The sequence below is a fragment of the Xiphophorus hellerii genome, chromosome 22 (assembly GCF_003331165.1).
Source record: "Xiphophorus hellerii strain 12219 chromosome 22, Xiphophorus_hellerii-4.1, whole genome shotgun sequence".
In the NCBI taxonomy this organism is placed as follows: domain Eukaryota; kingdom Metazoa; phylum Chordata; class Actinopteri; order Cyprinodontiformes; family Poeciliidae; genus Xiphophorus; species Xiphophorus hellerii.
In genome coordinates, this window is record NC_045693.1 from 17,378,185 (window position 1) to 17,505,545 (window position 127,361).

The 127,361-nt window shown below is 37.1% G+C and overlaps 11 protein-coding genes and 1 long non-coding RNA gene across 16 annotated transcripts; 6 read left to right on the forward strand and 6 right to left on the reverse strand.

Moving 5' to 3' along the window:
• Window positions 1–3,723: 3,723 nt before the first annotated feature.
• On the reverse strand, window positions 3,724–10,959 carry LOC116713241 (uncharacterized). Its single transcript, XR_004337831.1, has 2 exons — window positions 10,884–10,959; window positions 3,724–4,328 (listed from the first exon to the last, which is right to left on the reverse strand). It is a non-coding gene; the product is annotated as an uncharacterized LOC116713241 (long non-coding RNA).
• comtd1 (catechol-O-methyltransferase domain containing 1) lies at window positions 6,306–9,594 on the forward strand. The gene is made up of 7 exons (XM_032553344.1): window positions 6,306–6,868; window positions 6,957–7,075; window positions 7,963–8,068; window positions 8,494–8,612; window positions 9,009–9,063; window positions 9,146–9,279; window positions 9,362–9,594. Exons 1-7 carry the CDS (start codon window positions 6,814–6,816, stop codon window positions 9,512–9,514), a joined length of 741 nt encoding a protein of 246 aa, XP_032409235.1. The 5' UTR covers window positions 6,306–6,813; the 3' UTR covers window positions 9,515–9,594.
• On the forward strand, window positions 10,902–14,695 carry LOC116713237 (neurofilament light polypeptide-like). Its single transcript, XM_032553342.1, has 3 exons — window positions 10,902–11,990; window positions 12,075–12,199; window positions 13,178–14,695. The coding sequence occupies exons 1-3, from the start codon at window positions 11,061–11,063 to the stop codon at window positions 14,310–14,312; spliced, it is 2,190 nt and encodes a 729-aa protein (XP_032409233.1). The 5' UTR covers window positions 10,902–11,060; the 3' UTR covers window positions 14,313–14,695.
• A 504-nt stretch (window positions 14,696–15,199) lies between these two features.
• vdac2 (voltage-dependent anion channel 2) lies at window positions 15,200–21,629 on the reverse strand. Its single transcript, XM_032553343.1, has 9 exons — window positions 21,487–21,629; window positions 18,738–18,809; window positions 18,600–18,649; window positions 18,038–18,190; window positions 17,858–17,910; window positions 17,225–17,452; window positions 16,930–17,080; window positions 16,744–16,801; window positions 15,200–16,152 (listed from the first exon to the last, which is right to left on the reverse strand). Exons 2-9 carry the CDS (start codon window positions 18,802–18,804, stop codon window positions 16,061–16,063), a joined length of 852 nt encoding a protein of 283 aa, XP_032409234.1. The 5' UTR covers window positions 18,805–18,809; window positions 21,487–21,629; the 3' UTR covers window positions 15,200–16,060.
• A 1,660-nt stretch (window positions 21,630–23,289) lies between these two features.
• LOC116712583 (histone-lysine N-methyltransferase SETDB1-B-like) lies at window positions 23,290–30,107 on the forward strand. The gene is made up of 7 exons (XM_032552382.1): window positions 23,290–23,481; window positions 23,567–23,909; window positions 24,026–24,199; window positions 26,493–26,694; window positions 26,780–26,853; window positions 27,696–27,886; window positions 29,194–30,107. Exons 1-7 carry the CDS (start codon window positions 23,455–23,457, stop codon window positions 29,308–29,310), a joined length of 1,128 nt encoding a protein of 375 aa, XP_032408273.1. The 5' UTR covers window positions 23,290–23,454; the 3' UTR covers window positions 29,311–30,107.
• Window positions 30,108–32,762: 2,655 nt separating this feature from the next.
• LOC116712584 (CMRF35-like molecule 1) lies at window positions 32,763–37,091 on the reverse strand. Of its 4 annotated transcripts, XM_032552384.1 has the most exons (9): window positions 36,577–37,091; window positions 35,974–36,291; window positions 35,498–35,794; window positions 34,749–34,881; window positions 34,511–34,608; window positions 34,391–34,425; window positions 34,119–34,175; window positions 33,951–34,016; window positions 32,763–33,627 (listed from the first exon to the last, which is right to left on the reverse strand). In XM_032552384.1, the coding sequence occupies exons 1-9, from the start codon at window positions 36,620–36,622 to the stop codon at window positions 33,565–33,567; spliced, it is 1,113 nt and encodes a 370-aa protein (XP_032408275.1). In that variant the 5' UTR covers window positions 36,623–37,091; the 3' UTR covers window positions 32,763–33,564. The 4 variants fall into 4 exon arrangements, with proteins under 4 accessions (XP_032408275.1, XP_032408277.1, XP_032408276.1 ...); XM_032552386.1 differs by having other exon boundaries at window positions 34,749–34,845; window positions 35,974–37,091; XM_032552385.1 differs by having other exon boundaries at window positions 33,960–34,016; window positions 35,974–37,091.
• Window positions 37,092–37,389: 298 nt separating this feature from the next.
• Window positions 37,390–44,696, reverse strand: LOC116712586 (polymeric immunoglobulin receptor-like). Its single transcript, XM_032552387.1, has 8 exons — window positions 41,885–44,696; window positions 41,210–41,527; window positions 40,738–41,034; window positions 38,896–38,995; window positions 38,609–38,703; window positions 38,438–38,472; window positions 38,233–38,289; window positions 37,390–37,807 (listed from the first exon to the last, which is right to left on the reverse strand). The coding sequence occupies exons 1-8, from the start codon at window positions 41,928–41,930 to the stop codon at window positions 37,745–37,747; spliced, it is 1,011 nt and encodes a 336-aa protein (XP_032408278.1). The 5' UTR covers window positions 41,931–44,696; the 3' UTR covers window positions 37,390–37,744.
• Window positions 44,697–44,822: 126 nt separating this feature from the next.
• On the forward strand, window positions 44,823–49,649 carry polh (polymerase (DNA directed), eta). Of its 2 annotated transcripts, none has more exons than XM_032552379.1 (10): window positions 44,823–45,098; window positions 45,713–45,847; window positions 45,918–46,147; window positions 46,291–46,469; window positions 46,549–46,652; window positions 46,762–46,881; window positions 47,815–47,938; window positions 48,097–48,162; window positions 48,274–48,446; window positions 48,536–49,649. In XM_032552379.1, exons 1-10 carry the CDS (start codon window positions 44,962–44,964, stop codon window positions 49,428–49,430), a joined length of 2,163 nt encoding a protein of 720 aa, XP_032408270.1. In that variant the 5' UTR covers window positions 44,823–44,961; the 3' UTR covers window positions 49,431–49,649. The 2 variants fall into 2 exon arrangements, with proteins under 2 accessions (XP_032408270.1, XP_032408271.1); XM_032552380.1 differs by having other exon boundaries at window positions 45,918–46,141.
• Window positions 49,650–50,947: 1,298 nt separating this feature from the next.
• Window positions 50,948–60,330, reverse strand: gtpbp2a (GTP binding protein 2a). The gene is made up of 12 exons (XM_032552381.1): window positions 59,875–60,330; window positions 58,887–58,913; window positions 58,320–58,504; window positions 57,638–57,746; window positions 57,330–57,527; window positions 57,035–57,209; window positions 55,073–55,292; window positions 54,797–54,932; window positions 54,632–54,690; window positions 54,374–54,545; window positions 54,030–54,194; window positions 50,948–53,367 (listed from the first exon to the last, which is right to left on the reverse strand). The coding sequence occupies exons 1-12, from the start codon at window positions 60,073–60,075 to the stop codon at window positions 53,182–53,184; spliced, it is 1,833 nt and encodes a 610-aa protein (XP_032408272.1). The 5' UTR covers window positions 60,076–60,330; the 3' UTR covers window positions 50,948–53,181.
• A 1,548-nt stretch (window positions 60,331–61,878) lies between these two features.
• On the forward strand, window positions 61,879–63,266 carry LOC116712587 (otoraplin). The gene is made up of 4 exons (XM_032552388.1): window positions 61,879–62,205; window positions 62,330–62,469; window positions 62,649–62,759; window positions 62,847–63,266. The coding sequence occupies exons 1-4, from the start codon at window positions 62,091–62,093 to the stop codon at window positions 62,868–62,870; spliced, it is 390 nt and encodes a 129-aa protein (XP_032408279.1). The 5' UTR covers window positions 61,879–62,090; the 3' UTR covers window positions 62,871–63,266.
• A 19,862-nt stretch (window positions 63,267–83,128) lies between these two features.
• On the forward strand, window positions 83,129–115,376 carry pcsk2 (proprotein convertase subtilisin/kexin type 2). Its single transcript, XM_032553599.1, has 12 exons — window positions 83,129–83,314; window positions 84,853–84,957; window positions 95,714–95,827; window positions 96,288–96,396; window positions 97,339–97,376; window positions 103,529–103,605; window positions 104,528–104,616; window positions 105,120–105,295; window positions 107,742–107,957; window positions 109,857–109,957; window positions 111,005–111,232; window positions 114,307–115,376. The coding sequence occupies exons 1-12, from the start codon at window positions 83,129–83,131 to the stop codon at window positions 114,794–114,796; spliced, it is 1,929 nt and encodes a 642-aa protein (XP_032409490.1). The 3' UTR covers window positions 114,797–115,376.
• Window positions 115,173–127,048, reverse strand: bfsp1 (beaded filament structural protein 1). Its single transcript, XM_032553598.1, has 8 exons — window positions 126,290–127,048; window positions 124,552–124,612; window positions 124,249–124,344; window positions 122,074–122,166; window positions 120,979–121,092; window positions 119,749–119,969; window positions 118,445–118,536; window positions 115,173–118,220 (listed from the first exon to the last, which is right to left on the reverse strand). Exons 1-8 carry the CDS (start codon window positions 126,661–126,663, stop codon window positions 117,280–117,282), a joined length of 1,992 nt encoding a protein of 663 aa, XP_032409489.1. The 5' UTR covers window positions 126,664–127,048; the 3' UTR covers window positions 115,173–117,279.
• Between the last annotated feature and the right edge of the window lie 313 nt (window positions 127,049–127,361).

Here is a 127,361-nt window from a genome sequence, read left to right on the forward strand (position 1 = left end):
CCTGAAAAGTTTCATAGTAGTCTCATTGGTCCACAGAGTGTTTTTACTAAAGGTCTGGGAGATCATTACATCCGCAAGTGAGGTTAAGTGATTTCTTGATTCTACATGTCTGGTATTATATTATTTATAGTTCCTTTATTTAATCAGGTAAACCCCGTTGAGATCTAGATCTCATTTTCAAGAGGGACCTGGGCAAAAAATTTGCAATACATAGCAATCCATGAAATCGAACCTAGCTTTTCAAATTACATGGATAGTCACAATTACTTCAAGATTTAGCAAGAGGGTACAAAATACTATTTTTACACATAGTCAGCTTCTTGTGAATAGCTTTCCTTTCACAACATTTCTGAGATTAACTTTGTTTGTTTGTAATGTGTTTGGTGATTAACACTAAGGAGCGAGAAAGACACCGGAACGTTTTTATCATGCATGAATGAAACTCTTCTATAAAAGACGGAAATTGTCAAATTAGCAAGTAAGGCTCAGTCTACAGTTGTGAAATCTATAAGAGCTCAGCAATAATAGTCTCTCACTGACATCAACCTGCTGATAATGCATTGAGTCATTCAGCTTTCCCGTTGCATTTGCTTGGGCGGACCAGCTGCAGGAATCTCTGCTTTCCTCCTACTTCCCTGCCTCTCTCCCAGCCCTTTAAACATGCCGACAGTCAATTATCTACACCACTTCTTCCTGACATCATCGCTCTAATACAAGCTGCTCCTGACCTTATGTTTGTGTGTCTTGAGCGGATGAAAGTGCTGTGTTTCTCCCTGATTGGATTAACTTCAGATGTGGTGTGTGTCCGGGTCTATTACACGAGCCCTGTTGAGATTTCGAACCCCAAGCCTGGACTCCCTCCCAGCCCCCCTCTAACCCTTATCTCCACATCCAAACCGTTGTGATCCTCTTCCTTACAGCCACAGTTCCACCCTTCTCCTCCTTTTACACCTCCCCAAAGGCCCGTTCTCCCTGCACGCCAGCTCCTGCTGGCACACACACATGCAACACAGTCGCACATGCACATATGCCCCAGATCAGGCCTCTAAACAGTCATAGTCTATGTGTCCATTGCTCACTGATGGAATGCCTGGGGGAGCCCTGTTTCTTCATCCGCACCCTCCTTCTCTCCCTGCTCAGTTTTTCCAAGTCCAGAGGGGTCATCTCAGATGGGAAGCTCATAATCAACTCAATTAAGTGAATCTGATTGCGATGGCAAATTGGTCCGAGTTATAACATTATCATTAATGCCTCAAGTGCAGTCACAACGGGACACAGCAATCAGATGTGAATGAGACTAATAGGAAGGGAGGGAGCAGGGACTCTGCTCTGGAACTTAGGGAAAGACTGACTTTACTTTAGTAGAGAAGAGCGAATACAAATGTAACTTTTTGTGAAAAGCATAGGAGTAGATTGCAGAAGTGGAATCGGGCAGTTAAAGTATTATTTCTTCTGCAGAGAGCAATTCTCCCTCTGACAATGAGGACTGACAATAACTGCGAGATGTTATTGGAGAAGCGCTACTGCATTTGAAATGAGGCTGGGAGAACTAGCTTTAAACCTGGGGTTCACCCAGTAATTGTTTCTCAGGATGTGACATTTGCCTCTTTTTGGTGGGTTGCTCAAGGTGTCAACACTTTTCACATAGCCAAGATTTTTTTTTTTCTTTTACTGTGGTTCACGTGCCCTGGAGCAGCCCGTTTGATCTTCTTGAGGACTGTCAACTTATTGCGTGACTGCATGGAATTGAATTCTGTATTTATTTACACGGCAGGTTAATAGAATAGATGCCTTAGTGATTTGAAAGTCAAACAACCACACCTGCCATTCATTCCATTTCATTTTTTTTTTCTCAGTAGAGGCAGATCCACTCCTTTGTTCTGTTTGGCTTGAACACACAAAGAGAGGATGATAATGAACTGAATGGCTTATCCTGTGCATTCTAACTGAAGAATGCACTGTAGCTCAGACACAAATGTAGTAAATCCAGATTTTTATGATTGGCAAAACAGTTCTTGGGAAGATTTTTTGTTGTTGTTACATCCTCATCTACATTCTGCAACCCTTGCAATAGCCTGTATACAGCTCCTTGCACAAATATTCATTGAACAACCACTGGAAGGTAAACCTTTGTCCCGTTCTCAAGTCCTTTGCAGCCTTTAACAGATTTTCCCTCAGAGGTTCCCTGTATTTTCAATCTTTCCATCAGCATTTCCACAGCACGTTTCTGCCAACACCACATTGTCCAGGGTGACTCGCGGTGTTATTTATTTACTTATTTTCACATTCTTGATGTTTTGAAATTAGAAAGTTCAATTTTGGCATCAGCATAGGCTCTTTTCTTGTCAGTCGTCCTTAAAGGCTATATTTGAGGAGAGTCCAACTGATATTTGTTCTATCAATAAATTTGAATCTCTGCAGCTCCTTCAGAGTTCTCTGATTAATGTGCTCCTTCATGTTCTTCTATGTCAGGATAAATTGAAAAGAGCTTTGTGAGAGCTCTGAAACGCTTGGAATGTCATTTTACAACATAGCCATGATTCTCCTGGTGTGGTTCTTTGTGTTGATGATGCCGTTTATTCATAAACAGTACCTAAAAAATCTCTGCAGTTTCCCAAACAGATGAATATATACTCAAATTATTATATACTGATGGGCTCTATATACTAATTAGGTAACTTCTAAAGATAACTAGTCAAAATGAATTGTTTCAAGGGTATTAGAATAACATGGAAGAATAAAATTCATGTCATACTTTTTTTTCTAATAAAAAAAAATTAATAGCCCTATACAAGAGACTAGAGTTTGCCATGGCTGTGTGACAAAATTTTAAAAAGTTTAAGCAGTGGGAATACTTTCACAAGGCACTTTACTAAACGCTTTTTATCTGTGATGTGCATTGACTAACAATACCTAACCGGGCCTTTTTCTGGGGAAAAAAAAAAAAAGGGAAAAACATACGATGGCCCAGTTTGAGTAAACTCTGCCTCAGTGCAGCTTAGCTATCTGCTCATACTAGAGCTTTAAACAGACTTGTCATGCTGGAGGATGCTGTCGTCAAACAGAGGACAAATCCAAGGATGTCAATTGAATGCTGAGAACTGTCTGTCATCTGTCCTGATGTTGGTCTTTCCATTGTGATTAGCATCACTTAATATTCATGCATGCCTATCTGACTGCGGAGATGATGCCAAGCTGACTCCCGTTGTTCGTGTACAGAAGAGGCTGTCTCCCTATGATGAATACACGGATGATGTAAGAGCCTTGTGGTGTTACGAGCGCATCAATATGTTGCGCCAGTGTAGGCTCTGATGGTGTCACAGGTCAATTCAATAAGAGGAAAGTGATATTGCAACAGAGACAAGGAAGTGAAGGCCTTGGTCTCTGAGAGTTGCTTGATTGTGCATTTGCTAAGCAACACTGCCACTAGGTGGTCAAAGTTAGGTACTGTACAGCAAAATACATGGAGGTGAAACCGATTTGAAGACATCCTAAATGAAAATCTGACACAAATCCCTGCCTAGAATAACATAGGGCTGGTTTTAAACTGACAAAATACCTCAGCTTAGCTTCTATATGCCCCAAAATTTAAAAGGCTGTTTTTTTTAAAGTTGTACACAATTCTCCTTCCTGCATCAAACCAGGAACATCCTGAATTATTTTATTTCATATTAACAGTTGTATGTGTCAAGTTTGTTTTCTTGCTTCTCCAGTAGTTTAGACTTTTTTTTTTTTTTTTTTTTTTTACCTCAGAGAGACTTCGTGAACGTGTATCATTGTGGCACAGTGACAGTCAAGGCCGGGAGGGGAAACGGTGGTGCGCTCGCCGCAGATGGCAGTGCACATTTTTTCATTCCTTAAACAGACACAAAAAGCAGCCGAGGGACCAGGGCCTGTCTGTAGAATGTGCTGGGGAAGAGTAGGTACTTGGCACAAGTAGCAGAAACAATTAGCATCACATAAGCAGGGGCCCGGAGCAGCAGGAGGCAGAGGGAGAGGATGGCGGAGAAGAAACACGGCATCTCGTTTTCACCAAGAGGACTTTAACCGATCTGCATGCACACTTTGAGACATCCTCTTCCTTTCCTTTGCCACAGCTCAAACATTTTTTTAAGAGACAGTTTGTGTCATCGCTCATTTAAGTGACGTGTTCTTGTTCCCGGCGTGTTTTTGTTTGGATCTATGAATTCTTAATTGGGGAACAGGCAGAGGAAGTGCAGTGTCCTTGGAGAGGCGTTGCATCCCACTCACATCCCGAAATTCCTTTTTGAACAATCCTGGCTATTCCCATTCCAGTTCTGAAGTTGTGAGAAGAGATGATATTCTTGCTGTAGATCGGAAAAAAACAAGATTTTATATACATATATACTGTATATACTATATATACATATATATATATATATATATATTTTTTTTTTTTGCTAAATGGTGTCTCACTCAGTGCCAGCCTAATATGCAAACTAGATGTGTTGTTTATACTAGCCTCCAGACCAGCAGAGGGCCCCAAGAGCACTAAAGTTATCATGCATGTCAGGCAATTAATTGCAAATCTTTTTTTCTTTTTTTTTGATAAAAGAGACGTCAGTAGTAATAATCATTCAACAACAGCAGGAATTAAGAACCCTGATTCTTAATGTGTAATTTTCAGTTGCAAACCAATCATTCTTTCATATAGAATTTTTTTTCAAAATTGCATATTGTTGCATGAATACATTTAATCTGGGTAATTTGGGGTTGAGCAGTGAAACTAATAAAGTTTTGATGCTCATATGTAACTTTTGGCAGTGTTTTGCAGTAAGGTCAAGATATACAGCTTTAATTATGGCAGGATGGTTGGAAAGCCCCAGAATCAAATTTTGTATAGGATCCCCTTTAATCCCAAAAAGGCACTAATATTACCTAAACACTCTCTGTTTTACTTTAAGCAGCTTTATTTTTTCACATCATCCCTAGCAATACAGCCTTCATTCCAAATTGTATTTAAAATGTCTACATGAGTGAATGAATTTCACTTTACCATCTACACATTTTTAGTTGCTTAACACAGATAGCAACCAAAGCTGGTCCCTTCATATCATCTCCATGTGACAAAGACATCTATCCAGTCAACTAAGGAGACTAAGCTGAGGCTCCAATTCCAGTAACTTACTGTACATAATGCTTTAAAGATCCATTTGGATCAAAATCTCTGTAGAAGTTCCTGACACCTATGAAAACATATGGTCCAACCCTAGTGGCAAGGTGTACCCACTAAAATGCTGGTGAGGTTAGTGTTACTGTGTGTGCCCTACTTGGAAATTCTGCAATACTTTTTTTGTCAAAATGTACTTTTCAAAGTAATCAGGCCCCCTTTATGCAGTTTCATTTTTTTGCCCCATAAATTTCACTAACATCAACATTTTGAAGCTATTCTGACAGTGTTCAAGAAATTGTTACAACATAATAATAGCAATAATCTGCACTCTGTAAAAGTCAATGAAGCTGTGTAGGTACAATTTTACTCTGCAAGGCCGAACGCAGAATCAGTTGGTCGCTCTGATCATTTCAATCAGTATGCAAAATATATTATGTCAAACCTTTTTTATGGACTTTTTGTATTTCACTTTATTTATGTGAGTGTGGAGGTCTAAAGAGGAATTAAATAAAATGAAACTGTTAGAAAAACAAAAAGTTATCATTAGTTGTAAATTATGATCATATGCCACTTGATAAACAGACTTTGTTTATTTCTTTCAGTGAAGACGTTTAAACAAATAAGTGGCAAGAGTGAGATAAATGAAATGAAACATAGCTTCAAAGACTCCTCCACAAAATGTAGAAATATAAAGTCTTTTACACTGAGATGTGACAATAAAACAAAAATATAATGTGACGTATAGAAAAGCATTTATATATTTGATTCTTTCATTGTCCATCCTCTAAATGTGACATGAATAGAAAAAATAGCTATTTCACTTTTCTACCACTAGACGGCAGCATTATTGTCTAATAAGCAACGACAAAATTCCTCACCGTGTAAACCTCTAGGATCAATTCTAAAATGTCAGAGAACATGAAATATTTTTCATTAAAATACTTTCCTCCACATAAATGTTGAAAATAACCCTTAGATATTCAAATTCACCCACACATAATGTGCTGCAATGTGTAATGTTACCCTTCAAAAGACCGTAGTAGTTACGTATTTTTCTTCTCTAATTTTACCTTTCATATGCCCAATTAAAGATTTGTAAGAAATGTACCAAAAACGTTTTTGTTTTTTGTTTTTTCAAATTAAATAAATGTATACAGGATTTATTTTAAAACAATAAAACAAAAACAGGAGCAGTAATTTCTGTTGGACTGTTTTACAATATCTTCCACATATTTATCCAATTTTGTTTTGCTGTTGCCTTTGGATTTTGCAAAATGCTATATTTTACACCTTAGGAATAAGCATATTTCTCAGAAATGATTTGTCATACCTTCTGTGTTGTGAAGTAGATTCATTTTAGGCCTTCAATTGTGGGATAACAAACAAAAAACTGAACATGTCATTCTAGTTTGTAGGATTTGTGTAGTACTTCGCAACTTGTGACTTGAGCAAATAACGTGGATGCAATGATAAATATACTGCCTTTTCTTAAATAAGCTGATGTTGCAAAACTTAAAAGAAAAAAATCATCAAGTTGGGCCTTCCCTTTAAAAGGTTAACCTAAACAAACACAGATTGCAAAGTCCAAAAAGAACGGACAGCGAGTGATTTAGTACAGTCAAACAAGCTGCTTAAAAATTTCCCACAAAAAAAATCCCATCCCAAGACAACTGAGCAGAATGGCTGCAAACATCAAGACTCTTGTCTGCATTGGACTTGCTGTTGTTTTAACAGGTAGAAAATGTTTGAGCTGTGAAAAACTGGATCTATTTGAAGTATTGCATTAATGTTTATTTCAGGTGTCTTGTTTCTTTCTGTTCAGGTGTGGGAAAGTCTGCCTTTATTGGAAAAAGTCACAGTGGGGGAAAAGATAACCTGGTTCTGCAGTATGTAGTTAACAACTCCCTAAGGGAGCATCCAGTCCTCACCAAACTCAGACTGGTAAGTAAACCCTGAAACCAGTAATATTATTTTATTAATTATGTTTTTGTTTTTTTGTTTTTTTCTCAGGCAACTGATGACAAAACAGAGCATGAGATCCTGTCTTTATGAATCAAACTAAAGTTTTAGTTTTGTTTTGTTTTTGTTATAACCACTGTATTGTTATTTTTTTTTTTAGCATTGCTAAAGGTTAACCTCTGGCTTAACCTGGCCAGAGGTTAAGTGGTGATTGTTCAGTAACCATCTAGCTGGCACCACTTTATTAACAGGGAAGATAAACTGGTGTTAGGATAATTGTGAGACAATAACAGATTTCCCACTCTAACATGATTTGTTTCTTGACAAATAAAGTTTAGGTTGTCAGTAGTTTTGTGTTGAGTAACTCGTGGAGCTAATGATCAATCTGACTTCTGAAACCAATGAAATCATAAGTAATTGATAAAGCGTCTTCCATGCTGTTTTGTTTTGTTTTGGTAGCAAACAGTATTCTGTTAAAATTAATTATGCAAGCACTTTTTCATTTGAGCAATATTAAACTTGATATTGATTTATTTTCTATTTGTATTTCTGTAAATGATTAACTAGCTACTATTCAGGGACATTTGGCCAGAAGCTAATTAATAACTAATGATGTGTTCTTTGTTCTTTCTGTCTCCACACTTTTTTTTTATCTCAAATGTACTGTACGGAGCTCCATAGTATTGTATGATTCTGTATCCACACTAAAATTTTATTTAGAGAAAAAGAAGTAAAGAACATTATTTATTTATTTATGTCACAGAGTGAAAGCAATATGGTTCTCAAACACTAGAGGGCAGACACACACCAGTAAACTGTAGCAACATGCCGCCTGAAGCTGCAGAACCAGTTCTGTGTTTTCATTTCAGAGGACCCTTGAAGATCAATGGAACAGAATGATGGTGGCAGCAGAGCAAGCCCAGTTTATGGCAAATCTCATACGACTGATCAATGCCACAAAAGCAATTGAAATAGGTAAGATAAGATTAGCGTGTGTCACGCGCCATGTGGACTTGAAAGTGACAGAACAAATCACAAGTTTATGACAATGCATTACTTTTATTGTGCAGAGCTATTTGTTATCCTCTAATAAACATTTTGCTCAGCATAATATTCTAGGCTAGATTCTTGATTAGTTTGGCTTTATTTCTTTTTCGAGTAAAGCGTGTCTTTGTCTTTACACAGAAATCTAAATTTTATTGTAAAAATAAGGAAATAATCAATTAATTTCAGAAGAAAAGTGACAATAATTGTTATAGTTCAGAGCTTTGATCAAAGCATTTCATTGCAGTCCAGCTTCTAGTCCAGTGATTAATTGTCGTGTTCGAATAGTATAATTCAGAAGTTTACAGACTGTTTTCATAAAATATTATGGACTAACCAATATATTTATGATGCAGGGATGTACACTGGATACAACGCTCTGAGCATGGCTTTGGCCATGCCAGAGAATGGACGAGTGGTAGCTTGTGAAATAGAAGACACCTACATAGAAATAGCCAAACCCTTTTTTAAAGAGGTGAGAACAGAAAAAAAAGAGAGAGAAGAAATATAACTTGTATCCCTCTATTATGAATGTCCTAATGTTTCAAAGGTTTTAAAATAATCTTATTATTAATCCAGATTATATTACACAAGTGCACAGTCCTTGGTCTACCAACATCAGAATTTGCCATTTAGCTTCTGTCAGAGCTAATTTGTGCAGCAAACAGCAAATTGCACATCTAACAACTGTCAGTGTGTCTCCAGAAATCCTGCCGGCTGGACACTTTCAAGGTGTCTGCTCAGGAAACTGTGTTACAGAAAGCTCCCAAGCCAAGCAGTGAAATCAATTCCTGTGTAAACCCTGACAAAAACATTATTTTGAAGTGGCTGCATAAAACTCAGTTTATAAAATGTTCCTTTTTTTTTGCAGGCTGGAGTGGAAAATAAGATTGATGTTCAGCATCAAACTGCACTTAAAACTCTGGGTAAGTGGTTTTGTTGATATCATAATTGCTCTCATACAGATGTGAGTTTTGCGTTTACTTTTTCCATCTTGTGTTTTGTCAGATGAACTGACAGCAGCTGGGGAAGCTGGAACATACGACTTTGTGTTCATCGATGCTGATAAATCCAACTATGACAGATACTATGAGAAGTCTCTGGAGCTCATAAGAAACGGTGGCATAATTGCAATCGACAATGTGAGTAAAGTTCAAGTATTCAGTTCACGTTTTGACAACAAACATAAAGTGAAGCATATCTGTCATCTTGCTACACTGACAGGTGCTGTGGAGTGGAAAAGTTGTGAACCCTGCGCCCAATGACACCACGTCACAGACTCTAGATGCTCTTAATAGGAAGATACACAAGGACCAGAGAGTTGAACTGAGCATGCTCACTGTGGGGGATGGGCTCACCATCGCTATTAAACGCTAATGGGGGAGTTTTTACGACACAAATGTGTTGCACTTATAATGATACTATTCATTATTTGATTAAACCGTTTACTCCCTGTTTACGTTCTTTCTGTAAATTCAACTCTTATTAGTCTCCACAGTTTTAGACATCAGTATCCTCTTCATGAGACTGTATCTACAATGGCAGTGTCTTCAGTCAGGGGCTATTACAGCTCTGCTGTATTACAGACCGCTACTGTCTCCCTACCCACAGCCATCTATAACTCTTTGAAGATTTCCTCACATTTCTGTCTACAAAATTTTGGTTTGCACAGTGGTGGTTTTTGATGTGGCTGACACATCCCACTGTCCAGGGCTCCATTCCACTGAATGGAGCGCCATGACAAGAAAGAAAGAGCGAGAGAGGGAAAGAAAAGAAACAAAACATTTCCTACTGTTAATTTACATGTTCAAGCAATTGGGAGTGGTCATGACAGAACTATAGCAACTATATTTGATCACTTCGTATCTGAAATGTAAAATACTAACAAATGGTTGAGAGTACTAGTTGTACTGTCCTGATTTACACTAAACAGAGACACCATTAGAGGAAAATACAACTGTATTCTGTTTTTAAATACACAAAATGGAACATGTTCAATGTCTTTTTAGTACCACGACTACCTTAGATAGAGATAAACATTAAAACAAGACAAAACCGACCAATTGGAGCTAGACTGGATTATTCCCCAATGATAAACAGATTGTTAAAACATTGTTTTAATTGTGCAACCTTTTAATCTATGTGTAAAAACAACACAAAGCAAAACAAAAAATATGTGCATCAGCGGTAGCAGTCAGTTCAAACAAGAACTACCAGTGTAAACAAAGGTGACCGAGTTCAAGTCAATTACTGCAAGGTGCCCAGAACCTGCGGCTGCTGAGTGAGTCCACTTCATTAATACTTCACATGGCGCAAAGTGATTTAACAACACAACAACTCTATGACAAATGTGCCAAAACTCTAGCAAAAAATCTTGAAGACGCAAACATTTGACCCGATTAAAGAGCAATTCTAAAAAATTTCATGATATGTCTGAACATTTCTCAGAGGAAAAGCAAAATAAATAAATAAATAAAAAGACAGGAATCTGAATAAATATCTCATTCATAATTCTGAGATTTAGCAAACAGAAATACTTGTGGTAATCTAATGACATAGCGAGAAAAAATGGCGCGTATTTTCATAATGTGTGTGAATATCAAGTTTCGACTGCAAACATAGATGCAACTGAACTGAGTGAGAAACACTGCGGCCGACATCTTCGTCTGTTACTTTTGTTGCTTTTAAAAGATATCGGATATATAAAGTTAATTGTTTTTGTATTGACGTCGACGCTGGGGCTTACCGACGTCATCGCTTCCTGCGACAAAAAACGTGGAGTAAGGGTCCATTAAAGCACCAGCTGACGCGACACCTTTTCAGCACCACGGACAGCTTCGTTCTGCAAACTGGGCAGCTGGTGGCGACTATAAAAGCCCGCACGGATGCCTCGCTCTCTGCACCAGAGATCCGCACTGACAACATGAGTCACAGGATGGATGACAGGTTCGGCTTCCCGCGTAGAGCCCTTCACGATACGTATTCACAACCCAAGCCGAGACGGTCGGAATTAGAAACCAGGAGGACTTCCGCGGACGCGAGCTCCCCACACGCCAGACCTGAAAAGCGCAACGAGAAAGAGCTGATGCGCGGCTTGAACGACCGACTCGCGGGCTTCATAGAAAAGGTGCACCGGCTCGAAAGCCACAACCATCTCCTGGAGAAGGAAATCGAAGACATCAGAGGGAAGGTGAAGCCCGCGTCTTGTTTGGAGGAAGAGTACGGCCCCGAGCTGAGGCGGCTGAGGCAGCTGCTGCAGGAAATCACCCACCAGAAGAACCAGATTGAGATCGAACATCATAACCTGGAGGAAGAGCTTTCCGCCTTGAGGAAACGGCATGAGCGGGAGACGGAGAGCAGATCAGAGGCTGAGAGCAGCATAGTGACCCTGAAGAAAGACATGGGCGAAGCGTACCAGGCCAAACTACTGCTGGACCGGAAAGTGGAGTCCCTCGTGGATGAAATCAACTTTCTGAAGAGAAACCACGAGGCCGAAGTGTCAGAGATGTGTGACCAGATTCAAGATGCGCAGCTTAAATTTAAAGCGCACGAATTCGGCCACCCCGGCGTCACTGCGGCACTCCGGGACATCAGGACGCAGCTGGAAGGTCACACCGGGTCCGACGTCCAGCTGGTCGGGGAAAGTTTCCGAGTTCAGTTCGCTAGACTGACGGAGGCCGCCGAGGCCAAGAGGGAGGCGCTGAAAGCGAGCCAGCGGGAGATTCAGGAGTACAAGAAGCGTCTGCAGGCCAGGAGCGTCGAGCTGGACTGCGCCAAAGGCACCAGAGAAGCTCTGGAGGCGCAGCTTCATGATGTCGAGGATCGCCACAAGGAGGAACTTATTCACTATCAGGTATGACATGCTTCTTCCGCATCCTGTAGCGTTAACACACCCCGAGACACCAGCTTAACGAGGTCATCTTCTCTCTTAACTCAGAACACAATCAAAGAGCTTGAAAATGAGCTCATAAACTGCAAATTCGACATGTCCGGCTACCTGAGGGAGTACCAGGACCTCCTGAACGTCAAGATGGCTTTGGATGTGGAGATATTATCATACAGGTGTAGTAAAATTAGCATGAGAATATTAGTAAAACTTATTGATTAAATAAATTAGTGGAACTTTGTATTATTTCATATATTTTATGCTTTCTATGTCCATATTTTAATTTAAACGTGCAACTGTATTACTTATTAAAGGTAAGCTAAAGTATTTGTGCAAAAATGTTACATACCATATAAACTGAAACTGCTGATCCTGTTAACCAGTGGCCCAGATCTCCTGCTTTATTGGTATAGTTGAAGTTAACAATAACTAAGTTTGGATCTTATATTCAAATATACTGTAGATAAACACAAATTTCATTAATTCATTATTATTAATCAGCTGAGTCTATCAACTTAAGCTGCATTACAGTTTTAGTTTTTTTTTTACAGTAGAAAAGTGTACTCCCCTTAAACTTTTCATATTTTATCACGCAACAACCACAAACTTGAGCGCATTTTGTTTGAGCTTTCTTTGATAGACCAACAATAAGGCATGTGTAGAGTAACACTGTAAACAGAGGATCCTCAGGGTGAAACATGGGGGGACAGCTTGAAACCATGTCATGATTTCCTTTAACCAGGCCAGGGAAACTGGTAAGAGTTTATAGGAACTAAAAGCAGAGTAATCCCAAAAAGAAAACCTTTTACAGGTTGAATGAAAGGTCAAAATACAGACAGATCTTTTTTTTTTTTTTTTTTTGCAAGGCTTTAAAATGTACGTTTACAGACGCTTCCCATCCAACCTGTCTGAGGAAAATGTCTATTTCTATGAACTTACATGGTAAAGACATATCCAAAAGATATACAGATGTAATTGAAGTGAAAAGTATAGATTGATACCTTATGTCTTTGACCATGACAAAATATGAAATAGTTTAAGAAGCAAGGCAGTGTCTGTCAGATCCTTATATGAATTAACTTGAGGAAAGCTTAGAAGGCAAAGAACTATTAGTGCATCTGTATTAAATGCAAACTCTCTTCCCCATCCTGCAGGAAACTTCTCTGTGGTGAGGAGGCTCGTCTGTCCTCCATCTCCGTCTCCGACCCTCAGATCCCATTGCCCCATATCTACCATCAATCACCTGTTTACACCCTCCCCAGCTTCAGTCGACCAGGAGTCACGCAGAGGCGAGCAGAGCCCAAGTACAAGTTTGTGGAGGAGATCATAACAGAAACCACCAGGGAGATCGAGATGTCAGAGTTTGAGGAGACGGGATCAGAGGAGACGGATGTGGGGAAGGATGAGCAGGAGTGTGGAAAAAGTGAGAAAGGGGGCAGCGAGGAAGAGGGTGATCATCAGGACAGTCGAGAGGATGAAGGAAACCAGATGTCTGACCATCAGCAGAGTCAAGTAGCCTCCGATGAAAAGTTGGAGAGTGAAGATGATAGAAAGGTAGCTGATGATGTGGAGGATAATAACAAAGAACAAAACCACAGCGAAGAATCAGAGAAGGCAGCAGCTCTCAGCGGTGAAAACATGGACACAGAGGTAGATAACAACAAACCGGTTGAGGACATGAAGGAGAAAGAAACTGCAGATATACCTCGTCAAACAGATATCTCTTCAAAACAGCATGATTCAGATGAATCAGATCTAGTTAAATCTGATGAGGATAAACAGGGTTCAACTAAGGCAGAAAGTGTTATCGCGGTACAAAGTGTGAAGCCTTCTAATGAAACTGTGGTTTCAACATATGAGGAAGATAACAAAACTCTACAGCACAGTGGTGTAGAGGTGCAGGAGAAAGCCAAAGAATTGATTGGAGAAGCAGTTGCGTTGACAAAAATGGAGAAATGTGTAGAAATCGCAAAAGCACCTTCTACTGGACCAGAAAATCAGGTAAAAAAAGTGAGCCAAACGGAACAAAAAGAAATTACTAAGACTGATTCTGCAAAAGTTGAGGAAGAAAACACAAAAAGCACCGTAGATGCCACACGTGAAACCATTAAGGACCAAGATAAATCCCAATCTTCCAAATCTACAGCGAAAGCAGAGGGTGAGAAAACAGAAAAAGGTGACAAAACCCAAATCGCTTCAGCTGCTTTGCAAAAGGAAAAAACATCTGTGACTGCAGAAACAAAAGAGTCACAGCAGGTGCCTGCAGACAGCAGCCAGACTCCAATCTAAAATCAGAAGATTAAAAAAAATAAATAAAATGAGAGCTTCTGCTGAAGTTAAGAATGGACAATAAAACACTGCATTCAAAGGGATGACAGCCAAAAATAAAGAGCTCATAATGCAAATGTATAATTTTGGCACCAGCAGTCGAGCGCAAAGAACAATGCAAAGTACTGGAATGTATTGTCAGCATTCTTGTTTTAAAAGAACAGAATAGGCTTTTTTTTTTTTTTTGCAGCATGACTGACCTCAAAGTTAAAACTGGATTTCAAATATCTCGAAACAGCAAAACAGAATGTAACTATGAATGTAGCTGGACTTTCTTTGGTCATTTGTTTGATTGACAATGATTTTGCTATGGTGTGTGCAAATAAAAGCAATATTAAATAATTTATTGATTCTGGTACATTTTTCTAAAATTATGTTGCATTTCTGAAATAGACAAGTCAACAGATTCACATGCATACGTTGAAACATTGTTTTTCTAAATGTTCACAATTAAATGCTTCATTGGTGATATGAGGTAAAGTTTTTAGGTCAGCACATTTCTGAGTTACTGAACAGCCTCCTGTAATCAGATGTGTATTTTGTAAAAATGCGCTGAAAATAGTAAAAAATCTGTGTGCGCCCTTGAACTAATGCTTTAGTGACTGCTAAGTTCAAACCGCGTTTGAACTTTGCGCGTTTTAGAAGAATAACATTTTCTGTGGGAAATTTTTACAGAATCTTATTTCCTACCACAAACCAACTTTTTAAAAAATTTTGCAGGACGTTACACTAACATTCTGCAAAACTTTTAAATAATTTAGCACTGCATTTTTTAAAATACCTCACAAACCCCTAATACTAGGTTTGCACACTTTATAAATGCATTATAATTATCACTCTTGTAGGCATTTATGACTTTAAAGACTTTATTGAAAATCCATACATACACAAAGGGACCTCAAAGACTTCTTTATAGGATTGGTCTCCTCTCGGAACAGAAACATAGCTTTACATGGTGCACATGTGCAACTTTACTCTACTCCTCCAAATAATTTTATAGTTTGGCATCACTTAAACATTATGTGCTCCACAGTTAATCTGTTGCTGCATAATTAACAAAATATTACTCTGTTCGGGCGAGCTAACGTGCAGGTTTCTCTCCCACTAAAAGTAACCCCAAACCTGATCAGTTGAGGGTAAGGTCACATGTGTAGCTTTGCCAAAACATCCCAGCCTCAAACGTCGACAAACAAGACGTGTGCATTATTAGTATTTAAACACAAATCAACATTAATTTTAGTTCTGGATTTGATAACTGCTAAGATGGCAAAGAATACCAAAAGTCATGATAGTAGATATTGGAGGTAAAATATGACAACCCTAAAGTAACTAATGTTTGGACTTATGTTTTCACATAAAAAGGACAACATTGGAGTGTCTGGGATTATTACACTAAAGCCACACACAGTTGTACAGAGGGATTGGATTATTACAATTATCGTGGCAGTATTGAACAGGAACAATGACAAAATGTATAAATAATATGACAATGTCTGTCTTTTGGTTTGATGCAATCACAAAGTAAAAAGCATCAATAAAAATAAAATATTCTGAAGACAAAAGCACCAACATGATCTGGTGCCCGAGACGGTGTTGCAGAAGCCTTTGAACCAATCTCTCTATGATTTCCCTTTGCTGGTTTGAGTTGGACATACTTTTAAGGCCCGATTAGTCTGATATTCCCTTGTCCCTTGCTGCATGATTACAGTTTAAGCTTCCAGTTCCAAGCCCAGACCCAGCTTATGACCTCCTACATTGATGTTCTTCCCATCGATCAGACCAGAGAGAGTCAGTTTCACACCTGCAAACACAAGGAAGAAGGTATAGTTGTTATCTATACACTACAGTTTTCAAGCTGTTACTAACCCAAATTCCACATTTTTCCAAACTGTGTAGAAATCATGTTGTAAAGTGGAAGGAAAATTATACTTTATTTTAAAGCTGCAGAAGACAGTTCTGAGAAGCCATGATAGTTCATGGACTTAGCTTGAATTTTTGAAAAAGCACACTTTACAGCTCTCTCCCCGTTGCTCTGTGCTACACTACAACCTTTGATCTACAGCAGTCTGTCGAGAACTCAAAAGAATTAAAATGTTTCTTTAACATTATTTTTGCTGACATTAGCTGATGGCACACTGATAATCTTTAGCTTGAATGAAGGTAGGCTCTGTGCGGTGAAAGCAGTGCATACATGAGCACAATTGACAATACCAAGACATTCCTCCCAGCTGTTACAAACTACTTTGGATTTGACCATTACAAAGATATCCTGCAACAAAATAAACTGAAGCTTGTGGTGGTTTTATAGCAAAATGTGAAAAAGTTCAACAAGTAATATTTCTGAAACATATACCAAGTGCTCCTGCAAATTACACGGCGGTAAGAAACTCACCTGGTCTAAGAGTTTGGGTGTAGCCGACACCTACTAGGCTACTGTTGTTAACTTTAGCCTGAAACGTCCAAAAACACAGAGGGGAAAACAAAGATGTCAGTGAGCAGTATTAGGTCCAGAGTTTTATGGTGACTTTTGTTGCCTTAGAACTACCACAGATGGTGTGGAGAAAAAAAAAAAACTTACACTGATAGAGGCATCTTTATCCAGTTGGTATTTGGCAGCAATGCCAAAGCTTGTGCTGTTGTTGCCAGCAGTCCATGCCAGGTTGATTGCAGTCTCCAGTTTGTCACTGGACTTCTGGTAGATGGAGCCACAAAATTCTGCTCCATCATTGCTGTAATGATTGAAAATAAACATTTCCAAATAAAAATGTAGTTAACTCCTTCAAATGGCAAAGAAAACCCAAAACTCATAAGGAGCATAAGGAGTAAACTAAACAAACAAGTAAACAAAAAAATCCAGCAACAACTCTACATACACGTTAGTATGTAGCTGAAAGTCTGCTGTCTTGTAGCCGATGGCGAAGTTGCTCTTGGTCATTCTGGATTTGGCGGAGTCAAAGCTCATCTGGTAACCGCCGAGCCATCCCTCGTAACCAATGACAGCGGCTCCGTGGATTGTGGGGCCAGCAAAGTCAAAGTCAACATCGCAGCCCAAGTTGATGAATTCACGCTTGTATGCGGTCTTAACTTTGCCACTCTTCTTGCTGTAGATAAAAGATGGATTTTGTTAAAGAAAAAAAATACAAAAATAAAAAATCTACTTTATGCATAAGACAAGTATCATTTCCCACATTATGTTTGTCTTTTTAGTACCCTTTCTTTGGAACAGAGTTTTACGAAATTAACTCAACATCTTGACAACAAACACATAGGCAGAGTTTCAGAAGGGAATTCAATTTAAGATTTGTCTTTATCCCAAACAGGTAAGATAAAAAAACAAACATACAATCCCAGTGAAGTGTTGCAACATACTGGTTCTATACAGGGACTCTGAACACATAGCTGGTAAAGACACTTGTCAGAAGTATTTGAGGCAAAGATGCAACCTCCTCCTGTTGAGTCCTGGATTAAAATACACACAAAATCAAAAACCTCAACCATCATCTTACCCAGTGTTGGGTGAGAAGGTTGTGTCAAATGTCAACTTCAGTCCTTTTGTAATCTGCAAGATGAAAAATTTGGAATTCATTGGAAATAAGAAAGCTTACACTGCTCTGTCAAAGTGTACACTCTGTTCTTTTTGTAGTAGCTGCTCTTAATGTACAAAAATGTTAAACATCTATGCAAACCTGATCTTCAACAGCGATTTCTGTTCCCAATGTGTTGTCAGTGTTCCACTTCTCAGTGAAGGTCAAGCCATATTCAGGCCGGTTGTATTTGGTTTCCAGGGAACCGATAACTTTGCTGGTATCAGTGTTGGACGAACCAGATGTTTTGAATTCCTGCAGGAGACATTTTTAGAGAAACTGGGATCACTTAACAGGCATGAAATTAATAACATTACCAATTGTAGTAAATTTTGAGAAAATTAGTTATTCTACAGTTTATATGTATTTTTGTTGCTATACTGATTTTCTGTGGGTACTCTATAAAATTAAATTAAAGCTAACCCAACAAGCACTTTTGGAAGGCATCCAAAAGTAGCAAGTATAAAAACACTGGGGTTTTTATAATTAAAAGTGACTTGAATGGAGATTCCGATTAACAGAAGCATTGAGCTTGGGACAAAATAAAGATTTCGAAAGTTCAAGGCTGAGTGCAAACAATACTTTTAGGTGTTTTTTGTTGTAAAAGCAACACAGGGATTTAATAACTGCCAACATGATTATTCCAAAATCCAAATGATCTTACAACTCCGCTGGCTGACTTTGTCTTGACATCAAGCTTCACCAGGCCAAATCCTGTATGAAATATGAGTTTCAAATTTAAGTTAGCAACTACATTTGAAAGAAGAAGCTTCAACATCTTCATGAGTGTACAAGGACCTACCATAGCCTTTGTTGAAGATATCCTTGGCAGACTTGCCCAAATCAGCATAAGCGGGAGGAACGGCCATTATACCTGCATATAAAGAGGGGGGGGGGGGGGGGGGGGGGGACAGTTACATCTGTTTAACACATGACAAATATATATTTTTTAAAGTATAGTTTCTTTTTACAATTTGCATATGTGACAGGACAAAAGAATATAAATATACTTCATGTGATTGGAAAACACAAACCCCAATGAATGGAACAATTGTGTGTATATACGAAAACCAAACTTACTAGATCCACAAAATATTACAGTTCCATTTGTCTATAAAACTCATTATGTTGCTGAATTTACTGGAGAAGGAAGCTTGCAGTATTTCTTTTGTTTTTACACATTTCTGTATTCCTAAACTATTCTTTTTACATCTTTACACATCATTTGGGGTACAAAATGTTCCACTTAGAACACTTATTTCTTCTCTTTTTATTGCACTGTTAATATATTAGTTTCAATCTAATTTTTGTTCTTGTGTTTTTAGTGTGCATTTTAATTTTTTTTCTATTTGCAAATAGAAAAGTAACAGAAAAAGGCTTATCCTTTCAATATAGACTCCAGTGCAGTCCCATTCTGCAACTTTTGGATGCATCCCTACTGAATTATCTTGTTGGCAGTCACATTTTAGGCCAGGGATCTCAAACTTCAGTCCTCGAGGGCCGCAGTCCTGCAGTTTTTAGATGTGCCACAAGTACAAAACACTGGAATGAAATGGCTTAATTACCTCCTGCTTGTGTAGATCAGTTCTCCCAGCCTTGCTAATGACCTAATTATTCTTTTCAGGTGTGGTGCAGCAGAGGCACATCTAAAAGTTGCAGGACTGCGGCCCTCGAGGACTGAAGTTTGAGACCCCTGTTTTAGGCTATGTTCACACTGGATGCCTTAATGCTCAATTTCAATTTTTCATGTGAAATCAGTTTTTTTGTTTTTTTTTACGTAGTCGTTCACATTTGCAAATATATGCGACTTGCATGTGATCTCCTGCAAACCAGCTAAAAGTGTCCCGCATGCGCAGTATAGGATGCAGTCACATCACATGTAGCAAATCATCATTTGTAGTGTTTGCAGAAGTAAACATGGGTGGGAAAGATAGAGACCATCTTGCCATTTTAAATTTGTTGTTCAAACGGAGCCAGCACATTAATAATCCTCATTATCACCTGCCAAGGTTGTTTTTCTTCCCGCTTCTGGGTATCAGGATGCAGAATAGTACAGGTTGGATGAATCAATCAATCAATCAAATTTTATTTGTATAGCACATTTCAGCAGCAAGGCATTTCAAAGTGCTTTACATCATTACAAACACAGAAACACAATGCGATGTAGAATCAATCATTGAGTCAAGTTCCATCAATAAATTTGTAATTGATTACATTTCAAATACAATTCTAAACAGGTGGGTTTTTAGTTGAGATTTAAAAGAAGTCAGTGTTTCAGCTGTTTTACAGTTTTCTGAATGCGACCTGGCCGCACAGACACAGGTCACATTTGAAAAGATTAGACACGTATTGCATTTAGGACAACATATCCTAGTCTCCCGAGTCGCATTTGTAAAAATCCAATCTGTTTTTTTCATGACTGTCATGTAGCCTTATACATGCATCTATTCTTCTTCTTAAGTTGTATTATACAATACTCATGAAGCTGCAAGCGACTGTTGAAAGAATTTATTCCAACATTTTGTGGAAACATTTCAAACACACATTTTTATTCAAGGTACTTATGCCTTATTGACAGAAGGACAAGTACAAAGATTTTTTTTCTGCACTTAAAGAAGTTATTAAGGTAAAGCTTGGTCTTATATTCCTGTTATAAACAACGTATAAGACATAGACAGATTTATCACTTAAATATGCATTTAAAATGTAGATGAGCAAACTTTTGTTGCTCCAATATTAATAAAATAATAAGTAAATATTAATAAAAACAATATCAATAGAAGTACATACAATAAAAATATTAATGGGAGCTTAGTAGTCTTGTGGCAAGAGGGATGAAACTGTTGTGGAATCTGGTTGTTCTGCATTTATCCTTATCACTTATTAATGATAAGAATAAATGCACCTGTGTTGCTGAACTGTCTGGGTCAGAATCTAAAGTCTATAACTTTCTTATATAGCTCCAAGTTATACAGTTTTATACTCGCTGAGTACAAACAAACTCACCACCCTTGCCAACAACATAACTGTTTCACTTTTTTGATGAGCACCTCTGGCACAAATGGCATCCTGTGGGCCAGGTAGTAAACTGCCAAGGTTACCGGGAAGAACAGAAGCCATTTTAACAACATTTTAACACTATTTAGTCGTGACTCTTAATGCTTTTTACTGTAAATCAGTCGCTAAATCCAGTTGGACTGGAGAAGGCTTTGACCGGTGCTAGTTACTGTGATGAGCTAAAATAGCTTATTCACTTTGGATGTGGGTGTCGGCTAGTTTCCGCAATGCTAACAGGCCAAATAGATATAAAGCAATATCTAAAGAAGATTTGTGGCTGTTTCATTTAAATAATTTTTAAAAATGTGTTTATTTTTGTTTTAGACTACAACTAAAACCTTCCAGTAAGAGCACATGTGTCAGACTTAGCTCGCTGCTACAGCTACTGAAGCTAATTATGTTAGCCTGCAGAGTTCCGCAGCGAGTAAAACTACTCTCTAGTTTATGTCTTAAAGAAAACCTACAATACAAAACTAAATAATACGGAACCTTACCAGTTGAAGACTGTGTTAGTGTTACACAAAAGTGACTCTTTGGAAGTATTCCTCACAACACACGGCAGAAGCAGGCGTCACCGGTTGGAGGGCGAGCTGAAGGAGACTGTTCTGCAACGAAATGCTGACCTTTCGGTTTCCAGTTTTAGGGCCAAAGGCGCCCAAACGTTTGCCTGAGTAAAAATGGGTTTACATCATAGACGGCATTTTGGTTTGAGTTTTAACTTAGGTTAACCATTTTCTCTCTAAACGTAGACGCTTAAAGCTGACGTTCAATTTTTAATTCTTAGAAACGAGTTAAAGCTGTTTACATGTTTTTAGCATATCAAAATACAAAAATATATTTTTTTGCCTTTAAGAGTTATTAAATTACTGCACTATTAGTCATTCTTTTGTAACTTCAAATTACCTTTTTATTTATTTTTTTGCTATTTATTTAATTTTTGCTACTTATTTAGTTATTTAGTTTCGATGTGGGCGTGTGTGTGGTGTGTGTGGGTGTATAGATACATATATCTTTTTCTTTTTTTTTCCTTCTATCTTCTTCTTTAATTTATCTTGGCAGGTGGTATCCAACGTTAGGATGCATTATCGCCATCTACTGTGCTTGATATGGGCCACAATATTTATTTTAATGGTCTCAAGGGCCAGTGTCCTACAACTTTCATGTTTTTGTCCTACACACCTGAATTAGATTGCTAAACTGCCACACTAGCGTCCAGCCAAGATCTACAGAGCTCTGCTAACGAGCTAATATTAGAGTCAGATGTGACTCTAATGAGGGAGACATTTAAAAGTTGCAGGACACCAGGTATTTTTTTTTTTAACGGAATAATTACATTTAATTTCCACAACAGAATGACACTAAAAGTACCAGTTATTATCGTTAGATCTATTTTTTTTTCTTTTTTTTATTACGCTGGACACTCTGCACATAGGCCACATATGTGCATATGGGAAAATCACAAAGGATTTTCCCAAAAGGAAAATTTTCCCAAAAGGAAAATCACAAAGGACTCCACTCACCCAGCACACACACTCTTTTCCCTCCTGCCCTCTGGGAGGCGTTACAGAAGCCTACGGACCAGAACAGCTTCTTTCCCACAGCTGTCACGCTTTTGAACGCCTCCTGACATAAAACATAAACTATAAGGACTGTATTCCCCTATCCTCTCATACAACAATAACACATGGACTGTCCTCACACACACACACACACACATCACGGACTGTTTTCTTCACACACACATACAACCTGTAAATTTTATCTGCCATTATTTATCTATAATCCATTCCCTAACATTCTTGTATATTCTGTATAATCTGTATAATCTGTGTATATAGCTCCCATATTTATATTTATACACAATATCTATATCTCTTGCTATAACCCCTTATAGTCCATACATACACAGTCTTGCACATCCGTAAATAAATATTTATATCTCGTAGAGCACTTCTGGATAGATGCAAACTACATCTCGTTGCTTGTACTTGTGGCAGTGCAATGACAATAAAGTTGAATTCTATTCTATTCTATTCTATTCTAAAAATGCAGCCATCGTCTTTATGAAAAAGGTCTGCTTTTCCTTTACAACCTAAAAAATAAGATTGAACTGATTGCTCTTTAAAAATCACAACTGATTTACTGTTGTAGATATTTGTCAACAATGACAAGGTGCATATTTACAAATGACGGGCTAATATTTGTGGCTCTAAGCCCGTTTTAGTCACCTGGACTGAGGCTGCAGACCCTTAAGACATCTGACCGAAAACTTGCTCCGCTCCACTAGGAGGCAGTTATGCAGCTACCCTGTGTTTACCAACGAGTGCGCCATCAAACAGAAGAAACTGAAGGTTTGCGGCTTGCTAGCGTGTGAGTAACAATACGAGTATCTAAGCAATTTTCTGTGCTGTTTGGCTATTTGAAGTCACCGTATCTCGGTTTTGTTAGTTTCCCTTCGTTTGATGATCATATTCCGGATGCGCAAAAAAGTAAGTTGGGAATTTTGCCCTGGAATAACAAGGCTGTGAACGTTAGCGTCTGAGAGTTGTGACCGTAATGTTACAAATGCAAAAGGTACAAATGGATGACCTGAACGACGAGAACCTACAGAAGAAACCAGTGGTGGTTCTGACTCGACTCCCAGAGTTTACTCTCAATGCGCTTCAGCCGCCGACGCCGCAGCAGTTCGACAGCGAAGCCGAATCCCCGGACAGCTCCGACTCCGACATGCTGTGGGAACCGGAGGACGATTCGGGAGACTCGGATTTTGGAGCCAAAAAGAAAAGTCAGCATAGTCATAAAATGGCGAATGACGTGAACGTGCCTTCACCGTTAGTGAGCAGCAATAACAACAGCACCAGCAACAGCAGCGTCTGCAATAACGACATCAACAGCGGCAGCAAAGACAGCAACAAAGGTAAGAACCTTTCCATCCACAAATATAAACTACTGATAACAGTGGACTTGCTAGAATGCCTAAGGAGTTCAATCTCCAAACTCCATATTGCAATTGTGTTTCCCCCCAATCCCCAGCTGCTGAAGCAGCCCCCATCATAGTGTCTGCAGCTTTTGCCAGCAACTCCAATGAAACGAGAAAAGAGCGGCCTGATTTTCCAGAGATGGCCATTGCGTTGGACATGGTAGTCCTGGCCAGGAGGAGAGTCATGAGGTGGCAACAAGGCAAGATAGTCGAGATCATTAACAAGGGTAAGAAAGAGCACTTTAATGTGAGTGTGTGTGTGTTTTTTTTTTTAATAAGTTGAAATAAAATCATTAGTTGAGTGGGAAGACAGGTGTTCTAGTTGACTCTAGTAATCCTTTTTCAGGAACTGAGGTAGTTTTCTGTGACCATTCTTTCTCCTTTCTGTATCAATCAGGGTAAAACTTTTACCTCAGAAAAGACCCCAGCATGAAAAGTGAGTCATCCTGTTCAAACTTATTGAGATCACATTAATCAGAGTTCAGAGTAATATGTTAATGTCTTGTGCTTCATGGGAATATGTAACATTGGTCAGTGTTGTGCATTTCCGTGGAGTTTAAAGGTTCTTCCAGTCAGTTGGTAAATCAAATTTGGGAGTTAGACTCGAGCTGCAAACACAAACACTTCAGGGTTGAAACAGTTAATCAGATTAATTGTGATGAATTGATTAAGGAAATCATCCAGTAATGTAGTAATTGATTAACCCTCCTGTTATGTTCCGGGTCAAATTGACCCGTTTTAAAATTTACAAATTAAAAAAAATTAAATAGAAGCATTTTTTTTGCATGAAACGTTTTCTATTTGTCTTAATAGGTGCACTCTAGACATAAGTTGAAAATTTATTCATGTTACACATTTGTACCAAACCCTAGGTCTACTTTTTACATCGATACTGTTCGGGTCAATTTGACCCGGCAGTCAGGTTAAAGTGCAAAAAAAGATTTTAAAATGTCCAATTCTATATGTTTCCTTGCAGTTATGAACCATATTTCACCACACACACACTCACACACAGACACACGCAACCACACACACACAAGCCCACTTTCTCACTATTCTCTTTACTTCACTAGGAAACTGCGAGAAAGCAGGTGTTCACACAACCTTTGACGGGAATCTTTTCTGTTCCTGTGGACAAACTCCACCCACACTGAGTGGACACTCAGCAGAAGTGGAGAAAAACATAAATACTCTCTGCATGACTCATTTATCTTGATTTTAATCAGCGGGTCAATTTGACCCAGAACAGTATGTGTGTCTCAAGTTCAATTATAAAGATCACCCTTTGGTAAAAAAAAAGAAGTATAATATAAAATAATTTACCAAAGGTCAACTTCAAGGAAATTATTGTTTTTTTGTGTCTAGGTTTTTTTCAGTGGACATTAAAAATCTAAATTCCATTTTTTATGTCCAAATGAGTAAATGAGCAGGTTGTCGTCATTGATCCTTAATTTCTGAGAAATAATAAAACATCATTGCACAAATATTGATTGAAATGGTTAGTATTGGAGTTAATAATCAGATACAAAAATGTTTTGGAGGAATTTTTTGGTTTCTGACACTATTGCATGATTAAACACTCCCTGGGTCAAATTGACCCACGAACATTTTTGCTGTACCCTAGAAACGAACATAACAGGAGGGTTAATGGTCAACTGGAGTATAGTGACTCTCAGTCAGTTTCTGACAGAGCAATGTATTTATGCAGATGATGACAGGAGAAGGCAGAGGAGTAATTTTTTTTTTCACAGGTTATACTGTCATGACAGAGTGGTAGTTGTAAAAAAGCCATCATTTTATATATATTTGAATGCACCTTGAGACACAATCTTGGATTATGAGATATTATTGGGTCATTGCAATCCATTCATGGTAGCTGTGTCTTTAAAATGAATTTTAAAAACATTACAGTCACTTTTATTGTGTCTTCTGGAGTAACTTTCACTCCGAAAGTGAAAGAATCATCATAGTTATCTTGCTTAGGTTTGCTAGTTTTATTTTTGCTAGATTAGCCTTTTCTTCCATCACTCATTTTGCATACATATTGCCACAAAGCTTTTGCTGTTTTTCTGATGTTTTACACTGTAACTGCTCTGATGCAAGCTGAGATAAAGACTTTGTTTGCCTGGGATTTTTAGCGTTTTCTGTTGCTTTTTGTACCTTCCTTACTTAATGCCAGGATGGTTAGTAGAAGCATTTCTAGAGCAAATTACATTTACAGTAATGACTGTTCAATTGTTGTTTTTAAGCGGTTTTTTAAAATTATTTTTGTAAATACATTTAAAAGACCATTAACCCCTTTTCCCCTTTAATCCTATGTACTGACTCTTGAATGTGTCTGAAATATCAACGCATTTCATCTTTAAAAACACTTTGCATCCTTTTTATTTTTAATATATGCCATGTTACAGGGCTTGTGCTTTTTGTGCTTCTCTCAGTTTTCCTCGAGTTTCATGAGCTGCAATAAAATCACGTAGACAAGATTCAGTGGTTTTGTTTGTTTTCTTTTCGTCTTTGCAGACGATGGACGAGTAAAGTACAAAGTGATTTTTGATGAAAAAGGGAAGAGCTTGGTATCAGGACATCACATCGCAAAGAAAACCAACCCAAAGCTGGACCAACTGTACGTCGGAGCCCGAGTTTTAATTCAGTCTCCAGAAGACGAGCAGTGCTTCCTGTCTGGACTTTTGGCTGAGCTTCCCAGCAGAAAGAATCGCTTAAGGTCTTGGATCAAATGACTGCTAAGACATTTATGAACCCCCATTTAGAAAAAAAAAAGTCTTTTTGAATAACTTTATGCTTTTCAGGTTTCTGGTGTTTTTGGATGATCACACACCAGTTTATGTCAGCTTACCATCACTTTATCTCATTTGCAGACAAAGTAAGTTTGACTGTTTGCTCTTTTTTATTTATTAATTATATTTTGCATCTTCTGTGGAATTATTATGACGTATGTTTCACATGTTATGTTTTAGAGATAATATTTACCCTGCACCTAGCCAGGATTTTACCTCTTTTTTTTATCCTAGCATTGCAAAAAAACAAACTTTCCTTTTTTGTGCTTATTTGGTTTCATGCTGCATATAGTTGAAGCCAGATATTACATCCACCAAAGTAAAAGACACACACATTTCTTTGTCACTGTCTGAAATTAAGTCAGACCAAACTTTTCATGGTTTAGCTTGGTGAGAATTACAGAATATATTTCTATTTTGTAAATGCCTAAAAACTTGGCAAAGACATTTCTTTTGTGACCCAAATTATACATTTTACGACCAAATGTATGTAAACTTTTGAATTTCCTTAAAGTCACAAAAGAAATTCTGAAAAATGTTTTTGCCAAGTTTTCTGGCATCTAGCAAATAGAAATAATTCAGGTAATTCTAACTAAGCTAAAACAGTAAAGGTTTTGTCGAATGTGTCTTTTTATTCAGTGTATGTCAATATCTGGCTTCAACTGTAATTGCTCATGTTTTGTCAGGATTGAATGATAGTAGTTATGCTACATGAAGATAATATGTTTGTAATCAATTTAGTGGAGTTCTTTTAAACAAGTTTTTACTTAACATTTCTGTAATTTATTTGGTACTTTTTGCTGTTTTGTCCAGAAGAGGGCACTGTGAAACAAAAAGTGCTACAAACTGTGGACTGCTGTGGAAATAATTTTTTTATTTTTTCTTTAATACTTGGTGATTCATTTCTTCTTTTTTTTTTTTTTTACAGTGGCTGATCCTTTAGAGGACCTTATAGATGGTCCACACAAGTGCTTCATGGAACAATACTTGAGGAGTTGGCCGTATCCACACCTAACCCACTACAAAGAGGGACAAACCCTTAAAATAGAACTGAATGGAGTCCATCAGAAGTGTCAAGTTGAGTCGGTTGATTGCAGCTTGATGAAGGTTGTTTTTGAGGTTAGTATCTTTTCTTTTCTGATTTTATTCTATGTTGTAAAATCTAAAACCTAATCCATTTAAGTGCTGTGTTTTAATCCAAAAATAGAACAGCTTTGAATGTTTTTTTGTGCTGTTTCAAGGAAATGATCCAGACGTGGGAGATACCAACGTACAGCAATAATATGAGTCTAGAAAATTAATATTGGTAGACTGAAAATTTGGTAGTATTATTTTTATATTTGTTTTATTGATGCTAAAAAATATCACAACATTTCCCTTTGAAATGAAATCCACAAAGACACTAATTCTGTTTTAACAGATAATCTTTATGGTCATCATTTGACTGATGACATCATACAAATATTCTATTAAACATTATTAAACAAAAGTGACAGTCCCAACCATACTTTTCTCTTTTGTTGTTTGCAAATGTCACCAGTTAAAGTTGGTCTATTTTCAGTCGGAAGAGTCGCTTTCATGAACAAGATTGCATTCCTATTTCAGTATTGCATTGACGTAAGGTTCTTTTTGAATAAATTGTTTCCTGTGTGTGTCAAGGCTGAGCTCTAATACAGAATTTAAAGTTATTGGGTCAGGCTGAAAGTTAAAGACTTTTTTGTTCATTTGTGTGACTGAGTAGTCTATATGTAAGGCACACTATCCTTGTAATTCAGTGAAATCGTACATTTCAATATACTATTTCAGCATCAAAATGCTTAAAAATAAAAAACAACAAACGAGCAAGAAACAGAACATTACTGTGGCAAAATAAAGGAAAGTGATGGAAAAGATTAAAAACAGACATACACTAATGATTTAATTATTATTAATCAAAAACTTGTATCTTAGCGTTGATTTTAAAGTAACTCAGAATTTTATCATTTCATCATTCATAATGAGCTAGTGGGAGCATTTATATACTTAATAAGAGGCGCTCCAAGATGGAGTCTTGGGGAACCCTCTATAGGGATTTTGTCAACTTCAATGAAAAGTTACCCATTGACACAGAGAAGTCCCTGATCTTTAAGTCAGTCAAGTCTTGTTAGAGAATCCGGCCCAGCTCTCCAGTCGATTCAGTATTGTCATGGTCAACAGTACAATAATAGAGTAATTAAACACAGAGTGAAGTTTTTTCAAGCCTGTTTTTTCCTCTTACAGCTGATGTAAACACAGCATTAAAAGATAGAATATTACCTCAAACGTTTTAATACACAAAGCTGGGCTTGTTTTCAAAGACTACTTTAATCTGACAAATGTGCCTCATTGGAACCCCTGTTCTAATTTATTGAAAATGTTTGTATATAAACATTTTATATTTTACACAGGAAAATGGGGAGACGGACTGGATCCACCGAGGCTCCTTACGACTGGAGCATATGTCCAAGTTCTTGGAGTTGAAGCAAACTCCAGAACCCAAGGCAGACAATTCTGACTCTAAATGACCTATACATTTTTAGAGAAAGAAGACATTAAAAAAAAAAATCATTATGACTGTAAATACATGTTTCTTTCTGGCCGTTGACTTATATTTTGGTTCTTGACAGAGCAGATGTAAGGTTGAAGTATGTCAACTCAAATTGGCAGTTATTTCTTTTGGTCATTCTTTTAGTTTCTGTTGAAAAGTGTAAATACGTTTATTCTCTACTTGTTGCATTTTTCCATTTTAAATGTATTTCCAAATCTTTGTGCATAGAAACCCTGCTAATAGTAACCTGTTTAAACAAGGACAAATAAAAAACTTTAGCCCATTGCTCTCTGATAAATATGACAAAAAATATTAAGCAGAACAACTTATGTTTGATTTGAACATAATATTTATAGTTTAATTTTACTCCTATTTTGATCCTGGAACTGCTCTTAATTGATGCCCTCATGCAAGTAAAGCATTTGTCTATATTAAGAACGTATATTTCTTTTATCCGTTTTTTTATTTGACACTATTTTCACAATTTGTCAAATAAAATTGTGAAAATAATTGTTACCTGTTGCTGACGAAGCAACAGGTAACACCAATTGCTTCTTCAGCCGTAGTGAACGTATTTTATTCTGTTATTCTCACCTTTTTTTTTTTTTGCCCTAGAAATATTTTTGACATTTAAAGATTTTTTTTTTTAAAAATGAAACTTTTCACTCATTTCTGTTTACAACTTGGCAAATGATGTCCATTCTGCCATGTACACTGTATTGTTTATAAAAGGAAAAAAATAAAATAATGTTTTACTATGTGTATTTACTTTGACCTTTGTAATTAGCTTTACATGTAATCCAGTCCAACATTGATTGTAACATTGAGAATTAGTTGTGAAATTGACAGTCAACGTTTTTAGTTCTCATCTGTTTGGCTTGAACATAACTGAGGGAATGGTACACCACGAATAAGTTACAATAAAGTAGTTGTTTTGTCTGTATTTAGCGTCACATCGAGGTACAAATGGGAAATAAGACAGTTATCCAATGTATAATTTGATTTGAAACCCGCTGAAAATAATAGGCGAGTAGAAACCTTTTCAGGTCCCAGCCACACATATAGCTGTCGTACAAATGTGCATAAACTTGCAAAAGGCATGAATATTACATTTACTTTGTGCTTTCTTTTTAAGCATTTTTGAATATTTTGTTCCATGGTAAAAATGTTAGTCAATCTAGATTTTCAGTTATAGACTGATTACCAGATTTTCTTTCCTCTGAAAGTTAAGTTAAGGCCTTCTCCCAGATCTTGGCAAAGGCTGCTCCAAAAGAAATTCTTGTAATACTAGCAAATAGAAGCTATATAGGTATGCACTATGTCTGCATGTATCAAGAGAGAGAGTTGGTAGTTAGTTATTTTTGCTTTATTAATTCAAAATAAGCATCAGACAAGCCACGTTGATGGAATTGATACCTGTGTCTGTGTGACTTTCCACCACTTATTTGTGTACTGAATAGATGTGAATAAGCACATGTGTAAAAACAAGTGTGTCACATGGGTGTGAAAGGTTAATAGAAAGGTGTGACTGGTAGAAAACTTGCAACACCTCCACCAACAAGTCCCTTGTTGGCACATTTGCCTTGCAACCAGTTGAAAAACATGTTGCCAAAATAGTAAAGAGCACTCAGTGGAAGCTAAATATTAATTAAAACCATCACACTGAAATGACAAAGTAATTACAGCCATCGGCTTATCAAAATTTCCTGAATAAAAATAAACTTGCAACACCTCCACCCACAAGTCCTTTGTGGAGACATTTGCCATTATTTACAGATGTGTGAATGAGCACATGTGTGAATAATGGCGCTTGAACTAAAATGTTTTTACATCTATTAGTCCTTGCTTTGAACTGTCTGAATCTTATCTGGTATATGGGCTCAAATTCACCACGAAGCCGGTGATGAGGGGAATGAAAAATGTCCTTTGCCTTTCGTGTGTCTCTCTTTAAAAGTATTGGTGTTACATTAAGTAATTTGGTACAAATAGTTTTCCCAGACACTTTTGCTATTATTGGAGACCGGATGCATTTGTATTTATAATTTTGAATGTGTGAATGTCAGAAAATCCAGAGCAAATTTATGCGGGTGCACACAGTTCTTGTTCTGCAAAAATCATATTGTGCTGCATGTTGCACAATCATTTCATCCTCGAACAAGAGTTGTTTAAATAAAAGTTTTAAAAGGCAAAATCTATGTTAATCTCTGTCTGTGTATGTAAACTGTAGCCAAGTAAAACTGCATCTGAAAATGATCTAATATGTTGAGGTGGATAAAATTCTTTTAGGACTTTGTTCCAGTTTCTTGCCTCGTTGTCGAAAGAGGAACAATAGGGAGATATTTATTAATATGCTGCTTCTGTGAAGGAAACAAAGTGTCCCAGAGTTCACTGCTTCTCTGTTCTAACTTAAAAAAAAATATTAATAGCTTTATCCAAAATAGCTTTGGTGTTCGGATATAACTTTATTTACATTTGTATATGAACTACATCCTCATTTCACTTCTCACTGTTTCCTTCTTTATGCTAACACCTGCTCATAAACACTTTGACAGTAAAAGAACAGCACACAAAGTATGCTGTTGAAAGCAATATTTTTCTTATTTTCGTCGTATGTCAAAAAGTGATTCCTTCTAGTGACACGTTAAGTGAATGTTTTGCAACTTCACTAAATGTTACATATTTTCATCTTATCATGCAGTAGTAACACAAAGTTAGCAATATTTGGCTTTCAGGTGAAATTTCAGAATAACCATAAAATGAATTATAGCCAACCCTTTACAAGTGAACTTAATGTGACTTTCTCTAGGCTTTTAAATACACATGTCCAACTGGTCAGGCACAGGCGTCATTGTCTTGCATAGACCAGGGAGTAAATATGCTACTACGGACCAGTGGGCCTGAGTTCTGTTCTCTTCTGAGCGACAATTCACTTTGAGCAGAAATGATGGCCGCCAACAACGCTGGAGATGTTAAGCAGAGCGCTATGCATGAGCCACTTTTGTCACCAGAAACGTTTATGGTGGTGTTGGCGTGTACGAGGGTGTGTCTAGTCAATGCAGGGCTGCCCTGAATTTTCTGAATTGTTATGAATGTCATCATATGGGGTTCCATCTCAAATACAAACTGTATACAAAGAATCAATGATTGCAGAAACAGTCGGGTTCTTGTTCTTGTTTAATTCTATCAGTTATGAGTACAATGTGTTGTCACAATGTGTTGTCACAATGTGTCGTGTCATTATTTCCAGAGTTCCTCTTTTAACATGATTTAGGTTATCTCAAAAATTTCCCAGTGAGACATACAGAATCGCACCTTGAATAAAACCAGCATTTTGTAATTGAATCCAGCAGAGGATCTTGCATGAATACTGTCCTGGGAGAGCCCTGTCTTCTGTAAAATATTTGTAACACATAACAAAACACACACAAATTCACCAGATTAACTTTATTCTGTTACAAATTTTTAAAAAGTTACTATTATCAAACTTATCGGCCAGATTAAGAACTACAGTAAACAATGTTCAGCTACATGATTTGAATAGGGACATATTTGTAGTCATTTATATATACAGTACATATAAAGAAAAATTAATTTCATAGACCCACCCAACATTTTTTAATATATTATAATATTATTTTAAAGAAAGTAGTGATCAAATGTGGTCCAAAAATGACAGAAAAATAAAACAAACTAAAAGAAAAATCATTAAGGTAGCTCTTTAGTTCAGTTAGGCATAGGGCAGAGCTGTAACAGCAATGCACCTCATCATGGTATAATCTACAGTTCTATATTACTGCCAGTCAGAAGAAACATTTTAGTAAAGGGATTCAGTCTTAATTATTCCAGATTTACATAGATCATAACTTAGCAACAGCTCATGCAAATCATCCTACTAAATGATTATAGATAATAACAATGGTATTTACTAATTTAACTTCTTGTTAACTTTCTCCATTTTTTGAGAATGGGTTGTTATAAACCCATTCTATCCTCAACAAGATCATACTTAGAAGCAACAAAAGATGCCTAGTATGATAAAAAGCTAAACTTGCTATTCACCCCTTGAGTATAAGCATATATACATGTATACCCAATGTAAAAAAAAAAACAAAAAAAAAACAAGGTCAGAGGTTTTCTAAGACAATGAGTCATTGTTTCACACTTGTGGAGACAGACAATATCGGGTAGCGCTTAGTCACAAGAAAAAGAAAAAAAACCATTTTTGATAGATTTAAACCTTTTGCTTGTGATGAATGATTGTGCTGTATGTAACATCCTCATCTTTTCCTTCACTCTGTAAATGAAAAATAATGGTCAGAGGGAAATCCTAAAATGTGAGACGTATTTTCAAACATATATGAAGCATAAACTAGCCGGACTTCAAAACCAGAAACAAGACATTTTTTTATGTTAAGTTATTTTGATCTCTTTTTTTTATTTTTCAGACTCTGTCATGTTTTTCAGGTGGATATACAAATGAGAGTTTAACAGTATTTGACATTGTACACATATAAACTATGATCAACGATGGCAAGTAGCAACGAATCATGTAGCTGATAAGGTTTTTTGTTTTTTTTAAAAATGGTGTGTTTACACGTCGGCTCTCTGAATAATTACCATTCTCACATTCTGTTTCTTGACAGGAACAACAGAGCTGTAGGTCATGTCAGTATCACTTGCAGCCTGCGTTTCAAACAGAAATAACACAGTTTTAATTTATTTCCACATTGAACAATTTATTACAACAAACTGTAAAGATTCAAATACTTATTAGTATCAGCTCACCTGCGCTGCCTTGTTTTTCTTGAAAGAGACTTCTGAATATGTTAAATCCCCTTCATTCTGTAAATAGACAAATTAAAATATCATTGGACAAGATCAGCTTTGCTTTATAGAATTTAAAAGGTGCATAAGTTCTTAGTGTAAGCAGGCAGTACAAAGCATTTCTGTTCATGACAAATTAACCACAGAAATGAATGCCTTTGATAAGAAACAGAGATAATAAATCATTAACGTTGACACCGTATCCAAGTCTTTTAATTTTACGTACGACTTACTTTTGACGCTGTTGAATCCTTAATTCTGACACGTTCTGTGAAACATTTAATTGTTGTTAATTATTCCTTTTTTACACACTTTTATAAACCAAGTGGCAGCAGATGTCCGGTCAGACTTACTGGTTCTTCTTAGTACAAACAGGATTGATAAGGCAGCAATAACAATGAAGATCAGCACACTCAGAGGGATGGCGAGGCTCATCAGAGCAGGAAAAGGGCTGAAACACACATAATTATTCTAATTCCGGATCAGTAGATAATGATAATATCTTAAACTAAGACAATTTTAAAAGGACAGTTTTTGAGCAAGCACATAATAATCACTGTGCTCAAAAGTGCAGCATTGAAGTGTGCTGACCTGTTTCCCTTATGACCTGTTGTTGTATTGTCTCTTGCTCCTGTGACAGTAGTTGTTGCAGCTATAGTAGTTGTTGCAGCTACAGTAGTTGTTGCAGCTACAGTAGTTGTTGCAGCTACAGTAGTTGGTGCAACTACAGTACAATGAGAATATCATGTCATGAATATATCAAATCAGTAACATGGAAATTATTAACCTGGGTTTTAGTTGGGATGTTACTGCAATGGATACAAGTAGTAATGCATTTACTGTGAAATTCTGCCACATCATTAATCTAAAAAATAATAAGAATAATTATATTATCAACAGCAAATAGTGAATTTAGATGCTATTTTTTTCATGGTAGTGAAACAATGAATCATCTTTTATGAACAATAATTAACACCTATTGATTATGTGAGCTGTTTGCTGTCAGTCACTGAAAAAGTACAGAGGTATGTGTAAATATATAAAGAAAACAACATCAATGACTTCTGATAAAAAAAAAAATATTTAAAATAACATCAACAGACTGCTAAAGGAACAGCCATTAGAGTTGATGAAACAGTATGCTTTTTAAATGTTACTTATTTCATTTGAAGAGCTACATTAGTGTGACAACCAGGACACACAAGGTAAAGGTTAACAAGTGTCATCAGTGGTTGGTAAGACTAAACATGAGAACATAGGAAACTGAAAATTAGCAGACACAAATATTTAGCTGATATATTCACCCATCTCTATTTAATTACAGTGTGTAAATCACTTACCAGTGGGTTTGACAGTCACAGTCAGGTGAACTGGCATCTGAAAATCTCCTCTGACACAGTAATACCAACCACTGTCCTTTTGCTTCAGTCCACTCATAGTTACACTGAATACATTGTCTGCAGCCTTGTTGATGGTTACTGCTGTTCCATCTATTTTTCCAGTTTCCTGTGTCACACATGTTCTGCCCAGCTTACACCACTGTATTCCTCCAGAGGTAGCGTAGTAAAAGTTTATGTTTATGTTGTCGCCAATATATCCAGTCACATTCTGGTCTGCCACCCAGAGGATGGGTTTACCTTGATGGGAAACAAATAATAATAAACACGTCATTTGACAGCCTAATCTTTAAAAAAATTATTTGCTTTGACTAATAACAAAACAAATGTTGTTATTAGTGCCTGATGGTTTTACTTTATATCTTTAATTTGTTCTTGTTTACAAGTGTTTGAAATGTGCGTTCAGAAACACAGCTTACCTTTGGTGACTGACAGCTGAAAGAGCTGCCCGTCATCAGCTCCGTTATTAATCTCCACAATACACCAGTAATAAGTGTCAGCTGTTAACTGTTTTATGGTAACAGTGTAAATTCTTTGAGTTTTGTCATCAGAGATTGAATACTTTCCTGTTTCCCGTGGTGAGTCTGTTCTAACTTCATATGAGCAGGAATTCCAATAAAATCCTTTGCATAGATATTTCACATGATCTTTGTATTTTAAATCATAAGAACAGGGGATACTGACTGAAGCTCCCATCTTCACTGACACCTTAGTGATTGTCTTCACACTTTCACTTCCTGGAAGAAAAAGAGAAAAAGTGAAATATGTTTTGCATGTTATATCACTCATATTTATGAAACACGACAAAAGAAATAAAACTAGTTGCTGAAGGCAAAAAATATTTTTTTAGAGCATCCAGACTGAAGCTACAGTTTTCACTGATAATTTGCTCTTTATTCTTTTAGACTCTGCACAAATTAAACAATTTCAAGTTTGCAGGAACATGTTTCAGTGAAGGAGACGTTCACAGCTTTGGGTCACAGAGATAATAAATGTAATAAGTATAATGCGAAGCCACTGACCTGTTATCAGAGGTAGAATAAGAAGAAAACTCAGAGAAACAGCCATGTCGATGTGCGAACAGCAACTGGTTCAGTAACACTGACTCACTACTTCCTTGTTTTTGATGTTTGTTTAAAATGTGATTTACATATTCATTATTATGGATATTTAAGCTACCCTCAGTTTATGCTCTTGTTTAGTTTGTCAGAGGGACACAATGTGCCTATTTTTTAGAATTTTCTTTTTCCTCTATTTTTAGTCACACAATATATTTTACAACAGAGTTGGAATTTTAGTTGAGTTTCAAAAGACTTTTAATGAAGCCTTTTCCTGTTACAAATCTGATATTGCGTTTTTAAACTCGTGTGAAGTGTTGAGACATGGGGGGTTCAAATTTAGGTCTACTTACTAATATCTAATAGGTTGTAAAAATGTAAATGTAGATTTCAGTCTGATGAAGGATAAAAGTAAAGACAATGTATGAAGCTACACGTTTGATTTGGTTTGCCTGTAAACCTGCAGTTTTGCAAAGCAGAAGTCGATGTTTAATGACAAATACATGTCTTAGGCTGATGATATATATATATATATATAAAAAGTGTCTTTCTGTTGTAGCACATTAAAATAGCAAAGAAAGACAGACTTAATGAAAAAGCCTGGTCACTTTATTAGCTGTACCTGTTCAGGTCCTTTATGCACAAATAGAAAATCATCCAGCCACATGGTACATGGTAGCAGCTAAATGTACTACGGTATTCAGATGAAATAAAGATGAATCACTGTAGTCAAAATTCAGCACCATAATTGGCCACAAATGTGACTTATTTGACATGGGTGTTTTCTTTTTTATTTCAGTCTTGGTCTGGTCAAAATTAATTCCAAATAATTCCATCATCACAATTTATGTAATTCACTGAACTTTACACAAACAGTACAACAAAGTCATATTTGAACAGAAAAGCAGCAGCAACAACAACAACAATAAAAATATGCACATAGTTTACATCATTTCCTTTTGCTCATCTAGGTTTCAGGCAAGTCTTTGGCAGCATGTTTGATGATAAAAACATTCACAAAAGATACATGAGTAAAACAATACTTTACACTCAGAAAATATCCCAATGCACAAAGATAAAATTTCACAAACTCTTCATCTTATAAGAAATAAAGAGAAAAAAGCAGAGCATTCTAAATATTTTGGTTATGGTAAACTACTGTGCTGTATGTGACATATTCCTCATTTGCTTCACTCTGTTAAAAGAGAAGTAAACATGGTGGTTAGATAGGAAAAATAGATTTAAGTTCTCAAAATGTAAGAATTGTTTAGAATAACAAATATAAATGATCATTTCTATTTTATTTTAGATTTATCTTTAATATTTGGTTTTCCACACTATCTCACAGTTTGTGCATGCAGTAAGGAATGACTGACACCCAGTTTGTGTGAAATAATGTGACAATATAATGAAATTGACTTTTTTCACGCTTTGTTTCTTAGAAACAGCCAAGGATCACATCAGAGCAACCAATCCATGTTGGAAAAAGAAAACAGATAGGAGAACTGCACATTAATTTAAACACTACAGGTACATTTTATTCTGTTGCATTCTCGCAAACAAGTCGGGTTAAAACATGGGATAGAGCAAAAATATAGAGTTTTAATATGGTACGTTTACCTGTGGTGTGCTTTTTAATTTGAAACTAACAGCAGTGAAAACTATTTCCCATTTATTCTGAAAAAACAAAAACAAACAATAAATAACAGAGATGTGAATGTAAGAGAAATAATGAAGATGAACAATTTGAGGCTGCAACATTTAATAAATTATCAAAGAAATATCTTTTCCTAATCTTAAAGGTTATAATATTTGTGCTACTTACTGATTTGGGGTCAGTTAAATCCTCTTTGGTGTTCTCTAATTAGGAGAAAAAAATTGTAACTTATTTACTGTGAAAACATTCAATTATACTACATAAAGCAATGAATAACTGAAACACAACACAGTGATAAACTGATACAGCAAAGAAGTGAAAGAAGAGAACAAGACTTACTGCATCTTTGAATAAACCACATGAGCAAGGCCACCAGAACAACTAGGCTCAGCAGACCCAAAGTGATGATGTGGATATTTTGGTCAACAGAAGATCTAACAGATATTTTAAACAGAAAGTGTAGATTCAGAAAGTGTAGATGATACTTTTTCTACAGTTATGGAAAAACTGTGGAAAAAGTTTCTTTATATTATAGATAATTCATATCTATAATATAAAGTACAGAAAATGGCAGCATACTGAAAGCGTTTAGCTTTTACTTATTGTTAACATATATTGTAGAATACCGCGGATTTGGGATTTCTCCAAGTCCTGGATCAGTGGATCTTGTAGCAGCAGGGCTTTCTGTGACCTTAATTGTTTCTGTTGTTGTTCGCAAATCTACAACTTAAAACAAAGATTTAATTGGTTGAGTCATATAGTAATCCACTCCTAGCTCTGTTTACCCTTTAAACAATTTAAATATGCGATTTTTACGAATGTGCGCATCACAATGTTTTTTTGTCCTCAGTATTGATCAGCGGTTAATATTAAATATTACTGATAAAGAGATGCATTTTAGTAAATTTTATTGTCCAGCACAGACATGTACACAACATGCTACTTGTAAAATGATATTTGACACCACTATCTCTGCAGCACAGTAGTAGTGAGAATAGAGGTCAGCATATATATGATCATTCAGTGTTTTGCAAAGACAGAAACAGTGACAATAGATGATGATAGAGGTGATGTTGAGCTTTTTTATCCTGCTCAGGTTGAGCTGTTTTAGCTCTATAAGGTCATGAAAAGATGATGTACTTTGGCTCCAGTCATGCTAGAAGGAAATGGAAACCTATACGCTAGTCCTCAGTAAGAATTTGGTCATCTAAAACGATAAATTTAGCCATCTTTTTTTGCTTGTCTATTTGCTTTATCAACGTCTCTTGCGAAATGACCCCGTCTTTAGATTTTCTCAACTTGCATTACTTCACCTTACTTCCTTTTAAAGTTTGTTGGGTAAACGTACTGCAATCATCTTTAACCACTGCCTTGCGAAACACTGCCAAACTGCTAGGTTTCAATTGGTGACCGAAATATTTTCCCTTTTCCGCTTTAAAATAATTCTAAACTACAGAAACTTGGAATGTCCAGTCAAGATATTTTACACCAACTGCCTTACTAGATATGTTGGAGATAAGCCATGTCATGGAATAGTATTTTTAAAAATCACATAGTATTTGTGTGGGTTACAGAGGAAACTCAGCATGACACCACATTTAAATGTCTCAGCAGATGGTGTAGCTCACAATGCTCGATAAATGAAGGAAAGAAAGCAAGCTGAAACATCTCTGCTGTTGTGTAATGCACAGTTGGGGAAATAATTATTTAAATGCATATGTGCATTCATTTACAAAATATCAATCAGTCCCCCATACTACGGTAGTTTTCTTTTCATAAAAGAAAACTTTTTTCTGTTAATACAGAAAAAAAACATGAAAGCTAAAAATGAATTACCATGTCATTGAATTAAATAAATATCAGACCCCTTTCAAATAATTCTGTCTTCCACAAATTAGTTAAATGAGGGCCCTTGTGACATATGGATACCAGACTGCTAGCCAATCATTGGATCACAGACTCTTAACTCATTGGGTGTATAAATTACTTGTCCACAGAATCATTTCTCTTTTTTCCCAAACCTTTTTACCACCACTGGTCAAGAACTCTTTGGGACCAATAAGACCACCTGGGTGAAAATAGCCCAAAGAACACAAAACATTTTTTGTGACATGAAGGTCACCCATTTCTTTTAATGAGTGACGTTCAGGAGAGAACAGTGTGTAGGACAATGACAAGGGGACATCCAGTATTGTGTACTTCCTCATTTGTACATGGAAAATCTATAAATCACTTACCAGTGGGTTTGACAGAGTTGGCGAAACAGTATGCTTTTTAAACGTTACTTATTTCATTTTAAAAGCTACGTAAGTGTGACAACCAGGACACACAAGGTAAAGGTTAACGAGTGTCATCAGTGGTTGGTATGACTAAACATGAGAACATAGGAAGCTGAAAATTAGCAGACACAAATATTTAGCTGATATATTCACCCATCTCTATTTAATTACAGTGTGTAAATCACTTACCAGTGGGTTTGACAGTCACAGTCAGGTGAACTGGCATCTGAAAATCTCCTTTGACACAGTAATACCAACCACTGTCCTCTTGCTTCAGTCCACTCATAGTTACACTGAATACATTGTCTGCAGCCTTGTTGATGGTTACTGCTGTTCCATCTATTTCTCCAGTTTCCTGTGTCACACATGTTCTGCCCAGCTTACACCACTGTATTCCTCCAGAGGTAGCGTAGTTAAAGTTTATGTTTATTTTGTCGCCAATATATCCAGTCACATTCTGCTCTGCCACCCAGAGGATGGGTGTATCTTGAGGGGAAACAAATCATAATAAACACGTCATTTGACAGCCTAATCTTTAAAAAATTATTTGCTTTGACTAATAACAAAACAAATTTTATTAGTGCCTTATGGTTTTACTTTATATCTTTAATTTCTTCTTGTTTACAAGTGTTTGAAATGTGCGTTCAGAAACACAGCTTACCTTTGGTGACTGACAGCTGAAAGTCCTGCCCGTCATCAGCTCCGTTATTAATCTCCACAATACACCAGTAATAAGTGTCAGCTGTTAACTGTTTTATGGTAACAGTGAAAATTCTTTGAGTTTTGTCATCAGAGATTGAATATTTTCCTTTTTCCCGTGGTGAGTCTGTCCTAACTTCATGTAAGCAGTAATTCCAATAAAATCCTTCGCATAGATATTTCACATGATTTTTGTATTTTAAATCATAAGAACAGGGGATACTGACTGAAGCTCCCATCTTCACTGACACCTTAGTGATTGTCTTCACACTTTCACTTCCTGGGAGAAAAATATACTGTGAAATATGTTTTGCATGTTATATCACTCAAATTTATGAAACACACAAAAAAAACTAGTTACTGAAGGCAAAAATATTTTTTTAGAGCATTCAGACTGAAGCTACTGTTTTCACTGATAATTTGCTGTTTATTCTTTTATACTCTGCAGAAATTAAACAATTTCAAGTTTGCAGGAACATGTTTCAGTGAAGGAGACGTAGTCATCTGTGAACAGTTGTCAACTGACATGTGAATTTAGATATCTCTAAATCAGCAAAAGGAAATGTGATATCAATACAATCACAGCTTTGGGTCACAGAGATAATAAATGTAATAAGTATAATTCGAAGCCACTGACCTGATATCAGAAGTAGAATAAGAAGAAAACTCAGGGAAACAGCCATATCGATGTGCGAACAGCTGCAGCAACTGGTTCAGTAACACTGACTCACTACTTCCTTGTTTTTGATGTTTGTTTAAAATGTGGTTTACATATTCATTATTATGGCTATTTAAGCTACCCTCAGTTTATGCTCTTGTTTAGTTTGTCAGTGGGACACAAACTAAACAAGAGCAATGCCTATTTTTTAGCATTTTCTTTTTCTTCGATTTTTAATCACACAATATATTTCACAACAGACAATTACAACAGAGTTGACAGTTAAATCCTCTTTGGTGTTCTCTGATTGGAGAAAAAAAATTGTCACTTATTTACTGTGAAAACATTCAGTTATACTACATAAAGCAATGAAAAACTGAAACACAACACGGTGCCAAACTGATACAGCAAAGACGTGAAAGAAGAGAACAAGACTTGCTGCATCTTTGAATAAACCACATGAGCAAGGCCACCAGAACAACGAGGTGACCCAAAGTGATGATGTGGATATTTTGGTCAACAGAAAGTCTAACACATATTTTAAACAGAAAGTGTAGATTCAACTTTACAACATGATACTTTTTCCACAGTTATGATATGCATCTATAATATAAAGTACAGAAAATGGCAGGATACTGAAAGCGTTTAGCTTTTAATTATTGTTAACATGTATTGTAGAATACCATTGATTTGGGATTTCTCCAAGTCCTGGATCAGTGGATCTTGTAGCAGCAGGGTTTGCTGTGACCTTAATTATTTCTGTTGTTGTTCGTAAACTTACAATTTAAAACAAAGATTTAATTGGTTGAGTCATATAGTAATCCACTCCTAGCTCTGTTTACCCTTCAACAATTTAAATATGCGATTTTTACGTATGTGCGCATCACAATGTTTTTTGTCCTCAGTATTGATCAGCGGTTAAGATTAAATATTACTGATAAAGAGCTGCATTTTAATACATTTTATTTTCCAGCACTTTGACAGCTGAAAGCGCTGCCCGTCATCAGCTCCGTTATTAATCTACACAATACACCAGTAATAAGTGTCAGCTGTTAACTGTTTTATGGTAACAGTGAAAATTCTTTGAATTTTGTCATCAGAGATTGAATACTTTCCTGTTTCCAGTGGTGAGTCTGTTCTAACTTGATATGAGCAGAAATTCCAATAACCTCCTTTGCATAGATATTTCACATGATTTTTGTATTATAAATCATAAGAACAGGGGATACTGACTGAAGCTCCCACCTTCACTGACACCTTAGTGATTAGGTGTCACTAATCACTTTCACTCTCACACTTCTCACACTTTCGCTTCCTGGCAAGAAAAAGATACTGTGAAATATGTTTTGCATGTTATATCACTCATATTTATGAAACATGAAAAAAAAAAAAAACTAGTTGCTGAAGGCAAAAATATTTTGGTCGAGCATTCAGACTGAAGCTACTGTTTTCACTGATAATTTGCTGTTTTTGCTTTTAAACTCTGCAGAAAAAAAGACTATTAAAAGACCTACAGGAACATGTTTCTGTGAAGGAGACACATGTCAATTTATAGGCATCTTTAAAATATAAAAAGTAAAAGTCTACAAATGTATTCTGAATGAAAACTGAATAATTTCAGAGCTTTGGATCACAAAGATGATTAAAAAAAAAGTCTGCATATAATACGCAAAATGTAATGTAAAGGCACTGATCTGTTATCAGAGTTAGAATAAGAAGAAAACTCAGACAAAGAGCCACATCGATGTGAAAACAGCAGCAACATCAACTAGTTCAGTAACACTGACTTCCTATTTCCTTGTTTTTATGTTTTTTTTTAAATCAACATTTCATTTGCATGTTAATTACCACATCTTTAATGTGGATATTTAAGCTATCCTCAGTTTATACTCTTGTTCATTTTGTCAATAGTTAATAACCTGTGACCTTGCATCTGTTTTTTCACCTTTTTTTCCTCTATTTTTTTTAGCACAAAAAGCTTATTTTATAACAGTACATTACAACAAAGAGGACATTTTATTTGTAGTGTCTGAAGAGATTTAAAGAAGGGTTTTCCTGTTGCAAACATAACATTGTATTTTAAAACTCATATGACGCGTTCAGACATGAGTGGTTCAAATTGAGCTCCATTTAATAAAATCCTACTAAGTTCTAAAATGTAAAAGTTTATGCCATGGAAACATGTTTAACATGCCCCCATTAAATGCTAAACAGATTACTTCTTACCGCTATGAGTTATTTTAGAATTACCTTATTTTGTTTTACCCAAAGATTAAACCTGCAGTTTAAAACGCCAGGTGTTAATAAATAAAATTGTATATTGTAGTCAGCAGGTGGCAGTGTGGTCCAACTAAACAAAAACTAGTATAGGGATCATGCTATCATGTAATATTCTGAACTATAAAAGTTTTACCACGGGGGAACAGAAAGACTGAAGCCACGGGGTTTAAGTGGCAAAATTCTTGTATTTTAAGCTGGTAAAGCAAAGAGTAGTTCTGGTAATTAAAATGTTCCTACATTGTTTGGAAGAAAAAACTATTTTATCTCGGGAATAGACGATGCAAGAGAATCCATCGTCTGTATACTTGTCCTTGTCATAGAGGCGGGGCTGAAATCTGTCTCCGGCACCCATTAGGCAGGAGGTGAAACCTGGAAAAGTCGCCAGTCCATCACAGGCCAACAGACAAGCAACTTTGCACCCACACCCTTAACTAAGGGCCATTTGGAGGAAATAATTTATCTGTCATGTTTTTGATGACAGTGAGAGGAAGCCATAGTATACTTAATAGTTTATTTATTTATCTTACCGTTTTTTAAAAATATATATTATTATTTACCGTATTTGTAGTCCAGTTGGTCAACGTGACGTCTCTGTCGCCACTTGATGACGTTATTATGTAACTGCAATTTTCTGCGCGAAATACAAAGCGACACACCTTTTATTCGGGCGCCTTGTTTAGTTTCAGTTCACAGGAAGCTCCTCGTAGATCCTCGTACCCTCCTCAGTCAGCAGACTTCTGTCTTTGTTTTCAGGTGGCGATCTCTCCCGGTTCTGGATGGACTACGGGAAAGAGAGAGTGGTGGCGTTAGTGGACATGGACTGTTTTTACGTGCAGGTGGAGCAGCGTCTGAATCCTGCTCTGAAAAACACTCCTTGCGTGGTGGCTCAGTACAAGACGTGGAAAGGAGGCGGGTGAGTTTCTGACACAGAGGAGCAGTGGAGGCGATCGACGCATTTGTTACTTATCCAAAACGGAAGTCATCATAACACCTGCTAGCTAACTGGGGCTGTCATTATTTACTGAGAGAACAAGAAGCAAACACCCAACAGGTTACCGCATCAAAGTAAATTACTCTACATTGTATTAGATAAAATACTCTAGATAAACTGCACTAAATATAAATGTCACATACTGTACATGTTATGTACTACAGCAGCCACCTCAGCTTCATTATTTACCAATAATGAACTCCAATGTAGAGTTTGTAGAATCCTTCTTACCCACTATGGCATAAAGGGTTGTGTTTGGATTAGATTAGGAAGAACTTCCTTCATTTAATCTGGTCATCCACACATGTATAGTTTAGATCTTTCATCCATCAAAAGACAATGATGTTGGTGAACTTCTGTGACATTAGTTTCAACATGTCTTACTGAGTTGCACTGGTCATTGAAAAAGTTGTCTCTGTGTTGGAAACTTTCCCACAAATACATCACTTGATTTTAAATCTCTCATCTTTAACTTTCTACTATTGAAGGGGATATGCAGTAAACATGGTTCTGAGTGACATGTCCCTATCTGTTAGTATCATAGCTGTGAGTTATGAGGCGAGGGCCCACGGTGTCACCAGGAACATGTGGGTGGATGATGCAAGAAAGCTGTGCCCAGATCTCCAGGTGGCCAGAGTGCGCGAGTCTCACGGGAAGGCAGATCTAACTCAGTAAGTGCTGTTAGTTTTGCTCGGCAAACGTCCACATTGTGGTGCTTGCGCCGCTAACATCTGTTTGTAGTTACAGAGAGGCGAGTGTGGAAGTGATTGAGGTGATGTCTCGTTTTGCTGTGATTGAGAGGGCCAGCATCGATGAGGCCTACATGGATCTGACGGCAGCTGTCCAGCAGCGGTGCAAAAACATAGCCGATCAACAGATCGACCAACGGCTTCTCAGGACTACCCACATTCAAGGCTATCCATTTCCGGATGACTGGTCCAACCAAGTTGATGGTTCAGCTTTGGGTAAAGGTAGACTAGTTAGAGATTACTCAGTCATTGTACTGTAACAAGTCAGCATTAGGAGGCTAACATTGAAAGCGGCAAGTCTTAAATTTCTAAAACCCCCAAAAATGTTATGTCCGTTAACGTTTTTATTTTATTCTTATTCTTAGAACAGAGAAGATCCAGAGGAGTCCAGCAGTGGTTGGAGTCCTTACCTGTCCCAACCCTGGGAGAGCAGAACTCTGCAGAGCTGCAGCTAACTGTCGGTGCGCTCATTGTTGAAGAAATGAGAGCAGCTGTAGAAAAGCACACAGGCTTCCGCTGCTCAGCAGGGATATCTCACAACAAGGTGGGATAAAACTTCACATAATTCTGATGTAAGATTTACTGTTGTTGCTGTTCTCATATTTAACTCTGTGCTGTTGAAGGTGCTGGCTAAACTGGCCTGCGGTCTGAACAAACCTAACAGACAAACTATCCTACCTTTGGACTCTGTGACTGAACTGTTCAGCACTCTGCCAATCAGTAAGATGTGAGTTTAATTGTCACTGTCCCGCAAGAATTCACTGATGTTCCGATGCAGAAGTGCAACAGATGACTAATAGAACTATTTGCGCTTATTTGACTTTTGTGTTATGCAGTCGTAACCTTGGGGGCAAAATGGGTGCATCGATAACAGAAACTCTGGGGGTTGAGAACATGGGAGACCTCACTCAGTTCTCTCAGGTACAGCTGGGGCAGCACTTTGGAGAAAAAACAGGGTAAGGAAATACAGTGCCATAAAATGACTGTTCACAAAAAACAGCTTACAGAATTGTTATTTTTTTTTATATTGTCCCTAGTTTACAATCCTCTTCTTGTATAATAATACTATCAGGAATTCAGTTAATCTTAATTTTGCACTAGAAGTACACATATAATTCTTTGACATAGATTGATTTCCTTTGTTGCATCATCCTGTTATAAACTTGGATACACAATTTGGAAACCAATGTGGAATTTCAGCATATTTTTTGGTCGTATAAAATCATATAAATGAGTATGCACTAATTTTTCCACTGTGCACAGTGGGAAGATAGGCAAGTTTTTTAAATGTAACAAATGCTAGAGCTTTTAAAAGAGCCCCGTTTAAATATTTTATGGAATAAAGTGTTATAATTGTATGTGTCTGAATTAGTGTTTAATTAATGTCTTGCATCGACCATTTTATATAATGCGTATGTAACTGTTTTGTAAGAAATGTGGTTTTAGGATGTGGACCCTAGAAAAAGTTACTGTTGCCCCTGCAATGGCTAATAGGGATCCAAATAAACAAACATATGTTTGATAAATAATTGTTGTTGTGTTTAGTATCAGCTCTCAGCTACTATACACTACCACATTTTTCTATTGTAGTAGGTTTAATATTTCTGTTTTTAGTTCTAGGAGAGAAAATTGTATGTTTGCTTAGTTTTATGAGGAAAAATGCAAATGTGTTTCTGAGTTTTATGTTTTGTATATTTCTTGTCGCTGTGTTCTTGCTCATTATGAGACAAAGTCCTGAAAAGTATATTAGGAAAATATATATATATATATTTTGACATTAACACAGACAATTTCCTCAGACTTGAGTTGTGAGATAAGAACAACGACAACTTGAAATTGTCTTTATTCCTCATTGACGACGGGAGTTACATAATATTTCTGCTCTGCAGCCAGTGGCTGTATGACTTGTGTCGGGGGATTGAGTTTGAAGCTGTGAAACCCAGGCAGCTTCCCAAATCCATTGGCTGCAGTAAGAACTTCCCTGGGAAAACGTCACTGGCCACAAAACAACAGGTACAGACCACGAGTTGCAGAAGCATACTTGAACTATTTCTGAATCCAATTTCTGTTTCTTTTAAGACTTTTATTATCTGAAATGTTTTTCTCTGCAGGTCTTTATTTGTTTATGCTTTCCAAATGTATGTTCATGTTAAATCCAAACCTCTGTGCAGGTGCAGTACTGGCTTCATCAACTGGCCCTGGAGCTGGAGGAGAGGTTGACCAAAGACAGAGAAGTGGTAAGAGAAACCACTATCATTTTTTTTTTGTATTGAAATTTTGATGTTTACCCATTTCTATTCCATAGCCGCCTGCTCATTTCACATCCGTGTTTTCTCACTGTCATACAGAACGGTCGAGTGGCAAAGTTGTTGACGGTCGGAGTGCGTCAGCTTGGTGACAAGAGGCAGAGCAGCTTCTCTCGATGCTGTGCCTTGGTGCGCTACGAGGCGACCAAAATATCCAGTGACAGCTTTGCCATTATCAAGAGTCTCAACACAGCAGGAAACCAGCAAGCCACATGGTAATTAAAGAGCAGTGGTGCTGTGTATTTATAGTGCCACTTTGAATAAATGCTCTGCGATTTAGACCTTCTGTCTTCCATGTCTCCAGGACTCCGCCTCTGACCCTGCTACACCTCTCAGCCAGCAAATTCAGCGACGCTCCGTCCACAGGGGGGATCACTGGCTTTCTGTCCAATGATCCCACGTCGACTCAGAGTTCCTTCTCTGTGACTCAGACCCCATCCAATACACAGTCAGACTTAAAAAATGTGTCTCCATGCAGTCATCCTGGAACTATACAATCCTTCTTTCAAAAAGCATCTGGGAAACAAAAACCAGTCATGAAGGACAAAGAGGAGGAAGATGACTATGGAAGCTCAAAAGAAGTCTCTTCATCTGTCATTTTAGATGAGCAATTTTCCACTGATAGGCGTTCTAGCACCAAAATCATCTCAGAAAGGCCCCGCTCTGGCATTTCCTCTTTCTTTCAAAAGAAAAGCCTTGAAAGAAACTTTAGGCCTTCAGCCTTACCGATTCCCACGTCTGAATCTGAACCTGAAATCATAGATGGAGATCACTGTGAAGATTCTGATGCCGTTGCCGAGTACGAACCTCATCAGCCACGATTTAAAGATGTAGGGACGAAACCGGAGACTGAACCAGAAGACCTCCAACCTCCAAGCGTGCTTGTGGAAGACCTGATAATCTGCGAACGCTGCGGTAAAGAAGTGCTGGTCTGGGAAATGCCTGAACACAACGACTTTCACTTTGCACTGGACCTCCAGAATTCTCTGTCTTCATCTATTAATTCAGCAGCCAACACTTCCAGTTCCACCACCTCTCCTTCCTCTATTGCTTCTCCGGTTCCTCTTGGAGCAGGAGGCACAACACAATCAACCCGGAGCAAAACAAAAACAAGAGGCCCGTCAGGCCCTGCTCCAAAAAGACAGAGATCCCAAGGAGGAAGTCTGGGTACCTTGGATTCATTTTTCAAAAAGAGCTGATGACATGAATATATCTGACTACAGTATAAACAGTAATCTGTTTTTTATTCTAACTGTACACATGTATCAAAAAGCCACCCAGTATAACATTTTTTTTTTATTTTTCATTCAAAGCAATCACTGCAGAGTAAATAAATTATTTATTTTGAACCAGGTTTTTGTTTTATTAAGCTTATTTTCTAAACTTGTAACAATTAAAGTTGCTTCTAATACATCAAAGCAGTACACTGCCTTGTGTTTTAATAAGGTCACATACAATAAAAGCAGAAACCTGTTTAACTTAAAAGTTTCTCACATTTGTAAGGCAATTAAAATTTAAATGCAAATGAAACTGCTGGTAAGGTAGTCAGACAGTAAATAAGCCAGAGTGCAAGCCAAACTAATCAGGCCTGTACAGAGGGCTAGTTATTAGTGATAAGAGCTGCAAATGCAACCTGCTGTTATGACCTGCTTTTAGCCACAACATTCACTACAGCACCACTTAACCTTTCATCTGTTATCAACTTTTAGAAAATAACATTTTTATTGGAGGTCGTAGTCATTTTAAAGCTAAGTATAATTATAAAATATGTAAGCAAATGTAAACTTGATTTTTTTTTTTTATGCAATGTACAACTGAAATCTTTACTAGGAAATATTTCCTTAACGTTTAGCAGCCCAGAAAGCAATGTTTATGAGCTAAACACACACTGGAGGGTGAGTAAACACTGAGAGAGGAGGCCCAGTCAAAGACCTGGAGGACTCAATATGAACAGACCTCCTGGAAAGATAACAAAAAGGCATTTCTATAATTTATATCGATCTTAATGACAAACATGACTCTACTTAATGTAGAACACTGTTGAGTCTCTAGAAAATGAGGAAATACACAACAAAAACCTGAGTCATCCTTCTAACATGTTCTTTAGTTGTAACATTTTCCTCTAGTTAGTTTACAAACATTTATGCATCTTAAATTTTGTTAGATTATAATCACAGTATTGTAATTTTTGAGAATTTTATGTGACAGACCAACTGAGTGGTGTGTAATTACGAAGTGAAAAGAAAATTGACAAATATGTGTATTCAAGCTTCTTTGAATCATAAATACTTTTCATGTCCATCATCTCTGACCAGTTTCCCCATCCCGGCTGAAGAAAAGAGTTCCCATAACACGCCACCACCAACATGTTTCACCGTGGGAACAGATTTGTTTTACATTTATTCTGAAAACCACATATCCTTTCACTTTGTAAATATGTGCAACTCAATGAATACCTTTACAGGAAACCCCAAAATAATACATTCAAATTTATGTTTGTAGTGTAAAAAAGTGGAAAATGATCAAGTGGTGAGATTTTTGCAAGTCACTCTAAACAAAGTACAGCTCCTGAGGAATTTTATCAAAAAGTTGCCTGCAATTCACATTTCCAATAACTCGTAGATTTATAAAAGACATAAACAAAGCTTATGGTGTGTGATGACAACTGAAAAGGAGAAAACTTTAGTTCTAATTAAAGAAAAAAAAAAAAAACACATTCAGGAGGTAATATAGGTTTTATTTATGAACACAGAACAAATTGGATCTGTACATAAAAATTGCATTTCACCCATATAATTATCAAAATATTTTAAACTTGATTAAAACAGATCTTGTACTTGATTTTAAAAGAGAAAACAAATGTGCCATATTAGAAACGATTAAAAACAGTAAAATCTCAAACTACTTAGAAATCTAAAATATCCAACTGTAATGCATTAAAACATACTAATACTCTTTATTAAATGCTATAAATGATTTGGTTGAACTTTATAATCACATGTTCTCGACTTTGCAGGTAAATTGTACATTAACAACGTGGGTGCTACGGAACAAAAACGCAAGTAGAAATATCAGAACCTGTTTCTAGCAGTAGCACCAACCAAAGCGTGTTTGTCCCTCAGCTGTAAAACGTTGGGATGTGATGGAAGGCTACCCTGGCAGTAGCTCCACTAGGCACTGTGTTTGAATCCCTTCCAAGCATGTGACATCAGTAACTTAAGAGATGACATCAAGTACCTCGAATATCGTTGCTTTGAAAGAAAGTTGCATCAGAAGCCATTTTCACACACTAATAAACAAAACACAAATCTTTGGGAAAAAAATATATCATTCTCTGGCTTTCCTCAAAATCACCAACTCTCAAAACAGCAACAGAAACCTCAGAGTGGCTCTGTGAAAAGGGAACGCCGTCACTAATATGCTGCCCTGAGTAACTAAAGCACTTGTGATAGCTGGGAGGATTCTAACAATCTCACCATACTACTGTGAGGCATTACTTGTGAATAAAAACAGATTCCAACAGGTGTGACAGGAAAACCTTTGCAATCTTGACAGACTGACACGTAACCTCAACAAGGTTTATACATAAACTCCCATTTACATTCTCCAAATGCCCTCTTCAGCAGCACCAACAGCATTCTGCTTCACTCTAATAAGCTGTGCCCGACACTCACAAATGCGTCTTTTATCCTTAAATAAGTCCACCAAAAGGATATGGTGTGAGTAGAAAGTAACGAGAAAAGGAAATTGGTTGTTTGTAGATGTTTAGACCGAGTGTCTACAGAAAGTGTGCCTGTCATGCTTTCGCAAAACAGTTTTAGCTGTCGACTTTCCTCCAACCCTGAATGCTTTTTTTTCCCCCACCCGCCAGGTCAACATGCCATTGCTGGTGATTCAGATCCATCTGACTGTTTGTCCAGCGTAGCACATGACTTTTACAGTATGCAAATTTTGTACTATGCAAATGCAAAGTTTGCTGGGTTTACTGTCTTTTTGTAAACTCTGATATAGAAATGGTGAAGCAAAGGCAACAATTTAAAAAATAATGCTAATTTCAACTGTGATACGTTTGAGTTTTAAACTCTTTAAAGTGTTTCCTTTGACTGAATTTTTTTTTTTTTTTAACATTTTTCTCTCGATTTGCAATGATCGCTAAATGACACCTGAAATGATAACTTTAAATGACTAATTTAAAGTTACTCCATCTCCCATTGCACAGGTTATAGATTGTATGTTAGAGTCGGCAGTGTGAAGCTATATTTGCAGTCTAAATACAATTTACGAAAAAGCTGAATTCTCATGGCAATTTGAGTGAATAAAACGCTTTACATATACTTAAATACTAAGATCCTTGGTTTATCAGGCACTGTGCTCGTAGCAGATCAGATTCTGTTGTTCACTGATAATGATGACTTATTTCACAACAGTGATGCCATTTACACCATGTCAAAATATCTCATTCTTTGCAAAACAGAAAAATTGTTCTTCCACAGAGAAACCATCGCTGGCAGTGCTCAGTGCAGATCAGTGTGTGTGTGTGTGTGAGGAGTGCATTTAGGAGTCCAGTTTATTAGCAGCTCTTCAACACCGATGTAAAATGATTCGATTGATTTTTTTTTTCCCCTTAAAATTAAGACGTTTCAGTGGGATGTGATGTTTCAGTGCCAAGAATTGCAACTAATTTAAACCTGAAAACCGGGACGGGAATTAAAATATCAGTACTGTCAAAGTCTAAAGAAGATAAAACAAGCAAGGGGAGGTAAGGAGGGTTTGGAGGAAAAAAACAACAAAAGTTGACAAAAACAACAAGATCCGGCAGCAGATGTTTACTTTGCTAGCAGAGGTCCAAAAGGCCTTTGAGAGGTGTGATGCAGTCCGTAAAGCACCTTGGGTTTTGTTTTTAGGGCTGGGACGGAGTTTTCAAAGCTGCGATGGTCTAAACAAAAAACTTCAGGCTTTCTCATCCTGCCCTTGAAAATGTTGGTAGTGATAGGAAATGGGTTGCAGGTTGGTGACATGACCAATACCTTTGGTCACGCCCTCCCTGAAGAGCATCTTAGCCCCCACCTTCAAATATTCAGGGTGTTTGATGAACTTGAAGAGAACCACTGCTTTTTCGCCTGTTCTCAGCTCCTCCTGTAGCATAGCAATATAGTAGGAAGAAATAATGAAAGCAAAGAGCATTATTAACAGAGGCAATTGGTCATTACAGTATAAATTGATAGATTTTTTTCTCCTATGGATAAATAAGAGTCAAAAAAGAAGTCAAAGAAACCATTTTCATTACGCCCCCTCCTTTTTTTACAATTTATAATAATACTTTATCAGTACAAACATGTATTATTTACATATTATGAATTTATTTACATTTGATGCACAACTCAGCTCCACACCTTTGTCCCTCCTGGATTACTATATAAAATATTATTTTTTGCCAACTTTTACCATAATCGCCTCTTCCTCCACCATGCATTTTCCAACATTTCTTTTGTTTTGTGAAATTTCTGCAAAATTGCTTATATTTGTGCTTTGCCTTACTAATGTGATTCCACAAATCAAACCCACAAAAGTAGGCATAAACAAATTATATGTAGAAAAGGGTTTTTAAAATTGAGTGGACCTCAAATTTGACCCCCCTACTCTGTCAGTAAACGTTTGTTGAATGTTTCCTGGAGGTAAACGGTTTCTTCTTCCTTTGAAGATAATATTAGCTGTTTTATATTTAACCAGATGTCATAATTTTAGTGAATTGATTGGTTTTTAAACACTTCTCAAAATAGCTTAGTGGATTAACTAACCTTGCCATAAACAGCTTCCACTGTGGCGGTCTGTCTCACATTTCCAATGTGCACAGTAACCTGGAAGCCTTTGTGGAAGGTCTTGGCATGAAAAAGCAGGACAATCTCAGCCTCAAACATCCAGCAGATAGTAGGATCCATCTCTGGGCTCACCATTACCATACCCTGTCAGTGGCAAATCAGAACCATCTTCAAATATAGCATTGTGTTTATTGAGGCGACTGACACAAATCTATGTAAACTAACTAAATCATGTATTTTTACAGTACAAAGTACAGAAAAATCAAACATGAAAGATGCCTTTCAAACAAATCGCACAATAGAAACCATATGTAGGGTCCCACCTTGCGTAATAGTGAGCGGTCGAAGTTTCCCAGAGCAAGCGTTGCAGCCTGGCCCGCCCTGAGTACCCTGCACGCCGAGCGGTTTCTTTGGATGCTGCCAACGGTCAGCTTGTGGAACTGGCCCAACTCTGTGGGTCCTACTACAAGATGATCCCCCTCGCGACATATTCCACTGAACGACCAGACACGAAAAATAGGGTTAAGGTATTGTCCTCGGGACATTTTGCTTACTTAAAACAAGCATCTTCCCAGACTGACCTGTACAGAGTGCCTCCTACCACTGTCCCCACTTCTGGAACTGTGTAGATCTCATCCACCTGAAGAGAAGCCCACAGTCATGAATCAAATCAAATATATATGCACCAGAGGGAGTGTGTGTATCGCAGCCAGCTGGTTACACATTTGCAACAACGTTGGACTTACTTGAAACTCTGTGAGCTGTTGCATAAGCTCTTCCTGCTCTTTGCTGTTGCTGAGAGGAGGGATGATGTTGAAGAAGACCTTGAGCATGTCTAAGCTTTCACCAGTCACACTGGATAAGGTGAAGATGGGTGTGATGCTGCCAAGGACAAGACAAACATCAAAGTTGATTCCTATTTTCCAACATCCATTGTAGTTAGTAGCATGAACTACAGATGAAACACAGATGTGACAGCAAAGGAAAACAAATCAAATAGGGTTTTGCATCTGGAGTCACACCTGGGCGACTGGGCGAACTGCTGTGCTGCTGTGACTGCGTCGTCGGTGCTGCCAACAACCATGGGCACTTTGTTGCAGCCTGGCTGTTTCAGGACCCGCTCTAGCTGCCGCACCGTGCGCTCCACAGTGGCTCGGGTGCAGAGGTCTACTTTGCTGATAACAATGAAGATGGGGACCTTCAAGGCCATGGCGAGACCCAGATGTTCTCTTGTCGTACCGGCTGAAACATAATGAGGAGAAGCGGGACACGGTAGTTAAGTAGTAGTTTGTTTTTCACTACCTTCGGCTAGTTAAGGTGCTCTTCTGTTTAGCAAGCAAGCAGAAATTGAGTGAGGGCATCTGTAAGGTTAGGAAGAATTTCCTTTCCTGTCCAAAATATCCAAGTACCCAGAATAAAAAGTTTAAATTCCTATGTGTAAAGTAACTTCTAACTAAGATGGCAGTGGTTTATCAATGATGGCGAGTTGTGTTTATTTATAAACAAAGTTGAAACCTGTACCAACGTCATATATGCAGCAAGGTATTTCACGGGTCTGATATCGCTCCAGACTTGATCCACGTTACCAAAACACTCCAGAGTGCTGATACAAGCCAACAGCCACTTAAAATACCCAGATCTCTTGTCAGCTCTGCAGCAGTGAATCCATATGTAGTACATGCTGGGTAAACACAGACAGTTATTTATTCCTCAATTCAATTCTGACTGCAGCTAATATTTATAAGCAAAACAAGTAAATCATTCCTGAAAGTAAAGATGATTACTCGCCTTTGACTTTCAGGCTTGCCACCCACGACCCAATGTGATCCCAATGCTTTACAAGGATCCATTACTCTGTTTCATAATTAAAGCTGGAGCTCATGTCCTGTCCCATCTACGGCGTAGTTAAGATGGTGTTCGTTCTTGACCTCATTTTAGCTGGAGTTTCTCGTTTCAGAGCAGACTTAAAGACAACGACGGCTACAGTGCAACAATTTAGAAAAGTGCACTGCATGTAAATATGGTTAAATGATAAGGGATGCACATAAATGTGACTGAGTTGCTATAACCAACAACAGTGGACAGTTGATTGGATGTAGGTATTAAATTTACATCCAGAGCAAATAAAAAAAGAAAACCAACTCACTTAAATCCAGCAGGAGTTGAACCCTAACCGTTTCACTCGGATGCTCAGCTCTTAAATATGATCTCTGCTATTTGCAATAGGAACACTCTGCAGGTGTACCAACAACTTCATGTGATTTTTTTACCTTTGAATTCTGCTTCTGTAACTGAATAAACAGAGTGTCAGTGAAATCTGCTTACGGCAATCTCACCTGGATCTGCATTTCTAGCAAAATTCACGCCTTCAACTAAACAGAGATACTGTGCCAGCTTCCCTGTCTGTGTAATTAGCATGCCAGCTCAGGTTACACAGTGCTTCTTTCCTGGATGCATACTTCTTGCTCCAAGTCTAATTGCTTAGCAAAAGTTTAACAATATACTAATACATAATCTACAGATATTGATGCTGTGCTAAAGTTTTATGGACATAGGATTATTTTATGGCTTCTAAAGCTGAATCTGTATTTTTTTTTTCTTCTTTTATCGGTTTGTTTGCAGGAGCCCGATTTGGAGTCAGACCAGACACATAACTATGTTCTGTGTGTCAAATAGCTTTGTTTAAAATGGATGCTGCTGGAGATATTTTGGGACCAGCAAAGATGTGGAGGGTGGAAGCAGAGATGGGTGTTGGAAGGTGGATATGTTATGTAAGCTCAGATCCTACATATCTGCAGTGTCATACGTAACAACTCTGTATGTGCGAGTCGAGTTATTTTTAACTGCGTCACAGAAATATGTGTTAACCATGTAGCAGAGCTACTCCTTACTTGTGTTACCTGAAACAAGTCATGCAAGCTCAGCATACATTTTTAAATGTACAAGAATCAAATGATTGTAAAGTTTAGTGAACATAAACGTACCAATGCCAGTGTTTGCGCTAACGACCAACATAGCAAAGTCTGGACAGTAGCTGGTGAGGCCAAAAATGGTGGTTTTCAGGTACTTGTGGTGACCAGCCAGATCTATGAACGTGATCATTTTAGAGGCACTCTCACAGATCTCCTCTGCAGTGCGAGACTCGCTGTAATTTACAACCTAGGAAAAAGCAAAGGGAGATATGATTATATTTCATGATTCTGCAGCCTATTACATTTTGGTTTGATTAGCGAGCTAAAGTAGACATTAATAATACCCTTGACATTGGTCGTTTCTCACCTCTCCTTTGCTGTTGAAGCCGAGGATCTCAAAGCTGATGCTTGATGTGCGCCCAGTCTGGATTTCATGCAGGTGCCTGAAGAGGTTGAGTCTCGCTCTTCCCCGGCCGTTGTCCAGCTCGCCTTGTGTTAAAACACCCAACAGAGTGGACTTACCAGAGTCCACGTTACCCAGGACTGCCACTCGTAGGTCTAAGAACTACAGAGGAGGAAGAGCAAGGAATACAAGTTAAAAAGAAACGGTCAGATAATAATAAAATAAACAAAAAGTTGATAAAAACAGAATGCATTTCTAGAAGCTGAACTAACCTGCTGATCATCGGGCACCTTTCGTATGAGAACTTCAGCAATCTTCCGAGGAATATCAGAGTCGTATTCTACCTCTCGTTCTCTAAGAACTGCAATGTCAGCTCCCACTCTATTAAAAACAGTTGTAGAAAAAAAACTTAAATTCTATCAAATTGTATCATAAAAATATTACATATATTTTATTCTGGAAAGCAAAATTTTGTTTGTGTTAAGGGCAGCAGAGGATTAAATGACGCACTCATCATTCCAAGTACCGACTGTACAGTCCTGCGGGGATAAAATTACAATCTGGATACGCGTCAATGGATCAGCTGTAGCCTCCGTAAGTCTACGTGCTCAAATATAAAGTAAGCAGGCTATACTAATATACTAAATGTTCAGATTATTATCATAGCACATTACATGGACGCATTTCAAGGTGTAAATGCAAGGAAACATTAGGCTGTGAAAGAGTGAATAAGATAGTATGGAGAGATCCTTCTTACACCTCGTCCACCTCCAACCATAAATACAAGATCTTGCTGAAAATGAATGCTTTATGGACTGACATTCAATATTTAACATTCACACGATGCCCCAGTAAACAAGTTTAGGGCCAAAGGTTGCACAACAGCATATTATTGCCTGTCTGGTTATGCAAGCACAATAAAAGCACAGAATAAAACAGGCATCCAGGACTCACTTCTCGGCCAGCCTATGGAGTGTTTTCAGCGATGCCCTCATGTCCTCCTCTGACAGTCCCACCAGCATGCCATTGTCCTCGACACCTATTTGATAGACGGCTTCGCCCCGACCCTCCTGCAGTCGCCATTTCATTTGTGTTGCCAGGTGCTCAAAGCGGTTTTGTGTGGGGTTCACCAGCTTTAGCTAAAAATGACAAGAGCTTTAGAAATTATTGCTGGACTTAAAGCCAATCTGTAAAAGTTCACAAATCGAACGAGCTGTTGAACATTAGTAACAGACAAACTAATATATGAAACTTAGGTTTAGTGTAGGACTAGAGCAAATGTTGAGTTACTAAAAATAATCCTGCTAATCCACTTGGCTGTTGTGTTTCCACACAGAGGCTGCACCTATGATTCTTCTGAAATATTTCTCTGTTAGACTTCTAGCTACGTGATTATGAAACAACAAAAAACAAGTACTGCCAATTACACGGCTGACGTACATCAGTCATTTTTGAAGTATTCAGTGACCGGCTCCGGTTTCTTTAAAGAAAACCAAAACATAAAACAAGGTTCTTGCTTACCTTGTATTCTATGTTTCCCTCTTCAGCCTGAGAGATAGGATAGTCAAACAAAGAGAGACAGAAGAGGAACAAATGCTGTCAAACAGAGAATTGCAACATTTGTTCAAAGATAAAGAGAAAACCAATCTGACTGAGCAGTAAACACCGGGCTGTGAATAGTCTGGCAATGACTGCTAAACCACAGCTGCCCTTATTATACATGTCTCTTCTATACCATTAGAAGCTATTGTTTAAAACCAATGGTAATTAAAGTCAAGTGCAATTACTTTATGGGACAAACAATTTATGATTACTGAAATAGAGCTGGTTATATTCAGCGGATCTGAAGCTGAAGCCAATAAAATAGGTGTTAAAAAAGAAAGGGAGATGGGCGCAAATACAGATTAACTTAAAGTGCAACCTGTTTGCCAACAACTTTTAGTAATGTCTAGAAGTTTAAGACAAGTCCTCCTGTGTTTATTAACTCCGTGTTACTACACATAGATACCTCAATATTCATTAGTTGTTTTTAATTTGTTTCAATAAAGTCACTGGGAGCTGTACGAGTTGAGGTATTTGTCCCAACGAGTGAATGTCGGTCAAGCTGTGACCGCCTCCCTTATTTACAAACACAGCTGTTCCTCTGCTAGGCTAGCTAGCCCACTGCTAGAATAAATAGTAATAATTAAAAAAAAAAAGATGATAAAACCATTAATTGTACAATACAACTCTATTATATAATAAACAATGAGTGAAAATTTGGGTCACTTTGACCCAACATAGACCGCTCACATGTTCTCTTTAGTTCACTACGTGTCACCAGTTTCAGAAAGAAAAGTTAGCCATACAGGAAATAACAGAAAACATTCGCGTTTCTATGCAGTGGAAGCCAGAAGGCATACAGTATATTTCCTGTTTGTTCCTTGTTTTTCTGAACTTCTTTTGTGTTTCTCGTATGACTTCATTTCGACTCGTTTAATTGTACTATATGGATTAACATCAGCCTTACCTCTGGGGGTAGATATGGGGTGTTATTGCTCGGTTTGAAGTTGCGAGGAAATCGAGTTCTTGCTTTCTTGCTCTTTGCACCAGCCTTTTTCGAGACAACCCCGTTGCCATTTCCTGGCTTGTGGTTAGACGCGGATCCCTGAGATCCACCGGAGCTGTGCCCGCTTGCTGACCCAAATAACTCCGATACCCGCGCATCCATCGGCTTCTTTAGGACCGAGCTTGCTAGCTTACCTCAGCCTGTCTAAATATGCTGCTGTAATATGGAAAAAAGCATCTAGGCCAGGCATGTGTGTGCCTAGATTTTAATAAGGTCACACTTCTGATTATCGATTACATTCTCCACAATATTAGCAAAGTCTCGGCTTCCTCCAAAATCTTCAAATCGAACAATAACACTACCTCCAACCCTGAAGTGCTGTATCGTTTTAAGTTTTCAGCTACCTACGTCACAATACGAAAAGCATTTAGGTGCGCTTGATATAATACACCGTAAAGCGCGTGTGAGCGGTTCGTTTTGATTCGGCTTCCACAGCACTTTACGTAGGTTAAACTCCGCCCGGCTAACTGGAAAGATTCACAAAACATTCTCAGATAGGGAAACCGTGTTGCGAGGCTTTGCATCAGACGAAACCGGAAAATACCTTTTGTTTACAAAAGATTATGAAAGTTACAAATGATTTTTTTTTTTTACCAATAAATGGTAAAGAGATGGCAAATGGCAAACCACATTTGTGACCATAGCAAAAAGTAAATTTGAAAACGCTGTACATTATGCCTCATTTCTTAATTTGTGCTTTATAAGGGTATGATGACATGGTAATATGTTATGAATTTTTAAAATGCTTTACTTATGTAAATAAAAATGACTATTTCTCACTTGAAGAATAAAGAATAAGAACAATTTATATTTAAAATATGCAAATAGTATTTTAGTTAATATGTTTATAGGATTATTCGAATTAAACTCCCCTGTTGAGTGTCAAAACTATTGAGCAATACTTTTGTTCTAAAGCAGTGTCTGTGTGAGGAGCAGTTCAGGTCCTATATATCTGAAACTGATCCATTGTAGACACGGTGTTGTTGAGGATGACTAGGGGAGGAAGTGAGGTGGGTTTTCTTTGGATGTCCACCTCATCTCCACTGTATAATGAAAGGCATCAGGTTTATTATTCATATAACATGACTAGCAGATGTGACCTTAATGTAATTTTTCCATCACATAAGACCCGCAAAAATTCACAATGACAGGTGAGTTAAGGTCACTGCTAGGACTGTCAAGGTCAGATTATTCAGTGACCCAACCCTCGTAGGATGTCTTGACTCGTCTCCCCTGGTCGCTTCTATATCCATTAATTCTTTGAAACTAAAGCAAATCTACATGTCAGAGTCAAGAGAAAGAATTTCAGAGATGATGACATTTGACCAAATGACAGGTTGTGTTAATGACTCGTGCTGCCTTACAGGATGAGTCACTAATGTGCAAGCCAGTCATATTTTGAAAACAACCTTTGGATTTCAGAGAGGAGTGCTTATGGCTATAATGTGAAAGTCTAGGAGGTGGAATTTCACGGTAATTCTGAGTGTTTTATTTCACACTCTCAGATAACAATTGATAGGTAAAACAACAAAAGTTTTTCATGGCTACATAAGTCAGAAGTTGTAGGAGAGCCAACAATGTAATAATATTCAAATAACTAAAGCTGTAAAAAGTAAAAGCATTGCACTATATGAGAAATTTGCCACCAATTTTTATGTTCATTATATGATAGTTACTGTTTACACAGTATAGTAAGTTATATCTGGTTGTTTGCTCTTTTGATGTGTTTATATTGAATATAATGTGTGGTATCGACAATCATGTGTCTTTCCTCTTGTTTACAGATTGATGGTTTCATTTTTTTATATTGTTTTACTGTATATATTGTGTACATTGATATTTATTAAAAATTGTTTGTTTTTAACTGCCACTCCTTGTTAGTGCAGAATGTATGAAATTTGAGAGAGGGCCAGCCTACTCCCTTGAGTGAGATGAATTCTGGCATTTTGTGAAACTCAATTCTGATTGGTCACAAATCCTGTGATGTCGGGGCTCAACCCATTCCATCTTGACTGAGAGAAGTGTTTGGAGATTTCTAAGTCTTTTTTTTCCTGTAGCTTTCCCAAGCTCTGCATTCCAACTAAAAGCTTCTCTGTAGCTGTTCCCTTTCGCCCACCATGAGTTGTCCCTTGGTAAGCTTGCTCCTTGTTGGACTGCTTCACCAGACCACGATGGCAGTCCGAATGGACAAACTAGCAGATCGCAAGATGTGCGGAGATGCAGAATGTTCATGTAAGTCAGAATATTACTTACAGAGCTGTTAAATATATAGAATTGTAATGTTGAAACTACACTTAAATCAACAATCAATTGAGACATAGTTTATGTAAGTTATGTTTTGTCTTTGCTTCATAAGATGTTCTTTCAATGGCCACAGCTGTGGATGACTTCATAGCTCCTGACTGCAGATTCATCAACATTAAAAAGGGTCAGATGGTTTATGTGTATTCTAAACTCATACCACCAGATGGCGCTGGAGTATTCTGGTATGGAAGTGTAGGTGGATATTTATTGAAATCCACATATTAGAAAGCTACACAATTAAATCCTCTTGTCGCCAAAGATATTATAACTATTTAGTTATTTTTGTTTCAGTTTAAATGTACAAGTGTTTTACTGTACAGTAAAATATTTGTTACTGTACATTTAGACTACAACGTTGTGTTTTCTGCCAGGTGTACAGTGAGCGGTATGTGGACCAGATGGGTAGAACGGGATATTTCCCTGCAACTGTGGTGAAAGAGACCAGGACGTTTACAGACAACACAGTTCGGAAGCAGACGACTGTGAGTGTCTGTCTTTCATTTAAATATTTCCTGTTTGTTTTTGTGAATAAATTGTGCCTTTAACCTAATATTCTGTTTCATTTTTAGGATATGGACTTCTATTGTGATTAGTGGACAAGAGACAGAATATTTTGGAGTTTCCCTTTCATTATCCTGTTTTTTTATAAAGAGCACTCATATCTGTCAAATTCATACATCATGTATAAAAATAATTTGATGTATTGCATTTAGGAAGACAATTTCAGATTCTTCTCTCTTTGTAACACTTCTTTCTACCTTTGCTGTTTACATAAAATTTTAAGTTCAAGTGATTTTTTTAAATAAGAAAAAATATATGTAACTTCAAATGAAAAACAATAAAGGTACAGATTTCTTTTCAGAGATGGGAATTGGGTAATTTTCTATTTCTGTCACAGTGTAGATATATTGTAAAATTCAAAATTCCATAATTAGCATCAGCCATAATTAGTAGTCTTCATGCTGAATAAATCAGATTCTTTTCTTTTATATGAGATGTGTGTTGATAATTATACAACCTTGCTATGTATCCACATGTGAATGTTAAAGTTTATAGCTATGCAGTACAAAGATGTCATGACTGTTGTGGACAACAAAGGAAAGGCCCCAAATCCTAGCACAGACAATCAGAGAGACACAAATGTTAACTCAAAAATTAAACTTAATAATAAGCGTATAGACATTTGTTACAAACAGTTATTTTTATACATAGGAGAACTACACACAGGCAACAACTGGAGCAAAATGGCAAAGAAAACTAAAGACTGGCAGATGGGAGATTCAGACAACATAAAATAAAGTAATAATATTAATTTATTCATCACTTTGTTAATCCATATCCAACATTACTTCTGTTTGCTGACAAGAATTCAATGGTTTGTTAGAGGTCATTAATGACTAAGCAGCACCATGAACATCACGAGCTGCAGCAAACACACCAGGTTTCTCTTTAATCCATCACCTGAAAGGGAGAAAGAGGATACCACAACGACTACCATGACAAATCTACCAAGACATGACAATCTACCTAAATGAACAGGCTGTGGAAAGAGCATTAATCAGAGAAGCAGTCAAGAGTCCCATGATGAGTCTTGAGGGGCTGCAGAGATCCAAACAAGAGGTATAATCAGGCAACAGAACATCTGCTGCTTCTCCGCTCTACATATCTAGTCTAAAATTGGTAAGAAGAAAATCAGTTTTAAGCCAAAATCACAAATTGTTATTATGTCATAAAATGTTGGTGACACGACAAACCTATGGAAGAAGGTGCTCTGAGTCTGAACCTTTTGGGCTACAAGCAACTGAAATTCATCTTGGAAATTATGTTCAAAGAAGTTTTCCTTTTAGTCTGATTGAAACTGAGCTATTTTGCAACTAAGATTTTGTGAAAACTTTTGATTTATGGATGTGCAAAGCTCACAAAGATATACCCAAAACAGAGACCAACTGCTATAATAGCAGTGTAAGGTGGTGCAACAAAGCATTGATTTAATGTGATGAAATACATATCTACGTCACATTTTTAAAATATATTTGTTTAAAGAAAAGAAACAAAAACTAGCAGAATTTGCCTTCCATGCCCCAACTATGCTCCCATTTGTGTTTTTGAATAAAGTATAGCCAGAATTAATTAAATTGAAGCATCTGTTTTTACAGTGATGAAATGTAGAAAAGTTCAGAGAGGAAGGAATACCTTCAGAAGGCACTGTAACACAAACTGTATACTAGAAATAAAACAGCATCCCTGTAGAAATATTTAAAAGCTGCTTCTCATTTTGTGACTAATTTTATTTTCCTTTAAAACATTTTGTATGATTTTTTTTTTAATGTCAGAAGGTTTTAAGATGTATAATTATCCTTTTCCCAAGATAATTGCTTATCAACTTGCTTGAGTGTACACATGAACCAGTCTACCCACACATGCGGCTCAAAAACAATCATCCTGATTAAACACAGCCTGACTAATGTTGCTGTTCAGGTTGTTCCCGAATAATGATTAAATGTCTCTTTTTATTGGTATCTCATTTTTGTGTGTAACAGCACCAAGCCAAATATGATCCTGAATATAAAACATTAATAAAACCTCCCTTAGCTGCATCTCTTAGTGGGTGTTAAAAAGACAATCTTGTTTCTATGTCATATCACAAAACTTTATGTGACAACTGCTTATTCTCCTTAGTTTCTACCAGCGTGGCTTCAGGCACTCTTGGAAGGGACAGCTTATAGGTTTAGGAAACAGGGCTGTCACATGCAGTATCGACCTTCTCCTGTTCCCTTTCTGTTGAAATCAATAAACTGCATTAAACGTCCTCCCACAAAATGTCACTCTGCAGAAACACACCTGAGGCATGCATGTCTGTGGAATATGCGGTAAAAACAAAATAAAACAAAAAAAAAAACAAGGTAACAAAAACAGCATACCTCACCATGCAAGACTTTTGAAACAAATTGGGATCATTAAACAGTATTCAAAGAAAAGTGATTGCTTCGAGTCGTCCAAAAGAGGTAGAAAGCTCAGCATCTTTTCCGCTGATTGCAAATTGAGGTTGAGCGTGTATGGGTGTGTGTGTGTGTGGGGGGGTCTCTTCATGAAAAACAGACACATCACAGTAAGTTAAGTCAATCTTTCAGGAGACAGCTGTAGCTTTTGGCTGTTGCCATCATTATGGGCAGGGGTACTGTGACACAGGAGATTGATGCATGTCCACGCTCATAAGTGTATGTGTGTGGATTTACTGCTTGAGCTCAAAGGAGCAGCTGCAACACACAAGCTATGGTGGATTTTGCCCTCTCTCTTCCTTTCCCTCCAGTGTCACACTCACACCCACAACTCTACTGCCAGCAGCAGAGACCTGCCAGTCTGCAGCATTTCAGAGGGAAATTTTAGGCAAACGAAACATGAGTCCTTTGCTTCATAATCCCAAAATCTCTTTCAGTTTATGATAATTAACAGAGGATCATTTCACAAACAAATAAAATTCTCCAGGGAACTGAAAAAACCCCCCACTCTGTCGGTTGATTTTGAAACAACATCACCTATCTCAGATTTAACTGTGAATCTATCTGAATTAAAGGGAATGAAACGAAGATCATTTAAAGTGCAAACATCTTGTGAATCTCCCCAGACAGAGGATGAATCAGGATAAGTATTATTTTTTTTGTTTGAAGCAGCTCATTTCTTTTAATGAGCAAACAAGCAGCATTGTTCCCCTGAGAAAGAGAGAGAGAGAGAGAGAAAAAAAACATATTTACTCAGGACAATGACAGAGCTTATTTGCTTTTCTGAAATGTGATGGAAGAGTTTCTATTTTGTGCACCTATTCTTGACTTTCAACGAAACTGGTTTTGTCTTCAAGGTGCCTTAACAATGGAATTTGTCAGCTCAAATTATCCTCATGAATGTCAAGAAATGCCAGCTCTCTGCCCGTGTGATTTAATCAGTCAATCAGTCAGCATAAATCTGCTGCTAAAGCTTGATGTGGGGTGGCACCTTTTAACCTGATTGATGGTGTCAACTCTTCAAAATGTATTTGTCAATCTAAATTTGCTCTAAAGGTGTGGGCCCAAGAAAAAAGCATGTTAAATTACCTTGCAAATGAATCTATGATCTTGAATGTATTCAGGGTATATTTGAAATGTAGGAGGAAAATGATTTATGTTTTCTTTCTTTTCTGCAAATAAAAATCTGGTAAGTGTGGCACGTATTTGAATTTATCTCCATTAAATAATAGTAAGGTGGACCAATAGTAAGCACATTTACTCTCCATACAAAGCTGCAAAGCTCTTTTAGTACATCTATGTAAAGTTTGCAAATCTATAGAATTATTTTTTTTCCTTCTTTGCAAAAATGCTCAAGCTTATTCAAATTGTAAAGCATTCGTAGACATCGATGTTTTTTACTACATGTGTGAAGCTGATATTGGATTAATTCATTCTTTTTTTTTTGTTCCACATCTGATCACTATTTAAGGCAAGGCAAATCAAGGCAGGGCAACTTTATATAGCACGTTTCAGCCAGAGACAATTCAAAGTGCTTGTACAAAAAAGTTAAAAACAATATACAAGAAGATAAAAAAAAACAGATCTTTATTAAATATATTTTCCAGTATCCATGTGGATAAAATGTGGACTACAATATATAAATGACTTCTACTAATAACTTATATTGCCATTAATTATTAGTTTTTACTTTGGTTAACTACCTGTTTGAGTTGTGATGCTTTTACTCTGAAGTTCCGGTAGTCGCGTAACAAAATGCGAGAGAAAGATCAGAGAACTGTGCATACTTTGTCATGCACCGTATGTGTTGCCATATTTAAGTGACAGGTGTTGGCGTAGCTTGAACAAGTTCATTTTCTATCAGTATCTTTCTATCACTGGTGTTTTCTCTCTGTGTCTGTATTTTATCTCTGACTCATATAATTGCTTAAGTAAATGTAATTTCCCCATTTTCTCAGTCACACAACCACACAAGCTTTTATTTCTCGTGAGCTCAGCCGTCCAAACAGATCAGTATCGCCCCATTCAGCATTTGACTGAACTTCCCATACTGATGTAAAGAAGATGTTTCAGATCCTTCAACTGTTACAAAATGTAAAGGATGCACACACCTTTGAAGTTGAAATAGGTTCACACAACCTGCATTAAATCCTTCTAGATAAATGATGTAGCAGAAACAAAATTGCTGTGGGAACAATGTGGATAATTTACAGACAGACTGGATATTGACAACCTTTTCTCCTCATCTCAACTGCCACTAATGTTTCTGTCACACTTGAATAAACCCGTTCCTCTCCTAGAACTGTGTTCTCACCTTCTCAATCAGAAAAAAAACAAAAAACAAAAACAATTCTTCGCTCCTTTTGTTTTGCCAGTCACCATGGTAACACAAAGATTCAGGCTGAGGTTGGGGTGGGCATTTGTCAAACAACAGGTCCTGTGTAAGGCGGCCTTCAGCTACAAGCCAAAAGAAAATTAATTTAGAAAGTTTTAGCATGCCTATTCAGGTCTTTTAAATTAGACATTTTTTTGGCCAGAAGATTATTTGGTTTTCAAAAGAAATCATCCAGTCCCCAGTGAATAATAATGAGGTCTATGTTGTTTGGTATTAAAATGCCCTATGTAGTCTATTCAATTGAATATTTTGTTGATTAACTTTTTTTGTCCAAATTGTCAAAATAAAATGTAGGCACTACATAGTCTGTTTCGCTAGTCCATTGCAGGATTTGAATTGAATTGAATTCAGTTAATTTATATAGTACTTTGTGACAGAAATGTCATCTTAAGGTACCTAAGCAAATAAGCGATCCTATTTATATGCAATGTTTTACACAATCCATATCTGAATGTTAGCTTCTAACACCCCCACTGCATTATACACTGATGTAGCCACTAACTCAGCCAGGTTTATCTTGCAAATGAGAATTGAGCATGACCTGCTAACAGCATATTAAGCTTCCCTAATTACTTGAAGAAGTCATGGTGATTTTATGTTTGTCTATCAAAGTAGCCTATGGTTGCTACAGTAATAAGATGTGCTATGCATGGTTAACCTTGCTGCACGCTTCCTACATCGTTTATTTTCCAACATTATGCAAATATGTTCAATGCTCAAATCTAAGTAAGTTTTTTTGTTTTTTTTTAATTCCAACCCAAATCTGGTACACTTGAAATAATTGAACAAAAAGTACCCAAAGCAATGTTGTTTAAAAGTGATGGCTCAAAGTTTGTGTTCTTTCTAACAAAGTCATTGTCAGTCACTCATAGGTTTTGTGGCTTTTTCTCTTTTCCAACATGTGTAGTTTGCTCACTGTATTTTATGTAGTGGTTATTTAACTTATTTTTTGCAAACACAGATTTCTAATGCGTACATATTTACTAAACATGTGACTAAACATGTTTAACATTTCACAAAAGGAGAAAAAATATTGTAATTGAAACTTACGTTTATGCTCCTTTTGACAAACATCTGATGAAAGTCATACTTCTTTTCATGAACATTGTAACCTAGCATTACTTCCTTTACTTCCATTTAGAGTATTTATATGGCACAGTTTATACTTTCTAGGAAAGCTTACAATGGAAAACTTCTAAATTGTGTCGTCAAATGTAAATCCTGGGGCTCTTTTTCCACTAAGGCTGGTGAGCTATGAATAGACAGAGTGTTTGTCATGACAACCAATTACCCATTACAAAAGCAACAAGGCTAAGTAAGGCAATTAAGTGGTGAAATAAAACTGTGTTGCAGTGCATTGCTGCCTGCAAATGCATGTGTGAGGACAGTAAAATATATTTTCATATAGTTTAAGCAAATATTTATGCTGTGCATATTTTCTGTGCTTTCCTAACAACCTAAACCACAATGATGTATACAATAATAGTCTTCTGCTTTTCTGTTGTGTAATTTGTTTTTTTAACATAATTTTTCACCCACACGCATTATTTGGTGGGTTCATTTGTTAAGCGAGTAATTCAATTAAAGGGGGAAAAAAGCATTACATGGCTAACAAGTGGGAGGAATGGGCTTCAGTAGCTTTTAGATAAGGGGCTGTTCACACAAAACAAAGGAGCTAAGAATAACAAAATCCTCCCAGTGACCAGATATTGAATACATATTTAGCTTTTAAACTTCATAGTTCTGCCATCACTGTGGATTGATGTGACATTTGATCTTCAAACTTGATAGTTCCCGTTTTAAATGATAAACTTTAATGTGTGGTGTTGTCATGCTGTGAAAAGCTGCAGTGTATTTATTAGTTTTAGTCATGTGTCTTCTTTTACTTAATGTCAAATTGTCGCAGTTACAACAGCAGAAGGGTCTTCATCCAAACGCTATTAGTCCTCAGCTGGCAGGTTATGTACATTACAAATCGAGGAAATGTGTTTTCACCACATCAACATGTTTCTCAATAGCTTTTCTAATAGGCCGAATTGTTATAGCCAGATTTGTTATAAAATGCAACACTTATTTCTTGTGTTAATCAAATGTATTACACTGCTTTATTTTTGGACTCATTTGTTTTAATTTCTTAGCGTGTGTACTGTTACTTAGGTTGTTTCCAGTAACTAATGTGAACTTCAATAAGACCATAAGAAGCATGTTACCAGGAAAAAACAAACAAAAAAAACATTGATATGTTTATTACTTATTTTTCCTGCTGTATATTACCATGTCCATACATGTCCATACTTTTACGGCATTTTAAATATTTTTATGGGCCCAAAAAGTATCAGAGGAAAAAGCGTCATAACCCAGGTCAATCCTGTTGTTTAAAACCACCTGCCATTAAGTATTTCCTGGTTGGCAGGATATCTTAGAGAGGTAGCAAGCATTTTAAAGACAAACGGAGTTTGTTAAGCCTAATGGTCCTTGTATTGATTGCACGGGTTATCCTGACAAATCGTACAGTCGTACAAGAGCAGAATGCCCAATGAGATGCTCATTCAGGAGATCTAAATGCATTTGAGCCTGCACTTTTATTGACCCTTGCAGAGCAGCCTGTGCAAGGTTTATTGCACACTCTGCTTCGCAACCAGTTTTTATAATGACATGATGGATGTTTGGTGTAGAGGGAAACAGTGTTCATCATTCACAGCAACACATGACTGGTAATAACAGAGGTGAACTGCTTCTGCATTTCTCAATATTATATTCTGGTTTGTAGGATTGGACAATAAAAACAATCAAATTTTATTAAAACCTCTTACTTTTTCTATATTACTAGCTTGAGTATGTGTCGCTGTACTGGGTAAATGCATCAGCATAGAACAAAAAGTCCTCTTCAATTAACACGTCATAAGACTTTACAGTATATCACTTGGACAAGGACGTAAAAAAATGGATAACTTGGATGCTTTTAAGACAACATGGTTACTGATCTACAGAAGGAAACTGTGACCTTCACTAATCACTTGGTGGATTAACTGAGGCTGCATCTCATGTCTTTGCTAAGAGCCTGAGCAGAAGTGATGATCTCCATGTTTCCATGAGAGTCACTGCTGCAGCTTACATGTACTTACATATTAACAACATAGAAAAAATGGCTGTCTAAATCTATACCCATTATAATATTCATGACACCTTGAGATGATTTTTTTACTTGACACAGTATCTTTGTGTAGTCATTAAGATTGCTTCTCCAGATTCATGGAAATGTTGACGGCAAATCTTTAAGTACCCTTTTCAAAGAAATTCTCCTGTATTAGTCATTGTTTCTAGGGTATTTGTTTGCAAAACTAAAGGTTAATAACAGAACTTTGAACATTAAAACATGTAAAGGATGTCAAATTGGCCTTACTTCTTTGGAAATCGCCATGTTTACCCTGCATGGCCCCCAAAAATAGGCATTGTTTACTTTCCTAATGGACTATGAAATTGTATAGTATTGTACTAGAGAGAAGCTTGGAAACCTCTGGTATACTATTACCATTATCACTAATGTGCTTTTAAAATGGAAAGAACATCAGAGTCCACTCACAAAGAGACTGATGCGTATGCTGCTTGCGTGATACAACCTCTTTGTCATCACATCCCTCCAAGGTCATTTGGTCTGCAGTGACATAGACATGACCAATTAGTCTCAAAAAGGCCCATTTCAAGTGGTGATCAACAGATTTGTGCATTTTTAAATGTATTTTAAGTAGCCCAATTTGTTGTCTTTTATGGGTTGATATTTATTCTTTAGTAATGACAGAAAACATTTATATTTCTAGTAGGGCTTGATTTTCATGTTTTATTCTTTGCTTATTTACAGTTTTGGTCAAACATTGATAAACAATCAGGAGTGTAAATGTAATAATAAATTTGGGCTTTAAATAGTTTATTTTGGTGATTTAAATCATGTTAGAACCAAAAACTTGGGGGAAAAAAATGGAAACTCAGGTTTTAATGTATTGTTGATATCTGTCTAATCCACACAGGTAAAGATATAAACACATGCTGATATACTGTTGATACATACACTTGAAAAAAGATACGAAGCCTCTTTTTGACTGACATTAAATCATGGTAAACTTGGCCAATTGTGGGTCAATCAGGAGTATTATGCTAGCTAAAATGCCTGAATACCAAGAGACATGATGTTTTGTTGTTGAATTATTTATTTTTTCCTTTAAGTTGGAGGCTTGTATAAGAGTATTATGCATTAAAATATTTTGAGAAAGCTATGTTTTTATGTGAATTAGACAAAATACATGATGAATGAAAAATTTTGCACCAATTTCTTGTTTAAGAAAAAGCATAATACATTACATAAGTTCTTTTTTACATGCTGAAAAATTAGAGGTCTTTTTCCATGAAGAAAATTCTGAGTATCACATCTGACGGGAATTGATGCATGTCAGGTCAGGGGTGTTTCTTTTCTCTGCTTACAAAGCAAATTAAAGAAAATAGAAAATTTGGCAATACTGTGGAAAACTGAGGAGCAAATTCTGCTCAGACATATTAATTTGAAGAAAATTAAATTTCAGGTAATGGTTTTTTTTTTCATCAAAATTCTGAACAGGAAATGGATTTGAGCTGTTTGCCTTTGGCAGTTTGGAGGCTTTCAGCATGATATCCTGCTGATGGCCATTAACCACTATATTCATGAGATTAAAAGCATTTCTGAATTCATGCTGGGCACCATGGCTTGTCTCAGTGCTTAAAATTGCTCAAAAGCAAAGAAAACCCCCCAGAAATGTTGTAAATACCATTGTGACAGTGTACACTGGTTCATTTCTAATTGGAAACCAGCCATTTTAACTGTACAGTAGCAGCAGAAACATCATTGTAGTTTGGTTTGCAGTATTGCATCATTGTGGGAATTCAAATACATTTGGAGTGAATTAGCTGTGAGATGCCAAAAGTCTGATGAGATCAAAATGTTTCTTTACTTTTCAAATGAGTTTATTTGGAAGAATGGCATTTATTGAACTAAGCATTCTTTTAAACATGTGTAGTTTAAACATTTAAAAAGCCTCAAAGAGGTCAAAACTACTTTATTTTGTATTTAAGCAGAAGTTGTGTTGCTACAGTAGAATGGCTACGTTCTTGAAGTTGAACCTTTCCACAGTTTTCTAAGTTCACAGCAAAAAAAGAACACTGAAGTGGTGTAGCAATCAGTTAGTGGATGGCACACAAGATAAAATCATACTGCAATTCATTTAGCAAATCAGACTGAAAAATGTGCCACCACAGGTCAATTTTTTCTGAGATTTATTCAATTTATTGAAGCTGTGATTGAGAGCATTTCTTTATAAGTGATTCTCTCTCTATATTGCTTTATTTTGGCTCTCCAAGTAAAAAAGGTCCTGCCTCAATCTAAAAGCATCATGGTAGAATTAACAGAAAATTTGAATTACTAGACACCGTAGTGATGTACCAGTTGATGCTGTTTCTTTTACCTTCTAGCAGATGGTGCCGGTTTAGTGGCTATCATATAAATTTGGTAGATACTTCACTGGTCCCTACTGGACTGATAGTCTTATGGGCATAATATTTTTTCATGCAAGAATTTAAGAGAGGATAGACTGCAAAATGTCTTTTATTTACCTGTTCTATGTCTAGATATTCCTATTTTCTTCCATGGTGCTGCTCTCTTTTGAGTGTATTGTTGCGGAAAGTGCCTCCACTGTATGTGGTGGTAGCTCAGTAAGAGGTGTGTACAGTATGTTGAGTGTAGGTGAGTGAGATGTGTGGCAGTCTTCCTCCGGTCAGAAGGGGAGCGCTGTGAGCATGTGTGAGGGGTGAGCGTAGCCGACGACCGGAGCAGTGGCTAAGGGGAAAACGTCTGTGAGGCTTCCAACTGTTAGCTGGCGCTATTAAAAGTTAACTTCCAGCCACCTTCGTGCCACCGTGTGGTTCATGTTCAAGGCGTATGAAGGAGTTAACCCCGAAGTAGACTTCACTTCGGCCCTGGAGGAAGAACTCCTCTGTGTCCTCCGACCACGGTCAGAAGACTGAGCAGGAAAGGTTAGCACTGTTACTCCCTCCTAACCCCACACTGAAATGACACCAGGATTAAATGTTGAGAAAGAAAGTTAGGAGACTTATTGTACAGTAAATACACACACATTCATTTTTGTGGAGGCTTAACAGACACGTTCAAACGTAAAATTACCAGACTTATTTACATATGGATGGCTTGAAAATATTAACTTAAATATTATATAGTTGGCCAGTTCCTGTAAACACAAATATGTCTACAGGGCATAATAAAAAAATATTATGCCCTGGAGTATCAAAAGGTAAGGCATGTGTGTCAATATAATGGAACATAAATAAACAAAAGCATTTTAATGAGCTTAAATTTAAGGCTAGATTTGATGAATTACTCCACAAACCCCCACCTCCAAATACAGTAGTATATATGTAAGGGTTAGGCCTGTCACGATAGCAAATTTTGCTGAGCGATTAATTGTCTCAAAAAATTATTGCGATAAACGATAATATTGTCTGAAGACCTTTTTACACTGATTTAATGGAAATGACGTAATAATGCATGTGATTTCCTGCCAAAGATAGATACACTTTATTTTCAAAAGAATATTTAACACTGGAGCTGATAAACAAAATAAACAAAACAACCAAAAACAAAATGGATTCTCAGTCTCCATTAACAAAAAATGTACTTGATAAAAACTAAACAACATAAAGCCAAAGTGGAAATAAATACTGCATTCAACCAAAAGAGTGCAGATTATGAAGTCTGTATACTATGTTGCCCTTCAGTAATAATTAGATTTAAATAGAGAAGACGGGCACATCGACTACCTGATGCAATATTTCACACTACATGATTTTTTGCTCCTATTTTTCCCCATACAACAATCTTAGATCGTTGGTCTTTCTAAGATTGTGTGGTGTGTTACGGTAGATCCTCGTTGCCGCTCCGATCTAAATCAGGGGTTTTCCCCGACTGGGATCTTTAACTCAGCCTGTTGAATGTGACAGGTAGCCAATCAGAAAGCGCGGATTCTCCTCCGTGTTTTCTGAGGGGAAATTACGTCGGGGAATCCCAAACAGCTGACACGGCGCAACCCGAAGTCCAGCCGCCTTGGAAACAATGTTAATGTTTATTCAACATGCAAAGAATATAGAAATGACAAGGGGAGGAGTTGGAGCGAAATTGCTACCGCAGTTGATAAACCCGGTAACTTTTCAGCTGTTCTTCGTTAACGTGACGTAAATAGGTTCTAATGATTTTCATTCAGTCAGGACTTTACGCTGACACTAGCCACATGCATTGCAGGTAGATTGTAGTAAAGCATTGATTAATACCTGGTTTTAAAATTAGTTCACTGGACTTGTAGCCATTATTTTGTGCCCATTGTTGGACACCACACGGCAGGAATGAACCCGATCGAACCGTTATACCTAGGATTTCTGTCGGCTCATGTGTGGTCTGTCAGGTTTTGAAAATGGGCCGACAATCGGCCGACAGCTCTAAGATCGTGTAGTGTGCGCTGGGCTTTACATTAAGGAAATGAGGAAGGGAGGAGTCAGTGGAGAGAACCGGAGTTAAGCCTTTTTTCATTCGGTGTCATCAACAGAAAGAGAAAAAGGTCGGGAGAGACGATAATGCCGATAATTGAAATGACGTCGATAGTTTTAATTTATCGTACGATTAATCGATTTATCGTTTATCGCGACAGGCCTAGTAAGGGTTGATAACACGAAACATTAAAAACATTGACATTTTCTGGCAAACTAAATGCTGCTAATTCCTTTCAACATCATGGTGAGTTTGGTAATTAATTGAATCAGTGTAAATATATTTTTTTCTCTTTCGGTTTTCTCTCCCCCAATATGATTCATCTCTAAGGCTAATTTACATGTCCTTTTGTTCCCTCCAAGGTGATGCATTAATTAGGAAGTGCTGAATACTCACCTCAAAGCAAGTAATACACAGAGGGGAATAATTATTGTGATTATGCTTAATCTGTGCTCGCTCTGTTGTTTTTCTTTTCCAATTAAACCAAATTTAAATTCAGAATAGGCTTTGAATATCAAAGCAGGTGGCTGTTCTCTCTACACCTTCGCTGCTGTTTCTGCAAGAGACTCACAAGCCTTGCTCTGCTTCAGGCCGTAGCGTGCATTGTTTTTCAGTGTCTGGTTAAAAAGAACACCCTGCTCTTATCGTAGTGGACAGTTTCTTTCATATTGATGATTAACTTTTGTAGTTTAGCAATAAATGATCGAATATGCAGGGACTTACTGTTTCTCTCAGCCGTTTTAGTGAGTTTCTCCGCTCTCTATTAACATTTCCACAACAGCTTTCTCAGAGCAACTAGTGCAAACCGCAAAGACAATCTCCAAATGGTAGTCGTTTGCTCAAAACAGGTAGTTAATTCCTCCATTCTTCCATGACAATTAAAGTGTCAGTGTCATTACAATGAAAAGATACTCAAATGGCTTTGTTGTGTTTTCATTTTGACCGTTTACTGTGCTTTCCAATGAAACGACTTGAAATCCTTGCGACATTATGCACCTTGTTCACAGCTAGTTGAAATATTCAGTTAAGTTACACTTTATTGTGTTTAGTGAGGTAAATGAGTACAAGACATTGAACACTTATGTTTCACATTTTTACCCCGTATGTTCCTTGCAATTCTAATTTGATCACAGTAGTGTGCAAACGTAAAGAACAGACTTCTTTACATCAAACACACCTTGAATAAAGCTGTGCACAAATTTCAACAATATCATCACTGAAAGATAGGTTTCACATGAAAGAAATTGTTCAAATTTATTATCAACATATACAATTAATTTAATCTAGAGTTTGTGAAGAAATAAAAGCTTTTGAGTGTTGTTTCACACACAGAATGATCCTTCCTTGGGCCTCCATCAGAACTACAGGAACATATAACGCTTACATGAACAGAGGATAGGATGGAGCTGAAGCCTGAGAAAATTGTAAACCAACCAAGCTAGAGAGAACAGAGTGGTACAAAATACTGGGGTGAGAGAAAGAGACACAGAGAGATGAGCTAAATTTAATCTTTCTCAATGCTGCAATGTGCTTTATAACAAATGGATACCTCCTCTATACGCCCACAGAAGCCGGCCATGCTCTCTGCTACATCTCACACCACATTAAGCCAAACATGACCTCCCATTGCCCCTCATCTCCCTTCCAATAACAATGATGGGTGTAATAGACCTGCAGAAATCAGTGTTTCTGAGTTTGCTGCATTTAAATGTATGTACAGTGCATATAAAAAGTGTATGCAGACTTGTAAAATGCCATGTCTTTGTGATGTAAAAATAATAGGCAATGATAAATCACTTTAAACCGTTTTTTAAAATCTTTAACATCTTATATACTGTATGTACAATACAACTGAAAAAAAAAGCAAAAACAAAAACAAATCTGATAGAAAGAAAAAATATAAACAATAAAAAGAAGCTGCAAAATTCTGGTGCATAAAATATGCCCCACCTTAAATTGATAGTTTGCTGATACACCTATTGATAAAATTTCAGCATTCAGTCTTCTTCTATTGTAATCTTCCCAGGTCAGGTCATTCCACATATTGACAATGTTGCTCAATCTACCCAGTGAAAATTTTCTAAACTTAATCAACTCTATGAATCTGACAGTAAATCTGAGAGATTTGCTGTCAGATTTAGTTCTGAACTCTGGCTACTCCTATCCAAAAATATCTAGTTTTTTAAACTTTACATGTTACACACTTGCAGTTAGGCAAGCATTGTTCCCTGGGCAAATGCCAAAACCAGACTCATACATAGATCAACACACAGAGAGGCATGACTTGCTATTTTAGATAAAAACAGATCTCAACCAGGTCGAGTATGAAGGCTTATTGACTCAGCAGGAACTTTGTGACCTGTAGTCATTATGCGCCTCGCCATCTGCTATAACCCCACACTGTCGCTTTTATTCCCAATCACTTCCACTCTCTTACAATACAAATACGAGTTGATTGGAATATTTACCAGTATGAAATTTCAAGATTGGATTAATGACACAAGTGCCATCCTGTTAATGTACCACGCTGGAATTAGATGAGCTCCTCCAACCATTCACAAACTTCGCTTGTGTGTTGTATTTTACAGCTAAGCCCAATATTATTCATTACCCTGGAAAATTTATCTTCAAACTTATTCTCATTCTCAACTGAGAAGTTTGCCTCAGCTGGTAAAAATGTAGGTAAAATTGAAAACCTATTTTAACTTCTACTTAAAAGGCACATCAGCATTTTAGCCATACTTATTAATTGAATGTGCAATTCGAATTAGTGAGTTAAATGTAAGGCTCTTTATTTATGTCACATTTTCTTTATGCAAGTGGCAGCTAACACAGAACCTCCAGATCCTAGCAGTCTGTTCTTGTGTCTAAATGCCCACAGGGATAATGTAAAGCAAGAGACACTGTGGTAACGATATGTCATCGTATGTCAGCCCTTTGCCGTAATGAACACCGGTGTTATCACATGGTTTGGAAATCAGTCTACCTGTAAATGTCGGCATCTTATCTCTCAGAGCCAGATGCAGGCAGCAGCTTCCTCAGATATAGGCAGTGAACAGCACAGTGGCACAAAGAATGAGACACTAAAAAAAGGAGTGAATGAAACCATCAGATGAAAAGCTGGTACATACAAAGCAATCAATATTGCTGTAAGCACAATCCTTGCACTCAAAGAAATGTCGTCACCCAGCACTAGAGCAGTAGAGTTTAGAACTGCCTCTGAAATGTAGCTTCATTGCAGGGAAAGATGGGGAAAGACTGTCTTTTTGTGTCTTCATCTTTTTGTGACACAAACAGAATGTGTTTGAGTCTCATCTTTTGTTTTGCAGATTTCTATTTGTTATGTGCCTTCTAAGTGCACATGCTCCTGTTAATGCTCTCAAAGACGCATTTGAAATATGACAAAGTAGGTGCCGATGAGTTATATCCGTTTGCAATCCTAAACTATTCAGGAAAATGTAACAGCCATAACAGTCCTCTTGACTGTTTAACTTTTTATTTTATTCTAACAATGGAAACCCACTACAGCGGACTGGATGGAAGATCAATATCCTTCTCTCTCTTGTCTAGTTGAAAGGTTCGTGGCAAGGGTTCGAAAGGCTTTGTTATCTGTATGTTTTGTGTGTGTGTTTGTGTGTATGTATTTGTCCATTTATTACTATCTCTTGAGTATCAGGTTGTAGCTGCAGGTCTAATCTCACACTCTGACTAAAACACTGACAAGCAGCCTGCATCCACTCCTGCCTCAGGCAACTATACAAAAAATTCAAGATCTGTTTGTCTGTATTCGTCCTTACCTCGCAGCAGATGCGTGTTCATGTAGCCGAGTAACTTCTTTGAACCTCTGCACCCTGAGACCATAACAGTCAGGGCATCATTTTACAATATAAAATCCCATAAAACTTGAAGGCTTAAGATGAATAATTGCCTAATTTATACTGATGACGGCAATCTAACTGTGATCTGTTTGAAAGAGAACATCATCAAAACGTGTGTTTGAATAAAAGTGGGATGCTTGGTAGTCATTTACTTAAAACAGTAAACATAATAAACATGCTATTTCCCAAACGAATAAGCTAAGGCTGCTAAATATTAATAAGCTAAAATGTGTTTGTTGTTTGTTTGTTTTGCAATAGAGATACATAGGGGAAATATTTAACAACAAAGGTTTGTAATGTACATAAAGGGGAATTATGTACCTTGTGGGCTTTATGCATTTTAAAAATGCCAGTTTTGGGACTTGAGATATTCTGTCATCATACTAAATGTTTTTCACATTTGTCATTGCAAAATTTGAGATGTCAATTTTTCGCTTTGTTTGTGTTTCTTTATTTAGGCAAAACACAGCTACTGCAATTTAAAGTCATGTGAAATCAATATTAATTTAGTCCCAATCACATATTGCTCTGTTCTATCACTAACCATGTTAGCATCATTATGCAACACCAGTTAACTGCAACTCTGACAAAAGTAAATATTTTCTCCTTAATCCTCCTCTACTAATTCACCTGGGTAGTTTTCAACCTTCGACATGCACGGTCCCAGATTTTTAGTGGCTTCTTGTCGGATCTTTGTCCTAGTTATGTTGTGCTCCCTTCATGTCAAGATGAGTTTTGTATCCTTATCCCTCTCAGCATGTCTGTTTGCATATATTTCTTTGGACACTCTGCCTTACAGGCACCTTTGGTCTGGGTTTAAATATAATCATCTTTTTTTTTTGTTCTGGCCTGCCAAATCTTGCTTGCATAAGGGTACCACACTGCAACCATTCATCAAGTTTCCTTAATGGTTTAATGTTCTTTGTCGTACCTGTGAAAGAACACTATTGTGCAAATTTAATATATGAAATGTACCCGTGTTATAATTAATTAGAAAACACATCTTTGTGCTATATACAGATATAGCACAAAGCACTACTGCTAAAACAGCTGGAACCTTACCATAAGGATCCAGCCTTGGTTTGTCCAGTCCATCTTTGAACCTGGATTTTATTATGTTTTTCTCCCTGTTTAATAACTAGTTATATTATATTTTCATTTCTAAACAATGACATATGACTATAGTTACTTTGCAAATTAACTGACATTTCACTGCGTCAAATCAGACAGTCAGGGTCTCTCTGTGAAAGCGGCAGAGAAATGTGTCTTATCCTTCAGCATTTCTTTACACAGCAGGAGAGCTTTTAATGCTTTCCTGCTTCCCTCTCTGCTAAACAGTTGGTTTATGAAAAGGAAAATCTCACTGGCTCAAAGCTGTAGATATTCTTTGCATACTTTTCATACCTACTTATTCATATCATGAAGATGATGATTAATAAAACACCCAGATGTGAGTGTTGACTTGTGATATTTTCTATAAAGGAGTACTGTTCTGGTAGAGTAGAGTAGAGTAGAGAAGAGAAAAGAAGAGAAGAGCACTGTTCTACTCAAAATAATAAAAACAACAACAAAACAACATAATCCTGGGTTTGCAGAAAGGCAGGAGTGTGGGAGGAACTCTGGAAGGAGTTTGGAAACCGTAATTAGTATCCGCTTATAGAAAATGTACCTTTTTCAAGACTATTCCATACACTATTGTGCTCCTTTATGAGCACACATTTGACATATTGTTTGTGACCATTACATGATGGTAATAGATTAGCATCACTTATGCATGGTCACAAAAACATCATGTAATGAAAGCTTTAAATACAAAGAACAAAACTTTAATACAGGGATACTTTATAAAACTTCACTAATATTAAATGGTTCTCTTATTGAATATGTGAATATTATGAATTTGTTTATTAAATTTTACATGTGATGTTTGTGTGCTAAATAACTGAAATGCGGATTAATAGGATGATAAAATTGAATTCTGTTAAACTTGGTTTTGATACTGATAAAATGAGAAAAACAAGGAAGAGATTTTTAGGGCTGACTTAGTACTCCTAATTATTCAAGATTATGTATAAATATATTTTTTTCCCATTTTAGTGTCATGGTTTTTATATGCCCTTGTGTTTTTGCGGTCTTTTGTAACAGTTATGAATAAATATTTTAAAAAATATATTGAAAAGAGATTTTACAATCAAATTTCTCCTCAGCAATCCACAACCTGTCAGTTGTGGACCTTAATTTACAAATGAAATATAAAATGCACTTTCATCAAAGGAATATGGTTAACCGAGGAACACTGCACATGATTTTATTCTAAGCCCAGGTAAAATGCTTCTGCTCTCTGCTTTAAGAGTGACTTTACACAATTAATGTGACACTTGTAGATCATGTCCTGTACATGTGGTGCATTTATTTCAGCTCCAGTCCACACCCTGTGAATCTCCCAAAAAAAAACTCAAAACAGGGTTTTACCAATATGTCTTCTTGAAGTTGCAATACTTCCTTTTTGTACCACTCTTTTCCTTCCACTCAATTTTCCTTTGGTATAGATGAATCTATAATTATAGAACAGTCAGCTTTTGTGCATTACCATCCCTGTATAGGGGTCAGTTATTGCCTGTTGGACAAACTCCAACATAACATAACATTTCTGAATTGAAGATTGTCTTTTGTTAATCTAATGTAACATCACTGTCTCTGATGTTCTTATATGTTATCATTTCCAATAAAATGTATTGAATAGTGTAGGAGCTATTTCTCCATTATTTTCAGTTCAAGTTTAGAATGTAGATTATTTAGTTTATTTTTTTTGTTTTGTAGTTGATTTATAATTAGACTGTTTATTTTGTTGTTTCTAAATAAGTTTTTGGTTAGTAATTCACTTAATTAGTTAATTGATTTCAGTTTGGGAAGTGGGTGTGTTTCACAGTATAAATACGTAGAGTTTAGATGAGTCTTTAGGCACATGGGTGGTCATATGGTTTTTTACCTGTCTGTCTGTCATCAGTCAGTCAGTCAGTTTTATCAGTGAGAACAGGTGCAGGAGTTAGGATAGGTTTATCCGAAGCCTGTAACTTGTTTTAGCAAAAGACTGAATAAAAGTAAACTAAGAGCATTTTGACTGTTTGACCTTTTGTTGGACTGCGTAAACCAGAACCCATGATGCCCAGTATTGACTGTTTGAGTTTATTTCATTTTGTTTTGATCACTTTTGAGATTTGAATTTTTTCGATTTTGGAATTAAGTTTTCGGGACAAATAGTCAATACAAATAGATTAATTTTTTTTAATGTCCTGCTTCTTTGAGATACAACACAATGTAAGTGCACTTTAAAAAGAACCCTTTCGAAGAGTTGTAGTCTCCTATATGTCTGCTGTCTGCTCACTTACAAATTACAGTCAGTTTTTAAGAGCCAGATGCACATGAGTATTGTGTCATGATTCGGAAAAGATAATCGATTAGAACATATCAGTTTTCAATACGTTATCATCTGGACACGTATCAAAACTCCATGGCCTATTAATCAGTGGAATTCCAATCATCCCCGAGGAATTCTCCAAGGTGCCGAAAAGTAAAGGAAACAATGGCGCACACCCGTCAGAGCCCATTGGTACAACGTCACACGCGCGAGACTGCCCGAGCAAAGAAGGTAAATGAATTACTGGGGAGATAAGGAGGAGGAAGAGAGACAGAAAGCTGAGGATGCAGCCTGCCTGGATCCACAGCACACAACGCAAGAGCAGCTAGAGCATCTCAGTGAAACACAACTTCAGTGGTCTCATCATCAGCTTCACGACGAGGAAGAGATGCGTTGATCCAACAGCACCCCCCACGGTTCCCCCCACCCCGCTCTACATTCTCGTCCTCCTCTACCTTTTTTTCTTCTCCGCCCATCTCCAACGAGGAGCATCCCGCGCACTGATATTTTTTTTATTGATTTTTTTTTACTCCGACCGACTGCCAGGCAATTTCAAAGAGAACTGACAAAAAGCCAGACACGATGTGTGGAAATTCCCGCTGTGGGACAGCCGTGGGATTTATGGTACTGCTGAACGCGTTGCTGATATTTGCGACGCAGGCTACAGAAGGAGTCCTGACGGACCACCTTTTGGTTCAGTTGCATGAGGACGCGCAGGATGAGGCGCACCAAGTTGCAACACAACATGGGCTCCAGAGTGCACGGAAGGTATGAGGGATACTCGGACTAAACAAAAGTGACGCGCATGCATGTGCATTAGGTTTCGTAAATAAATAAATAAATTATTATGACCAAAAGCGTTCAGAGAAAACATGTACATGTTTGGGACATTTAAATCATTTCCTATCCTCGCAATAGTTACGAGCTGTCAGTTATACAACCCAGTAGGAAGCATCTTTATGTTTTCTTTTGGTTTTACTTCGCTCCACTTTGTAAATTTGATGACGTCATTTCCACTGAAATACAGGCTGAGGTTTGTGGTTTGCCCACTGGCCTATGGACCAAATTTATTTAGTATTAATGTCCTTTGACGGATGAGGCCCTTAAAGGTATCTTTATGAATAGCACAACAGATAATGCATTCTGTAACCACAAACAACCAGGTATGCTCTAATAAGCTGAACTTAAATTTCTGCTGTCATTTTATGTCACCTGCTGCCTTATTTTTAGGATGGTGTTTTGTAAATTAACACAAAAACACAGTGTTATCGCCTTCAATCTCACCAGAAAACTGCACATCTTTATAAATATTCTGAAAAAAATAGCAAGGGTTCAGGTGTAACATATCAAAGGGCATGACAAGCCTCCTCCTGCAGACCAGTGGAAATAATTCCCTAGGAGTATGTTCCTTGTCACATGTCAAAATAAACGTTTGTGTGAAATTGGCTGTAGCCTCAGTCAGTGAGGCGTAGCATTGGGCAAAGCCGTGTCTGCATGAAAATCACACTTTTGCCCTCATCGTTTCTGTTCATTTCACTCATTTCAGTATCATCTATCTTGTAACTGTGCAGCATCGCCACCTCTGAGATGTTGCAGGGACTTGTTTATCTCCTGACATGTACTGCCACCCAGGTTATGTAATCTGTGGCTTTATTGGTTCTAATGGGAGTCGCACCATTAAACAATATTTGTGTTATTTGACTTATCCTTGTTCATTGCCTAATTAACTAGATCAGGCCACCAAACTGGCAATGATCAACCCACTGAGATCATTAAGATTCCTAATTACAAAAAATTAGTGCAGCGTTTGCTTTGAGGCCGGTTTTTCTTATTACATTTGTTTCAGGCAATTTCCAACTAATGGCCAGTGGGAGACAAGAGTAACATTCATGCAAATGTTCATTGTATTTCAACATTGCATCTGACAGGCACATCGGAAAGCATTTATTTTGAGGATTGACCTGCTCCTTGGCTGTCACCAAAGCATAGGGAGGTCTTTAATTTGTGTACAGTGCTGGAGGGGAAACTCTGAATGATGCATCTCATTTCCCTGCCTATGTGATTTATCATGGTTGATTCCTCTTCTTCAGTGCCTTAAAATAGACCCTTTGTTAAACCTAGGGAACCATTGGTCCTGCGACCCCACCGTCTTTCTCCTGCATTTTTCATGCAATGTTTTTTTGAGTGCATGTGTCTGTTCTTTGGGATTGCTGTACTTGATTGTTCTCATATCTGTTTCGGTTCATGACATGCTTATCTCTCGCTCGCTCTCTCTGTTTTTGTGTGTTGTTTTATTTTAAATGCAGCTTCCCTTTGGAGATGGCCTGTTTCACTTCTACCCTCAGGAGACTTCAAAGAGGCGAAGCAAACGCAGCACTCGTATCAAACAGAGCCTCCAAAAAGACAGAAGGGTGAGCGTTAATTATATCTACCCGTGTCTGAAACAGTGTGACTTTTCACTCAGTCTGCGACTCTGTGTTTTTTGAGGGTTGTGTTTGAGATGAAACCCATTACCGAAGTTGAGAACAAAAATCATTAAAAGTTCATGATATGGGCACAACTTCAGTGATCTCAAGGAGGCGGAGAGCAATGAGCACTAAGCAGATAAAACTGAAATAGATGTTGAAAGGAAGCAGAAAAGCCTTTTGTTTTCTAGAAAATAAGATATGTTCTACATTCTTCTGTCCTTCAAAAAAACCACATCTCAATTATTAGAGCTGCTTAAATGGCGAAATTATCTTTGGTTGTCTAGTTGTGCTGTATTGTGTGTGCAGTTACAGCAGTTACAGCAGAAGCTTTCACTTTATGATGAAGACGACAAGAATTACAATGGGAAAGGTGTACAGTAATACTTTAAGCTCAGCTTAACTGTAATATCTTTGGTCTTTCCTCACTTCCTTTTTGCTGATTTCAGAAAATCTGTGCATCTCAAAGTGGCTTGGATTAAATCTCTATGAATGATCAAATTTCTCCAGGAAATAAAGTACTGTATTTTAGATATGTTTCTACTACAGAAGCCTTTTCTAGGAAGCCTTTCTGTGGCCTTTATGTGTGCCCTTCTTCCCAATGTATGCAGCTTTTCCACTGCAACTGTGCCAGTTAAAAAGCAACAACATATACTGTACCTTAGCATTAATATATTGCGACATTATTAAAACTGTGGTTGTATAAGTATATTGAGAAATTGTGGGGGCATTTTGACAGAATCAGCTTTTAGAAAGTTTTAAAGTTTTATAAATAAAGAAAATCACAGCAAGTTTCTTAATGCTCGTGGTTCTAAAGGCAAAGTAAAGTAAAGCAATCAAAAAGTTATCGCACATTTATGCATCTATGCATGTTTCTCTAAACATTTATCAGACTTTATTAACTCTAAAAGCATGCTGAAAGTTGATGTGTTTGATGTGCCAATTAAGGGGAAAATTCTCTTAATTTGACTGTGGCTGATTTATTGTAGCATCTGTAGTAACATGATGATAAATGCATCATGTACACCATTTCAGGTAAATTATTTTAAAAAGCACACAGTTCAATCAATAAACCTTTCATCAGTTAAAATATCTGAGGGGAGTTAAATCAGTTTTATTTATATAATCCCATTCATACACATAGTGTACACTGTTAGACCTTTTATTGTAATTTTACAGTAACTTACTGGCAACACTGTTGCCAGCAAGTTACTGTAATTACCATTCTACAGTACCTTTACTGGCAACAGTGTTGCCAGTAAGTTACTGTAATTACCATTCTACAGTACCTTTACTGGCAACACTGTTGCCAGCAAGTTACTGTAATTACCATTCTACAGTACCTTTACTGGCAACAGTGTTGCCAGTAAGTTACTGTAATTACCATTCTACAGTACCTTTACTGGCAACAGTGTTGCCAGTAAAGTTACTGTAATTACCATTCTACAGTACTCTTACTGGCAACACTGTTGCCAGTAAGTTACTGTAATTACCATTCTACAGTACCTTTACTGTTATGATATTTCACAGTTAATTTTTACTGTGAGTGTGCTTTACAGTTATAACTGCATTACTGTAAATGTAGTTTCTAGTATAATACAGTAATTGTATTTTATAGTAAAGCTGGTCTACTGTAAACTTGTTTCACAACATAATGTCAGAGTTTTACTGTAAATTAAAGTTTACATTTCTTTAAGATAAGAATATTTTACCATAAACCGAAAAATTTCATAAAAGAAATTTTAGTCCAAGTACTGTGAATAACAGGTATTTATTTTCAGCAGATTTGTAGAAATAAAATCCATTTACATATTCGCAATGTCATAAAAAACAATGTCACAATACAATATAATGTGCTGTAAAACAACAAAACCATAGAACACATTTCCTACATCAGAAGAACTTTTATTCCATTCGTCAAACAAAATCAGTGGGATCCATCTTGTGGAAGCTGAACTGTAAAGAATAAGACAGACAATGTGGGAGGTCATGAGATGGTCAGGAAGTTATCTACATTTTCAAATCGACAGGAAGTTGACAAATTAAGCTGAAGTGACAATGTTCACATGCATAAAATCTTTGTCATAAAGCAGCATTAAGTTGATAATTTGTTTTAAAAAAAAATCAATTGGACTGAAGTGATAATAGAAGCTGCATAAAGAATGAGCAGGACTGGCTTCACTTCAGGTTTTTGGATTGTTTATGGCAAAAGCAGTCAGTCAGTCAGTCTTCAGTAATCCAAAAGATTGCGTACTACAAATGTCCCCAAGGGGACGATGAAGTACAACAATCTTTTTAGTCATTTTGTTGGTGCTGACGGATTACTGCAAAGGTGTGCCTAATAAACTGAAAACTGCATAGTATAAAAATACACCACACTTAAACGACTACACACTTATACATTTCTGTGATTTATTAAGAGATGCAGCGACATCCACTTTTTACCACGGACACAGAAAAGATGCAGGCTACTCTAAAGGGCTATTGTGTAGGAATCACATGGCATTTATAAATAATCATTAAAATCATATTAAAAAGGCTAAAGTAAAGTCAGAGCATGCAAGATAGGAGGAAAAGACAACAAAATAATAAACATTTACATTTGGTAAAATACTTACCTAGTTGGAAGTCCTCCATTCAAATTCAGCAAGTTGTTGGAAGAAGGTGGTGATCTGGGAGTTGACACTGACTACTTTCTTCTTGACAAGACTTCCCGTCTTGCGGCTTGTACCGACTTTGGCTGTGCATTTGGTACCAACATCTGGATTGATCCTCACAAAGAATCTTTTAACAGAAATAAAATATATTAATTGTAATTTTTAATGAAGACGTACAATACAGCAATCAGCTATGGTTCTTCATCATCAGTCAAACTGTCATTAAATTTAATTCATAAATGGCTTGGTGTAGAGTACTTGCCATTGTATCATCTCCAGCGTGGTGGATGCTGACTCCTGATACTCCAGATTGAAGACAGAATATGACCCAAAAAAGACAGCAAGGACGCTGGCAAAGTCATGTAGTTGCTCAGGCTGGAAAAATACCTTCTCCTCCATACTGACCATCCACCGGGTTGCAGACATCAAGCTATTTCCTAAAATAGACAAACCCTTGTCAGGCTAACGCTAGTGAGTAAAAGTACAGACTACCATAACAATTACATACATTGCTACGAAAAAATTATAGTGATAGAAAATATTCCTCTTACCAAGCATGATTACCCTTGGTGTAGTGGGTAAGGTCATTTCCATTTCAACAGACATCTTGGTGGAAGATACCTTTAAAACATAAAAGGAAAACTCTCTTAAATATGAATTACTGGTAGTAATTTATATTTAAAGGGCCAGTTCACTCAGATTACAACAGGTCTTTGAGAACCTCATCCCGGAGACTAGACTAGATTTTACTCCTACATCCTGCTACCACTCTGAAACAGCGGATGTGAATGCCAGTTTGTGGGGCTAAATGCATTTTTTTAAAGCATTACATTCCACAAGTGTTCAGTCTGACTTCTGCAATGGCGGTGACTCCTGTGCATGTGGGACCTGAATGCAGAAAATGTTCTGAAGGAAGCAGGACATTGCTCTATTCCACATGCAAACCGATAATTAGCTGTGTGTTGATGTTTCTTCACATGACTACAAAATTCTGTAAATTCTGAAGTACAAATGCTGCAGAATTTACACCTGTACATAGTTGCACCTGTTAGTACTGACTTAACTTTAAATTTACAGGAGCATGGTTTAAACATGTGAACAGTCCTTATATGTAACCAGGGTTGGAAATTAACTTTTTTGTCCACCTGCCACTGTGGCTGAACCAACTCAAAAAATAACAGAAACTACTTTAATGTTTTTCACCTTTGTCCTCATTTACAGACTCTTATACACTATGTTGGAGATGTAATGGTACTTTAGCAGGCTAACCAGCTGTAGCAAGCTCAAAGTTATAGATTAGGTTAGCTGCTCCTCTACATTTCCAGACTATTTTGTGGCTTCAAATATGTTTGAAGAGCTGTCTTTTTACCTGTTGTCTTGTCTTTTGAAGAGATGAAGCTATGTTAGCAGCCAGCAGGACAGAACTGCACAGCCACTTGGAGGGAAAAAGCTTAGGAGTTAAAAAAAAAGGTCATCTGAAGAAAAGAAAAAAAAGAACAAAGTTAGAAATTCATCCTTGCTGACCTACGTAGCTAATCTGCACTTTTAACATCTGCAAGATCATGGTTTAAACAAATGAACAGTCATTAGATGTAAAAAAAAAAAAAAAAGTGAAGGGGGGGGATCAATTATCAGTTAAGGTTATATTGTTCGACAAAGGATGTAACAACAATGCTAACAGACACTCACGCACTGAGCTCATCTCAACCCAAAGCCGCCCGAGGAAGATTAAGCGGTAAAAGTCAAGCTAAAACCTTCAGCGGTAAAATTAGCACCTTAGCTAACGTTAACTCCGAACCAGCTCAAAAAATAACACCATCATATTTTCCTATCTTTCACCTCATTTACAGACACGTAACTTATAAGGTTGCAATATGCCAGTTATATAAAACACCAGAGTTAGTAAAGGTAACGTTATTTTACCAGGCTAACCAGCACAAACGAGCTCATGCTATAATGCTAAGTTATAGCATTATAGCATGATGCTATAAGTTACGTTAACTCCATCTAAAATGTACATTTCCAGACTAGGCTTTGGCTTCAAACAGTTTTCTAAGAAGTGTTTTTTTACCTGTCTTGAAGAGCTGAAGCAGTGTGAGCCCACAGCACGGAGACAGAGCTGCACTTGGACTTGGAGAGAAAAAGCTTCAGAGTTTAAAACAAACGTCATCAGAAAACAGTTGGAAGCGAAGCCACGCTTGATGACGTAGCTAGATGAACTGCATATTAATGTTAGCTAGGATGTGAAAAACACAAAAGTACATTCTCTCTTTCTGCCTTAAAAATATGTTAACCACTAAAGGAGTAAAAATACAGAAACAGGGAACCACGATGAAGCAGCTATGATGACCGTTGGAAATCAAATATAATTCTTACTGTATATCATAAGTACAGTACCACTACTGTAATACTATGTACTATACCCATAATGCAATGCAAACTACAGTAACTACTTGTAAAGATGTCTTATAGGGTGACCAAACGTCCGTATTTCCCGGGACATGTCCGTATTTCACGTCCTGTCCCGGGCGTCCCGGGTTTGTTTTAGAAAGTGAGGAAATGTCCTGTTTTTTAAATTACCTTCATTGGACCATTATATTTACAGGCACTAGGGCACTGCGCACGGCCCTGCGTGTGACGTAATCCCTGAGCCGCGTCAGTGCGGGCAGCCCTGTTCTTAATCAGAAGATAGATAGCGTGGCTGTCAGTACGAAAACAACATACGAAAGCGCAAATGTATGTTTACCTACTATTTACAAAAGAGTTTCCCCGCTTTCAGATCCACCCCCCTCCCCCCCTCGCTACAACGTGTCCTGGTTTTCCCAACTGAAAATATGGTCACCCTATTTATGGTAGTTTTACTGGGCATTTTGTGGTATTTAACTGTAATAAATACAGCAAAGGCTAACAGTGTATGATGACCGTTGGGAATCAAATATAATTCTTACTGTATATTATAAGTACAGTACCACTACTGTAATGTGTAAACAGTAAATTACTGCAAATTCAAAACATACAGTAAGTTACTGTAATACTATGTACTATACCCATAATGCAATGCAAATTACAGTAACTACTTGTAAAGATGTCTTATGGTAGTTTTACTGGGCATTTTGTGGTATTTAACTGTAGAAAATACAGCAAAGGATAACAGTGTACACACACAAAGTGTTTTACAGAAATGAAGAAAAGCTTTAAAAAATACATTAGAGTAACTCATAAAACAAAATTATATATTTATAGGGGTTTTCTTATATTGGTATGTCCCAATAGTCATCAAATTCAACCCTGCATAAATAAATAAACCAAAAAAAATGCAACAAATTACATTAATAACATCCTAATCAACAAAGATGCATATAGCAGTAGCCATGTTAGATTTGCAAACTCATCAGCAGGATACTGAATTCAACAGAGGTATGACAGAAAAACACATTAATTCTTGTGTTAATTCTTGTCTTTGCAACATTATGTTTTGAACATAGAAAAATTCAATTATAGACATAAAATATTTGTAAGACATCTAAATACATGTATTAGATGCAGGGATACGTTCATATCACTGGATGCCAGTTTGTTATAACTCTGGGAACAAACTTGCTGATAATGCCTGAACTCACTCTGATGAAAAACTAAATGTGAATAGCGTTAACTTCTCCATAAAAACTGAGAAACCACATATTTAACTGAAAAAATCTAAAGAAACAGAAATCTTGATTTCTTATATCAAGAAAATCAAGAAATCAATATTTTGGTTTTAGGTTTTTGATGTCTTTGTAGTGTTTGCCACAGGAAATGCTTAACTTCCATCTAAGCATTTATCGTAGCATGTGTAGTGTGGCAACAGCAGGCTTTGGGTAACAACTAAGTACAGTAAGCCAGAAAAGCTTTGTTAGGTAATAAGCGGCACGACAAAGTGGTTACCACATTTAGATTTTCACACTGTTCATAGGAAACCAAGTAGTAAGTAAATACTGTGCAACAACTATTCAGATTTTAAATTCACTAAGACTGCTTAGCTCACATCTCTGCCCGCTCTGAGTCTGTGGAAGGCACAGTCGCACAAAGGCAATAGCCTGTTTGAACGATGAAAGGCTGTGAATGAATCTGTTTGTTCCAGTGCAATTTGTCTTGTGTAACTCCACGTGTTTAGCTTGGTCTATTGTCGGAGGCGGTAAGAGCGTAGGTCCTGCTGCAGACAATCAACTGACCTCTCTAATTACGGTTGTGAGAGGTGCTAATGAAAATAAATGTGAGCCGCTTCACCGAGCTAATGCAGCTAATGGAAGTGAGACAACACCGACATGGACAGGTCTACATTCCAGATGCTGAGGTTTAATCAGATGCTTGGTGTGCTTACATGGATTTCTATGAATCTCTGGACCATGTGAGGACGGACTCATCAATGGTAGTTCCTGTGACTTTATAACATTCACAGTCAGCTCCGTAGGTTCACATTTACAGTCGAAGTAGCCTTAAAATGTTAGTATTTTAGCATGTTGTTCATTTTTGTTTTAAAATAGTTTGAATTTGAGTTATTTCTGCTGTTATCGAGAATTTACACCTCGTCATGACATTTTTAAAGGCGTTTGTACAAGAACAACAAGCAAACTGCTTCCAGGGACAGTTTGATAAAGTAGGCGACATCTCTACTGCTCATGTGTAAGCGGCAAAGTATCCCCAAATGGCACTCGGACATTTTCTATCCTGATTCCAGCTTCAGATACTTGTAAGTGAAATATAACCAGCAATAGTTTCAGTATCATGTACAATTTCTTCTAAGACACCTATGTTTTGATTTCATATATTCCAAATAGTTCTAATTTCAGATTTTTTTATTTTATTGTTGCATTTATTGGAAATTGAGGGAATAATGTTAAATACTGCAGTAGTGGTTCTCGCTGAAGATATAAGAAAAAAAAAACTCAGATACTTTTTCAGTAAACTATTCAACCCCGGTAGCCTTCTGCTGTCGGTCTGTGTTGATATATTTGCTCCAAATTTACTAATGCATAGGAGTACACTACAAAAGTTGAATAGTTGAAAAATTGCAAATTTAAAAAATAATCATAATCTGATTCGTGTGTGATTTTTGAAAGGTGGCAAGAGTATCAGAGTTAGATACCCTGATACTCCAAATAACCACTAAGGGGTTGTTTGGAGTAACAACAGTCCCATAAAATTCAAATTATGAAAGGGTTAGCTGGCTTTACAGCTCCAGGTTGTGATACTGCAAATACAGGCTGTTTGTTCAGCCAAACAGCCACAGGATTTCAAGTTAAAACACCTGGAACACTCTGGTACAGTGCAGGTTCTCGCTAGTTACACATTGGACAGGTTGCACTTAAAATAAAATACATCACAGGACTTTGGCCAATGATAGTTCCTTCATTAGAGGTGATAATGGCTGAAAATCATTTTTAAAAAGTGTTGGTCAGGGGCCAAATGCTTTCCTCTGAGTTTCAAAATTAAAATACTGGAATCATATTAGTGCTGCTGATGTGTTCAGACCTTTTAGAGTGGAAGATGTCAGACGCACATTTTAGTCACTACACTCTATATCAACCCAGATGAGACACACTTTACGCCTCTTGTAATTCTGCATTGATAGCAGCTTCATGAGTTATAGTGTTCATTTGTATCATGCATGACTGACTCGATTTGTGATTTATAGATTCAAAGATTCAACAAAAAATGTAGAATACAAACACAATTTAGAGACAATTTAGCATGTGAACAGGAGAGACTAGTCAAACTATTTCAACTGCTCAAATGAAGTAAATTGAATTAACACATAAATATGAGTCTTCATTTAAAATTAAGCTAGATTTACAAAAAGGGTCATATTGCTTTAGTTTTCATAAATTTACAGGGAATATTAAATGGCAGTCTACCTTTAACATATGCTGAGCAGCGACAACAAGGGGATAATATGTACACCGTGACCAGGATTCCTGTTCTTTCATTTATTAGAATATGTTTACCCACTCCTTTTCCCACAGGAACTTTTTGTCTTGTCTCTCCTTTTCATCTTTTCTCGTGATTCCTGTCTTGTCTGCTCAATTCTGCAGCTCTGTTTTTTAAAAAAAAATCATTGTTATTTTATTTGTAAATGTAGATATACTAATAAACTGGAGTAAGATGTAAAAGCTGGTGAGTTGGAGACATTCATATTTAAATCATGGTCAAGATCTTTCAACTCCTGTACAAGCAAAGAAACAAAGCACAAAAAAAAATAAAAAATCATGGGGGAACTAGAACAGTAAAGTATCAAAGCACTGTATTTCAAAGTGAAATGAAGCGTTGTGAGCTGGCAGTTGGCAAGGGCGGACAGTGACAGTGGTGCATGGGCACTGTTTGATGTCGTGAGTGGGAAGAATGACATGCCGTCCAAGGGAAATACCCACTCTTCCGCTCAGTGGAGGAATAAATTGCTGCTGGATGGAGAGAAATGTTGAAAAATAAGGAAAATAGTGGTATATTTTAAAAATCTAACAATTGGCAAAACGAAGAGAACTGAGGATTGACCTGCCTTTTAAAGGATTTCCTGTCTGGCTGATTTACAGCACGTATGTTTGTTCCTCCTGATTGATTATAGTGTGACTTAAATGAGACTCGCAAATGAATACACTTTGGTCATTTGAGAAAGGCGCCTTAAGTGCTGCTCTGCCTTCTTATCTGAGGTGGTAAATACACTTGAAATTGCCTGTTTTCTGAGTCACATTATGGTGAATTTGCAAGAGTAATCATAAAAGGTACACTTATCAGTGACCCATTTTTCAAGCGTGGTTTTGTAACTGTGAAAACTTACAGTCCCTGAAAGTTACAAGAATAACTATAAAATTGACATTTCTTACCAAGCATTTATGAAACATTGATTTACGGGGTTGAAAGATTGCAGGAATGTTTCATTTTGTTTTCAGTGCAGCTGTACGCACAAAGCATTCATAAATTGAGCGACCAACAGAAACCTTTATTATCCATTGTTAAAGACAATTAGCCATTTTTTGTATTTTCTTATTTATTTATGTTTTTTGCATATGGTTGCGTACGTCCTGAAATGTCACCTGCCTGAAAGCTGAGTCAGTCAAACACATTGTTCTTTTCTTCAAACTGCTAATAACAGTGTATTTCTTTAAATGTTATATATTTAAATAGTAAATAGACGTAACTAAATGTAACAGAAACTAAAGTTATACAGTGTAATGGCTGAGAAATAATTACCATAATAAGGAACCAACTGTCATAACTGCAGGCTTTCAGTTTTATCAACAAATTTGAAACATTCTGCAGACATTTGACCTCTGACTTTTCTACTTGTAATACCAACTCTTATTTTTCCTATCTCATAAATTACAAAAAAAAACATTTCATAGTAAAAAAGTAATGCAAAGTAAATTGTCTCCTTGAAAGTAGTGATGATGGATAGGAGCTCTGTTTTTCCTTTTTTATTGTCTGTATGTACATATAGAGTGAATGTTTTCGACCGTGTTTAGTAATTTTCCTCTAACTTATCCACTCGTTATGTGTTAGATTCCAGTGCTTTAAGTTGGTAGAGTGATAACATTTCTAATAACAAAAAAGAAAAACGAACAAAAAACAAAAACTAATGCAGAGCGCAGCTGTTCATCCACCTGGGTTTCTTTGATAACTCAGGAAAGCCGTGGAGTGTTTGTGAACATAATTGCGGTGGTTTGTAAGGTTGTCTGGAGAGAAAAGAAGCTGTGGCCTTGTGGCAGGTGAGTCTGGCAGCCTCGGCTATACCTGCAAAGACTCTTATTAGATGAAGGGGAAAAAAACAGTTATTTGGATTGACAAGAAGCTCTTCCTTCATGGTGAGAACAGCACAATTGAGTTTTGTGATTTTCTGTGCACAAATCAACACACAATGCAACATCTTTAGAGTTACAGGAAATTCTCTTTTTGTTTCTGCTTCAATTTCCCAGCACATTTATTTCATTCTGCTACTGTTTTGTTTTAACATTTTTTTTTCCCTTTGAGCTCACTGCTTTCTTCTGTGTCATTTCTCTGCTTCTTGTACCCAGGTAAAGAAAGTCTTCGAACAGGAAGGTTTCAGTCGTCAGAAGCGAGGCTACAGAAATATCAATGATATTGAAGTGAACATGAGTGACCCTCTGTTCACCAAGCAGTGGTACCTGGTGAGTAATCAGCCGAGTAGCTGTGTCCGTGCTTGCCTGACCTTTCTCACCAGCCCACATTGTTCCACGCTAATTACTTGGAATCCAGGCGTTTTCCACTCTGCTTGCAGAATCAACATTGTTACTCATTCTTAGATTAGTTTGGCCAAAACAGAGATGTGTAATTTCTGCACTTGTTCATGCCAGTGCACCCCCCCTGTTGTGCTCATCCTTAATGGCAAACATGACTTTTATGCAGCAGCAAGCTTGCCTTCATTCATTTGAGGCAAAGGAGGCACATGCTGTATCGCTGACATTTATGCCCTTTCCTGCCTTTAACCTTCATCCTCTCAGCACCGAACCAGCCATATCCAATGTTATTATTCCTTCCGGTGCATGCAAGCGTCCTCTACCATAGCTAATATCCTAATGGTGGCTCACCTGGGTGCCATGACTCATGAATGTTCTCCATGTTGTCCAGATAAACACAGGGCAGGCAGATGGGACCCCCGGGTTGGATCTAAATGTGGCTGAAGCTTGGGCACTGGGTTACACAGGCAAAGGAGTCACCATCGCAATCATGGATGATGGTGAGCTTTAAGCTGGTCTTTATTGAACGGTCTGTAGCAATCGCTAAGCTTGTGCAGAGCCCTCCATTGGTTTGATAAATACAATAACTGTTTACGACTCAGACAATATTTTGCTATGATATTTTGGGACAAATTTTCTGCAGTTGATAGAATATATAAATGAGATTTCTTTTTTCAGAAGAATAAAACCATTTCTGTTCGATGAAATTTTACTATGTCAGAAACATAATAATAATCAGTGATTTTATTTAACACTGCAGTTATTTCAACCTTTACCTCTTCAGCCAAATTGTTTTAGCTATGTAATTAAAACAAAATTTTAAGTTATTAACATTTATATTTTAGGCGTTTTGTATGGAGAGCTCTTTCATTAAAAATGTATTAAATAAATGCTGTTTATGCTGTTAAATTGATTTTATATTAAATAATTCTGAGAGACAGCAAACATCAGCGCAATAAAACTTTTAAGCTTAATGTTCTGCCTTGACATAATAAATATTTGCATGACAGGATGATCAGAAACTTTACTTTTTGCTCCTTGAGTAAATGTACATGACTGTCTGCATTTATATGTTAATGAGTTTGAGTAAATTGTTTTGAAGACATCTTTGCCTTTGACCCAGTTTTCTTATCTTTATGGCCTTTGGTAAAAACATTTTTTAGCTCTCTATTATAAAAAAATTTAACACGTTCATTTGAGTGTTAAAATAAATAAAAAAAGGCCATCATGGTCTTTTTGTTCAAAAAAGTTCAAAACCTTTTCTGACAGACTTACTGATACATTTTGTTTGCACATTTAAGTAATAATTGTCTTGACAGAACCTACAGTAGTTTACAATTTTCATGGCAATTAAGAACAAATACAATTGACGAAAAGTACACTATCATCTTTTATTTATTTACTTAGGCTCTATTGCATCACTGATTAATGTCTTATTCCAGGTATCGACTACCTACATCCAGACCTGGCATCAAATTATGTGAGTAGCTTCGTGTTGTTGAATGTTCTTAATTTTCTTTCATTCCTTTGAAGGGCTGTTAATAAGTGAAGCAAGGGTTGAGGATTTCACGGGCCTTGTGTGACTTCTCATTGGCACTGACAGATGCTCTCTGAGTTGCCTTCATGGCTGCCGAGTCTCCTTGTATCCCTGGAGGACGCAGAGACAGGCAGCCGGCCAGCCAAGCTGTTTAATGTTAATGCACAGCACACTGTGGCAGACACAGTGGCAGGCCGATCTGTCACTAGCTGAGATAATGCCAGGGTAGTTGGTGCTGCATAATGTGATGTTTTATCTCTGGAATACTGATAAAACGTTAAAGGACAAGAAGGATTGTGAAAAAGAACATAGTGATGAAGGTTTCATCTGACTTCTACAGTGACTGCATCTCTGCGCGTCTGGCTGGCGAGTTTTGTTTATCTTGACTCGTTGGTTTCTCTTGTTTTAATTTACAGTTTACTCACTTTTCTCAGACTTGAGCATAATGTTGTATTGATAACCCTGGAGCCTCTAGTTTTTCCTTCCACCTATTGGTTCTTGCTAAAATGCACTCTGTGCTAGATTTACTGTGCCTTGCAAAAGTATTCACACCCCATCACCTTTTGCATTACATTATACCCACAAACTTCAATGTATATTATTTGGGTTTTATGTGGAAAACCAACACAAAGTAGTGCATAACTCTGAAGGGGAGGCAATATGAGACATGGAATTAAATTTCGTCACTTAAGAAATTAGAAATCTGTATTTACCCCAGTTTAATCTGACACCACAAAATACAATCTGGTCCTACTGAATGCCTTCAGAAGTTATTATCAAATACTTAGGACTTAGTTCTCAAACAATATTCCAACTTTGAACATCTCATGGAGCATTTTTCAATTTATTGGTTAAAAACAGAAAGTGCAGGCCACTACTACATTCCTACCAAGACAAGGTCATCTACCAAACTTGACAAGTCTCAAGAGAGGAGGATTAATAAAGCGACCTGTGGTGACTCTGACTCTCACTATTGACAGGACTGTGATTTGGTATGCCTTCACAAATCTGACCTTGATGGAAGAGATTCACGAAGCAAGCATTGTTGACATGAATAAAGCCATTAGAAATCCTGAGTGCAGCCACAAGACATGTGGTGACACAGTAAGGTGTTTCATTCAGATTACGTCAAAATGAAATTTTTTAGCCCTCATGCAAACTACTACGTATCGCAGAACACTGAGTAAAACATTTTATATCAGCCGTAACAGCACAGAATCTACACTGTAATATAGCGATACTTTTCTTCAGCAAGAGTAAAGAAGCTGCTATAGAGAAGTGATGGCAAAATGGGTGCCACTACATGACAGGGCAATCCTTAAAAAAACGGTCAAAAACTAAGTCCTTCAGATCGGAGTGGAGGTTCACCTTTCAGATTTTAGAAATATACCCTAAGACAATTTTTTTTTGTGTGAGATTGTTTTCTCTCTGTGTGCATGTATCACTCATCACCATGTTTGCCTGGCTTTGCATGCACCCGCCTGTGAACAAAGATGAGCTGTGGCCCAAAAATAACATGCAGACTCAGCCGTGGAGATGCAGGAGCATGCTTCACTAGATTGATGCATCACGCTGTGCCGTAGATGTCTTTTGTAGGCGTGTGTGTGTGTGCGTGGGGGGGGTGGGGGGGTGGGGGGTGTTCATGTGTGTGTGTTTCTTTCAGTTAGATGTTACCCAGAAAAAAAAAAAAAATAGCACAGCATGACAGATCCGGTTTTGTTAACGTTGTCATGGTGTTTTTTAAACCTCCTACTATCAGCTGAAAGAGAAATTTCATAAAATATAATTTGAGCTCATCACATCTTTTAGTTCAGTTTTAATTGAACGCATTTGGGTATTTCCACATTACATTTTGTGCTTTGGTGTAACAATCATTCAGGAAATGCTCATATTGCTTGCAATAAGCAATTCCTAACATGGTGGTTTTAATTTCATGGCACATTTACCAGTAGATGTCAGCAGGCAAAACACTGTGATGAGTTTTGGATAAAATAGATCTTCATGGGAATTTACAACAAATTGATACAACTTCCAGTATGCTCATTTTCTGCTTTTGCTTATTTTCTACTTTTATTAAGTTCAATTATTTTAATGGGTGCTAGAGTTAGATCTGTTTTCTGAATTTGGTTCAGTTATTTATTTATTTATTTATTTATTTATTTATTTATTTATTTCATCTCTCCACTTCCCACACATGATCAATAAATCTACTGGCTACAGAGGGGGATTTCTCAGTACCAGTAGGATTGATAGGTGACCTTCTTCTCCCTCTGCCTGCTAAATAAAACATGTGTAAGAGGAGAAAAGGGGAAATGTGGAGTGTTGTGTCACCTAGCGGGACTCTTACTGTGCAGATGGGAAGTTACCATTTGAACATACTGATCAATGAAAATAACTGAACATTAGAAGAAGTTAAAACGAGCAATGTTATTCATACAACTCGTCAGCTTTCCCAGCTTCAAGATTAAGCTATCAATCGAATGGAATTTTTAATTGCCGTGATAAAATAAAGATATTAAGCCCATTCCTGATTGTGAAATCTGTCTATTAAATAGAGCAGCATATTACCCGATTACCCTGAATACCAGTAGATATTTCTGTATTATAAACCCAGAATGTTATGTATAAGCCAAGGAACTAACATGTGGTACGGGGTATAACTGTACACATTTAAAGAAATTGTATAATTTTAAATGTAGATTAGATAAATGTGGATCAAAAAATTAAGAAAAATAAAAATATATATTATACTAATTGTAATAGCATTACAATTGTATCATTACATTTCACCAGAAAAAGAACGAATTAACAATTTTTACCCTTTAAAAAAATGATCAATTGTCAACATGGCTTTACGGTCATTTTTGTACATCTATTCTGTGACCCTTAATTTTATCTTACATAACTTTTGACCCTATTTAATCATAACAGCTATGGTGACCCTGAAGAGAAAAAGCTGAAAGAGAATAAGACGAATACCACTAATATTAGCTGTCTTATTTAAGAAAACACAGATAATTCAGAATAGGTTTTAATCATTTACAAATGACAACCTATGTGCATTATTCAGCTACAAGAGATGCAAACTATCACAGATAAAAGCATCAAGCTTAGCGTCATTTGAACCAGTGTGCAAAAAGAGAGAAATCAGTTCTGCCATGTTCAGAAATAGCTCTGAATGGTTTGGAGAAGTCAAATCACAAATCCAAATATTGCATGTGATTAGTATTAAGATTATTCTCTAATAAAGATGGAGATTACCCAGTAAAGTTTATGATTAGTCTCAATCTAAAGCTGACTCACTTTTTTCTTAGTGGTATTGTTTATTGGTTATCCTGGCAGAGAGGTTCGGCATTACTGTCACATTCATGATGGGTTTGGTTAGAATTATGGACCACAAATCTAAATGTTTTTATATAATTAAGTTCAGACATCCCTGGTAATATGCTGAAAGATGGCAATGCATTAGTCTGCTTCAATTTGTAGGCATTAGAAACAGCTGAAACAGAAGCTTGATGATAGGACCAAGATAATCAAGATGATTGGAGGAAAACTGCACTCCCTTTCTTCTCTTTCAGTAATATCTATGAATTACCTTGTCATGCCTTCTGAAGCAATGAAGAACTTTTGATGTATTTTTCTTAGATTACCATGCCTTAATCTTTGAAGATGAATCTTAGTGGCAGTACCATTGGTGTACTTATAACTGCATTTAGACATAAAAGAAGAAAATAGCAGCCTTACTATGGTGTGTCTGTGTGATTTTTCTTTTAGCAGCCGGGGGTTGCCAGGAACAGATGAGGTGACTAAGGCTTTAGTAATTCTGTACCTGGCTGCACTCATGACAGCAAGGAAAGAGAGTCTGATTGATAGCAAAAGATATGAGTTTGAGGTTCAGTAAGTGATCCATGGACATAGTCCCATGTTATTTATTGCCATGGCTCGAGACTTTTTACCTGGTTTATTGAAACAGAAAGAAAGTGTTTTTTTATCTTCAAAAATGTTGTTCTCCACACAATGGCAATGTTTTAAGCATTTTTCAAAGTTTTTTGTAGTTGAGCTTCTTAAACATTTTTAGCCTGCTCTTGTTTTTTAAATTTTTTTTATTGTCTTAGAAAGGAAACAAATCAAAGAAAGAAAATGTTAAACACAATAAATAAATAAAAAAAACTGTTTAGTTGATATTTAGCTCTAATACAAACAACTATTGACAGAGGCTTTTTACCTTGTCCTTGTTACCCTCCTCACATTTTCATAATATGGCAATAATAAAAAAAATTACAAATACAAAACTTATCACAAACATTAAAAAGCATTACAAAAGCCTTACAATTGCACAAACACAAAATAAGAATGTATGTCAAAATAAATGTAGCAATCTGGCTATACGTCAGTATAAAAATAATTAATATGTGATTCCCATTGGTTCAAACCAGAAGATTCTGCTCCCTTCCCGTTGTGCTACTGGCTGACTTGTCTTCTCTAATCATCAGCCAGTTGTCTGGCAGAAGCAGCAGTAACAAAACAGTCTCCTAAAACTGATCTGATATGGTTGAGTCTGCTGCCGATGGGCCGAGCTGCAGATCCTCTGTTCTCATGTCCGGAAAGAATATGTGTTACATGTAGCACTAGTACAGAACGAAACAAAAAACACGAGTATGTGAGTGAAAGTCTGAAGGAGATTTCAAAATGTCTGGTAATTACATTCACTGGATAAATGAGCATTTAACAGATGGGCATATTTTCTGTCTACTTTTTCTTTCTGCTACTGTTTATTCTGATCCTTTGACTATCGGTCATGTGAAATTAAATTCTGAGTCATTATCATCTCAGCTTGAAGTACATGCTGTGGCCAGACATCAATGTTGCCCAATGAAGATTTTTAATAAAAGGAAGACAAAGTAGGTGAATTTGCTGTCATTTCTATGTTTACTAAAAACAAAATGTTAAAACAAATGTGATCTGACATGCAAATTGTCCTCCAATAACTCATACCTCATCAAAGTTATAATACTGGGAGCAACGTGAATCAATTACAAGATTTAATTTATGTTTTGGAATAAATATTTTAAAAAATCAGTGGTTGGGCTCAGGTTTCAACTAAAATCTGACATCAAAGGCACTTAAATGAGGAGATGTAAAAAGAACATCAACAGTAGAAAAGAGAAAATATTATAAGAGGTAATGCTTTCGCAATTTGATGCCACCTATAATAGTATTATGCTTTGTAGTATAGTATTTCAGAGGGAGTAGATTAAAAATCATCTTGACTGAGAAATAAGTGACCTGAAGAAGTTTCTTGATCTTTAGCACAGCATTAAAACATAACACAAAATGACCATAATTGTTGATAAAAATGTCTGCAGAAAACACAAAATTACCTCAAAGAATATGAAAATGAATGTTCACAGCCTTCACATTATAGCTCTGTAACTGAATAAAGAACTAACTTTATTAAAAGTAATATCAGTATTTGTTTCTGAAGGGCAAATTCAAGGGTTTCGTTCTTATCTTTGGTTTTCTTTTATCTGACCAAACATATCAAAGGATTGGAATAATAGAGAAATAAAGGAACAATCTCTAAGTAAGAAACCCAGGGACTAACCACTTCATAATAAAACTCTTTCCTTCAATGTGTGAGTATTGTCTTAATGCTGGTGTTGGTATTGTCTGATCTTGGTCTTGAGTCAGCTTTGGGTTAGTTGTACATATGGCACTAATTAAAATAAGTCTGTTTTGTGCTTATGTTGGGACAAAACTTACAGAAGGAGATTTTCTTTTTCATACACTGTGATTCACTTTGAGATCACTATCTTAGTGATCTGTGTTATGGCAACTTGCTGTGCAGTTTGGACTTTGAGAGAAAACTGTTGTTTATAAAGAACTTAAAATGACTGCCAAAGAAAGAGTAACAGTTCACATTGAACAGTAACAACTATATTTAAAAAAAAAAAAAGCTTGTACCTGTTGTTTGTAAGGTTAGGACTATACAATGTAATATTTCTCACTGCCCATCTCCTGTTCATTTATTGCTTGTTTGTTTGTTTTGTCTTAGCATTTCTATTTTCATAAATGCATCACTTTGGTAATTTCAGAATGCCGATGCCAGCTACGATTTTAGCAGCAACGACCCGTTCCCATTTCCACGATACACAGATGACTGGTTCAACAGGTAATGCCCATCCAGACAACCCTCCTGTTTATATACACATACTGAGTGTGTTTTTATGTGCAAACATGTGTGCTCTGTCTGGAGTCTGCTTGCTCTGCCCTATTGATTTTCTCTCCACATAGTTCTATTAAGACATAATGCAGCAAAATAAACAGCGACATTGTCCAGCAGCGAGACAAAAGAAAACCACATTGCTTATTTTTAGTCACACAAATGGCTGCATGGAGTATGTGAAAAAGAAAGCTCCTAAGTCAATTTACTCCTCAAAAGAAATTGCGTATACTAGTAACCTTCTGTTACTAAAGCCTGATCAGACTCCTATTTCCTAGCATAAATATGTAAAAAGAAACATGTAGATAACATATAACAAATACTGTTGTATTTGCACATCTGCTTCCATTTGCCTTGATGTATATGTGTCTGCACCTCTGTGTCAAATTTAGCAGGCGGTGCTTTGGTTTAATAGCAGTTGCTGACTGCAATTCTCGCTGGCTAGTCAGCTGGTTGTTATAAATAGCTGCCTGTCTGGTGCAAGGCATGCTGGGAAAGAGGGGTTGACTCTGCAGTGTCCCTGTGGGGGTGCAAAGAGATGGCAACATTACACAGTGAACACAAAACACAGATGTGCACAGGCTATTCTGTTAGACATCAAATATTGTAGTTTGTTGCAGGACAAATGTGAGTTAAATTTCAGGATTAGAGGGTTTATGGCAACAAGATTCTTTAACTTGATCATTTTGGTATAAACAGTCTTGTTAAAGTACGACATAGAGTCTGCAGCAACCAAGGTTACAGTTGATCTGTGAAATCTTAGCTCAGACTTTTCTAAGAAGATATCATTTGCAAATTTATGCAAATTCATGCAAATGCTCACAAGTCATTTCTTTCCTCTTTTTTTTTTTTTTTTTTTTCCTGTCACCAGTCATGGCACACGATGTGCTGGGGAGGTCTCTGCGGCAGCCAACAATAACATCTGTGGTGTGGGAGTCGCCTACAACTCCAAGGTGGCAGGTGTGTGTCATGTAGAAACCTGCACATTGAAGAGAGAGGAGGGCGACCATGAAAAGATTACAACGTTAAATAATAGCTCTGATAACAGTATGATGACAGCCTCAGAGGTCTGATGCAGGTGATTTACAGAGAGAGGGAAAGCACAAAATATAGGCTGTTGTGGGGAAAATTGTGCCGAGGGGTGTTTATATGGTTCAACCCTATGCACAGAGGTGAAAATTATTCAGATTGTCATGGTGGAAAACAAAATTGATGCATAAAATTGAGATATGAAATAAGCAGGTTGAAATTTGATTTGCATGTTGCCGTGATGGTGACTGTTTTTATCTTCTTTTATTAAGGTATGCACATATCATGTTTTTTTTTTGTTGTTTTTTTTTGTAAATCAAATGGTCAAAACAGAACCGTCCGTTTTCCTTAAGTCCTTATTTAATATTTCACTGCTGTCTTCTTCCGCCAGTAAAAATGACAAACTAATAAAAACAAGATTCTTGTCCTTTTAGGCATCAGGATGCTGGACCAACCTTTTATGACTGATATCATTGAAGCATCATCTATCAGCCACATGCCTCAAGAAATTGACATATACAGTGCCAGCTGGGGACCGACTGATGATGGCAAGACTGTGGATGGACCGCGAGAACTTACATTGCAGGCTATGGCTGATGGTGTCAATAAGGTATAAAGGAATCAACCAGATGCTGAGTAGCAGCTTTCTTCAGGCTTATACAGCCTAAGACACCGGCATAGGACATGTTAATAAATAGATTGAAAATATGTTGATCTGGTCTTCTTATAAGACATTTGGGACCTATGGATATTGACCTACTGGGCAATATATCATGAAGATTTGTCTTTATTAATCTTATCTCCTGTTTGTAACACTTATGTCACAGAATTTTTCAAACTGTCTCAAAAGCTGTACCTGCCAGGGTTGGCTGACAATCAATTAGTGTATGCCACAATATCAGATGCAATGAAGGTGAAGCTGCAACACTGAGATAAACCTTGTGTTTTTGTCCACTAATGAAACTTCATACACCAAGGCAGCTAATAGGACAGGGGCATATATTTTCAGAAACTCATCAAATAGCCGGATAACTATTTTTGCGGAAGACATTTAACATATATATCATATTATAGTACGAAATTTGAATTGAAAGATGAAGAAAGTGTCACTAATTCAGCTCATCTTTTTATTTTAGCGTTAAAGCCGCCATGAATTTTTAATGCACTAGCATGCTGATGTAGAAACGTTTCCACTGAACTCTGTGTTGCTTGTTAATGCTCGGGACATTACATCAATTTTTCATTTAGCAATGCTCTTATTGAAATGATGAATACAGATAAGAAGTTGTGCAGCTACACAAATGCCTTGCTCGTATGACAGAAAGATTAAAATATCCACACTAAATACATTTTCTCTGCACATTCATCATGCTGAGAACAAAGAACACCTATTTTAGATCAACGGTAGTAACAACAACATTATTAGAGGTAGTAGCACTTGATAGTACCTTAATCTAGCCCAGTACAGTAATTTTTATAGAGACTTTACATGGACTTCCATTCATTTTTACATCCTAACCCTGTGCCTCATCCTAAACCAGTAACCAGTTACCAGTAACTGCAAACTTAATTTAATTCACACCTTAGTCCTAAACCTAAGCCCTAACACAAAAACAACACCTCTCAGTCAGTCCCCACAACGTAGGATGTGTTAGGAAAATGGTCCCTACCATGTATCAAATACAAGACCACCCACACACCCACACACACACACACACACAGTTGTAAAGCTAACAGCTACACTGCCAATTACTTGCTTGATTAATCTTCATGCACCATGTGCAGGCAGGTGCAGGCTGGTCTGAAACAACTCCATCTCAGGCAGAGTGGCTGAACAGAAGCACAACTCAATGAAGCAAACATCACTTATCGTGTAGGCCCTCTGCAATCTGCTGCTTACAGAAGATTCTAATGATCACTTACATAAGTTTCTGTGTTGGCTGTACATGATATGCCCTGTGCAGACGAGGGAAATTAGGAAGTACATTATGTTCTAGAAGCACCCAAACGAGACTGTGTGGTTTTAATCAAAAATAAATAACTGTCCTGGGCAAAAATTAAAACTCTTTATCAGAATTGGAGCCGAAAACAGAACAGTAAAATCCTAAAGCACAGCATTTAACTCAGTGTTGCTCAAACCTCTCTTTTTATGCTAACAGGACACTATGATAAGGGAGGGAAAAAGCACTTAATCGTCGGTCTTGTTGCGAAACCATCAGCCTTTTGTAGTCACAGGTGCAGCAGAGGGGAAAAAAAAGGGATACTCTCTGCCTGGAGAGACTGTTTGTTGTTTCCTTTTTTAAGACACTGACATTAAAAAAACAGTTACAGTTTCTTTCCTACAATAGGTCATATGCCCTTTTCACCTTGGCAAGAACAATTGACAATTACAGTGCTTTGAAAGACGTTTCCGCAAATAAGATTTCTTCTGCTTTTTAAAATCACATTTAGAAGTTTTAGATTATCAAACTAACTGTATTGTTAAATATTACCTGAGCAATTTCATGAGGATTTCTTTTGCGAAGAATTAGAGCTACCCTAATCAATCTGATCCTTTGTAAAAATATAATTATTTGCACAAAACACAGTCAAAATGTTAATAATTGTTTTTTTTTGTTGTTTTTTTTTTACTTGTTTAAAGTGAGTCACACATTACATACAACTCTTTCGTCCTTCATGGTGCTGCTGTGTTTTGGAGTCACTACATTTGTGACAGATCTCATTAGGTAGCTGTGTGATTAGGCAGTTTGTTCCGCAGTGTTGGACCAGAGAGGCTACAGGCAATTTTTCCAGGAACAATTAACCAACCACCACCTGGCGACAAGAGAGTTTTGATTGGATTGTAGTGTATGAGTAATTTAGAAAAAAATGCACCAAAGAGGCCAGTTTTAGGCACTTTAATAAACACAAGAAGTTTAAAAATGCTGATACTGGTTGTATAATTACAGTAAGATTAAATTCCCTTTTTCTTGGTCATCACTTTAACGTCAAGAACCCCATGAGAAATAAGGAGTAAATCTGATGTATTCCTGCTTCTCTGCGTGATGTTGTTTTAGGGGCGTGGAGGAAAAGGCAGCATCTATGTATGGGCGTCAGGCGATGGCGGTAGCTATGACGACTGCAACTGTGACGGCTACGCCTCCAGCATGTGGACCATCTCCATCAACTCTGCGATCAACGATGGCCGCACCGCTCTGTATGATGAAAGCTGCTCCTCCACGCTGGCGTCCACATTCAGTAACGGGCGAAAACGCAACCCGGAGGCTGGTGTTGTGAGTGCGCTCAGATTTAATTGTGGGCATTTCACAAGAGTGACAATAAACAAGCCAGATTAATAAGCAGGGATTCCAGATAATACTTCTAACATTTAAAGATGATTCAGCTTTATTTCTCCGAAGTTCTTCACATGACTGTCTCTAAAGATCCTCTCACATTTTCTAAAATATATTATTGCATGCAAGGACTGAACAGTTATTTGCACATTTTCTGTGAGCACAGCATATCTGTATTCCAGACCCTTCAGGAGATTGAATGAGTCCAGAAAATTGCTAGATGACTGGGAAAAATAGTGGAGGCTTAGCTGGAGGTATAGCTCTTTCCAAGAAATAAGCCTGACATTCAGATTTCTATTTTTGTTTTGATGCTCAAAATGATGCACACATGCATCATGATGCATATGTGCACAAATCTTTCGGCATCAAAATGCTCCTCTTCTATTGTTTCTCTCAGTTATTTTTAAGGGACACTTTTTTAATGAAACTGTCTTTTTGCTTGGGTATTTTGGACACATATGCTTAACAGTTTGTGAATTTGCCACACATTGGACAATTCAAAATTGGCCCTTCTTTATATATATATATATATATGTATATATATATATATATATATATATATATATATATATATATATATATATATATATATATATATATATATATATATATATATATACAGTACAGACCAAAAGTTTGGACACACTTTCTCATTGAATTCAATGAGAAAGTGTGTCCAAACTTTTGGTCTGTACTGTATATATACTGTATATATATATATTTTTTTTTTTGGGGGGGGGATTTAGGCACAGTAAATAAATGTTAACTTTAATACTTCATAACATTTTTCACTCACAATGTCTACCTACCATCTTTTACAGCTGTATCATTCAGTTAGCTCCATTGGCAAACAAAGCACACGACATAAGAATCTGTTCCCAATACCAGAGGAAATGAGTAGTTTGCAAAATGGTCCTCAGAAATATATATCAGACTTTGATCCTTTCTATTTAGATACTAATTTGTAATACTATTACATCTAAGTCCACACATTACGAAGCGTTATAAACCAAGATTTTTTAATACGCCTGTTTACAGAGGCTGCTGTGTTTGAATGATTATGCAAATCACCTTTGGCTGTTGACAAAGCGCAATCTTCCCAAGGGGTTTTTCTCATAATTGCAGTTAATCTGCTGTCATTTTTTATTAAGTACCATATTTAGTAAATAAATAATTCTTCAGTCTGATTGTGCAATTTAGTCTACTCTCACTCATCATACTTTGAATTATACAATTTAGTAGCCACAAACAAAATGGTCTCCAGTCAACAGCTGAGGATTAGACTTTACTTCTGGTCAAAATAAAAGTTGAAGCTCATAGAAATACAGTCTAATGTGTCTTGCTAATTTATTAAAATCTCTTGAAGTCTTTTTTTTTATTATTTTTTTGTCCTTCCACAACTACAAAATTCATTGCATTGTAGTGTTAAGGACTGCATTTCTATTCAGCACCGTGGAAACAATCCTTGTAGAATTGTGACCTACATCAGCTTTATACATATAAAGTATAAATGTTGCCCAATGTTTTTGCAGATTAGGTAAAAATCTGGGACTGGCGCCAAGATTAATTGTCTGAGCTTCAAAGCAATCATTGATTATTGGTTATTATTTGTTGAGATGCATCTACGAGGAAATTGAGCTCCAATATATAGAAAATATTAAATTCATAGCCTCAGATTATAACTATGTTAACACAAAAATCTAATTATTCTTTGCACTTTCATAAAGTATGCTTCTTTAAGCCTTAACTTTTAAACAACCAGCTTTGCAAGTCACTACATGCATAACATTTTTAAAACTGACTTTTATTTTTTCTGCTACTGTGATTTGATTATTTCAGGCTACGACAGATCTGTATGGAAACTGCACTCTGCGTCACTCTGGAACATCAGCAGCAGCACCGGAGGCAGCAGGTGTCTTTGCTCTGGCTCTTGAAGCTAAGTGTGTGCTCCACACTCCCTTTTCACATGCCTATCATAATTGCACATATTGATTTAGATGGACTGTCTGCATGAAAGAGCATTAAGTTGCCTCATTGAATGATGCTTAGCTTGAGAAGGTGGCAGCCAGAATGTACAATCTCTGTATATGATATTTGGTTATGTTTCCCTTTATCCCCATCTCCCTTCATCTTCACATTCTATATACCTGAGTGACCAAACTCTTTAATGGTGAAATATATCCCTCCTTCTTTACCAGTTGTACACCACTTGTTACAGAATTCCTTATTTTTCGCAATTGCAACTTAAATAAACCTTCTGTGTGACGGAAACTAATAATCCTTGGATCAGTTAACAGATCACAGTAGAAGATTGAAAAAAAAGGACTTACTGCATGGTTGAAGAAGACAGACTTTGTCTCATTATGTCACAGACAACAGGGATTCATCACAATACGCATATGGCAAAAATGTTATCTAAGAGCTAACAGTGATACCTACACAAGGACAGTGGAGATTTGTTATTTGATGTCAAATCTATAATCTGAACAATCACAGCATTTCAAATCCTGAGAGAGACCCAGTCATTCTTTCCCCTCTCTCTCTCTCTCCCTCTCTCTCAGGACTTTGCTTCTCACATTAAAGGCTGACACGATTCTCTAGGCATTAACTAACACCAGCTGATGGAGCTGTGTAAAGACGCACTGTTTGCTCAGCACACACAATAATGATGTTGCTGTCTGAAGACCGGATGCCCAGCTGCAAATAGCTCACAAGCCTTTTTACTGCCCAAACACACTTGAACCGTAGAACAACACGAGTCTGCCAGAGTAAAGCTGTCACTAAAAACAGCCTCAAAATTTACAGAGACACAGACAAAGGCAACCATCCAAGCCTAAAACACAAAACTGACATTGAATGCTTTTGGCTATTCTATTTTTATATTCAAAATGTTGTTTTGTTTTGTTTTGTTTTTTTTCCCTGGAGGAATCTCTCTGTAAGAACACTCTGCTCTAAATCTTCCTCCGTGTTTTTTTTTTTTATCTTAGCCCTAACCTGACATGGAGAGACATGCAGCACCTGTCAGTCCTGACGTCGAAGCGAAACCAGCTCCATGACGAAGTCCACCAGTGGAGAAGGAACGGTGTGGGTTTGGAGTTCAACCACCTGTTTGGGTATGGCGTGCTGGATGCTGGGGGGATGGTGAAAATGGCCAACGAATGGAAAACGGTTCCAGAGCGTTTCCACTGTGTAGCTGGGTCCATCCAGGAAGTCCAGTAAGTTACTTCTTTTAAATTAATATTTAGATGACAGGTTATCATGAAATGCTATTTCATTCTGCACATCTTCAGCTTGCAACCAACCTTCCAAGATTTTAGAGAGGAAAACCCTGCAGACTGCAGGAGAGAAACTCTCATCTAATTATTGGGTAATCCCCAGTATGACCTAATTGAATAAAACATTCATAATTAGAGTATCCACTTAATAACCCTGTAATATTTATATCAGCTGCTCAGTCTGTTTTGTCCTGTAAACAGGGTAATTTAGAAATTCTACATTTGTTTGTCACGATAAAGTATTTTAGCATCTTGAAGATATTCAATGACATCTGGTTCATTTTTTTTTATCACACTCAGTCATACTCACATAACACTAAAGCCCCCCAAAATATTCAGTTGTCCAGAGTACATTTTATGTCCTAATTTTAGGAATGTTTTTTAAATAAAAGTAATGCCGATCACAAACTGATTTGAATCAAAGCACTTTTATGCTGAATTGACTTATTTTTTTCATCTCCAACGTGCCTGTACAGTGTGGTCACAATGCATGAATAGAAAACTGATTTTTAGTGTAGACATGCTGATCGCCCAGGGAGAAAAATTGCCCACTTCCAATCTCTGCCTGATTTACTGGTGAGTCTCTAAATTGAAGGATCTGTATTTAATTTAGGACAATCCAGTCCAGATTTCTTAAAGTATCATAGGTCATAGATTGAATGATTCAACATTTTCTGTAAGAAACTCTTAGTTAGCCCTTTAATCCTGTGCTGTTTGGAAGCAAACTTCAGCATTGTTTTGTTTCATGACTTAGGCAAACTGAAAGCTGAGGAAAGCGTCCATTTAGCTTCATTAGCTGGTCAATTAGTGTTTCACAAACAATGGATTGTGATTCAATTAATTAATTGTTTAAAGTGTTTAGGAATAATCATGACAGGCAGATGCATTAGATGGAATGTAACATCAAGAGCAAGGAATTTTATTCATTTCTTTTGGTTTTTTTAACGTCTTTTTTAAAGCACTTACAGTAACCATTGGGGGTGCATTCTGGGCTTTATGATATTACAAGACAATATGGAACATAAACAACAGAAAGACGGGGAACAAACCCAATTTTGATCGTTTTTGTCAGCATGCATGGATCTGCTGAAAGTCTGAGTTCTTTTATTTTTCAGTTTGTGCCTCTCCACAATGTGTTTATAAAAAAATTTTGTAAATTTATGCTCTGCAATAAACTAGTCAACAATATTTCTTCTTGAACAAATTCTGAATTACCTTATAAACGAAAGTATTATTTCAGTTCTACATTTGACATAGCGCTGAAGAGAATGTTGATCTGAACATTTGAAGTTCCTGTTTCTAAGACACTTACCATCTTATAATGGTGGAGAGGATTTAAATTTTTGAACTCAAACATCTATAAAAATGTTCTTTATATGGCAAGGTTTACTGGGAAGGAATATCAGAAATAACAACTCTCGTTTTAAGCCTTTCAATTGTGTCTTAAAAGCTGATTCACTGGCACTTTTTTTTTTTTTTATCAGTTCTCTGTTTCTACAGCAGCACTGCAGGGCTTCTACTGCCTGTATTGTGGTGGATCTATAATTACAACAATCCCACCTCTGTTGATAGCATATTATCAGAGAAGAGCAATAAACACTGGTGTAGCCATGCTCACAAACGCTGCTCAGCAGTGATCTGATAGCTTCCCTGGCTGTTTATGGCTTACTTAGTTGGAGGAAAACTTCTCATTATCAGCTGTGCTGGCACACAGAGCACCGCAGAGCAGTGTGGTTGTTTTTAATCTGGAAAGATTCAGCCCTTCAGAGGCACCTCTGTCTTCACTTTGTGGCAATTACTCTTGCTTATTGTCCAATGGTACATGTGAAAATGCCCATTTAAAATTTATTCACATGTAATTTTACTATTAAAGTAAATGCATATGTTTGAATGGCATTTTTATGAAAAATCACAGACAGAAAAGGCAATTTTGGCAAATTGGAGGTTAGCAAAACAGATAAATATCCACAGTTTTCAACTTAAATACAGTTACTTGTTGAAACACCAATGTAAACGTTCTAATTTTCACTGTCCACCACAAGAATTGGTTTGAGGGTAATTAAAATAATATATCAATAAAATGTTTTCTTAATCTTTACACTGTGAGCTGTCAATAAAATATAAATTAACAGAGATAATCTCATGCTGCTGTGTGAAAGAGCAACTGCAGAAAAAAATGATAATTGTGCAATTATTTTAACCTATAATTTAGTCTAAATTTAAAAAGCAGTCTGTTTATATGAGGAATTAGCATTGTTTACTTGACTAGTAATACTAAATCAGCTATCGTTTTGTGTTTATTCTTGAGAATATAGATCCTTGCATTAACTCTGAGATTTCATAAGGACTCCCAACATATCCAGAGCCAATATCTGCCATTACAGACAAAGGCTGAAAGCTTGAAATTTTTTTAATAATCTTCTGTCAGTAACAGCATCCACACCAAAGAGTGTTGACATCAATGTGGCCTCATATATAGCCCTCAAAATTGTGCTAAAACTTAAGGTTATCTTTTAGTCCTGAAAAGTTGTTGCTTGCTGTGTAGCACCTTGGCCTGAGACTTTAATTTTCATACATATTTTCTTTTCTCTGTCAGCTCAGCTCAGTTTTGTGCTCAGTTAATAATTTTTCTTTGTGGTTTCCAACACTTCTCCTTCACTTTCCTTTTCTTGTCACTTTTTGTCTGTTTCTCACTACCTGGGATGAGGCCTCAGCCTCTAATAATGGTATTAAACCTCTTCACAGCCTTTGGCCACCATCTTCCCTGCTGTGCTCTTACCCCGTCTTTCCGTCACCCAAAGAGATGGGAAAGCAGTGTGTTTTCTTAATCAAAATCACAGACACAAGCTGAAAGTAGGATCCTTTTTAGACTTATTGTAGTTTCTGCATAAATATAGTCTTAGCTATATGAATTTAGCCCATTGTCTGTCTTGTTTCTTTTGGTTCTGCTTAATTTCTGAATCTCTTTCTCAAAAATTGCCTTTAACCATTTATTTCTGTTTCTTGTTTTTAAGCAAATTCCAGTCTGGCAATAAGCTGGTGCTAGCCATTACCACCGAGGCCTGTCAGGGGAAGGACAACTTTGTCCGCTACCTGGAGCACGTCCAGGCTGTAGTCACTGTCAACGCCACCCGCCGTGGAGACCTCAACATCAACATGACCTCACCGATGGGCACAAAGTCCATACTGTTGAGTCGAAGACCCCGGGATGACGACTCCAAGGTCGGCTTTGACAAGTGGCCCTTCATGACCACCCATACCTGGGGGGAGGACCCCCGTGGCACTTGGGTCCTGGAGGTGGGCTTTCGGGGCGATCAGCCTCAGCGGGGGGTCCTCAAGGAGTGGACTCTCATGCTGCATGGAACACAAAGTGCCCCTTACATAGACCAGATTGTTCGTGATTATCAGTCCAAACTTGCCATGTCCAAAAAGGAGGAGCTGGAGGAGGAGCTAGATGAGGCCGTAGAGAGAAGTCTGAAGAGCTTGATGAGTAAAAACAACTGAAATCAAAATGTCATCTGCATGTTGCCAATTGCTTCACTTTTCCCTGTATTTTCAGTCTCGCTTTCCTCCTACAGTATCACTACATCACTTTGTTTTGTTCAGTGTTTCCTCTCTTTTGTCTCCTGCTCTGCCTCTCTCCTTTCTGCTTTTTTGTTACCAAGAGTTTCCCTCAGACACCTTTGATGAGTGTTTCTCCTAACAATCATGACAAAAGTATATCCCTCCATTAACTGTTGTAGAGAAAGCAAAACTATATCGGCAGAATTTGACATTGCAATGAATTGTACATATACCAGATAGACGCCAGCGTTTCATGCTATCGCTTTCATGCCCTGCACCTTTCTTCTGCCAAATGTTGTACAGTTTTTTTTTTCTGTGACTGTAAATGATTTTCTGTCTCATTCTACTTAAACTTTAATTTCATCGCAAACATAGCAGTGATACTTCTTTCCGTCTGTATTTTTGTGGTTTTTTTGTAATCAAGGAAAGGAATGTGTAATTTATTTTGCAGAGTGCGGTCATGAGTTCATATTTCATAACCTTTGACGTATATGCTATAATAAACCTATTCAGCTATTTATTAAAGTATTTGAGTGTTTTGGAGCACATCAACCAACATTTATTCTTCTAAATAGAAATTTCTACTCTATCAATTCAGTGCCCCAAACTACACAAATAAATAAATAAATCAAATGATGAATGCCAAAAAAATATAAGAACATGGAAAAATGTGGGAAACAATTCTCATTCAAAATTACATATGGTGCCTTTCAAACGTTTCCAGGTTTCTTTGACTCTTTAATATATTGAACCTAAAAGGTACTCTGCATTTTATTTTAATTCTACAAGAATGTAGCACACCACTGTTAAGGGAAAATTTTCCACAATTCCCCCATAGATATTTTGTCCCCATCTACCCCAACAACCAAAAAATATATATAAATACAAGTTCTTAGAAACCATCTAATTAGAAAACAGAGTCTTCAATTGTATTTTTTGTTATTTTAGTATAAATGCAATACTATTTGAAGTGTTGAAAATAGAGTATAAAAGCAGTAGGTCTGTTAAATAAGAGTTTGAATTAAAGGGACAGTTTATCACAACTTGGCATTTATTGCCTGTGGGTAGGAAGCTCTAATTAAGGCTCCTACGCTGCAGTACAGAGAATAGCAACAAATAACCAGGTGTCTGTTTGTGGAATAGTGAGACAGAAGTAGAACGGTAAATGTTTTGATCTACATAGGTCTTTCTGGAGTCATCCTTGCCTTTTTCTATACCTTTTCCATTTCCCATGTTTTACATTTTTCAAGGACATTATTTGTAAACATGCACATACGTTTGTGAGCTATGTAAGGATATCAAAATTTAAACTTTGTAAAATTTAAACATTTTTCTTTAAGAAAATACTAATTGCCCCTAAACCTAATAATTGTCTATACCACCTTTGGTGGCAACAGCTGTCATTAAATATTGTCACTCCACTCCACTTTTTTAATTCAGCCACACTGGGAGGTTTTCAAGCTTGAACAGCCTATGTAAGATCACATCACAACATCCCAATTAAATTCCAGAATTTAAACAGGTTAGTTCAAAACTTTCTTTTTTTATTTATTTTACCATTCAGATGTGGGCTTGCTGGTGTGTTTCTGATCATTTACATGTTGCATAACCCAACTATGACTGAGCTTTTAGTCATGAACTGATGTTCTGTGTTTTCTGAACTTGTAATGACTCTTGCAGTCAATCACTGGACTCCCTATCCTAGAAATGGTTTGGTGGGTTCGATGATGATGCACACACCATATGGTGGCTTGAGTCATCGAGGTGGTTGTCACAGGTTTGAGTCCTGGTCCGTTGACCCTTTCTGCATGTCTTCCCCCTCTGTCATAACCCTCTTTCCTGTCAGATCACTATCAAATCAAGGTCACTAGTTTAAAAACCTTTAAAGAAAAAAATTATTGGTTTTGGTAACCGTTTCATCTTCAAATGAACAAAGCAAAACTTTAGCTATTTGAGTCTTTTATTATTCAATATATCAAATCCAATTGATACACAGCAAAATAGTGCTGAGGGCAGAAAGTGGAATCCAATTAAACAATTAAGCTAAAAGGGGAAAGCCGGAGTTCTAAAAGAGAACATCAAATAGGTGGCACAACTTCTTACTCTTTTTGAGAGAATTTTTTTATTCTTTTTTTTTAGGTGGCATAGAGCTTTAAATCTTATCCCAAGTTTTCAGACAGTAAAGGACTTATTGCATGAGTCCTGGCTGAACACAATCAGGACTCAGGAGCAGAGACATCAAGCAAATAGATGCAAGCAAGAGGAATATCAGGGTTTAGTTGGTGTTCATGCAGGATGCATGTCCCAAAGAGACTGAAACATAGGTGTTAGTCATTTTGCATTTAGTTATTCTGTTACTGATAGCAACACTGTGTTCTCATTTAAGGGCCTGGACCACATTGCAGCCAACAGTTGATGTGTTTTCAGTGTTTCTTCTTGCTCGACTTTTCAATCATGGTTTCCACCACCATGGAGGTTTCCTCGTAACCTTTGACTTTGCGATCATTGGAGAACTTTTCCACAGATTCCACCACCTCCACCTTTTCATAGCTCATGGTGTCTGGGCTGAAACTACTCGAGCTGGTGGTGCTGGTGCTGGTGCTGGTGCTGGAACCGGTACTAGAACTGCTGCCACCACGGGCTGCAAGTTTTTTCTTGGGCCTGTCGTTCCCAGGCACAGGATCTTGGGAGTTTGAGTCCGACGGTGGAGACAAGGGATTTGGATCTTTTGAGAAAGGCTCTCCATTATTAGATTTACCTCTTCCTCCGCCGTCTTTGGCCTTTCCACCAGTGTTATCTTCTCCTGCATTGGGAGGCAGTGTGGGACTGAGAGGCCTGGGGTCCACCATGGGCTGAGGGGGTGGAGGAGAGGGCGTGCCACGTCCATGAGGGTCATAAGGATACATCATCCCATCTCTTATTGTGACAAAGATGCGACCAGCTGATGGAGCGGAAGTGTAGAAGCAGGGATCCAAGTAGCTGCCATCACCAGTAACTAGGACATAGCGACCTTTAGTATAGAAATCAGCAATTGGCTCAGGCCTCTGGTACTTTCTCATTCTGTCTCTGACAATGTTGCAAAGAGTGTCGAAGGCTTTGCTAATCTGGGCTCCATCTGGGACATCCTGTCGAGATGTCCCAGTGAGCACAGCACCTTGATCTTCTTGTTTTACCCTTTTAGCCTGCAACTCCCCAGAAGAGGTCACACTAGATTCTTCATCGTCACCCTCTCCTGTATTTCTCTCCTCCTGGCTGCTGTCTATGACATCTTTTGGGGTCAGTTCTTTCTTCTTCAAGACCTTTTTAGCCAGTATCTTCTGTCTGGGCTTTATGCTTGTGATATCTTGGATAGCTTGGGTGATATCTGGGCATAAATAAAGATAAGCCAAGTGACTAAACCTCATGAACCGATAAATATTTAAAATTACTTAAGTGGCAGCTACTGATTTTTTCTCATGCCGGTAAGGGCATTACTTTGTTAGCTTTGTAAATTTCAATAGTATTTGCTACTCTCTAATATGATGGTAACTGATGATACCCTTTGACTTTGAAAACAAACCAGCTGTGATTTGCTCATCATGTCCTTACCTCTCCCCTTGCTTGATGCACTGGGTGTGTGAGTGTAGCGGGAACTAGTGGTAAACAGGGTAATGGGAGTGCCAATTATGGCAGAATTCAACCTGCAGGTTAAGAAAAGAGAGGAAGATAATAAAAAATGTCACCCAGGCAACAGCGATGTGCTCAAAAGCTTTTACAACCTGGAAAACACACAGTTGAAATTTCTTTCTGTAAGTGAGAAAAGAAAGAAATTGCAATGTGGAAGAGGTAAAGATCTGTTATGTCACAGAGCCACCTACTGGTGGATGCAATGTAATCCAATAACTTGTTAAGTTATCTTCTAAAAAAAAAGAAAATTGCTTTACTAAAAATTTACTGTACTTACTATTCATTTAGGTGATTTACAGTAAGAGATTTACTGTACCAGAAAATCACCAACATGATCTGGGGTTATCAGCAGCCAGAATGTTGCTTTTAAACTATGAAAATAAGAGCAATGCTTCTTTTTGGACAAAATAAATGTCAAGAGGCACAGCAAGTACTTCATTATGCCAGAAAGTTTGACATATTTTAATAGAAATAACATTTTGTCAATATACCTGAACAGAAAATGTATAGGTAAAATTTGAAAAATAAATAAATAAAAACAACATTTCCCCCTAAATATAATGGTGCTACAAGCACTTAACTTAACAAACCCTAGGATACATCATCCCATCTCTTACTGTGACAAAGATGCGACCAGCTGATGGAGTGGAAGTGTAGAATCAGGGATCTACACTTAAATCAGCGTTAAATCTGAGTTAAATCACTCTGGATGAATTTGAGCTCATTCTTGCTTGCTTGATTATTTTAATTTGATTTCCACATTGAAGATTTTCACATTTTAGAATAAACTGTCAATCATATTTAAGTGTAGACTTTAAATTGACTACTCCAAAACCCCCATTACAAATGTTTAACTATTTCAAAGTGCAATGCTCCGGACACTAATCCAAAGCATCTCTGCATGACCCGATTAATTTGAGCTTTTTGATATGAACAGAACAACATTTCGGTTCGAGAGGAGAATATGCGTTTCTATCAGCTACGGCAATTTATTCAGTTACTGAAGCAGCAAAAACAACCCCACACCATTTCACTTCCACCACTATATTTGACTGTTGGTGTGATTAAAACTAATATAATGAACTGTTACTAAAAAAAAAAATAATCAAAAGCAGAATAAACTCTTTCTTACACCATTGCAGTTTCTTTGGGTGATGGGGAACGTTATAACATATATTTGATAAACTGTATTTGTGTGATCCAGAAATCATAAGAAAGAAGTCTACCTGTTATCTTCATTCTCGATTATCCTCTTGTACCGCTCCAGCTCGTTCTCAAGGGATGTCTGATACATGGCCAGGTAGCGACAATCACTGATATATTTTTCCAATGATTTCTCTGCTTCCTCAATCTCCTTCCGTAAAGATTCAATGTTCTCATTGTACAGCTGGATCTCATTGTCATAATTCTCTTGTGTGCTTTTGATGGTTTGCTCCAACATTGCAGACTGAGAGAATACAATATCAACAGTGTTAAAGAAAATACAATGTACAATCTTGATAATAATTATTAAGAACTGAAATTTTTACCCCTTATCATTATAATTGTTATTTTACACATGTATGTAGTAAAATAATGATTAAAATTATAATTCAGACTATTAAATTAAACATCGGAGGAAGTAAAAATAGGTGATACCTGTATTTATACAAAGATTGTTTCCACAAATATATGGTACATCGCAAATAAAAAATAAAAATGGAATATGGAACATGTTACAAAAGTCACACTCAGGTAAAATAAAGTGATTCTTGCTCACATCTACTGGCTAAAAGTTTTAACTAAATATTTAATATTTTAGTAGAAAATATTACTTGTGGCATCTTACACTTTAGCACCATATCTGCCATAAACACATTATTTTTAGAATTCAACACCCCATAAAAACTACTTGTCACCTTCATCCTTTAACTGATTTAATTAGAATAAAATACATTTAGAAACATTCAACCCTTAAGCAAAGGTTGAGCTAAACATTGATCTAATATTTTGATCTGGTGTTTTGATATTCCAAATGGTTTATATCTTTGGTGTAATATAATTAAAAATAAAAACAGCTGCCTGATTTACATTACTATAAAATTATATTGATGTTAACTGGATTCATTCAACCTTTTGAATATGAAAGACATTCTTTAATGGTATGCAAGGCACAAACTGTGGAGCTGAAATTTTGACTAAACAAAGCAATTGTTTTTAAAATGGCATGATAAATTTAGGGGCATTCCAGTGTTTTAAAAACATGACTCACATTCTATTATTAAAGGGCATAAAAGCAATTACTATAAGAATTTATTAATTAAAAAGGGAAAAAAAGAGAATCCAGCTATACAAAAGGGATACTGTGATTTTTTTTCTGTCTTGATTTTTGTATTATTATGTTGGGAAGTCCTCAAAAATCCCTCTTTGGGTACCTGTGATTGACACAAAAATGTCACGTTGCCGTGGCAACTTACCTCACTCTGTAAACGTTGCTTCTGAATCTGCAGCTGACAGAGGGCGCTCTTGTACTCTTCCAGCTGCGACTGCAGCCCTGGTATTTTCTTTTGGGCCAGCAACTTCTCCTGCTCCTTCACACATGTAACACAATTCAATAGCAAGTGAAAAACATTGGATGCATATTCCAGCTTTAATATGGAACTTCATTCACTTGTAGATGAGATTTTGGATAGAAAAAATGAGGATCTACCATGATGGTCGGAGAGTCATCAGGGTTCAAAATTTATTTGAAATAAATTTTGGAGAGTGGCCAGAAAGACTTGATTTAAACAAGTTCAAGTACATTTCCTTCTCAAACAGTGTTTTTCATATTTTTATTTATTTATTGGATTGTTTAGAACAAAGAAATCCATTTGCATGCAATTCTATAGAAAATGATTCTGCTTCTAACTTAATTTGTGACTGAGAAAAGGCGTTGAAGGTCTGAGTAAAGTATTTATTGGTCTCAATAAATACTTTAACTTCTATATTACTAATTAATATTGCTTAAATTTTTTTTAATGCATCCCTGATCAGGAGTGCAGCATTTGAGCAGTAGTCATGAAACATGCTACTGTTTTCTTGGTGACTATATGAGTCTTTAACTTATTGCAGTAAGAAAAAACTGTGACTCTCACCCCGTTGTCCATGGAGACAGAAACAATTAAACATTAGGAAGCAGCACTGCTTCTAAGACCCATTTAAACAAATAAATCTCCAATCTACTACATTCAAACAGCGGACACGGTGTCACAGTTACTCAAAAATCAGAATGCACTGTCATTCTCCTCGGTATTTATTCAATTATGTGTCCTGACACTTTTAAAATTGCTAATCTTTACAGGAGTCTTGATGAAAGGTTCAGTTCATGTCCATCCCAACAAAACATGCACAAGGACACACTAATCAGACAAATGGACAGACAAGGAGCCAATTGGACAGAGGAGCCAGGGACCTCATCAGTTGCTTACACGTAGCAGGGCTGACACACATGCTAACACCAGCCTCTTCCCCCGGGGAGTGTTGAACAAAACACGCATGCACGCACACGATGACAACATTGGTGACCTTACCTCGGAGATGCCAGCTGACACATTGGGAGCAAAGGGAAGTGTCTGGTTAATTTGCTGCAAAATATTTACGTAGGTTTCGATCTCTGCAAGGTCCTGTTAAAAAATAAGTCAAAGAAAGAAAAAATATATATATAAGGCTCAGTGAGAAATAGAAAATTCATCTGATCATCTTCTAAAAGTTAACTGCAAATCTACTTCAACCTTACTGGGGATTTGAGGAGTTAAATTTAAATTTGTTTAAGACTTTCATTTAGCCCAGCTGTATAACCGAATATTTCCGCAGACAAAAGGGATTTTCCACCTATAAGCATCAATACTGTCGTGATCTAGGAGCATGATAAACAGTGGCTTATATTTCTTCACTCCAGAGGAATACTTCAAAGCTGAGCAGCATAAGCCTCGTATTCACAAGAAATGGCTCTCCTTATTCTATTCTACTATGCAAAAAGAGCAGTGCCCTTTGATATGCTGCGTAAACCCTGTAGAGTTGTGGAATGATTCATCATCAAGCTGCCTCAATTGAAACAAAAACTAGAATGAAATTGTGAAAGCAGGAAAGTCATTTGAATTTACACATGATGCATGTAACATTTTAGCCTTTATGTGCCTCAGCATTTTTTTTCTTTTGCCTTTGTTTTGGAGCTTACGGCTTTTACTGCAACACAAAGGCAATTTTTCTTCTTTTTTTTCTGTGTACAGGTTTCTCTGTAAGTGCCTGTGATGGCCACTGCATTTTCTCTTCCTTTTTTTTCCTCTGCTGTCTTTTCCCACCTACATCACAAAAAAAACAAATGCTTGCTAAAGCCCCAGGAAATTCATAACACATGCCCTGGCATCTGTTTGGGTGTTTAATACAAGACTCATTTACAGTAGTTAGTAAGTTGAGATCAAATGTGTTTCTGACAGAGACACAATATCAACTGTACAGTTATTTAAATGAATAGTATTTGACTAAATATACATTTTTGGACAGACTATGAGTTAACCAATGCATTTCTGCTGAGATAATAGGTTTGAACAACACACAAATTAAGATAAAGATAATGATTGTGATGCATTTGGCTTATTTGACTTTCACTAAATGCCTTTCACTTCAAGTCATTTGTACAATGTGGATAACTATAAAGGCCCCTATTCACCTTATACTTGATGGTGTTCCTTCAGTATCAATTCTGGGTGATATTTCCTTTACAATAGAAGATGGTAAGTATAAGTGAAGCTACTTTGGATAGATATCCATATGTTGTGAGTTGTAACTTTTAAGGAACTTGTTTGCAATACACTTAAATTTCCTATTACTGGTGGTTTAGTTTCCACTTATTGCCAAGAAGAATCTAAACTTGAACTGATCATCAAAAACCCTGTATGTTTGTGACAACAAGCCCAAATGGTTAGGCTACAACCGCCTAAAAATAAAGAAATGTTGGCTTCTGAAAAGGACTAAAAATAATGAAATAATATAAGGTTTAAGAAATAACCAGTAATCTAGTTTAGCCTCTTATAATAAGTAACAAGCTAATAGTGCATAATAATCTACTGTTTCCAACCCTCTAAAGAAACATTACCCCTTATAAATGATCAAATGCACATCTGAGGTCTTGGTGTGAGCTTCTGCTGCTGTGCGACTCTGTCCAACTGGCTAGATGTAACATCAGCATTTAAAATGCAAGTTCAGAACACCTGGAACATGTTAGCAATTATTTTTACTCCGAACAGTCCCATGGAGTATGAACTTTACACACGGTCGCAATATATTTGCGTCATATCGTGCAAATTTACTGGACATAATGAAATATGCATGTCTGTTAGTGTATTGTAAATTTACAGCTTTCTAGTGTCAGAGCAGATTGCAATGCATTTAACGTCTTGATTTATTTATTTTTTCTATCCCATTTTTTATGATTGTCTGACGCTGGGGTGACAAAACGCCCTTGTTCTATATACATGTGCAAAGAGCCTTGGTCTGCTCCACACTGGTCCAAAAATGATTAGCTAAATTAATATGAAAATAGGTCAGACTGTACTCCTATAGAGTCACCTCAAGCATTTAACATGTGAGCCGCATGTGGATAGCACAGCATGAGAAAAAATTGTGCTACTTTATGAACATTGTGCGTCATTTGAATAGCATTTGCCTAAATTCCAAAGCAGTGGTAAGCAGTCAGTTAGTCTGACCTTCTTATTTCTATCTCTGGTGGAATTGATGTCATCCTGCAGGAACTGAGACTGGATCTGATACTCCAGATTCTTCAGCAGAGCACTGTCAGCTTCCTGTAGGGAGAAAAGAGAACAAAGTGAAAGAAAGAAGAAACAAATATGATATGAGAAAAAGAGAACATTAATCTATTTAACATTTACACAGTGCAACAAAATAAAACTTTCCTTTTAACAGTCTTGGTTATATTTTTCACATTGCAGTTGCAAAAATGATTGTTTTCATATTTTCTGTAAACAAGCATAGGTTCTTCCATGCAGTACCTTGTTTAAATGTTCCAGAGTGCCCCGCAGCCGCTCTTGGTAATCACATTCACTTTTGTATCTGAAAAAAAACAAAACAAACAAGAAACATGTCATACTTAGCGAAGGTCAGCTTATTTTATCAAGCTTCCAAAAAGTGTCACCAAAAAAAAGTTTCTATTCAAAGATCAATTTGGTGACAAGGTAAGCGTTTGTTTGTTTTTATTTGTACAGAAAGGACCTCACACTTTAAAAGTGGTGTCTGTGTGAATATAAATACATTACATCAGCCTGCAAAGATGCAATACTTCACAAGTTACTAGTTAACTTAGCCAATGTTGTTCCTATCAATAAACAGTTAAGCCCAAAAATATCCATACCTCTCACAGATTTAGGTTTAGGACTATTTCCATTCAGCAAGAAAGCTGGTTTCTGACAGGAAATGACCTCAACATCTATTGTGATATAATATAACAAAAAGGAACTATTGCCTAACAGTTTTCTTGAACTAATATTAAACGTTTTAGTAAATTCTCAAATATCAGCATGCCTGAACAGATAAGACTTATGCTTCTTTTATGAGAGCCTGCTTTAATCGACTGTGTATTTATTCTAATTTGTGAAATTGTATAGCCCTGAATCATAATTGGGTAGTATGCTCTCAAGTCTTGAGCTGCAGAGGATCGAGTTTGTCTGTCTTCTCCCAGTGCAAACTAGAAATAGCCAATCGGGGCCCAGAGTCTTAGTGCTGTCAGTCACAATCTCATCTTGCGCTGCCAACTATTCCCTGTCAGTAAATCCTGTGGTGAATGCTTAGGTTAGTTAGCATAGCCAGCGATGATGGTGGATGAGCGGGTTTTCTGTAACAGCATGTTGTTTCTCTGCCTTTAGCACATTTAGCAGTGGGTAAATGAGATTGAGTGACAGCAGTAAGACCTTCCTCCTGGCTGTGATTGGTTGTTTTTGATCAGGAGCATTGCATTTTTTCAGACCGCAGTAATAGCTGAGGGAGGAGGTGGAGGAGATCGATCTTTTCACAGATTATCTATCTCATAACAAACTGTCAAGACATGGTGACAGTTTTAACAAATATATTAAAAAAAACATATTTTTTATAAAAGTTATGTACTGTACCTTTAACTGAGCCACTGCAAAATATTAACATCAATTCCTGATAGAAAAAAGGTGGTAAATTAAAATATTCCTTTAAACCTAAATCTGCCAGGTAATTTGAGTAATTTTGAGCTTTACTGTAATACTAAGTACATTTTATGTACTATTGTTTATTAGGCTAATATGTTTTTAGTTTATTGGTCAGATCTTTAGTTATTTCTTTTGACGGTCATATGGACAGAAGCCTAACCTGTTTAAAGAGCGGTCCATAAAAACACAGAATGTTTTGTAGCAGTCAATAACAGTTTGTAAAAAAATAATGTGCCTTCATGACTGATCACATACAAAAAGATTGAACTTTTATCAAGACTAAAACAGTAAATATTTGAAAATTTGTTCATGATTTGAAACATAAGCAGTCAGCTAGAATAATGGCATGATCACTATCCAAATTTTGTGATGGTGAAGAGCTTTTTAACTTTAGGTTTCTTATATTTTCTGACAAGCAAAATAAAAAGATTTAAAAAACAACTACCCAGGAGCTTCTGCTGTTGATCACTCTCTAAATTCTGATATGATTTACTTAATTATGCTCCATCTTTGACCTTTGACCAACAGATCAACAAATGTCTGTCTTCCTCCTTACTTGTTGGTATAGTCATCCAGCATGCGGCAAGCTTCCCGCAACTCCCGCTCCAGCTTGCCGTGCTCGGAGCTCAGCTCTCTGATTCGCTGCCTGTTGATTTCAATCTGCTCTGTGAAGGCCTCCTCGAGGCCACTGGCCTCCTCCATCCGCTGCAGCGTCTCCAGCTGCTTGCGGAACACGGCGTTCCGCTGCTCCAGCACTCGAGCCCGGTTGATGTACCGGGCAAAGCGGCTGTTGAGCTCCTGAAGGCTCTCCCAGCCCTGGATGGCTGAGACGCCTGCAGGGGTTTCAGAGTCCTCGGTTTCTTCATCAAAGACATCGGAGCGCTCATACTTCTCCTTGCGCACCTCGCGCTGGAAGCTGGTCTTGAACATTTTGGCCTGGTTCCTCTGGGCTGATGGTAACCCTGGAGTAGTGCTTCAGCACCTTTAATGTGAGAAAACTTGGGTGCTCACCCTTAGCAGTCTCATGCTAGACTGAACAGTGTAAAGCAATGTCTATAGTCGAAATAGCTGTCCCCGCCCCGGGCCCCTCGCCCTGCCTATCATATCAGCCTGGGGCCTTCCAGAATTTATTGTTGCTTTTGTGGCACAGATGTGAAAAGCGTTGCTCTTGATGACGAAGCAGAAACACAAAAGCAAACAATTGGCCTTCCAGTAAAAGAACTAGGTCGTCCCTTGCTATTATTTTGGTTCTTAGTCAGCTGCTTTCTGTATCCCTGTTTGGACCTCTGGATGTTGGCCCACTGCAGCACAGAGGGGAAATTTAATGCAGGACAATGAATCAGAATGACAAAAACATTTCCAGGCAAAAAAGGTCTATTAAGGTAAAGTCTAGTTGGAGTGTGGTTGATTTTGGGTGTTTTCACACATGATAGTCTAGTCAACTCGATTTTATTGAAGACCAAAGTCGCAACATTTGTTACATTTTCAGGTGGTATGGTCTGCTTTCCCACTGCACTGTCTAATGAACCAAACCCTATGAAAAACTGTTTACACCCTTTCTTGTGGTGGTGCTACACCAAAGACTACAAAAGGAAGCAAGACAAAAATCCCTCTAAGCATAGGAAAGA

Bases quoted from the DNA above. Each gene is read 5' to 3' on its own strand.
- comtd1 (XM_032553344.1), top strand. From the start codon at position 6,814: ATGGCTGCAAACATCAAGACTCTTGTCTGCATTGGACTTGCTGTTGTT. The intron at 7,076-7,962 runs GTAAGTAAACCC...TTTTCATTTCAG, and splicing joins TCCTCACCAAACTCAGACTG to AGGACCCTTGAAGATCAATG. The intron at 8,613-9,008 runs GTGAGAACAGAA...TTTTTTTTGCAG, and splicing joins CCAAACCCTTTTTTAAAGAG to GCTGGAGTGGAAAATAAGAT.
- LOC116713237 (XM_032553342.1), top strand. From the start codon at position 11,061: ATGAGTCACAGGATGGATGACAGGTTCGGCTTCCCGCGTAGAGCCCTT. The intron at 11,991-12,074 runs GTATGACATGCT...CTCTTAACTCAG, and splicing joins AGGAACTTATTCACTATCAG to AACACAATCAAAGAGCTTGA. The intron at 12,200-13,177 runs GTGTAGTAAAAT...CCCATCCTGCAG, and splicing joins GTGGAGATATTATCATACAG to GAAACTTCTCTGTGGTGAGG.
- vdac2 (XM_032553343.1), bottom strand. From the start codon at position 18,804: ATGGCCGTTCCTCCCGCTTATGCTGATTTGGGCAAGTCTGCCAAGGAT. The intron at 18,650-18,737 runs GTAGGTCCTTGT...TATTTCATACAG, and splicing joins TATCTTCAACAAAGGCTATG to GATTTGGCCTGGTGAAGCTT. The intron at 16,802-16,929 runs GTAAGTTTTTTT...TGGACGTTTCAG, and splicing joins ATAAAGATGCCTCTATCAGT to GCTAAAGTTAACAACAGTAG.
- LOC116712583 (XM_032552382.1), top strand. From the start codon at position 23,455: ATGATCATATTCCGGATGCGCAAAAAA. The intron at 23,482-23,566 runs GTAAGTTGGGAA...CAAATGCAAAAG, and splicing joins TATTCCGGATGCGCAAAAAA to GTACAAATGGATGACCTGAA. The intron at 27,887-29,193 runs GTTAGTATCTTT...TATTTTACACAG, and splicing joins TGATGAAGGTTGTTTTTGAG to GAAAATGGGGAGACGGACTG.
- LOC116712584 (XM_032552383.1), bottom strand. From the start codon at position 36,343: ATGAGTGATATAACATGCAAAACATATTTCACTTTTTCTCTTTTTCTT. The intron at 34,882-35,497 runs GTAAGTGATTTA...ATTGTACTGTAG, and splicing joins TGTGACTGTCAAACCCACTG to TTGCACCAACTACTGTAGCT. The intron at 34,017-34,118 runs GTGAGCTGATAC...TTTGAAACGCAG, and splicing joins AGAAAAACAAGGCAGCGCAG to GCTGCAAGTGATACTGACAT.
- LOC116712586 (XM_032552387.1), bottom strand. From the start codon at position 41,930: ATGGCTGTTTCCCTGAGTTTTCTTCTTATTCTACTTCTGATATCAG. The intron at 38,473-38,608 runs GTAAGTCTTGTT...TCTCCTAATTAG, and splicing joins GTGGTTTATTCAAAGATGCA to AGAACACCAAAGAGGATTTA. The intron at 38,290-38,437 runs GTAAGTAGCACA...TTGTTTTTTCAG, and splicing joins ATTTAACTGACCCCAAATCA to AATAAATGGGAAATAGTTTT.
- polh (XM_032552379.1), top strand. From the start codon at position 44,962: ATGGACTACGGGAAAGAGAGAGTGGTGGCGTTAGTGGACATGGACTGT. The intron at 46,148-46,290 runs GTAGACTAGTTA...TCTTATTCTTAG, and splicing joins TGGTTCAGCTTTGGGTAAAG to AACAGAGAAGATCCAGAGGA. The intron at 48,447-48,535 runs GTAATTAAAGAG...CCATGTCTCCAG, and splicing joins GGAAACCAGCAAGCCACATG to GACTCCGCCTCTGACCCTGC.
- gtpbp2a (XM_032552381.1), bottom strand. From the start codon at position 60,075: ATGGATGCGCGGGTATCGGAGTTATTTGGGTCAGCAAGCGGGCACAGC. The intron at 57,747-58,319 runs GTGAGTCCTGGA...TGTTTTTAATAG, and splicing joins CTCCATAGGCTGGCCGAGAA to AGTGGGAGCTGACATTGCAG. The intron at 54,195-54,373 runs GTGGGACCCTAC...TGCCACTGACAG, and splicing joins ACCGCTCACTATTACGCAAG to GGTATGGTAATGGTGAGCCC.
- LOC116712587 (XM_032552388.1), top strand. From the start codon at position 62,091: ATGAGTTGTCCCTTGGTAAGCTTGCTCCTTGTTGGACTGCTTCACCAG. The intron at 62,206-62,329 runs GTAAGTCAGAAT...TTGCTTCATAAG, and splicing joins CGGAGATGCAGAATGTTCAT to ATGTTCTTTCAATGGCCACA. The intron at 62,760-62,846 runs GTGAGTGTCTGT...TTTCATTTTTAG, and splicing joins CAGTTCGGAAGCAGACGACT to GATATGGACTTCTATTGTGA.
- pcsk2 (XM_032553599.1), top strand. From the start codon at position 83,129: ATGTGTGGAAATTCCCGCTGTGGGACAGCCGTGGGATTTATGGTACTG. The intron at 84,958-95,713 runs GTGAGCGTTAAT...TCTTGTACCCAG, and splicing joins GCCTCCAAAAAGACAGAAGG to GTAAAGAAAGTCTTCGAACA. The intron at 103,606-104,527 runs GTAATGCCCATC...TCCTGTCACCAG, and splicing joins ACAGATGACTGGTTCAACAG to TCATGGCACACGATGTGCTG.
- bfsp1 (XM_032553598.1), bottom strand. From the start codon at position 126,663: ATGTTCAAGACCAGCTTCCAGCGCGAGGTGCGCAAGGAGAAGTATGAG. The intron at 124,613-126,289 runs GTAAGGAGGAAG...GTTTTTTTTCAG, and splicing joins CTGGATGACTATACCAACAA to ATACAAAAGTGAATGTGATT. The intron at 118,221-118,444 runs GTAAGGACATGA...ATTTATGCCCAG, and splicing joins TGCATCAAGCAAGGGGAGAG to ATATCACCCAAGCTATCCAA.